The sequence below is a fragment of the Coffea arabica genome, chromosome 5c, assembly GCF_036785885.1.
Source record: "Coffea arabica cultivar ET-39 chromosome 5c, Coffea Arabica ET-39 HiFi, whole genome shotgun sequence".
Lineage (NCBI taxonomy): Eukaryota > Viridiplantae > Streptophyta > Magnoliopsida > Gentianales > Rubiaceae > Coffea > Coffea arabica.
In genome coordinates, this window is record NC_092319.1 from 41,120,497 (window position 1) to 41,246,435 (window position 125,939).

Here is a 125,939-nt window from a genome sequence, read left to right on the forward strand (position 1 = left end):
AAAAATGGAATTAATGGCAAAATTAAGCAATAATAGTAGTTACCGCTGGTTACTTGATCTTCAATTTGATTACCCTCAATCTTCTTGATGCCCTTGGGCTAATTTCTGAATAGGCAAGAACAACAACCCATTGCTTATATAGGCAACTGTATATCTCAGTGTTGCAAAGTGGAAGTTGTATAAGTACGAGAAGCATGAGAATCATTGAATATAAGCAACTGCATGTGTATCTGGTACTCCAATTATTAAGTTATTGAATTGTTAAACAGTAAATTTGGCAAATTTGAGTATATATCACATTATTTGACACAAAAAAAAAAGAGTATATATTGCATTAACTGATAAGTTTATAACATTTGAATATATAACGCATAAGTGATAAGTGAATAATTTATCAAGTGTTTTTGATAGTAAGTTTTGTTTTAAAAATTCGGTGGCAATTAATTATTTTAGATGCTCAATTTTTGGTTATCAAACACATTTGAATATGTTAAAATCTGAATCCATTAAGTTTAAGTGCTGAATTGGGTGATCAAATAGCTCCAAGATAATTCAAATTCGTCAATTCAGAGATGAACTATTTAACTATTTGTTTCAAATATCTCAGCTTGAACTTGACTTGACATTTTTGGTGAGTTACTCGAATGTGACCCAAAGTTTATATAGATTTTTAACCTATTTGATAAAGGCCAAAATTTAAGTAGATGTGGTCTTCAAAGACCCAAAGATTCAAATTGTGCCATACCACTTGGTAAAATAGTGTGGTACAATTTGGGCCATTGAATTTTTGAAAGTAAGTTTTATTCAAGTGTGAGCCTTTGATACATAGGCCATTTTTTTTATTATTCCTTGTACCTTATATGTTCAAAAAATCGTTTAATGAATGACAATTTCAAGTCCTAAAATTCATATTGGTTGACTCAAAGTTAACATGCTTGTTAAGGTCAAACAAAATGTTAACATGCTTGTTTAATGGGCTGTTTATTTTGGGTCTAACCCATGCAGTGAGGTTTATGAGTAGGCAATTAAGTTGGGCCATATCTGTTAAAAGTGGCCGTGTAAAAATAACATGGGCTCCATTCCATTCAAATAACATGGGCCATATCTGCAATTGAAAGTGCAGCCAATAGCCCGTCATAAGATGGGATATTAAATAGAGGTATTATCCACAATCTAGTTATTTTGATCCGGTAAAGTCCGTCCATAATAAGCGGATTTAAGTATGCAATAACTTTGAATGGATTTAAATGAATATCCAATTATATCTAGTTAATTATTGATTGGTAGTGAATTAATTCGACTCATTTATTTATATCCATTTAAAAATAACTATATATTTAAACTCTATTTTAAGTGGGTGTTAAACAAATAAATTTAAATTTTCTACTAATCTAATAATAATAAAATGTCATTATTTCTCCTCAAACAACATGCAAAAAAATTATAAAAAATAAAATTTCAATTACTTGGAACCACTAATTATCCATTTAGAAGTTTCTCAAAAAGTATCCGCTTTTGTTGAAACAAGAAAGTCAATAAATTCAAGAACTAATGACCTAAGATTGTAGTCGAATGGCCACTTCAATCCCTCCTTGGGTATATAGCCGTATAGGTTGGGGATTCCAAACCCCCTGCCTATGCATAAATCCAGGAAATCCTGACACTTTCTACTGTAGGAGCGGGTGCAGTTATACTTGTCTAGTTTGATGGTGATTTAATTTTCGTTGGCTTTTTCATGGTCCAGTTGAACCTATCTCCTTTCTTATATTTTAGGAATAGGTATAGATGGTTGTCAAAAAAAAAAAAAAGGAAGAAGACCTAAGAGAGAAATAATGGCACCCAATGCTTTTGATGATATTCTCCAATGACAAATAAGAAGATCCCCACCTTCCTGCCACGCTAACCTACGTTTCTCACTGATAACGCTTTAACCCTTTTCCTCACTTCACTTTCACCATCCCTGAGTTCCCTTATCCCTTTCTCTACTTGCTCAGCTCTTACTATGCCCTGATTCTTCTTTTCTTCAAAATAATCTAAGCAAATTTCCACTGGATTGCCCAACTCTTTCACCACCTGAAAAGCTGAGAAAAGCATTCAGCTGTTGCTCCGCGTGCAACGGCAATGTAGCCATTGGCACGCCACACCATATATTCTCCAAAGTTGAATTCCAACAACGAGACAAAAAGCCGCCCACTGCCTGGTGCGACAACACGGCTAATTGTTTAACCAAGAAGATATCCACAGCCGGGTACTGTCACTATCGTTGTTGAAATCTTTGATATTTAAATAATTTGTGGGTGTCAATTGGCATCAATAATAATTGTTTTTCCTGTAAATGATTAAGGTTCGTTTGTTAAAAACCTGATGCAATAATGAAAATATGCACCAAATTTTTGTTAGACGAATATTTGCCACAGCTATTTGTCAACATTTTCAATCCACATTTGTGTTTTGTAGGAGATGGCAATAATCAAGTGTGGTTAATACTCGTAAGTTCAACATATCATAGAACTTGAAGAGAAATGAATATTTAGAAATAGATTGATGTAGTTAAATTTTGTTGTTATACTTCTTATAATGTTTAAGGAACACTGGCATAAATTATTGTATTTCTCGTGACTTCTGAACTAGTAGAATAATTTTCTCGAAATTCTGCGAAAAGCTAACCAAGTTCTTATGATGAAAGAATCGTCAATATCGATGTTTTACAATTTACACCTGTGGGTTGAAAAGATTAAATCAAGACGCACTCTCAACAGCTCTCTAGCCACTCTACTGCAAGATATATGCAGCCTACAAATCTCATTTTACTGAATTCTTAGTAATGGTCAGAAATTGGAAAGAAATGTTGATTAATAAGTGAGATCAGTTTAACAAGATAAAGGCTGTTTTTTCACTGTTTTATTCAACTGGAACATATTCAAAAGTCTGTGGGGGCAGAATATATCAATGATTCTTAACAAGATTAGCTTAACAAGAGGAGGACAGTGCCTTGTTCTCAAAACCTCAAGGTTTTTGAGATTCACTGAACAGATAGAGGCTTTTTATTTTCAACTGTTTCATTCAACTGCAACATATTCGAAAGACCGTGGAGCAGAATGTACCAATGATTACACATTTGCACTTGTCTTATAATTAGTTGAATTGAACCTTGTTCATGTAGTAATCTCCGTTAACAACAGTTTTCATAGCACCAATTGAGCTGAAGACCGTGAACAAATGTCTTGAATAAGATTCCCCAAAGCGAAATAAGATGACCCACCTTCCTTAGTAGCTAGTCTGCTTTTCTCGCTGAATTCTTTAACCCTTATCCTTACTTCATTCTCAACATCCATGATTTCCCTTATGCCTTTCTCTACTTGCTCGGCTCTCACCAGAGCGTGATTTTCCTTTTGTTGCTTGTAGTCCAAGCTAATTTCTACAGCAATTCCCAACTCTTTCACCAATTGGAACGCATTCAGCTGTTGCTCAGCTTGTACAGGCCAGGCGGCAATAGGCACCCCACAAAAGATGCTCTCCAGCGTTGAATTCCAGCCGCAGTGTGACACAAATCCCCTAACAGCCGAATGTGACAGCACGGCCAATTGTGGAACCCAACCCACGACTTTTCCGATCGAAGCCGTTCGATCCAAGAACCCTTCGGGCAGCACAAGTTCAAGATTCTCATAATCCCTAGGAAATCCTCCTTTCGTTGCAGGGGGCTGCCTGAGAACCCATAGGAACCGATGACCACTTCTCTCAATGCCATAAGCTATTTCTTGAACTTGGTCCGGATGGAAACTTGCCAAGCTGCCAAAACAGAGAAAAACTACCGAGTTTTTAGGCTGACAATCCAGCCATTTCATCATTGCTGAATAATCTTCACTAGATTGAGTGTGGATTTGGGACCTATTTAGAATAGGCCCAACAGGAAAGATTGGTGGCAAGCTTGATTTACCATAATAAGAATCTAATGAAAAGGAACTAATAGCATTAGATTCAAGATCACTGAAAGTGTTCACTATGATTCCTTTAGCCCTTCTGTAGTCACGGGTCCATTTCAAAACGAAGGTCGACCAATATTCCTTCTGGGTTGCCATAGCTGGGAGGACGCCGATTGGAACTGGTTTTGCAAAACTAGGGAGAATTAAATGGCTTTCCCCTTTAACCAGATCAGATATGTCCTGGTTTTGCTCGTCTTCAAGGGTTTGGAAATGAAGCATCAGACCAAGAAAAGCCGCACCAGAGGTGAAGAATATGTAGGTAGGAACTCCAAGCTCGTCAGCTACGTCAATCATGGTCGTGCTAACTAAGTCAATCAAAAACCCACAAAATTTTTGAGTTTTTGAGGCTATGGCTCTCACATGAGGTTTCTGATATTCTAGGAGCTTCAAAGTGAAGAGCCCTCTATGTGTGATGTTCCAATCAGAGGTGTCTTCTGGTGTTGGAAGGTGATGGAAGTGTAGGCCTTCAACATTTGTGGCAGCGATGAGGGACTGAATTCTGGCTGTGCCATGGGGATCAATTGGCAGCTCCATGATCAGGGCTATGATTGATAGTTGATTGTTTCTTGCAAGCATCAGCTTGGCCAGCTCAAGGGCCTGTGCCAAGTGCCCCATAAGAGGTGAAACCATCATCAGGAGCTTAAATTTCTCCATTTGATACAGGAGAAGAAGGTTAAGAGGGGATGGAATTGTAGTTCTAGCGCAAGAAGGATGCCTTTGAGGTTAATAAGTTCACAGATTTTGCATAGAAGTTGCTTGTCAAAATTGGGATCTATGCTAGTAATTGAGAGTCCTCAAAAATATATCTTCGTCGGTCCACTTTTTAGACGACAGTTCTGTTGGATCACGTAACCTCATAGACTTGACTTCGATGCCTCTTCATTGAATTGACTGAGCTCTGCGGCCCTTACAGATGCTGTTGAGTCGATCCGATGTCGAGCTTGAATGCTAAGAGCGCTATTGGATTTCAAGCTTGAGCTCTGCAGAGGCCCCGTTCTGGGCCCGGACACGCGGCAGCCCAGGAAGAACCGAGCTGGGCCTTGGCCCCCAGACCCCTGGCAGCAGCCCTGGGCCGCACCGACTAGGGCTCCCAGGGGAGGCGAAGGTCCGTCCCGAAGAGGTCGGGAGTAATCCCCCTGAGTGCGGGATACTATCTATACTGGGCAAGTCCCGCGTCGTGCGGAGGTCGGACTCCCTTCCAGGTATAAATAATAACACACATCCACTGTACAAGGTACGCTCACTATTGGCAATTTATCCTGGACCATTGCTACTTCCCGTGAACCTTACCCACCGGAATACTAACTTGGCCGTCGGAGCGCCCTCGGGGACAACCCTCGGGCCCCCCCACCGTGAGATCACTTTTACTTGTTTTGCAGGTCTTGGATCAGCTCTCCCATCGACACCCCGAGCTCGTCAGTTCAGCTCGGTCCGGGGAAGCTCCGCGCTTCTTCAGTTGGCGCCGTCTGTGGGAACCGTAAGGTAAGTAAGATTGTGTTGATGGCCCGGACGCGATCCAAGCGTACGGCAGAGAGCACCGGCCCTGGGGGCGGTGGGGGGTCCCAGCGGAAAGAGGCTGGTGCATCCCAGGGGGCCGGTGGCTCAGCCCTTTCAGGGGAACGGAGGCAGCAGATCTTCCAGTTTGTGACGGAGAATCTCCCCATGCTGGAGGATATAATTCGACAGGCGAAGGAAGGAGAGGGGGCTGGGGGTGCACAGACCTCCAAGGCCAAGGGGAAGGAGAAGGAATTACCCCCTGATCCTTCGGAGGATGAGTCGCGAGACCAGCCCCCTAGGAGGAAGCGACCCCGGACTCCTCCCCGCCCCCGAGCCTCGGTGGTCGGGGACAGCGAGAGGTATTCCCGCGACAGGTCCGCGAGGAGTCACCTCAGAGACCCCTCTCCGAGGAAACCCACACGGAATGGGTTCGAGCGTTCCCCTGCTCGGTCTGTCAAGAGCCGGCCCCGCGACCCCCTTTATCTGGACCCTGCTCGGGATGAGCTCGAGCAGATCTTGAGGCCCCGGCCGTACGAAGACAACTATGCAACCTCGCCCTTTACCCGGGAGATAGAGGACTACCCCCTACCCCGGAGGTTCAAGATTCCGAGCATCGAGATGTACGATGCCTCTACAGACCCGGAAGACCACCTCTCGGTATTCCTGACGCATATGCGCTTGCAAACCGCCGCGGATGAGGTTCGCTGTAAGACCTTCCCTATGTTCCTAAAGGGGAAGGCGCGGCTCTGGTTCCAGGGACTGAAACCGGGATCTATACGGAGCTTTCCCGAGCTGGCCCGGCAGTTTGCAGCCCAGTTCGTCTCCTCGAAGGTATACGCGAGGAACGCAACCCACCTGATGTCCATCAGGCAACGGCCCGACGAGTCGCTGAAGAACTTCATGACCCGCTTCAATGCGGAGAGCTTGCAGGTCAGAGACAGGGATGAGAAAGTGGTGATGGCTGCCTTCACGAACGGACTCAGGGTAGAAGAGTTCTTCTACGACCTGGCCAAGAAGCCTCCCGCGCACCTGGAAGAGCTCCTTCGCAGGGCGCACGAGGCTGCTAATGCGGAGGAGGCAGGCCGTCTGAAGAAGGAGTCTGATCGGGAGCTTGGGGATCGGAGAGGTCGGACAAACCTCCCCGAGAACAAGGACGCCCCGTCCAAGAAAAACGTCTTCGACCGGCTCTCGAAGGAGAGGGCCCCTGCTCTGCTGCCACCCCCCGAGAAGACCTACACCCCTCTAACACGACCCAGAGCTCAGATCTTGGCCGTTATGGAGGCGGAAGGACTAGGGGATCGGCCGCCAAAAATGGGGACGCCCCGAAACAAAAGGAACCAGGACAGGTACTGCGCCTTTCACCGCGACGTGGGACATGACACGGAGGGATGCTGGGCCCTGCGTAAGGAGATAGAGGACCTGATCCAGCGAGGCCTTCTAGGGCGGTTCGTGCGCCGACCAGGCCAGGAGCCCGGGCGCAACCACCACGGGGACAGGCACGAGGGACGGCGTCGGGACCGCTCAGAGCGGCGGGACGCTCCTCGGGGACACTCTCCCGACCCGGACACCCAGAACCTGGCGGGTGTGATAAACACCATTGCCGGAGGTCCCACAGGGGGGGACAGCCACGCAGCTCGGAAGAACAAGCGACCACCCCCCGAAGGCGACGATTCCTTGAAGCGCTTGCGCATGGACGAGGAGATCACCTTCGGGCCAAGGGATGCGGTCCCCCTAGCCTCTGGGAACCATGAGGCCATCGTGATAGACATTGTCACCAACAACTATCGGGTGAAGAAGGTATACGTCGACCAGGGTAGTGCGGTCGACATCATGTTCTACAGGGTGTTCAAGGAGCTCGGATTAAGGGATGACCAGCTCACCCCGGTCCGGACACCTCTGGTGGGCTTCACCGGACCACCCATCAGCCCGGAAGGGATGATCACCCTGATGGTCACCGTAGGTCAGGCCCCCAAGTGTCGGACCGTTCCCGTTAACTTCGTGGTGGTCAAGCAGTCGTCCCCGTACAATGTGTTCCTGGGGAGACCTGCTTTGAACGCCCTCCGGGCTATTCCCTCTACCTTTCACTTCAGCGTCAAGTTCCCCACTCCCGGGGGGATAGCCGAGGTGCACGGCGACCCAGAGGTAGCCAGGGCTTGCTACCTGGCCACTCTCCGGGGGCAGGAGAAGGTGGTCGCCCAGACAACCTGTTTGGAGCCCTACATCCCAGGGGATGAGGCCCAACAGCTGGGCACCCAGGATGAGATCGAGGAGTTCCCCCTGAGGAAGGAACGTCCCGACCAGGTCATCCGCATCGGGGCACTGCTGCCAACGATCGAGAAGGAAGGCTTGAAAGCCTTATTGAGGGAGTACTCCCAGGTCTTCGCGTGGACGGTGGATGACATGCCCGGGATCCCTACGGACCTGGCCGTCCATCACCTCGACGTGGACCCTCACTTCAAGCCAGTAAAGCAAAAGAAGAGGAGTTTCGCCCCCGAGAGAAATGAGGTGATCAGGCAGGAGGTCGGCAAGTTGTTGGAGTCCAAGATCATCTTGGAGGTCTACTACCCAACCTGGCTGGCCAACCCCGTCCTGGTCAAGAAGGAGGACCTGACCTGGAGGATGTGTGTAGACTTCACAGACCTTAACAAAGCCTGCCCAAAAGACTGCTTTCCCCTACCGCGGATTGACAGGTTAGTAGACTCTACTGTGGGCTTTGACGTTTTATGCTTTCTGGATGCATTTAAGGGATATCACCAGATAGAGATGGCCGAGGAGGACCGGGACAAGACCTCCTTCATCACCGAGGAGGGAACCTACTGCTACAGGACCATGCCCTTCGGATTGAAGAACGCGGGAGCAACTTACCAGCGCCTGGTGAACAAGCTATTCCAAAACCAGGTCGGCAGGAGCATGGAGGTTTACGTGGACGACATGATCGTCAAAAGTCGAACTGACCAGCGCCTCATACCCGACCTGCGGGAGGTCCTAGACATCCTACTGAAGAGCCGGATGCGCCTAAATCCGAAGAAGTGCACTTTTGGGGTCAGATCGGGAAGGTTCCTCGGTTTCCTGGTGTCCCGAGACGGAATCCGGGCCAACCCGGATAAACTCCAGGCCATCATGGACATGGCCCCTCCGAGGAGCGTGAAGGAGGTCCAACGGCTAACAGGAAGGATGGCCGCCCTGAATAGGTTTCTCTCGCGATCCGCGGTCCGGGGGCTGCCCTTCTTCCGAGTACTGAAAGCGCCGAAGGACTTCCACTGGACTGAGGAGTGCCAGAAGGCCTTCATCGACCTAAAAACCTACTTGGCCGAGCTACCATCTCTGACAGCCCCAGGGCCGGGGGAGACCTTATTCCTATACCTATCCGCCTGCAACGAGGCCGTCAGCGCGGTCCTGGTGCGGGAGGATGAGGGGGCTCAGAGGCCGGTGTATTACGTGAGCCGAGCTCTACAGGGGCCAGAGACACGATACTCGCCAGCCGAGAAGTTGGTCCTTGCCTTGGTACATGCGGCACGCAAGCTCCGCCCTTACTTTCAGGCTCACGGCATTGTAGTCCTGACCGACCAGCCCTTGCGTCAGATACTCACCAAGCCCGAGGTCTCGGGCAGAATGACCAAATGGGCTGTCGAGCTAGCCGAGCACGACATCGGCTATCAACCCCGCAAAGCCATCAAGGCCCAAGCCTTAGCGGATTTCCTTGCCGAGGGGGCTAGCTTGAATCTAACCGAGCTAAGTCCCCAACACGAGGAGCGGTTGCCGAAGGAGCCCTGGGTGTTGTTCGTGGACGGGGCCTCCAGCAAGGAAGGAAGCGGGGCGGGTCTGCTACTCATTTCACCTACCGGGGAAGAACTGACCTACGCCCTCCGATTGGACTTCCCCGCGTCCAACAACGAGGCCGAGTACGAGGCCCTACTCACAGGATTGCGGATAGCCCACCAGATGGGGATAACCGCGATCCAGGTCAGGAGCGACTCACAGCTCGTCGTCCTCCAAGTCCTTGGGGAGTACGAAGCCAAGGACGAGGTTATGAAGAAGTACCTGGCCAAAGTACGAGAAGCGGTGGCTTTGTTCGAAACGTTCGAAATCGAGCGGGTGCCAAGGTCCCAGAACAAGCGGGCAGACGCCCTTTCAAAGTTGGCGTCCTCCTCATTTGCCCACCTCAGCAAGGAGGTATTGGTGGAGGTGCTAAAGCAGAAAAGTATCGATCAGGTCCAGGTCCTGGCCATAGACAGCTCGGCCACCTGGATGACGCCCCTCGTGGATTTCCTCAGCTCGGGTGACCTCCCCGAAAACAAAGCCGAGGCCCGACGCATCCAGCTCCGAGCTGCCAAGTACGCCTACGCCGGGGGAACCCTCTATAGGAGGTCGTACCTGTCCCCCTGGCTAAAGTGCGTCACACCCGAAGAAGGTGATTACGTCCTGCGCGAAGTCCACGAAGGAATATGTGCGGCCCATGTGGGGTCCCGAATGCTGGCTAAGAAGTGCCTCCTTCTGGGCTACTATTGGCCCTCCGTCTTCCAAGACGCAGCGGATCTGGTCCAGAAATGCCGAGCCTGCCAGGTGCACGCTTCGCTGCGCCATCAGCCAGCTCGGGAGATGGTCCCCATCCACAGTCCTTGGCCCTTCGCCCAATGGGGGATAGACCTCCTAGGTCCCTTTCCCCGAGCCCCGGGAAGATATGAGCACCTCGTGGTAGCCATAGACTACTTCACGAAGTGGGTGGAAGCGGAGCCCCTGGTCTCTATCTCGGGGAAGGCGATCCAGAAATTCTTTTGGAAGAACATAGTTTGCCGGTTTGGGATTCCGCATGTCCTGATATCTGACAACGGCCGCCAGTTTGCCGAGAACCCTTTCCGGAGCTGGTGCGCCGAGCTCGGAATCATCCAGCACTTCACGTCGGTTGGTCACCCCCAGGCCAATGGCCAGGTGGAGAACGCTAACCGAACTGTCCTGCAAGGGTTGAAGACTAGACTGGAGTCCGCCCAATCAAGCTGGCTGGATGAGCTCCCCAGTGTCCTCTGGGCTTACCGCACTACGCCCAGGACGGCTACTCACGAGACCCCGTTCTCCCTAACATACGGAGCAGAGGCTGTGGTGCCCGCAGAGGTTGGTCTTCCCTCACCCAGAACGCAGAACTTCGTGGCAACACCCAACGAGGAAGAGCTCAGGTACAACTTGGACATGCTCGAAGTCAGGCGGGAGGAAGCGGCTATCCGAATGGCTAAGTACAAAAGCCAGCTCGCTCGCTATCACAACGCCAAAGTAAAGACTATACAATACCAGCCAGGAGACCTCGTCCTGAGGAGGAACTCGATAAGCCGAGTACACGGCTCCAACAAGCTCGACCCAAAGTGGGAGGGCCCCTACAAGGTCCTTGAGGCGAGCCAAGCTGGCTATTGCAAGCTCGCTAAGATGGATGGATCTGAAGTACCCCGGACTTGGCACTTCTCCAATTTGCGGTTGTTTGTGGCATAGGTTAAACCAGGATGTTCAATGGCCTGTACTCTGGAATCTGAATTTTTGTTTTTCCATTCAAATTACAGCTCGTTTTAATTTTCACTTGTACTTGTTTCATTTTACAATTTTCAAACCTGCACCTTACACTAGCACATTCAGCATTCCCTCGCTCAACGTCCTAGTGGGGGGCTAGGGGTAGTGGATGAAGTGTGGAGTGTTCGACCCAGGAGGTCGGCACGAATGCGCTTAATGAAGTGTGAAGTGTTCGACCCAGGAGGTCGGCACGAACGCGCTTAATGAAGTGTGAAGTGTTCGACCCAGGAGGTCGGCACGAACGCGCTTAATGAAGCGTGAGGCGTTCGACCCAGGAGGTCGGCACGAACGCGCTTAATGAGGAGTGAAGTGTTCGACCTGGGAGGTCGGCAAGGACGCGCTTAACATTTAAAGCACTCAGCCCCAAGGGGTGAGGTGTGAGGTGTTCGACCCCGGAGGTCGGCACATAGCATTGCGAGTGGGCGAGGAAAGAAGGAAATAATCCTGGGAAATCTTGTGTATACATTGCAAGCCTATCTATTACAAAGCTTCCGAGCTACCTATCTATTACAAAGCGCCCTGACTATCTACCGTAAAATTTCCGAGCTGGTAATCTCCTTTGATGTCTGTTCTGCCTGCTGGTGTCCCGACCGGGGTGGAAGGTGAAAGTACACCTTAAACATGTTGAGAGGCGTATGGTGAAGGCTATTCAGGAGCCCGGAAGCAGGAAACCCCTTCCGTCCTGGATGGACCTCCAAGAGCATTTTCAACTGGAGCATGGTCACATCCGTACAAAAAGACAGAAAGGGTTTCTGGAGTGGCTACCGCCCTAGGCCACCGGCTCTTTCCCGGCAGCTCTGCCTGGAGACCCGTCCTCCTCCAAGGGAACCTCCTCTAGGTCTGCTCCTACGTCGGTTCGGCGGACCAGGCTCTTCAGGGCATGCCCCTTCCGGTACCCATCAAAGAGCCAGTCCAGCCTATCCTCGGCCGCAGGATCGTAGTCCTTGAAGTCCGCCACGTCGAAGCCGGGTAGGTTGAGGCCCTGCACCTGGGTCAGGGCCCGCGTAGAGCCAACCTGGAGGATGGGCTGGTTGAGGAGGGCGATGTCCATCTCGAACTGATCGGAGGAGATGAACTCTCGAACAGCCTTCTTCCGCTCTCGGCTGACGGTGCCGGAGAGCTCCACGGCATGCTCCTCCTTCAGCCTGGCCACACCAGCCCTCTCCTGGTCGAGCTCCGACCTGGTGGAGGCGAGCTGGACCTGGGCGGCGTCCAGCTCCTTCTCGGCCTTGTCTAATTTGGCCTTGAGGGAGCTGGCCTCCTGGAGGGCCTGGGAAAGCTTCCTCTCCGCCTCCAGGTTCTTCTTCCGCAACTTCTCCAGATCGGGAGACAGCTCAGAGAAGCGGGTGGCCAGGGCGGCACCGGCAGCGCTGGACTGGAAAAGAGAGAAAGCAGGTCAGCATGCCACATCACTTAACCCAGGCACGGGGGTGAAATTAACCCCTGGGTGATACTTACTTGGGCCTGGGCGGTATAATGCGCGTCCAAGAGCTCGGGGGGGCTGGCCAGCTCCATCCACTTCTTGTCCCTGGGAAGGACCGAGCCCACCATCAGCTCGCGAGCCACCTCGGGGAACTGGGCTCGGTCGTTGATGGAGAGTTTCCAGAACGGGCAGAAGTGGCGGGGGTCATGCATCGTGGGGGCTTGGCCCGGTTTCAGGGGAGCTATGTGGCGGAAGTGCCACAAGCTCGGGGGAGTCGACTCCTGGACCTGCTCCTCGGCAGAGCCCACGCCCAGGTGGACTGGTCCCCCGGAGACCCGCGCAACAGGAGGCTGTGCGGAGACCAGGGCGAGCTTCTTCTGCCCAGCCTGAGAGGGCTCGTCCCCTCTGCCCCTCTTCTGTCCGGCCGCCTTCTTTTTGCTGGCGGCCTGCTTGGAGGGGGATGGTTGCGATGTCTCCTTCTGGGGGGCTGAGCCGCCCCCCGGGGTGGAAGCCCCACCCGGGGCCCCCCGAGCAGCCCCAGGCTGGGGGTCGGGAGTGACCTCCTCGAGGGGTGCGCCCAGCAGCTGGGAGAGCTTTCTCACTGAAATGAACACCAGGTCAGCCGAACGAAAGACAGTAAAAGGCAAAAAAGGGAAAATCTATACGCTATGAATAAAGACAGGGACGGAGCCAGCGTTACAGGTGTCGAGTTTGGGCTGGGGGGTCGCCACTTCCCCAGAGGATCCGGACAACGTCCCCATCAGCCCTGCTGCGGAGATCTGCTCGGAAGAGATCCTGGTAACATCGAGCTTCACCTTGGAGCCCAACAGCGGGCTGAGGGTCTCGTAGTCCAGGTCCTTCGGGTAGGGGTCGGCCTTGACCCCCCCAACCTTCCACACATTGGGAGGAAAATGTGTGGATCGGACAAAGAAGAAATCCTCCTTCCAATCCTTAACGGAGGAGGGGAGGCCGAAGAACAACTCCTGGGCCCCTTTCCCTCCCTTGGTCTGGGGGCCCCGACGGGAGAAGTAGTACCACCCCGGGAGGGAAGACTTAAGAATGAAGGCGGCTCGGAAAAGGGAGAGAGAGTAGGGGATGTCGCAGAGAAGGCAGTAAATCAGGAATCCGGTGATGATCCTGATGGAGGTAGGGTGAAGTTGGGTGATTCTGAGCCCCCAGTAGGTCAGAATATTGGTCAGAGCTGGATGAATGGGGAGACGGAGCCCTGCGATGAGCTGCTCCCTGTAGATAGCCACGAAGCCTGGGGGAGGTCGGCAGGCTCGGTCGTCGGGCCCGGCCGCCCTCGGCTCGAAGGCCGGGGGGATGGAGTACGACTCGGCCAGCTCGGCCACGTCCTGGGGCGACAGGGTGGCCTCCTGTAGGTCTGGGTAACCATAGGAGAATTCGGGATCCTCCCCCTGCTCCGAGGTAGGGGTCCCCTCAGAGGGATCCCTGTCCTCCCCAGCTCCGCCCTGGGCCCCGCCAGGGGAGTCATGGGGGGACTGGGGAGAGGAGGTGGTTGCGGCCTCTTGCTCAAGGTAGGCGTCGAGCTCAGCCGTTTCCTCTAGAGCGCGGGCAGAAAAAGGATGGGATGAAGGAGACTGGGGTGAAGGAGAGCTCATGATGTCAGTAGGCTCGGGCAGGTCAGAGGTGTGGAAGCTGGGACTAGAAGCAGAAGAAGGGGAAAGAGGGGGAGGAGAAGATGGTGACGAAGATGAGGGTGAAGGCGAGGAAAGAACGATAACTCGGGCAGCTCTGCGGCGGACTGATACTACAGCAATAGAGGAGGAGGAATGATCCGACATAAAAAGTGGGGGGTAGCAGAGGGCAAAAGAGACACTGCGAAGAGGGAAGATGAATCGCAAAAAGGACTTACTGATGACGGCAGAAGAAGGATTGAAGGCTCGTCGGAATCTGGGCACAGGACGCCGGAGGTTGCTGGAAAATGGAAATGTGGGTGCACAGGGAGAGTGATAACTTGAAATGCACAAGAAGAAGCGGAAATGGCAAATGGGACAGATGAGTATTTGGCATCCCCTATTTATAGGGGGAAGAGTGGAGGGAGAACGGTTGCGTGAATTTGAACCGACCCTCATGTGAACGCATTTAATGCGGGCACGAAAACCGAAGAGGCGGGACAGCTGAAAGGACGTGGGCGCAGCGTCCCTGTGACAGCACTGTACCAGAGGTGACCTCGGCAGGGTAGTGCGCGGTTCTGGCCTCCCACGTGGCGAAGATAGATTAGGTCTGCCTGACAGTCCTACCTAATCTAGGGGGCTAGTGCAGAGGCCCCGTTCTGGGCCCGGACACGCGGCAGCCCAGGAAGAACCGAGCTGGGCCTTGGCCCCCAGACCCCTGGCAGCAGCCCTGGGCCGCACCGACTAGGGCTCCCAGGGGAGGCGAAGGTCCGTCCCGAAGAGGTCGGGAGTAATCCCCCTGAGTGCGGGATACTATCTATACTGGGCAAGTCCCGCGTCGTGCGGAGGTCGGACTCCCTTCCAGGTATAAATAATAACACACATCTACTGTACAAGGTACGCTCACTATTGGCAATTTATCCTGGACCATTGCTACTTCCCGTGAACCTTACCCACCGGAATACTAACTTGGCCGTCGGAGCGCCCTCGGGGACAACCCTCGGGCCCCCCCACCGTGAGATCACTTTTACTTGTTTTGCAGGTCTTGGATCAGCTCTCCCATCGACAACCCGAGCTCGTCAGTTCAGCTCGGTCCGGGGAAGTTCCGCGCTTCTTCAAGCTCGATCGAGCCCCAAATTTTAAATTCAAACTCGATTCGATATAGTTAAAAATAACTCGAGCTAGAATTCGTATAAAATTCGAACTCCCGTACTCGAGATAAGTTCAAAAAATGAGCTCGAAAACCTTTGTTTTTTAGACCAAAATTCAGAAAAAATACTGTGCTTTCCTTCAACAAAATAACGGCTCATATTAAAGCGTGCATTTTTCTTCATTTCAATACAAATTCCAATCATGTGATTCAAGCACTCTAAAATCCAGAGTGTCAAACTAGTTAATATGGCAGTTTCTCAATAGCCAAAATAGCCATGTAAACAAAAAAATAGAGAATTGGATATTAATAGAATTTAGTTACAACACGCTAAACGTACATATTTTAGATCAAGTTCTCTATACAATATTCTATTAAGATCCATTGTCAAGATTCTATACAACAATTCATGTACAGATTTTAGTCAAAAATCAAAACACAACTTGGTAGCAGCTATACAACATTCACTTGAGTAAAAAAAAAAATCACCAGATTCACTGCACCTCAGATTTTGCATAGAAGTTACTTGTCAAAATTGGGATCTATGCTAGTGATTGAGAGGCCTCAAAAATATATCTTTGGCGGTCCCATATCTTGCAGAAGCATGTGTTTGTATTTGTTTGGAGAAACGTGATTCGCTGGGATATAGGATCTAGAGGACAGCTCTGTTGGATCAGGTAACTTCATTGACTTGACTTCAATGCTTCTTCAACGAACCCAAAAATGATTACCAGAAGCCCGTGACAAGGGTAAGCCAAAAATGACTTGACTAGCGCCTGACCAATTGGTTCGATAAATTGTGCTAGGCTGGTATTTAATCATTCTCTGAAGTGAAGTCTCAATGATCTAAATGAACAGTGTAATTCTTTGTCATTTAACACAAAGCTGTTGAACAATTGATAAAAATATATAGGTATAGAATTTTGTGGTCTTATGAACATTAGAGAAGCAATTTAAGTTATAAGTACCTTTATCAATGATTAATTGTTCAATCCTCTAACCAAAAGTAGCTAGTTGTTTTAATTGAGAATTGGTTAGTTTCCTCTAAACTCTAATGTTTGGACAATGAATTGCAACAAGGTCGCCATATTAAAGATCTTTACATGCTAAATTCATAGCCTGAATCAAGTCTTGATGCTCCTTTCGACAGAGGTAACAACAACGTATCCTCACAACAACATTTATCCTCAAAAGTTTTAAGGGTAAATTACCATTTACCTCCTTGTCACATTTTATCACATAATTCTCTTATGGTTCAATAGTATTTGCTTGACCCTGTGTTGTTTTACGTAAAATAGAAAATGAATAGAAAGCATATCCAGTTTAATGATTAGTTAAACTTTTTCCAATTTGACCAATACACCCTCCTGAAATGCATTTGAAATATGAAATATGGCATATGCTAACGTATGGAAAATCCACTCAACTCCTCTTGTGGCTTTGCATTTGACCATATAGTCCCATTGTAGTTTAGTAATACCCACATAGTATTAGTTTAAAATTACGATGTATATGTACATGTCCCAATATTAGTATTAGTATTATTTTGTTTCGATTCAAGAGTGATTCCAAATCTTATAATAAAGAGTAGAGAAAGGAGAGAGGTTCAGAGTTGAACCTAGAATCTTATAATCACATGGCTAATGTTTCTCCTTGCTAACCCTTGGGTCATTGTTGATACTTATGTTATTTGTTAAGAGAATTCTTCTCACATTGAAAACTTATTAGAACTTTGTTTGCCAGAGGAAACAATATGTTGTATGTTGGAACAATGTTTCTCACTATTTATTGTTCCCTTGGCAAACATTGTGCTGAAACAAGATTTTTTTTTTCTTTTGTTTTTTTATCTGTAAATGGAAGGTTTTAAACCCAAAACCTTCTACTTATAATTTCTTTTATCTTAATATCTAACCCAACTCTTCTCCTGCTGAAACAAGATATGGCTACAGAGAAATTGAACTAACAATTGTTACATCAAATAATTTATGAGCACATAGTTCCACAATTTCACTCTCATATTCTCCATAGGATCTTTTCTTAGTTCACCTGACCAAAACGTAAAAAAGAAATAACATTTACCAGAAAAAAAGTGTTTGATAATCCAGCAAATGTTTAAAACTAATAAATTAAGTATTTTTTTTCTATTAAACTTATTTGACAATAGAATTCTCTCATTTCTGAATATAACATGCATGTAGTAGAGTACTTTAGTTCAACTCAAATGTATTGATTATCAAACGGAATGGATATGACTTTGTGATTACAGCAATTAAAACTTCAAGACTGAGATTTCAATTTCAGATTTCACACTTTAATATTTATTTTCTACCAAGGCTCCCCAATACTTGGGAAGCTTGATGGAGGCTACTGCACAGAGTCAGCATCAAATTCTCAAAGGCCACACGAGACGAACAGCCTTCCTTCATAGCTTGCCTACATTTCTCAGTAAACTCTTTGACCTTTTTCCTGACATCATTCTCACCATCCCTGACTTCCCTTATTCCTTTCTCTATTTGTTCTGCCTTCGCCAAAGGTTGATGCTTATTAGCTTCGTTGAAATCCGAACTAATTTCCACAGCCATTCCTAACTCTTTCACCAATTGGAATGCGTTGAATTATTGCTTTCCAAACAATGGCCATGCAGCAATTGGCACACCGCACCAAATACCCTCCACAATGTGACACAAATCCACCCACGGCAGGGTGTGACAAAATGGCCATTTGTGGAATCCAGCCCACAACTTTTCCAATCAAAGCCGTTCGTTCCAAGAATCCTTCGGGCAAAGCAAGTCCATGATTTTCAAATTCCCCTGCAAATTCTCCATTTTTAGCGGGGAGTTGCCTAAGAACCCAAAGAAATCGGTAGCCACTTTTTCAAGGCCTACTACTATTTCTTTCACTTGATCCAACTTAAAACTTCCCATACTACCAAAACAGAGGAAAACAACTGATTTTTCCGACTGGATATCCATCCATTCCATCATTTCTGATTGGTCATTAGTGGATTGAGTTTGGATTTGCGACCTATTTAGAACTGGACCAATAGGGAAAATTGATGGCAATCTTGATGTACCATAAGAATATTCCATTAGAAAAGAATTAATAGCATGAGGCTCAAGATCAGCAAATGTGTTGACTAGGATGCCCTTGGCCCTTCTATACTCACGAATAGCCTTCAAGAACCAGCAACGCCAAATTTCCTTTCTAGTTGTAAAAATTGGGAGGACGCTACTTGGAACATTGTTGGTTAAGCTAGGAATGACCAATTTCATTTCAACTTGGACTAAATCGGATATTTCCTTAGTTTGCTCATCCTCGAGTGTTTCAAAATGGAACATAAGACCAAGACTAGCAGCACCACAAGTGAAGAAAACATAGCAAGGAACATCAAATGCTTCAACTACATCGATCATTGTCATCTTATCATGTCAACTATGATCCCTGCAAAATGTTTGATTTTAGAGACAATTTCTCGTACATTAGGTTTTTGAAACTCTATGAGCTAATTAATATAGCTTCCTCTATGTGGAAAATGCCATTGAGAGATATCTGGCATTGGAAGGTTGCAGAAATTGAGGCGATTGACTTTGTAGGAGGTGATCAGAGACTCAATTTTGGCCATGCCTGCAGGATCAAATGGTGCCTTCGTGACAAGGAGTGAAATAGATAGTTTATCAATTTTTTGAAGCATTAGCTTGGCTAGCTCCATGAATAGTGCAAAGTGCCCGGTTAGCAGTGCAACAAGCATTACTACCTCAAGTTTGTCCATTAGTATTTGGTAAGGAGGGCTTGATCCTGAGGGAAAGAGTAAAAGCCTAAGAGGGATGTTTTAAGAACTCTTTTTTTCATCGAGGAAAAGTACAATGAACAATCATTCATATTAAGGCATGAATTCATGCACCAAGAACTTCTCATTTCCTTCAGATGCGTATCCATATAATTTTACCAAATTCGGATGCCTTAATATTTGTAGAATCTCTACCTCGTTCTTGAATTCTTGTTCTCTTTGTATTGATCCGTCTTAGTGAAACAGGAATTTAATTGCAGCAATCTGATGGTGATTGTTAGGTCTGAAGACAACCTAAGAGGGGGGTGAATTAGATTGATTAAAAAATTAATCAAATTATGAATACTTTTTTGTTCAATATGAAATTTACCCTTTTTTAAGTGATTATACAATGAATCAATCAATGAAGGAACAACATTACTTGAGAGAAGTAGAGGAGATATGCAATTTAAGGATCACAAGATAATAATCAATAAATAAGAAGAGAAGAGTTGCAAACCAATTAACTACCAAACTTCTCTTGAGCTTGAAGATCAATTCACAAAGCAAGTTTTTCAAATTGATGAAATATAACTAATCTTGTGTACAAAGGAAGGCTCATTTCCTTTTTGCTCCAAGTTTCACTCGGTCAAATTAGGAAGTTTTACTATCTCTCAGAACAACTCTTACAGAGTTATCCTATTGAAGTATTCACTCACAAATGAAAAGATTACAAGGAGCCTTACACCATCAAATGTATAAATCTTCCTTGAAGAGTGTTTTGCCATAAAACTACTCTTAATCTTTTGTATCTTCAATGTGTAAAAGTTGTTTGAAGTTTCTGACAATGTACTATTTATATAAGACCAAGAAAGTGTTTCATTAATTCTTCTAACGGGTAGAAAGTAGTTGAAAAATCAACTAGCCGTTGGGAGTATCGGACGTCCAGTACTTCTAATGTTTGCGTTCGATAACAGACAGAGAGTTTGAACTATCATCTCAATTCTATCGGATGTCCGGTACTTTCAATGCTTGCGTTCGATTGTAGATAGAGAGTTTGAAGTATCATCTCAATTCTATCGGACGTCTGGTGAAGATGTTCTACGTCCAATATGATCTGTAGTGTTTATCGGACGTCCGGTATTGTCTTTGTGAGAGTCCGACAGCTTTCGACTTCCTTTTTCTTCTTTAATTTCTTCAGAGTTGAAAAGCTTTCTTATTGAAAAGATATTAGTATTATCCAATTATTTTGTAAACATCAAAAGATAGGAATCAAAATCAACATTCTCCCCTTTTTGATGATGATAAAATAATAGATGAAAAGAAAAAAAAAAAAAGAGTAGCAACTCCCCTTTACTCATGGCATCCAAAACCATTAAGTACCAACTCATAGCATCTCCCCCTTACTCATATTATAAGAACTCCTCCTTACACATAACATCCATTCTCCCCCTTTTTGTCATCATAAAATCTGAGAGTAATTGACAGCAGAAAAGTACAGAGAAATAATACCAAGATCCATTAATCCATTAACAACACCAAAATCCATCAACCATCCATCAGTCAAAAAACAAAAAAATAATACTAAGATCCATCAATGTCAATCAAAATGAATTAGTCATTCAACTAACAGTCATATCAACTATCATTCATATCAAAAACATCAGAAACATCAAAAGAAAAGTACAAAAGATCATGAAAAATGCATCCTAATATGAAGTGCAAATGTCCTTAGAATGCCTAAAGTGTGATCACAAAATTTCAAAAAGTCACAAAATTTAAATTATGAACCATTGTCACTTCTAATTTTAACAATATTTAAACCAAATAGATTTTGAACTTTTACAAATAGGAAAATAAAATTTTTGAAAGTATCATCTTTATGAGCAAGAAAAACCACCCAAGTGTATCTAAAGTAACCATCAACAATGACTAGGCAATATCTCTTACCACCCAATCTAGCAATATGTAGGATCGAGCAAATCAAGATGTAAAAACTCCAATGATTTTGAAGTAGAAACACAATTTTTGGGTTTAAAAGAGAATTTGATTTGTTTTTCAAATTGACAAACATCACAAATTTTGTCTATTTCAAACTTCATTTTTGACAAATCTCTAACAATATCCTTTTTGAAAATTTCTTTTAATAAATCCATATTGAAATGACAAAACTTTCTACGCTACAACCAATGATTTTTATTTGAAACTTTAAGACATTGAAAGTTAGAGAAATTAATATTTTCAAAAATCATAATATAGATGTCATTGAATTTTTTTCCTTTGAAAATGATGTTAAATTTTGAATTAAGAACTAAACACTCATACTTCTTGAATAGAACAAACAAATTTCTATTATATAATTGACTAACACTTAGCAAGTTATAACTCAAATTATCAACCAAAACAACATTATGAACAAAAATCTCACTATTCTTGCCAACATCTCCTACTCCAATTGTTTTAACTTTTATATCATTTTCAAATGTCACTTTGCCACTTGATTTTGATTTGAGTTTGATGAATTGTGATAGATCACTGGTCATGTGTCTTGAGCATTCACTGTCTACGAAGCATTTTGATTTTTTAATGATATTCACCAGATTTACCTACTCAAGAGTTCAAAAACTAATATTTGGTACCCTTTAATTTTTGGGTACTTGAGAGTTAGTATCATGTCTAACTATCCACATACATTTCATGGCTCTTCTCATATTTTTTTCTCACATAGTAATCACTTATCATGTGATCTTTTTAACAACAAAAATTATATATAACAAAAGAGTTATTTATATGAACAGATTTAATAAATTTTACTTATCTTCTCTTATAAATAGTAAATTCATCTGCACTAAAATTTAATTTCTTCTCATAAGTGCTAAGATGAGATTTTGATTCATTCTCTTGAAAATAGTCTTATTTTTATGTTGGAACAATTCATTTAAATTATTCATTATTCTTTTCAAATCACCTAGTTCCTTTTTGAATATTTCACAAAGTCATGTTTTTCTATCAAACTCATTTTGTAGATCAATCTCACTCTTTTTCAAATAATCATTTTTAGTTTTCAACTTTTTATTTTCCTGAAAAAAATGTGCATTGTCCTAAAGAAAAAAGTTAATTTTTTGTTTTAATTCCTGGTTTCTAGCATAAGATTCTATCAAGTTATCATGCAATTTTTCAATGAAGAATTCAAGATAATCATCAGTTTTATCATCACTATCAAGTTAAAGGTTACAAGTTGTTACCTCATTATCTCCAATGACCATGAAAGTCATTTAAGCAGATTTTTCTTTCTCTTCAATTTCATCATCGGAGTTGCACTCATTCAAAGTGAATTGAAAGTTGTTGAATCTTGATTTTCTTTTAGCTTTCCTCTTTTCATTGGACACTCATTCATGTAGTGTTCAATTTGACCGTATTCATAGCATTTATCACCTTATTTTTTGTTGACCTCTTATTTTCCTTTGTTTCTTGCATTGTTGAATTGATTGAAATTCGAATTGTTAAGTCTTCCTATTTTGAATCTCCTTTTGTTGAGAATTCTCTTGAAACTTTTTGTGATGAGAGCAAGATCATTATCATTAACATTCATATTTTCTCCATCCAATGAAACTGAGTCATCTTCATCTTGGGATGCTTTTAGAGCAATGTTTCTTTTTGCTTTCGTATCTTTTTCTTCTTGTATCTTGATCTTAAGTTTTAACTCATAAGAAGTTAGAGAGTTTATAAGAGTTTCAATAGGCATTGAATTCAAATCTCTTGTCTCTTCAATAGCAGTTACCTTACTCTCTCAATCTTTAGATAGAACATTCAAGATTTTTCTGTTTTTCTTTCCGAATGAGTATTTCTTTTTCAGAACTTCTAAATTCTTAATAAAATTATTAAATCTACAAATATATTTTATCAATATTTTCATGAGATTCTATTTTAAATGACTCATATTTGGTAACTAAGATAAATTTCTTTTATTCTCTAACATTCTCACTACCTTCATGAATTTATCTCAATTTGTCCCAAATTTCTTTAGTTGACTTACAACTTTTGACTCTAATTGATTCATTTGAGTTTAAAGTACAATATAATACATTTATAATTTTTGCATTTAATGTGAGATGAATTTTGTTATCAGTAGTCAATTCATTTATGATTTTTGGTCGAAATCTATAAGTATTTTCATCTCTTATAGAAGTATCATATGGACCTTAATTAACAATAAATCACAATTCAATATCAATAGATTATAAGAAAATGATCATTCTTTCTTTCCAACTTATATAATTTGACCCATTAAATATTGAAGGTCTAGTGACAGATTGTATTTCAAAAAATATGGCATTGTTGGTTGTCATCTTTACTCCTAAACTGCTTGAATTTAATCTCTAGAAGACCAAATTCTGATATTAATTGTTAGGCCCGACGACAACCTAAGAGAGGGTGAATTAGGTTGATTAAAAAGTTAATGAAGTTATGGACACTTTTTTGCTCAATATGAAATATACTCTCTTTTTTGAGTGATCATATAATGAATTAATCAATGAAAGAACAATATCACTTCAGAGAAGTGGAAAAAATATGCAATTTAAGGATCACAAGATAATAATCAATAAATAAGAAGAGAAGAGTTGCAATCAATTGACTATCAAACTCCTCTTGAACTTGAAGATCAATTCACAAAGCAAATTTCTTTAAGTTGATGAAATACAACCAATCTTGTGTACAAAGGAAGGTTCACTTCCTTCTTGCCCCAAGTTTCACTTGGTCAGGTTAGAAAGTTTTACTATCCCTTAGGTTAACCTTTACAGAATTACCCTATTGAAGTATTCACTCACAAATGAAAAAATTTCAAGGAGCCTTACATCACCAAGAGTACAAATCTTTCTTGGAGAGTGTTTTGTCATAAAACTACTCTTAATCTTTTGTATTTTCAGTGTGTAAAAGTCGTTTGAAATTTCTGACTATATACTATTTATATAAAACCAAAAAAGTGCTTCATTAATGCTTCTAACGGATAGAAAGTAATTGAAGAGTCAACTAGCCGTTGGGAGTATCGGACGTCCAGTACTCCCGATACTTGCGTTCGATAGCAGACAGAGAGTTTGAAGTATCATCTCAATTCTATCGGACGTCTGTAACTTCCAATGCTTGCGTCCGATAACAGACAGAGAGTTTGAAATATCATCTCAATTCTATCGGACGTCCAGTGAAGATGCTCTGCGTCCGATATGATCTATACTATTTATTGGACGTCTGGTATTGTTTTTGTGAGCGTCCGACAGCTTTTCGATTTCCTTTTTCTTTTTTAATTTTTTCAGAGCTAAAAAGCTTTCTTATTGAAAAGATATTAGTATTATCCAATTATTTTGTAAATATCAAAAGACAGGAATCAAGATCAACAATGATTAATCAATCCATTCAATTCGGTGAAAACAAATTTTAAGTGCTAATATCAATTCAAATTTATTCAAATACTAGGAGTACTGATTCTTACTAGTAATAGAGCTAGTAGTAAGTAGTAACAGGATAGAACAAATAGTTCTGCTTATTTGCTAATTGGTTGACTTATCAAAACAAACAAGAAACATATATAGAGCCAACATGCTCATTTCCCTACTATGAGTAATGCATCACACAAAATGCCCTGAAGTTACATGTTTCATACTTTATTTCATTGATCATTTGATTCTTGAAATCTTCGCAAGCAAGTAAGTGACACGAAGAATGTTTTTACTACTAGTAAATTAGTTGAACGTGGGACAAGAAAAATTGATGTGAAAGTCAATTTGCATCAATTAATTCATGAAGAAATATGCCAAATCTTACTTGGCAAGATTCGAGGGTTCCTTTGTAAACCACTCCGTAGCCTCCCATACTAACCACATTTTCAACTGAGAGATATCCGGTGGCAGTTTTAAGCTTAGACACATTAAATTTACCTATAACAATACTTTGTAAGAGCATTGATATAATAAAGATTTAGGTTTGAGGTCGATCGTTCAAAGAACAAAATATAAAAAAAAAAATGGAATTAATGGCAAAATTAAGTAGTAACAGTAGTTACCACTGGTTACTTGATCTTCAATTTGATTACCCTCAATCTTCTTGATGCCCTTGGGCTCATTTCCGAATAGGCAAGAATAACAGCCCATTGCCTATATAAGCCACTATATATCTCAATGTTGCAAAGTGGAAGTTGTATTAGTACGAGGAGCATGAGAATCATTGAATATTAGCAACTGCATGTGTATTTGGTACTCCAATTTTATGGTAAACAAGCAAGGCAGAAGAAGATTATGATATGGGATCATAGGATTCTTGAATTTCGTTCAAATGTTCAAAACTTGATAGGAAGAGATAGTGTTTGTTACCGAGTAATATTTGCATAACTAACAAAATGGTAATCAACATTTTGGGGAGAGGGTTTCTGGTAGCTGTAGCCAATTTTGGACTCTTACCCATTGATAAATATTGCGCCCCCCAACTCATGAATTTGCACCACTTATTTCTGATAGATGATTGCTGACATATAGGATTCTACAGTTCAAATCAAGCATGCTCATTGGAAAAGCCAATACTCTACTCTAAAAGATATATGATTTAAATACTAGGCACATCCTAAGTTTTAGATGTTCCATATTTGTATCTGGCACATCGTATGTTTTCAAAATCGCTTTTTATAGATAAACTCTTTTATATTATGACAAATATTAAGACTTATGTAGTATAAAATTGAAGTCTGAAAACTAAAATCTGAAATCTAAAATTTGAAGTCTGAATTTATTAAGTTATTAAATTGTTAAGTACAATCTATCACATTTGAGTACGCATCACATTATTTGACAAAAAAGAGTATATGTTAAGTGAATAACATTTGAGTATATAACACATTAAGTGAAAAGTGAATAGTTTATCACGTATTTTTAATAGTAAGTTTTGTCTTAAAAATTTAGTGGCAATTAATTATTTTAGATGTTTAATTTTTGATTATCAAACATGTTTGAATATGTTAAAATCTGAATCCATTAAATTTAAGTATTGAATTGGTTGATCAAATAGCACTAAGATAATTCGAATCCATCAATTCAGAGATGAATTGTTTAATTATTTGTTTCAAATATCTCAGCTTGAATTTCACATGATATTTTTGCGAGTCACTTGAATATGACCCAAAGTTTATATAGATTTTTAACTTATTTGATAAAGGCCAAAATTTAGGTAGATTCAATCTCTAAAGACTCAATGGCCCAAATTGTGCCATACCACTTATAAAATAGTGTGGTACAATTTAGATCATTGAATTTTTTAAAATTAGCTCTATTCAAGTGTGAGCCTTTGATGAATAGGCCATTTTTTTTTTTAATCCTTGTATCTTATATGTTCAAAAAATCATTTAACAATTGACAATTTCAAGTCCCAAAATTCATATTTGTTGACTCGAAGTTAACTTGCTTGTTAAGGTCAAACAATATGTTAAAATGCTTGTTTAATGGGCTGTTTGTTTTTTGGGTCTAACCCATACAGGTAGGTCTATAAGTAGGGAATGTTGGGCCGTATCTGTTAAAAGTGGCCGTGTAACAATAACATGGGCCACATCCAAATTCAAATGAAGCTTCTCAATTTTCAAAATGTGAATGGTCTAAATCCAATCGCTCTAAACCTGTCAAGGTCTGCAATTGAAAGTGCAGCCAATAGCCCGTCATAAGGAGGGATATTAAATAGAGGTGTTATCCACAATCTAATTATTTTGATCCGATCAAGTCCGTCCAGAATAAGTGGATTTGAGTATGTAATAACTTTGAATAGATTTAAATGAATATTCAATTATATCTATTTAATTATTGATTGGTAGTGAATTGATTTGATTCATTTATTTATATCAATTTAAAAATAATTATATATTTAAACTCTATTTTAAGTGGGTGTTAATCGAATAAATTTAAATTTTTTATCAATCTAATAATAATAAAATGTTATTATTGCTTGTCAAACAACATGCAAAAAAAATTTTTAAAAATAAAATTTCAATTACTTGGAATCTCTAATTATCCATTTAGAAGTTTCTCAAAAAGTATCCATTTTTACTGAAACAAGAAAGTCAATAAATTCAAATACTAATGACCTAAGATTGTAGTCGAATGGCCACTTCAGTCCCTCCTTGGGAATAGGTGGGGGGGGGGGGGGGTTTGAAACCCCCTGCTTGCATGCCTAAATCTAGAAAATCCTGACACTTTCTGTCATGGGAACGAGTGCAGTTAGACTCATTCAATTTGATGGTGATTTAGTTTTGGCTGGCTTTTCCATGGTCCGATTGAACCTCTGTCCTTCCCTATAGTTTAGGAGTAGGTATAGATTGTTATCATTTGACCAAAAAAAAAAATGAAGAAGACCTAAGAGAGTAATAATGGCACCCAATGCTTTTGATGATATCGTCCAATGACAAATAAGAAGATCCACCTTCCTGCAACGCTAACCTACGCTTTCACCATCCCTGAGTTCCCTTATCCCTTTCTCAACTTGCTCAGCTCTTACTATGCCTTGATTCTTCTTTTCTTCAAAATAATCTAAGCAAATTTCCACTGGATTGCCCAACTCTTTCACCACCTGAAAAGCTGAGAAAAGCATTCAGCAGTTGCTCCGCGTGCAACGCCCATGTAGCCATTGGCACGCCACTCCATATACTATTCAAAGTTGAATTCCAACCACAATGCGACACAAAACCGCCCACAGCCGGGTGCGACCGACAACACGGCTAATTTTGGAACCAGCCTACAACTTTTACCAAGAAGATATCCACAGCCGGGCACTGTCACTATCGTTGTTGAAATCTTTGATATTTAAATAATTTGTGGGTGTCAATTGGCATCAATAATAATTGTTTTTCCTGTAAATGATTAAGGTTCGTTTGTTAAAAACCTGATGCAATAATGAAAATATGCACCAAATTTTTGTTAGACGAATATTTGCCACAGCTATTTGTCAACATTTTGAATCCACATTTGTGTTTTGTAGGAGATGGCAATAATCAAGTGTGGTTAATACTCGAAAGTTCAACATATCATAGAACTTGAAGAGAAATGAATATTTAGAAATAGATTGATGTAGTTAAATTTTGTTGTTATACTTCTTATAATGTTTAAGGAACACTGGCATAAATTATTGTATTTCTCGTGACTTCTGAACTAGTAGAATAATTTTCTCGAAATTCTGCGAAAAGCTAACCAAGTTCTTATGATGAAAGAATCGTCAATATCGATGTTTTACAATTTACACCTGTGGGTTGAAAAGATTAAATCAAGACGCACTCTCAACAGCTCTCTAGCCACTCTACTGCAAGATATATGCAGCCTACAAATCTCATTTTACTGAATTCTTAGTAATGGTCAGAAATTGGAAAGAAATGTTGATTAATAAGTGAGATCAGTTTAACAAGATAAAGGCTGTTTTTTCACTGTTTTATTCAACTGGAACATATTCAAAAGTCTGTGGGGGCAGAATATATCAATGATTCTTAACAAGATTAGCTTAACAAGAGGAGGACAGTGCCTTGTTCTCAAAACCTCAAGGTTTTTGAGATTCACTTAACAGATAGAGGCTTTTTATTTTCAACTGTTTCATTCAACTGCAACATATTCGAAAGACCGTGGAGCAGAATGTACCAATGATTACACATTTGCACTTGTCTTATAATTAGTTGAATTGAACCTTGTTCATGTAGTAATCTCCGTTAACAACAGTTTTCATAGCACCAATTGAGCTGAAGACCGTGAACAAATGTCTTGAATAAGATTCCCCAAAGCGAAATAAGATGACCCACCTTCCTTCGTAGCTAGTCTGCTTTTCTCGCTGAATTCTTTAACCCTTATCCTTACTTCATTCTCAACATCCATGATTTCCCTTATGCCTTTCTCTACCTGCTCGGCTCTCACCAAAGCTTGATTTTCCTTTTGTTGATTGTAGTCCAAACTAATTTCCACAGCAATTCCTAACTCTCTGACCAATTGGAACGCATTCAGCTGTTGCTCAGCTTGTACGGGCCAGGTGGCAATAGGCACCCCACAAAAGATGCTCTCCAACGTTGAATTCCAGCCGCAGTGTGACACGAATGCCCCAACAGCCGAATGTGACAGCACGGCCAGTTGTGGAACCCAACCCACGACTTTTCCGATCGAAGCCGTTCGATCCAAGAACCCTTCGGGCAGCGCAAGTTCAAGATTCTCATAATCCCTAGGAAATCCCCCTTCGTTTGCAGGGGGCTGCCTGAGAACCCATAGGAATCGATGACCACTTCTCTCAATGCCATAAGCTATTTCTTGAACTTGGTCCGGATGGAAAGTTGCCAAGCTGCCAAAACAGAGAAAAACTACCGAGTTTTTAGGCTGACAATCCAGCCATTTCATCATTGCTGAACAATCTTCACTAGATTGAGTGTGGATTTGGGACCTATTTAGAATAGGCCCAACAGGAAAGATTGGTGGCAAGCTTGATTTACCATAATAAGAATCTAATGAAAAGGAACTAATAGCATTAGATTCAAGATCACTGAAAGTGTTCACTATGATTCCTTTAGCCCTTCTGTAGCCACGGGTCATTTTCAAAACGAAGGTCGACCAATATTCCTTCTGGGTTGCTGCATCTGGGAGGACGCCGATTGGAACCGGTTTTGCAAAACTAGGGAGAATTAAATGGCTTACCCCTTTAACCAGATCAGGTATGTCCCGGTTTTGCTCGTCTTCAAGGGTTTGGAAATGAAGCATCAGACCAAGAAAAGCCGCACCAGAGGTGAAGAATAAGTATGTAGGAACTCCAAGCTCGTCAGCAACGTCAATCATGGTCGTGCTAACTAAGTCAATCAAAAACCCAGAAAATTTTTGAGTTTTTGAGGCTATTTCTCTCACGTGAGGTTTCTGATATTCTAGGAGCTTCAAAGTGAAGAGCCCTCTATGTGTGATATTCCAATCAGAGGTGTCTTCTGGTGTTGGAAGGTGGTGGAAGTGGAGGCCTTCAACATTTGTGGCAGCGACGAGAGACTGAATTCTGGCTGTGCCATGGGGATCAATTGGCAGCTCCATGATCAGGGCTGTGATTGATAATTGATTGTTTCTTGCAAGCATCAGCTCGGCCAGCTCAAGGGCTTGTGCCAAGTGCCCCATTAGAGGTGGAACCATCATCAGGAGCTTAAATTTCTCCATTTGATACAGGAGAAGAAGGTTAAGAGGGGATGGAATTGTAGTTCTAGCGCAAGAAGGATGCCTTTGAGGTTAATAAGTTCACAGATTTTGCATAGAAGTTGCTTGTCAAAATTGGGAACTATGCTAGTAATTGAGAGTCCTCAAAAATATATCTTCGTCGGTCCACTTTTTAGACGACAGTTCTGTTGGATCACGTAACCTCATAGACTTGACTTCAATGCCTCTTCATTGAATTGACTGAGCTCTGCCGCCCTTACAGATGCTGTTGAGTCATCCGATCTCGAGCTTCAATGCTAAGAGCGCTATTGGACTTCAAGCTCAAGCTCGATCAAGTCCCAAATTTTAAACTCAAACCTGACTCGATATAGTTAAAAATAATTCGAGCTCGAATTCGTATAGGATTCAAAACTTGAGCTAAGTTCAAAAAATGAGCTCGAAAACTTTTGTTTTCTAGACCAGATTTGAGCAAAAATTGAGTGAAAAAAATCTGTGCTTTCCTTCAACAAAATAGCAACTCATATTAAAACATGCATTTTTCTTCATTTCAACACAAATTCCAATCATGTGATTCAAGCACTCTAAAATCTACGGTATCAAACTAGTTAATATGACAGATTCTCAATAGTCAAAATAGCCATATAAGCAAAAGAAATAGAGAACTTGATATTAATAGAATTTAGTCACAACACGCTAAACATACAATCTATTCTATTAAGATCTATTGTCAAGATTCTATACAACAACTCATGTACAGATTATAGTCAAAAGTCAAAACACAATTTGGTAGCAGCTATACAGCATTCACTTGAGTAAAAAAAAAAAATTCACCAGATTCACTACAACTGTATAGATTTTGCATAGAAGTTGCTTGTCAAAATTGGGATGCTAGTAATTGACGGGCCTCAAAAATATATCTTTGGCGGTCCCATATCTTGCAGAAGCATGTGATTGTATTTGATTGGAGAAAGGTGATTCGCTGGACATAGGATCAGCTCTGTTGGATCACGTAACTTCATTGACTTGACTTCAATGCTTCTTCAACAAACCCAAAAATGATTACCAGAAGCCCGTGACAAGGGTAAGCCAAAAATGACTTGACTAGCGCCTGACCAATTGGTTCGATAAATTGTGCTAGGCTGGTATTTTATCATTCTCTGAAGTGAAGTCTAAATGATCTAAATGAACAGCGTGTAATTCTTTGTCATTTAACACAAAGCTGTTGATAGAAATATATACGTATAGAATTTTGTGGTCTTATGAACATTAGAGAAGCAATTTATGTTATAAGTACGTTTATCAATGATTAGTTGTTCAATCCTCTAACCAAAAGTAGCTAGTTGTTTTAATTGAGAATTGGTTTGTTTCCTCTGAAGTCTAATGTTTGCACAATGAATTGCAACAAGGTCGCCATATTAAAGATCTTTACATGCTAAATTGATAGCCTGAATCAAGTCTTGATGCTCCTTTCGCTAGAGGTAACAACAACGTATCCTCACAACAACATTTGCCTCCAAAAGTTTTAAGGGTAAATTACTATTTATCTCCTACTCACATTTTATCGCATAATTCTCCTATGGTTCAATAGTGTTTGCTTGGCCCTGTGTTGTTTTACGTAAAGTAGAAAATGAATAGAAAGCAGATCCTGTTTAATGATATCTAGTTAAACTTTTTCCAATTTGACCCGTACACCCTCCTGAAATGCATTTGAAATATGAAATATGGCATATGCTAACGTATGGAAAATCCACTTAACTCCTCTTGTGGCTTTGCATTTGACCATATAATCCCATTGTAGTTTAGTAATACCCACATAGTATTAGTTTAAAATTATGATGTATATGTAAATGTCCCAATATTAGTATTAATACTATTTTTTTCGATTCAAGAGAGATTCCAAATCTTATAATAAAGAGTAGAGAAAGAAGAGAGGTTCAGAGTTGAACCAAGAATCTTATAATCACATGGCTAATGTTTCTCCTTTCTAACCTAGGTCTTGGCCCTCTTGGGTCATTGTTGATACTTATGTTATTTGTTAAGAGAATATTAGAACTTTGTTTGCCAAAGGAAACAAAATGTTGTATGTTGGAACAATGTTTCTCACTGTTTATTGTTCCCTTGGCAAACATTGTGCTGAAACAAGATTTTTTTTTCTTTTTTTTTTTATCTGTAAGTGGAAGGTTTTAAACCTAGAACCTCCTACTCATAATTTCTTTTATCTTAATATCTAACCCAACTCTTCTCCTGCTGAAACAAGATATGGCTACAGAGAAATTGGACTAAAAATTGTTACATCAAATAATTTATGAGCACATAGTTCCACAATTTCACTCTCATATTCTCCATAGGATCTTTTCTTAGTTCACCTGACCAAAACGTAAAAAAGAAATAACATTTACCAGAAAAAAAGTGTTTGATAATCCAGCAAATGTTTAAAACTAATAAATTAAGTATTTTTTCTATTAAACTTATTTGACAATAGAATTCTCTCATTTCTGAATATAGCATGCATGTAGTAGAGTACTTTAGTTCAACTCAAATGTATTGATTATCAAACGGAAAGGATATGACTTTGTGATTATAGCAATTAAAACTTCAAAACTGGGACTTCAATTTCAGATTTCACACTTCAATTTTTAGTTTTTACCAAACCTCCCTAATACTTGGGAAGCTTGATGGAGGCTACTGCATAGAGTTAGCATCAAATTCTCAAAGGCCACACGAGACGAACAGCCTTCCTTCATAGCTGTCCTACATTTCTCAGTAAACTTTTTGACCTTTTTCCTGACATCATTCTCACCATCCATGACTTCCCTTATTCCTTTCTCTATTTGTTTGATGCTCATTAGTTTCATTGTAATCCAAACTAATTTCCACAGCCATTGCTAACTCTTTCACCAATTGGAATGCGCTGAATTGTTGTTCTCCAACAATGGCCATGCAGCAATTGGCACACCACACCAAATACCCTCCAATATTGAGTTCCAGCCACAGCATGGTTCGCCATATCGGCCGATACCGATACGTATCGGCCGATACCGATACGTATCGGCCGAGTTGTAACTGGAATGGAGGGGACCGATACAATACCGATCCCCGAATCGCGAATGTCACCATATCTACGACGACTTGCTCTGACTCGGCCGATATTGACTGATTCGAATCTGTGATACATGATATCGGTTGATATATCCGAATCAACTCGGAGTCGACTCTGATATTTTTTTAAATTATGTCTTTTTTAGTATTTTCTAATTTTAGTAATTTTTTCAAAATTTTTGTAAATTTTCATGTGTTATAATGTGTGTATCACCCAATATTCAACTAATATGCCGCGACGGAAGTGGAACAATCGAGACCGCGACGCGACCGTGACCCGAGATGGCGAACCAAGAGCCACAATATGACACAAATCCACCCACGGCAGGGTGTGACAAAATGGCCATTTGTGGAATCCAGCCCACAACTTTTCCAATCAAAGCCGCTCGATCCAAGAATCCTTCGGGCAAAGCAAGTCCATGATTTTCAAATTCCTCTGCAAATTCTCCATTTTTAGTGGGGGATTGCCTAAGAACCCAAAGAAATCGGTAGCCACTTTTTCAAGGCCTACTGCTATTTCTTTCACTTGATCCAGCTTAAAACTTCCTATACTACCAACACAGAGGAAAGCACCTGATTTTTCCGGCTGGATATCCATCCATTCCATCATTTCTGAATGGTCATTAGTGGATTGAGTTTGGATTTGGGACGTATTTAGAACTAGACCAATAGGGAAAATTGGTGGCAATCTTGACGTACCATAAGAATATTCCATTAGAAAAGAATTAATAGCATGAGGCTCAAGATCAGCAAATGTGTTGACTATGATGCCCTTGGCCCTTCTATACTCACGAGTAGCCTTCAAGAACCAGCAACGCCAAATTTCCTTTCTAGTTGTAAAAATTGGGATGACGCTACTTGGAACATCGTTGGTTAAGCTAGGAATAACCAATTTCATTTCAACATGGACTAAATTGGATATTTCCTTGATTTGCTCATCCTCGAGTGTTTGAAAATGGAACATAAGACCAAGAGTAGCAGCACCACAAGTGAAGAAAACATAGCAAGGAACATCAAATGCTTCAGCTACATCGATCATTGTCGTCTTATCATGTCAACTATGATCCCTGCAAAATGTTTGATTTTAGAGACGGTTTCTCATACATTAGGTTTCTGAAACTCTATGCGCTGATTAATATAGCTTCCTCTATGTGGAAAATGTAAGAAAATAATATAAAAGTACAAGACTGTATTGAGTCAAACCAGAAAAATTCAAGAGAGAATTCTATAGAAATAAGTTTACATAAATGGGGATCAAAGCTTGAAGAATTCAAGGCATGTAATCACTTTCCTTGAAGTTTGATTGCCCCCACTATCTTGCTAATCCGGTTTCTGGGCAAAAATTCTAGGATACAATGAATTCTAATTAGACAACCAAGTAGCAAGTTCTTGGATTTGTCTAGTCAAGAATAAAAATGCTTAAAGTTTTCTGGTGTTCAACATATTGATTTATACACCCATAACATTCAGAAAACCGTTAGAAACTGTTCATATATAACATTTCAAAAGAATATGAAGTTTCACTTGTAAAAGGTGCTTCCAAAAGGTGCAAACCTTTCCTATTTTGCAAACTACATTAACAATCCCCCACTTAGTTTGCAAAATAGAAAGTCAAACTAACATTGAAAATACATGCATCAAGGAAAGTAACTCTCGTCTTAAACTCCCCTTGCTAAAAATTAAGTCTCGGTCTGATTTGGTCGTTTCGGATTAGATGTGGACATGTCTAACTCGTAGGAAATCTTTTGTTTTGTAACCGAAACTCTGATCTTTAAGTGTGATCACTTAGCGCGGGCACGCTTAACTCCTAAGGAGTCTTCTGGTCATCAAACCAAAATACACATTTAAGTAAAACCCTTGGTGGCTAGATTGCTTAAACCAAGATTCACAAAAATAAGAAATGTTACATACATGAATCATATAGCATTTATATATTCACAACCATCTGTAGCACTATTACTGGCCATGTGCTCATCCTATTCATGATCATATATACAAGAGATCACCCAAAACTCTTGTTAGAAGCGGCACCACTTCTATGACCATATAGGTAAACTATATTTCTAGTTTTAACAAATAAAATACAAGAAATATGTTTATTAAGAGTTACTTCTCATCCTACTCACTTAAGAGTAACACATAACACTACTAATTAGAATGGTATACACATAAAAAAAACGTAGTGTTCACTATCACTTGAAACAACTTGTTATTACCCTTTAAACTTTCCAAACTAGAGGTAGTATTGGAAGAAAGGTTGGGTTACCATTGCTAAGTGATTTTAGTATAAGGGTTTTAATCTCATTCTGGATATTGCCACATTCACTAACTCTCTTGTTAAAGGTTTAGTCAATGGATCCGCCAAATTTTTGTGTGTTCTTACAAACACAATACTGATAACATCATTTGCAAGCATTTGTCTTATAAATGCATGTCTCAAACTTATATGTCCAGACTTACCATTGTAAACTTTATTCAATACTCTAGACATATTAGTTTCACTGTCACAAAAGATAGTTGTTGGAGGCATTGGTCTAGGCCAAAATCAATATCGAGTAAAAGATCTCTTAGCCACTCAGCCTCTTTACACGCTGAAGATAGTACAATAAATTCAGTTTCCATGGTTGAATGAGTTATCACCATTTGCTTCTTTGAAACCCATAAGATAGCTCCACCACCAAGCATAAAAATCCAACCACTAGTTGGTTTTTTCTCACTAATACTAGTAATCCAACTAGCATTTGAAACCCCCTCAAGAACACTAGGAAAACTATTATAAAAGAGTCCAAGATCTTTGGTTCTTTTAAGATAACCAAGCACTTTACAAATAGCTTTCCAATGGTCTTTACTTGAATTTTTAGTGTATCTAGCTAGTCTACAAGCCGAGTATGAAATATCCTGCCTAGTGCAACTCGTTGCATACATAAGACTACCAATAACACTAGCGTATTCTAGTTGAACTATTGGTTTACCGGTATTCTCATATAGTTTAAAGTTAGGATCAAAAGGGTTGCCAACTTCTTTCACACTTTAATGTTGATATTTCTTTAATATTTTCTCAACATAATGTGTTGAGACAAGGCAAAACCCCCACCATGTCTTTTAACTGTAATCCCCAAGATAGTATCTATTTCACCAAAATCTTTCATCTTGAACTTAGAAGACAAATACTTCTTAGTTTCTGCTACACCTTTAAGTGTGGCACTAACAATTAGCATGTCATCCACATACAAACAAATAATTACACTATACTCACTATTGGATTTAGAATAAATGCACTTATCAGCACTTATCAGCTTGTTTCAAGCCATATAAAGACTTCACTAGTTTATACACCTTATGTTCATTACTCGGGAGTACAAAACCTTCCGGTTGTTCCATGTACACCTCCTCATTCAAATCACCATTTAAGAAAACTGTTTTAATATCCATTTGATACACATGAAGACTAAAAACAGAAGCTAAAGCTAGTAGTACTCTAACAGAGGTTATCCTAGCCACAGGTGCATGTGTGTCAAAATAGTCTATTCCTTCTTTTTGTCTATAGCTTTTAGCTACTAACCTAGCCTTGTAAGTAAGAATAGTTCTATCAGTAGCACATTTCTTGCGAAATACCCACTTACAACCAATAGGTTTAGAACCTTGAGGCAAGTCCACAAGAACCCAAGTATTGTTAGACAATATTGAATCCATTTCATCATTCACAGCCTCTTTCCAAAATGCAGCATCTCTCGATTTCGTAGTTTTATCATATGTCTTAGGATCATCCTCTACACTCAACAAAATTGGAGTTTTATTTAGTAAAAAATCTCTATTTCCTTCTACTAGAAAAAACAATAGCTTGAAGAGACACAAAGTCGGGGGCAATTATTTTTCTTTTCTTTGTCTTTGACTCCTCCTAGGTTCACTAGGAGTATCAATTCCTCTTCTTTGTATACCACTAGAAGAGGCTACATTTGGAGAGGATGGAACTATATTAACTATTGAGTCTCTAAGAAACTTATCTTCAAAGAACTCAACATCCCTTGACTTGACTATTATATTTGAACCAAGATCAAGTAATCTATAGGCTTTCGGATTTTCTGCATAGCCAACGAACACACTTTTAAGGGCTCTAGATCCCAATTTAGTTCTTTTATTATTAGAGACCCTATAGTAGGCTATACAACCCCAAATCCTTAAAGAACATAGATTTGATTTTCTATTTTTCCACACTTCATAGGGAGAAATTCTAGTTTTTAAGGAAGGAATTCTATTATGAACATGACATGCAACTAACAAAGTTTCACCCCACAAATTATTTGGCAACCCTAAACTCACAAGCATGGAATTAACCATATCTTCAAGAATTCAATTTTTCCTTTCAGCCAAACTATTTTGTTGTGGTGTGTATGGTGCATTGGTTTGGTATACAATTCTACATTCTTCATAAAATTTTGAGAATTCACTAAGGAATTACTCACCCCCTCTATCGCTTCTGAAAATTTTAATTTTCTTATTCAATTGATTTTCTACTAAAGCCTTGTATGTTTTAAACATACCAAATACTTCTTCTTTGTGTTTCATAAGATACACATACACAAACCTAGAACAATCATCTATGAATGTGACAAAGTATCTATTTTCTACTCTAGTTAGAAAATCATTGAATTCACACACATCAGAATGCACAAGATCAAACATTTGTGTTTGTCATTCAACTTTAGGAAAAGACAACCTTGTAATCTTGGCTTGAACACAAGTTTCACATTTCTTATTTTCAAGGTCATTATATGAAATTAGGCCATCTTTAGACATAAATTTCAGCACTTTATGATTCACATGTTCTAACTTACCATGCCACAAAAAATAAGAACAAGTAGAAGCCAAAGAGTAAACAGAAATATCATTCACTTTATTAATACTCGACTTGAACATTCCATTACAAGAATAGCCCTTCCCTACAAATACATCATTCTTTGACAAAATTACATTATTTGACTCTAGTACAGGCCTCAATCATTTCTTGTTAAGAATGTCCGCAGACACTAAATTCTTAACAACATCGGGAACATGAAATATGTTGGTAAGGACCAACTTTTTACGGGATGTGAATTGAAGATACACATCCCCTTTGCCATGAACCTTGGCTCTCACTCTATTTGCCATGACAATTTCATGACTCTCTAGAAGTTCATAACTCTTGAACTGATTCTTATCATTGCAAACATGAATTGCAGCACCAAAATCATACCACTAATCCTTTGAAGGCGTAGGTGTCGTCATATGAAGTTTAGTCACCGTACCAAAAGTCATCATTGCTACAATTTCTGCATACTCATCAACAAGATTAGCACTTGGAGTAACATTTTTCTTTTGTTTCTTGTTGAGTTTGTACTCGGCCTTATAATGGCCTTTCTTACCACAATTGTAACAATTTCTATTTTTTTTCTTATTGTCTTTTGAATTAGTATTCTCAGGCCTCTTTCTCTTACTACCAGAATTCATTTTCTCTTCAACCATATTAGTCTTAGGAGCATTGTCAATTTCTAGTTTTTGAAGTATTCTAGCCCCTTCTTCAATTCTAAGATGTTTCAAAACACTAGATAAAGTTAAAGTTTCAAAAATTTGAAGCAACTTCTTTTGGTAATTATTCCATAATGGTGGCAATTTAGCAATTATTGCACCAACTTGGAAAGATTCAGAAACTTCAACACCATAATCTTTAAGTTTAGAAACCATCACTTGAAGATTATAAATTTGGTCCATAAGAGAAAAAGAATCAACTAACTTAAACTCAAAATATTTTTTAATGAGAAACTTATCTATGCCTTGATTTTGGGTTGTATACTCTCGCTCAATTGCAGCCCAAATTTTCCTTAGATTTCGTACTCTTTGGAACATATTGTAGTAACTATCCGAGAGAGTATTGAAAATGTGGTCTCGACAAATAATCTCGTCCTCTTCATGCTTTTGCCTTTGCTTTGTCACTTCCTCGGACTCACCCTTCGCTAGAGCAGGAATTTTCGGAAGATTCGGATTGAGAATGTAAGCCACATTTGATGCAGTGAGGAAGAACATAAGTTTGTCCTTCCAACAGTTGAAGTTGGTTCCGGTTCCATCAAGTTTGTCCAACTTAACGAAATCTTGGTTCATAACTTTGATGGCATTCTCTTGTGTAGACTCCATTCTTGTCAATCAATCAAACTTCAAGATTGTAAGAAAATAATATAGAAGTACAAGACTGTATTGAGTCAAACTAGAAAAATTCAAGAGAGAATTCTATAGAAATAAGTTTACATAAATGAGGATCAAAACTTAAAGAATTCAAGGCATGTAATCACTTTTCTTGAAGTTTGATTGCCCTCACTATCTTGCTATTCCGATTTCTGGGCAAAAACTCTAGAATACAATGAATTCTAAGTAGACAACCAAGTAGCAAGTTCTTGGATTTGTCTAGTCAAGAATAAAAATGTTTAAGTTAGTTTTCTGGTGTTCAACATATTGATTTATACACCCACAACATTTAGAAAATCGTTAGAAACTGTTTACATGTAACCTTTCAAAGGAACATGAAGTTTCACTGTAAAAGGTGCTTCCAAAAGGTGTAAACCTTTCCTATTTTGCAAACTACATTAACAGAAAATGCCACTGAGAGATATCTAGCGTTGGAAGGTTGCAGAAATTGAGGCGATCAACTTTGCAGGAGGTGATCAGAGACTCAATTTTGGCCATGCCTGCAGGATCAAATGGTGCCTTCGTGACTAGGAGTGAAATAGATAGTTTATCAGTTTTTTGAAGCATTAGCTTGGCTAGCTCCATGAATAGTGCAAAGTGCCCCATTGGTGGTGCAACAATCATCACTACCTCAAGTTCGTCATTAGTATTTGGTGAGAAGGGCTTGATCCAAAGAGAAAGAGTAAAAGCCTAAGATGGATCTTTCACGAACTCCTTTTTTTCATCGAGGGAGAGTACTATGAACAATCATTCACATTAAGGCATGAATTCATACACCAAGAACTTCTTATTTCCTTCAGATGCGTATCCATATAATTTTACCAAATTCAGATGCCTTAATGTTTGTAGAATCTCTACCTCGTTATTGAATTCTTGTTCTCTTTGTATCGATCGATCTTGGTGAAACCGGAATTTAATTGCAGCAATCTGATGGTGATCAATCAATCCATTCAATTCAGCGGAAACAAATTTTAAGTGATAATATCAATTCAAATTTATTCAAATACTAAGAGTACTGATTTTTACTAGTAATAGAACTAGTAGTGAGTAGTAACAGGATAGAACAAATAGTTCTTATTTGCTGATTGGTTAACTTATCGAAACAAACAAGAAGCATAGAGCCAACACGCTCATTTCCCTACTATGAGTAATGCATCAAACAAAATGCCCTGAAGCTATATGTTTCATACTTTACTTCATTGATCATTTGATTCTTGAAATCTTCGTAAGTTAAGTAAGTGACACGAAGAATGTTTTTACTACTAGTAAATTAGTTAAACGTGGGACAAGAAAAATTGATGTGAAAGTCAATTTGCATCAATTAATTCATGAAGAAATATGCCAAATCTTACTTGGCCAGATTTGAGGGTTCCTTTGTAAACCACTCCATAGCCTCCCATACCAATCGCATTTTCCACTGAGAGGTGTCTGGTGGCAGTTTTAAGCTTAGACACAGTAAATTTACCTATAACAGTACTTTGTAAGAACATTGATATAACAAAGATTTAGGTTTGAGGTCGCTCGTTCAAAGAATAAAATATAAAAAATGGAATTAATGGCAAAATTAAGCAGTAATAGTAGTTACCGTTGGTTAGTTGGTCTTCAATTTGATTACCCTCAATCTTCTTGATGCCCTTAGGCTCATTTCCGAATAGGCAAGAACAACAGCCCATTGCCTATATAGGCAACTGTATATCTCAGTGTTGCAAAGTGGAAGTTGTATTAATATGAGTAACATGAGAATCATTGAATATAAGCAACTGCATGTGTATCTGGTACTCCAATTTTATGTGTAAACCAAGCAAGGCAGAAGAATATTATGATATGGGATCATGGGATTCTTGAATTTCGTTCAAATGTTCAAAACTTGATAGGAAGAGATGGTGTTTGTTACCTAGTAATATTTGCATAACTAACAAAATGGTAATCAGCATTTTGGGGAGAGGGTTTCTGGTATATGTAGCCAATTTTTGACTCTTACCGATTGATAAATGTTGTGCCCTCAACTCATGAATTTGCACCACTTATTTCTGATAGATGATTGCTGATATATAGGATTCTATAGTTCAAATCAAGCATGCTCATTGGAAAAGCCAATACTCTACTCTAAACGATATATGATTTAAATAATAGGCACCTCCTAAGTTTTAGATGTTCCATATTTGTATCTGGCACATCGTATGTTTTCAAAATCTCTTTTTATAGATAAACTCTTTTACATTATGACAAATCTTAAGACTTATGTAGTATAAAATTGAAGTATGAAAACTAAAATTTGAAATCTAAAATTTGAAGTTTGAATTTATTAAGTTATTGAATTGTTAAATACTAAATCTGGCAAATTTGAGTATATATCACATTAAGTGATAAGTGAATAATATTTGACTATATATCAGATTAAGTGATAAGTGAATAACTTATCATGTATTTTTGATAGTAAGCTTTGCTTTAAAAATTCAATGTCACTTAATTAATTTAGATATTCAATTTTTGGTTATTAAACATATATAAATATGTTAAAATCTGAATCTATTAAATTTAAATGTTAAATTGAGTTATCAAGTAGGGCCAAGATAATTTGAATCCATCAATTCAGAGATGAACTGTTTAACTATTTGTTTCAAATATCTCATCTTGAACTCAACTTGGTATTTTTGCAAGTTACTTGAATATGACCCAAAGTTTATATAGATTTTTAACCTATTTGATAAAAGACAAAACTTGGTTAGATCCGGTTTTCAAAAATTCAATGGCCCAAATTGTGTCATACCTCTTGATTAGATGGTATGGTAAAATTTAGGCTATTGAATTTTTGAAAATTGGGTTTATTCAAGTGTGAGCCTTTGATAAATTGGCCAACTCTTTTTTTTTTTTTTTTTATTCCTTGTATCTTATATGTTGAAAAAATCATTAATGATTGACAATTTCAAGTCCTAAAATTCATATCAGTTGACTCAAAGTTAACATGCTTGTTAAGGTCAGAAAAAAAATAAAGTCAACATGCTTGTATAATGGGTTTTTTTTTTTTTTTTTTGGGTATAACCCATGCATTTTATCTGTTTCTAAATCCAGGAGTGGATTGCTTAAGTTGGAATTTGGGTTCTTTGTCCAAGATTGACTGGACCAACTAAAACTTTTGTACTTTAGGAGTCCATTAGGTTTGTAAATAGCCAATCAAGTTGGGCCATATCTGTTAAAAGTGGCCGTGCAAAATTAACTTGGGCTACATCCATATCCACATGAAGCTTATTACTTCAAAATTCAAATTGTGAATGGTCCAAATCCAAATTGTTTTAAACCTATCAAGCTCTGCAATTGAAAGTGCAACCCATAGTGACATGGCATATTAAATAGAGGTGTTAACCACAATCTAATTGTTTTGATTCGTTCAAATTCGCCCACAATAAGTGGATTTGAATATACAATGAACTTTGAATGAATTTAAATTAGTACCCAATTATACCTATTAATTATTGGTTGGTAGTGAATTAATTCGTCTCATCTATTTATATCAAATTAAAAAAAATTATATATTTAAATTCTATTTTAAGTGGGTGTTAAACAGATCAATTTAAACTCTATAAAAGTTTCTCAAAATGTATCCATTTTTACTGAAACTAGAAAGTCAATAAATTTAAGAACTAATGACCTAAGATTGTAGTCGAATGGCCACTTCAATCCCTCCCTGGGTATAGGTGGAGGATTTGAAACCCTCTGCCATCTTGACACTTTCTACTGTGAGAATGGGTGCAGTTATACTTGTCCAATTTGATGGTAATTTAGTTTTCGCTGGCTTTTTTATAGTCTGGTTAAACCTATCTCCTTCCCTATAATTTAGGAGTAGGTATAGATTGTTTTCATTTGATCCAAAAAAAAATAAAGAAGATGGAAGAGAGTAATAATGGCACCCAATGCTTTTGATGATATTCTCCAATGACAAATAAGAAGATCCACCTTCTTGCAACGCTAACCTACGTTTCTCACTGACAACTATTTCCTCACTTCACTTTCACCATCCATGAGTTTTTTTTTTTCGAAACGATAAGTGATTTTATAGATAATCAAACCATTTACAATTTCAAGTAAAGACTTGAGAGAACTTACAATTAGTGCAAACTATCACCGAGGAATCCAAAATTCCTGATCTTCAATAAAGTCTAGCGCAAAAGCGCTAATCCTATGATTAATATGGTTAAGATTCCTATTAACTAAACAAAATGAGCACATGCGAAACAAAGACTTTAGGCTGGTATATCCTCCAGCAATGTAGGCAGTCGCATATCCTGAGATTTCCTCTGCTAAATGAGATTGAGCATTTGCTTATTCTGAATCTAAACTTCAATCTTTTCCAAGTTCTGCAATGCAGCTTTACTCATCAGAAGTTTGATAGCTGTTAGTTCATCCATTAGCTTGTGACTAAAGCTTCTTTCCTATGAAGTCCATTCTCTCATCAGGTTTTGGTTGTCCGTAGAGACAGTGACACCAATCTCAAGTTGAGGATTGTCTTTATTCTTTTCTGTAGCAAACCTTATTCTCAGTATGCCTTCTATCTCTTCTTGTTGCTGAGTGGATCCTATCTGATCTCCTATTTCTTCTGTGCTTATCCTTGAAGTTTTTATCAAAGCTTCATCATATTCCAGCCATTCCTCCTGAGCTCTCTACATTGTTCTCAGTGGGGGATGCTGCTTTCCATTGAATTCCTTCTCGTTTCTACTTTTTCAGATTTGCCAAAGAATGTTAGCAGTTAAAAAGATGTGTTTGTTACCCTCTCTTCTTGAACTAGCCTCCATCACAGTAGTCCACCACCTGCTGAAACAACCTTGTTGATTTAGAATTCCCTCCCATTGGATAGGCGTCATTTTCCCCACTAGTTTAACTTGATTGCAGTTGAGCAATGCATGTTCTATTGTCTCACTATTCTCCTCACACACTATGCATGTTGGATCACCTTGTTTGGTCTTGTCATGGATGAGTTATCTTACTGGTAATGCCTGGTTCAAGTATTTCCATAAGAAAATCTTCATTTTGTGCTTGACATTCAGTTTCCATAGGTGCTTCCAACTTCTTTGACTTTGCTTGCTCTAGCTTGTACCAGTTATCTCCCTATACTCCTGCTCGTGTTCCTTCTGTCCTTCAATTTGTACCCTATAAGCTGAGCTAACTAAGTAATTTTCATATGTGCTATAAATCCAGAGTTTGTTGTCCTCTTTGTTTACTAAGCTTATGGGGATGCTTAGTATTCTTTCTACCTCTATGGAGCTGAAGTTTCTGAAGATTAGATGCTTATTCCATCTTTTCTGGATTATCAGATCTTCTACCTTTACTAGGTTACATTATTGTGGCTTCTATGTGGTTACCTTTCCTTGGTGTTTATTTGGAATCTAGCTATTCTCCCATATGTAGGTGCTCTTTCCCATTGCCAATCCTTCTTCTAGGCCCTTCCTATATCAGCTGCCTTGCCCCCATCAGTCTTTTCCATATCCAGGATGCATTCCCAGCTACTTTGCACTTGAGAAGCGATTCCTTTGGATGATATCTAGCCTTTAACACTCTGCTAACCAGCAGGTTTGGTTGTGTGAGTAATCTCCACACCTGCTTTCCCAGTAGAGCTATGTTGAATGCCTCCAAATCCTTGAATCCCAATTCTCCAGCTTTCCTGTTCAATGACATTTTACTCCAAGATCTCCAGTGTATTTTGTTCTTCCCATTTGCCTTACCCCACCAATAGTTTGCCATTATGGAATTAATCTCTTTACATAGTTTTTTAGGCAACTTGATGCATGACATCGTGTATGTTGGCATTGCCAATGCCACAGATTTGAGCATCACCTCCTTGCCTGCAGCACTTAACAGTTTATTTTTCCACTTCTTTAGCCTCTGCTGGATACTGTTTTTAATGTACCCAAAAAGCTGCTATTCGGATCTTGTGACCACTATTGGGAGACCCAAATATGTGCCTTGATTGACCATTTGGATATTTCCTAGTGCTTGACTGATTTCCACCTTGGCCTCTTGCTCCAAATTGTTGCTGAAGATAACTGAAGATTTTTCTAAGTTGATCAGCTGGCCAGTTCATCTTTCGTACACTTTTGAGCTATTTATTGACTTCTGTGGACTGGCATACTTGCTGGGGTTACTTTCATTGCTATAGTCATTGAGCTCATAAAAGTTTGTTCGCCTTCTGTGGGGCATTGGGCATTTTTACTTGCTGGAACTCTTTTGTTTGTTATTGATTGGGTTACTACTGGAAGTTTTGCTTTGTTATTGTTGAGTTTCTGTACTTGTCTGCTTTTGCTGGTTTCTATACTTGTTGGATCTTCCGTTGCTTTGAGCTGACTGTTGGGAGACATGGTGAGACCAAAATCATCCTCTAGGTCTAGGGTCTCTCGTTCTCAACCTCCTCCACAAGCATCTATTCTTGTGAATACACCTACCAATCTACCCTTCTTTTCTAATGTCCGAACCCGCTTGGGTAGGGGTAGGGGTGCTCAGGTAGATACCCCAACTCACTTTGGAGGGCACCTGACCTTCATTAGACCCGCCGATCAGCAGAGATATGCTAAGGTCTGTGAGCGGCGTATTATACCTTGCAAAACTTGGGACAAATTAACCGTGATGGGCTTAGGCATATGAGAGGAGGTCAAACAGATGTTTACAGCCATCGGGTGGCGCCCGTATCTCGATATCTTCTGCCCCGCCTTTGTCGAGCTGACTCGGGAGTTTTATTCTACCTTTGAGTTTGAGTTACCCACGAGGTTCACCGTTGAGATGCCCAATGTCATCCGCTTCCGTCTAATGGGTCGGGAATTTAATTTTTCAATTACCCAATTTAATCTGACATTTGGGTTCATTACTCGAGAGTTTGCTGAGACTAGGGAGTATGGTGAGAGTGCCTGTGATTACATAGAGCCTTTTCTCTCCCGCTACCGCACTGTGTGGGAAGACATGTCTACCGATCGGCACCGCTACGACCCTTCTAGGTCTAGGAGTTCCTTTCTTAAGGACCCTAACGCCCGATACGTCCAACGATTCTTAGCCTACAGCTACTCTGGTCGGAAGGACAGCTCCGGCATTCTCTCCCGACCCGAGTTTTTTTTCATCTGGAGTATGAAGAATAACATCAAGGTCAACTTGGGCTGTTGGTTGGCGGCACAGTTCAAGACCGTCTTAGCAAAAAAAAAACAAGCCCCTGATCCTTGGATCTTATATCACCCACTTGGCAAAACAGTTGAGGGTTTTTAACATGGAGGACCACGACCTACATTTGGCGTGCGAGATAGAACTCTTGGACGTAGATTGCTTGGAGAAGATGGGAGTCGTCGAGCGCCTGCCCGATGGTTCCTACTAGTTTACCCCTCTGGGACCAGTTCGAGCTCCAAGGGCGCACCCTTCGACCCGAGCAGGGCCCTCCTCCTTTCTTGGGTCAGCCGAGGACACTGTTGGGCCATCTTTTTCTGCGCCACCTCCATCGCATGGGACTACTGAATGGCAGCAACTTCGGGAGCAAGTTCAAGCTTTGGAAGCTCGAATGGTCAACGTCGATGCCAATGTCGCCGGCATAGCACAGAATTTGGCGCAGTTTCTGCTTCATACGGGTTTCGCTCCTCCGTTTCCACCTCGCCTACCATTTTGACCCGGCTTCATGGAAGTTTGGTTGCTTTCTCCCTCACTTTTACTGTTTATTTGACACGTTGAGGACAATGTGTCCTATAGGTGTGGGGGGGTCTATAGTCTTTTTAGTTTTTAGTAGTTGTTAGTTTTTAGTTTTTAGTAGTTTTTAGTTTTATTTCTAGTTGCTTATTTTCTTTCTTTCTTCTTCGTGCTTATCTCCCATGTGAAAAAAAATGATATTGGTTTATTGACTCTAATTCTACTCTTGCCAAGTTTTTAAATAAAAAAAAATAATTGTATCGGGTTAATGTGGTTGGGTCCAAGATATCTCCTTGGTGAATATCGGACTGCTTGACTCTTTTGATTTCTTTGTTAACTTTTCTAGGCATAGGGAATGACTGTTGGCATTTTAATGTGAACATGTCCAATATTGATTTCAGTTCTCCATGTTTGGCAATAATGAGGCGAGCTACTCCTATGTTTGGTTGTTAGTGCTGTTATTTTGCGTTTCTGCGTTGTTTGGCTGTGAATGAGCTTGACTGTACTCCGCTATTAGCTACTACCAAGTAACCGGGAATCTGCACCTAAAAGTGTCGATTTTCGCGTCAAAATGTGGTGCTTTCTATGAGTACGTGGTCGTATACGGTAGGAGTTGAGTAACTGGACTCTTTCATCTAAAAATATTGGAGTTCGCGTCCAAAAGGCTCCGGCGGCTAGAGACTAAGTCTTTCTTGTGTTAAATATTGTTATTGTAAAAAATAAAAAAAAACAGGAAAAGAAAAAAGAGAGAATAAATAATAGGAAAGCTTGCCGGTTTATGGACTTAATATGGAGACTTGTGTGAATATTTGGACCATTAGCTGATAAATGTTGTGTGCCATTCATTTTTCTTAGAGTAGTTAATTTGGAAATTGAAGGAATTTGTGGTTTAGAGGCTAACTGGGGGGATGCTTCTTGGATTTTAATCACTAGAGCTCGATATATGGTTCTTTTGGATATCTTGGCAAATTGATAGGTAGAGCAATGATCATTATCAAATTTTGGTGTCTGCGCACTTCCTTTATGCTTGAGGGCAAGTATGGTTTAGGTGTGGGGGGAATTGATAGGCTGTAATTTTCTCATTTATTTTATAATTAATTTTCCCTATTACCTGACTTGATTTGGATTAATTGCTGGATTCTACTCATTTTTAGTATTTTGCATGTATTTCAGGGAGTAGAACGAAAATATAATAACAGGTGCTAATTTGACAGAAAAGGAGACCAGATGATAGAGTTTGTCCCAGTGACATTTTTGGAAAAAAGATGTCACGTCCATTTCGGTAATTTGTAGAAAATGAAGGATGGACGAAGGGCTGGGCTGACGGGAGCCGCCGCAAGTAGCATGACTTCATATAGGAAAATGGCGCAGAAGAAAAGAGGGGCTTCAGCATAGCATTAGATTTTTTTTCCTTTTAGACTTTTGATAGGAATTCCTTTTGGCTTCTCTTACGCATGGTAGAGGAGCACTAGCTTAGCTTTTTGAATTGTTGACTTTTCCTTGGTTCCTAGGTAGTGGAATTCTCCTGCGGATGGCAGGAGCAATTAAGAAGACAGTGACTCATACTCTGCAACTTTGCTTTGCTTTATTCCTTTGACTGAATTGAATTTGTGCATTTCCCAATTGATGGCCGCGGCTTCCTCTTCAATTTTATACGGGCTTTGTCCATCGAACATGAACTAATTTCACCAAGCTAGTCAAGGAGCAACGAAAGCTCTGGTTCGTCTAAAAATTGTGAGATCGTTTTAAATTAATTTTTTCCTTTTATTTATTGGTATCCGCATATTTCTTGATTGCTATGCCTATGGTTATTCAATTAATTGATTGTCTTGGATTCGGATAGTTAATTAATTTGGTAACCTATTGTCAATTAGGGTTTTAAATCCGTAATTGTTTAATTGTCCTGAAATAGTGACAACTGACACGATTAGATTCGTGTCAGGGGGATACGCGGGCTAATCTGAAATAACCCTGGTAGTGCGTTATTCGGTTAGAATAGGGCTCCTCTAATATGTAAGGCAATTGGGGAATTAAACCTTACGGGCGTACCTAGGATTATTTCCTAATTAGAGCAGTGATTAACGGGCGTACCTTAATCACCGATACAGTAAGGAGGGGCTGACTGCCATCGCTTGTTTGGTAGTTATAACCTATTTATCGATAAATAATTGGATTTGCCTTCGCTTCGATGATCAATTAGGTGACCCATTGCTGAAGTTATTCCTTGGCTAGATCTTTAATTAATATTATCTTGATTTTAGTGAATTGCCAGTTGACTTTTAGTTGCCTACTTTATTTTACTTTTAATTGTTACCTTGTTTTAATTGATTTGGGCATTTGATTATTGTTACTTTAAGTTCAGTGAATTGTGGTTTAATTTCTAGTTAATTATTTATTTTTATTTCCTTATTTGAATTTATTGGATTGTCGTCGTTCCTACAAAAACACCCCTTGTGTTACTTTGGATTTCTTAAGAAACAAATATACCCAATTCCTGTGGATACGACCCTACTTGCCCTGTCTACAAATTCATAAATTAACCATTCTATTCGGGTATATCGGATCAAGTAAACTCTTCGGGAACAGGGTGAATCAAGTAACCCATTGCACACCTAGAGTCCCTGCTCCAGTACTTGGAATTGGGTTTTGGTAATTTTTACTGGCAATTAGGTTTAATTTTATTATTGTACAGGTTTCGACACCCTGTCATGGGAATTTGCTTTACAAAATATCAAAGAATCATCTGCAAAAAATAAGTGGGTTAGTCTAGGCCCCTGGCTACTAATTTTCATGCCTACAACTTTTTGTTCAGTTGCTGCTTTTTGGAGAAGGTTGGAGAAGCCCTCTGAGCATAAGAGGAATAGATAGGGTGACAGTGGATCACCCTGCCTAATTCCCCTCTGTGGTATCACGTATTCCTTGACCTCTCCATTTACTATGAATGAGTAAGAAGCTGTTGATATGCATTCCATGATCCAGTTCCTCCATTTGTCATTGAATCCCATTTTCTGCATCACAGCTTTCAGGAACCTCCACTCCACCCTATCGTAAGCTTTTGACATGTCTTATTTCACAACCATAAATTCATCTTTCCCTAGCCTTTTGTTTTTGAGATAGTGTAAAAACTCATGGAAAATCATGATATTGTCTAGAATTTGCCTCCCAAGAATAAAGATTGACTGATTTTTACTGATGCAGAAATGAAGAACTAGTTTCAACCTATTAGCTAGGATCTTTGAGATTATTTTATACACTGTCGTACACAAGCTAATGGGTCTGTAGTGCTTAAGGGATGTGGCAGTCATGACTTTGGGGATGAGAGAAATGATTGTATGGTTTACTGATTTGATGAGATCACCTGTGTGGAAAAAGGTTTGAATAGCACCTACCATATCCTTTTTAACTATATGCCAAAACTTCTGGAAGAAGATGGGAGGCATTCCATCTACACCTGGGGCTTTATCAGGATTCATGGAGAAAAGAGTAGATTTGATTTTCTCTTCATCTACAGGTTTAGTTAGTATACTACCTGAGATCGTGTGTGGTATACCATTCAGCACTTCCTCTATATCACTTGCCTTTGATGTTTTGAAGAGTTCCCTATAGTAACTAGCAATCTTAGGACTGAGCTCCTCTTCATTTTTAGTCCATGTACCATCCTCTCGCAGTATGTCCATCATTCTGTTCCTTCTTCTTTTCCCTTCCATACTAGCATGGAAGAATCTGGTGTTCTTGTCTCCTTCTTTTAGCCACCGCATCCTTGCTTTTTGGCACTAGTAAATCTCTTCTTCTCTGTAGGCCTCATTTAGTCTATTCTCCAGGCAGTTCCTCTTATCCCTCTTACCCTTAATGTCACTCAGTTTTAGCTCCTGCGGTTATTTCTTAAGTCTTTCAATATTCTCTTTAGAATTGCCTTGTATCTTAATCTTCCACTTCAATAGTGTTACCCTACACCTTTTAACTTTCTTTATGACTTTTGAACATCCTTGTGCCCTCATCTCTTTGCTTCCAAGCCTGTTTAACAATGTCATTGATTTCTTCTCTTTGGAGAAATCTCTTATCAAAATAGAACATTTTCTTCCTTCTGATTTGACTTGGCTTGGTATAAAAAATCAGCATGCTATGATCTGATGCAAAAGAATCCTGATGTTTACAAGTGACCTTTTCAAAGGTTTGAATCCAAGGGTAGCTACACAATCCTCTGTCCAATTTTTGTTTTATTTCCCCAACTCCCTTCTAGTTATTGCACCAGGTCCAGGGATGCCCCTCAAAGCCAATATCCATCAGCTAATTATCATTGATAAAGTCCTTAAATGCCTTGAGACTTCCTTCCTCCCTCCAGTTGCCACCCTATTTTTCTTCATTCAACACAATGTCATTGAAGTCACATGCCAGTAATCATCTGTCCCCCCCACAGAACTTTCCTAGCCTGAATAACACTCCATTGCTGTTTCCTGATTTGGTACTCATTACTGGCATAGACTCCTATAAACCACCAATTATATCTACTTTCATTATCCTCAATCTGAGCTTCAATTGTAAAGGTAGTCTTAAACACTTGTTTTATCCTATCCTCCTCTTTCCATAGTAATGCCATCCCTCCTGCCTTGTTCATGGCATCCACAATATTTGCTTCATCAAATTTCAGGATATTTTTCACCTTTTTCAGGTACCTATTTCTATTTTTGGTTTCACACAAGAACACTATATTTGGAGAGGAGAGGTTGTTCACCTCTCTCAACTAGGGAATTGTCAAGGGGCTCCCCACTCATTGACAATTCCACACCAAGACTCTCATTTAACCATTGGGTCCATAAAGGGTTGGACCCCTCTCCCTCCTCCACAGAATTTGATGAGTTACCCACCACATCCACCTTGTTCCTCTTCCCGTCCTGCAAATTGTCCTCATCTATATCCATATCAAGTTCCTCCAGCATCCCTTTCCTTTTACCACACTTCCTTTGCCTAACAGTATTAGTGTTCATTTCCTTCAGTGGTTGCCTGTGTTTCTTTGGGGACCTCAGAACTCTTAGGATTCTTCTGGACTGTTTAACCAGAGCCTCTATAACCTTTGGCCCTCCTACAGTTTCCATATTCATGGGTTCCAATGCTGGTGTGCCCTCTTCCTTACCTTCAGATCATGGCTTTTGGACTATCAAGTTACCTTGTTCCTCCTCCATCATCAGAAATTCAAAACCTATTTCTGTTGTGCCTTTTTCTCCTGATTGCATTAGTCCCTCGTTTGTGCTTAGTCCATTGTGATTTGTATCCACACCTCTTAGTTTCCCAACATCCTGCATTATACCTAAATTAGAGCCTACGTTCCTAACAAAATCATTATGCTTATCTGAGTGTAGACTCATGTCCTCTCTAATGCCACTTCCTCGGGCTTCCTGGTCACTACCTCCTCTTATCAACATCCTAATCTCAGTCTCAGTCTTTTTGGTTTTTGCATCTCCTTTATATATTTGAGCTTCCAATGCTTTCTTCTGATCTTCTGATCTCCTTTGCTCCTTCCATTCCCCATCCTGGAGTCTCCAGTGGTGTTTTTGAGGGTTAAACATCATACCAGCTTGTTTTTTTCGCGGGGAACTCCTCACATTTCCTACTTTCAGCCAAGGACCAAATCGATTATCCTTTTTCCCCAACCCCTTGTTGCCTTACTTCTTACAAGTCCTTTCTTTATGCCCTATGATACCATAGTTATAGCAAAAATTTGGGCATCTCTCATACTTAAAGCTGGCCTATTTGGTTAGTTCACCAACCTTGATGATTATTCCTTTCAGCGGTGGTTGGGAGATATCTGCCACCACTAGAAGTTTCAGATGTCTTCCTTCTTTACCCCCAGTCTGAGGAACAATCACCTCTCTTACCATGTGAAAGTTTGAGCCTATCTTTTTTCCAGCTTCCTTAGACATCCAATGTACCGACAAGTTCCATACCTGTACTCGTAAGGGTGCTAACCTGAAAGCTTATCATCCTCCTCTATACCTTCATACCACTTACTTAGCACTAGCACTTGGTTGTCTACTATCCAAGGTCCTTCATTCAAAACCCTCTGTCTATCACTCTCTGACGGTAAAATGAATTGGAACAAGTTAGGTCCTAGCTCCCAGTGTAATTTGACACTTTTTCTCCCATTACCTTACCAATCAAGCTATTTTTGCACTCTTTAACCCCTCCAACTGTTTCCTCATTCACCATCCATGAGTCCCTTACCCCTTTTTCAACTTGCTCAGCTCTTGCTATCTGTTGATTCTTATTTTCTTCAAAATAATCCAAGCAAATTTCCACTGCAATTCCCAACTCTTTCGCCACCTGAAAAGCATTCATCTGTTGCTCCGCGTGCAACGGCCATGTAGCCATTGGCACGCCACTCCATATATTCTCCAACATTAAATTCCAACCACAATGCGACACAAAACCGCCCACAGCCGGGTGCGACAAAACCGTCCACAGCCCGGTACTGTCACTTTCGTTTTTGAAATCTTTGATATTTAAATAATTTGTGGATGTCAATTGGCAACAATAATAATTGTTTTTCCTGTAAATGATTAAGGTTCGTTTGTTACAAACCTGATGCAATACAGAAAATATGCACCAAAATTTTGTTAGACGAATATTTGCCACAGCTATTTGTCAACATTTTCAATCCACATTTGTATTTTTGTAGGAGATGGCAGTAATTAAGTGTGGTTAATACTCGAAAGTTCAACATATCATAGAACTTGAAGAGAAATGAGTATTTAGAAATAGACGGACACTGGCAGTTACATTGGATGTAGTTAAATTTTGTTGTTATACTTCTTATAATGTTTAACTGGCATAAATTACTGTATTTCTCGTGACTTCTGAACTAGTAGAATATTTTTCTCGAAATTCTGCGAAAAGACAACCAAGTCCCGCAAAATTATGATGAAAGAATCCTCAATATCGATGTTTTACAATTTACACCTGTGAACTTCGTTTTTTTTTTTTTTTCAAAAACATTTTTGTATTTATATCTTGGCAGCCACCTTTTGAACTTCTTTACAAATATTTTTCCAAGTCGATCCAATGCCAAATCAAGTAGTACTACTAATGCTCAGGTTTTCAAATGCATTACTTGTGTATTTTTTTTTATTTAATTAATGTTTTCGTAATCTGCTAGAGTGATCAAGCTCAGAAGAACCACATGCCATTGGAGAAGACAACGGAAGCTGGCTGGAGGAAGATTTGGTGCTATCTGAGTGAAGTGTGGGTTGAAAAGATTAAATCAAGATACACTCTCAACAGCTCTCTAGCCACTCTACTGCAAGATATATGCAGCCTACAAATCTCATTCTACTGAATTCTTAGTAATTGCCAGAAATTGGAAAGAAATGTTGCATTAATTAGTGAGATTAGTTCAACAAGATAAGGGCTGTTTTTTCACTGTTTTATTCAACTGCAACATATTCAAAAGTCTGTGGGGGCAGAATGTATCAATGATTCTTAACAAGATTAGCTTAACAAGAGTAGGACAGTACCTTGTTCTCAAGAGCTCAAGGTTTTCGAGACTCACGTAACAGATAAAAGGCTTTTTTTTTTCTTTTCAACTGTTTCATTCAACTGCAACATATTCGAAAGACTGTGGAGCAGAATGTATCAATGATTCCACATTTACACCAATTAAGCAGAAGACCTTGAACAAATGTCTTGAATAAGATTCCCCAAAGCGAAATAAGATGATCCACCTTCCTTTGTAGCTAGTCTGCTTTTCTCGCTGAATTCTTTAACCCTTATCCTTACTTCAATCTCAACATCCATGATTTCCCTTATGCCTTTCTCAACCTGCTCGGCTGTCACCAGAGCTTGATTTTCCTTTTGTTGATTGTAGTCCAAACTAATTTCCACAGCAATTCCTAACTCTCTGACCAATTGGAACGCATTCAGCTGTTGCTCAGCTTGTACGGGCCAGGTGGCAATAGGCACCCCACAAAAGATGCTCTCCAACGTTGAATTCCAGCCGCAGTGTGACACGAATGCCCCAACAGCCGAATGTGACAGCACGGCCAGTTGTGGAACCCAACCCACTACTTTTCCGATCGAAGCCGTTCGATCCAAGAACCCTTCGGGCAGCGCAAGTTCAAGATTCTCATAATCCCTAGGAAATCCCCCTTCGTTTGCAGGGGGCTGCCTGAGAACCCATAGGAACCGATGACCACTTCTCTCAATGCCATAAGCTATTTCTTGAACTTGGTCCGGATGGAAACTTGCCAAGCTGCCAAAACAGAGAAAAACTACCGAGGTTTTAGGCTGACAATCCAGCCATTTCATCATTGCTGAATAATCTTCACTAGATTGAGTGTGGATTTGGGACCTATTTAGAATAGGCCCGACAGGAAAGACTGGTGGCAAGCTTGTTTTACCATAATAAGAATCTAATGAAAAAGAACTCATAGCATTAGATTCAAGATCACTGAAAGTGTTCACTATGATTCCTTTAGCCCTTCTGTAGTCACGGGTCCATTTCAAAACGAAGGTCGACCAATGTTCCTTCTGGGTTGCTATAGCTGGGAGGACGCCGATTGGAACTGGTTCTGCAAAACTAGGGAGAATTAGATGGCTTACCCCTTCAACCAGATCAGATATGCCCCGGTTTTGCTCGTCTTCAAGGGTTTGGAAATGAAGCATCAGACCAAGAAAAGCCGCACCAGAGGTGAAGAATAAGTAGGTAGGAACTCCAAGCTCGTCAGCAACGTCAATCATGGTCGTGCTAACCAAGTCAATCAAAAGCCCAGATAATTTTTTAGTTTTTGAGGCTATTTCTCTCACATGAGGTTTCTGATATTCTAGGAGCTTGAAAGTGAAGCCCATTCTATGTGTGATATTCCAATCAGAGGTGTCTTCTGGTGCTGGAAGGTGGTGGAAGTGGAGGCCTTCAACATTTGTGGCAGCGATGAGGGACTGAATCCTGGCTGTGCCATGGGGATCAATTGGCAGCTCCATGATCAGGGCTGTGATTGATAATTGATTGTTTCTTGCAAGCATCAGCTTGGCCAGCTCAAGGGCCTGTGTCAAGTGCCCCATTCGAGGTGAAACCATCATCAGGAGCTTAAATTTCTCCATTTGATACAGGAGAAGAAGGTTAAGAGGGGATGGAATTGTAGTTCTGGTGCAAGAAGGATGCCCTTTGAGGTTAGTAAGTTCAGAGATTTTGCATAGTATTTGAGAGATTTTGCAGATCTACGGCGGTCCCATCTCTTGCAGAAGCGTGTGCTTGTATTTGTCTGGAGTAAGGTGATTCGCTGGCACTTGGGGATCCAGACGACCAAACGTAACTTCATTGACTTCAATGCTTCTTCATTGAACTGACTGAGCTCTGGGGTCCTATCAGGGGCAATGTTTTAAAAATCGGACCGTTAATCGAACCGGTGAAGTGAAAGGGTCGAGGTTCAATCGGTCGGACCGATTCAATCTCGGTTCAATAAATTTTTTAAAAAATAATTTATATAAATATATATGTGCACAAAATAAGACATGTAATGGATAATTTAATACTTTATATGATGAAAAGTTTACTATTTTTGAATAACTTGGATTTTTAAAAATAAATTTTTTAAATTATAAGTTAAAACAAATAAATTTCATCTCAATTTCAATTATATCTACCAAAAAAATCTTAAATATAATCCAAAAAGATCACAATATTTGAAATTATACAAAATTCACGTCTATGAGAATTTAGACATTGTGAACTTAAATTTTAATTTACATTTTGGAATTTAAATTTACAATTTAAAAAAGGAAGTTTGGAGTTCGAAGAAAATCAAGAGAATTGAAAATAGAAATGCAAATTTGATAAGAAACAAAAAATGAGATAAAAGTGAGTGGTTGTGGTATTAAATAAATTGGGTTAAAGAAAAATAATTCTTTTTTAACTTTTTTAAATTTAATGTACAAAAACAAAATTAAAATATGGAAGAAAACATCAATAAATTAAAAATAAAGAGGTTTGATTAAAAATGAGTGGCAAAAGAAAAGATGATAGAGAGAGAGAGAGAGAGAGAGAGAGAGTGTGTGTGTGTGTGTGTGTGTGTGTGTGTATTGAAGATTAAAAAGAAAGAGTCATGAAAGGATGATATTTTGTAAAAAAAAATGGAACAAAAGAAATATGAGTGTTTGTTTTATATAAATAAGTTATCAAAAAAAACTAATAAGATGTGATAGTGCAATGGTTACTACATTGGTCTTCTATTACAAAGGTTTTGAGTTCGAATCTTGGTAACTACATTTTGCCAAAAAAAAAAAAAGGAAAACTCAAAAACCGGAAATAATCGGTTCAAATCCGGTACAGCGGTTTCGCGGTCCGACCGGTTTTTGACCGGTTTCTTGACACAATCAAACCTGGCATTGAACCGGACCGGAGCCATGGCCGGTTCGCGGTTCAACCGGTCGAACCGGCCGGTCCGGTCCGGTTTTCAAAACACTGATCAGGGGGCGAATTTGTGGGTTGGTGTTGTTTTGGGGTTGTTTAAAATTGAAAATTGTCCAAAAATTGGTGTTGTTTGTTGGTGAATAAGGACCCGGAATGGTTGTCAGTGTCGCCTTTCTAAAGTTTGTGTGCATTTTGCACATAATATAATATTATTTATATATTGTGTAATACTAGAATAACAATGAGTAACATTGGAATAACATTTTATGGGTCTCACACGTATTAAAATTTGAACCTTATAAATTTTGTTGGCCAAATTTTGACCATTAACTGTTAGGGACGATAACCATCCCTGCCCGTCCTCAGGTGAATCAGGGGTCACTGCATCTGCGACATGAGGTTACTAATAAAAATTCTTTTAATTTTCATATATTTTGGAGCCGCTTTAGGAATAGGACCCATTATCTTCCATTGTTCTATAGCCGCTCATGAGTAGAGCCCATCCCATTTTGTTCCATAGCCGCTCGTGAGGGTGTGGTGATTTTTCTGCATCTCCGCTCACGAGATGAGCAGCAATACATTTTCTTTTCTTTTTTCTTTTCCTTTTTAATAAAATGTAACTTTTAACCGTGACGAATTTTTTTCCGTAAAACTAATTATGTGTTATTTGACTCAATTAGGATTTAAGGTTTAATGTTTTACATGAAATCCTAATTTCCAAACCATCACAGTATAGCCCTTTAACTCTAATTTTAAAATCAAAATTCTTTAATCATATTACTAAAACTCTATTACTAAAATCTTATTATAAACCAGAATTATCAAAAAATTTAATATATGATATTGAAATAAAGTTAATTTTATAAATTTAGATGATAATCTAGAAATTCGCCTTTTTCCCTGGCGAATTTCTAAGAATATTGCTAAAATAAAAATCTATCATAAAATTGGTGTTTTTTTAGAGTTATTTCTGATATTAGGGTCATCGCAATAATGGTGAATTTCTAAGAATATTGCTAAAATAAAAATCTATCATAAAATTGGTATTCTTTGAGAGTTATTTCTGATATTAGGGTCGCCGCAATTAGGATATTAAAATTTATAAATTTATAAAATTACATTATTCTTGATTATCATCTAAATTTATAAAATTAACATTATTCTAATATCATATATATTAAATTTTTTATAATTCTGGTTTATAATAGGATTTTAGTAATAGAGTTTTAGTAATACGATTTAAGAATTTTGATTTTAAAATTAGGGTTACAGGGTTATACTCTGATGGTTTGGAAAATAGGATTTCATGTAAAACGTTAAACTAATTGAGCCAAGTAACATATAATTCGTTTTACGGAAAAAAATCGTTGCAGTTAAAAGTTATATTTTATTAAAAAGGAGAAAAAAGAAAAAGAATGGCGATGCATAAACAACAATAAAACCTCATAGGACAAAATGGGTCCTATTCCTTCGCCGCTCATAAATCTTTACAAAAATTGAAAAAAAAAATTAAAGCGACTCCAAAATAAATGAGAATTAAAAGAATTTTTATGAGAAGCCTCACGTCGCAGATGCGGCGACTCCTTATTTAGCAACCCACCTCAAATAACACCAATTATTGGACAAATTTCAATTTTAACGATATTCCAAGAAATTCACCCCTATCAGAGATGCTGTCGAGTTGAATCGATGTCGAGTGATACCATACTCGAACTCAAACTCGGATGTTATGAGCATTACTTGAGTTCAAGTTCGAGTTCAACCAAGTCCCAAATTTTAGACTCGAACTGCACTCAATATAGTTGAAAACAACTTGAGCTCAAATTCATATAAGATTTGAATTTAAATATCCAAGTTAAGCTCAAAAAATGAGCTCGAAAACCTTTGTTTCCTAGACCAGAATATTCAGCAAAAATTGAGTGCAAAAAATCTGTGCTTTCCTTAAACAAAATAGCAACTCATATTAAAACATGCAGTTTTCTTCATTTCAACAAAAATTCCAACCGTGTGATTCAAGCACTTTAAAATCCACAGTACCAAACTATTTAATATGACAGTTTCTCAATAGCCAAAATAGGCATGTTAATAAAAGAAATAGAGAACTTGATATTAATAGAATTTAGTCATAGCACACTAATTTGAGATCAAGTTCTCTATACAACATTCTATTAAGATCCATTGTCAAGATTCTATACAACAATTCATGTACAGATTTAGTCAAAAGCCAAAACACAACTTGGTAGCTGCTATATAACATGCACTTGAGTCGAAAAAAAAAAAATCACCCGATTCACTACAGCTGTCCTGATTTTGCATAGAAGTTGCTTTGTCAAAATTGGGATCTATGCTAGTAATTTTTTCTGTCAATAAGCAGAAACACACACACCCAATTAGATTAGAAACACTCGAAAGTTAGCAACTAAACAATCCATGAAGAGTAATCTAAGGGGAACCCACAAGAAACCTAGTAATTGGGTGTGTGTATGTAATTGAGAGATCTATGCTAGTAATTGGGAGTGTTTTTCAAAAACTAGTTTTTCAAATGCAATAAAATTTTTTAAAAAATACTCTAAAAGATAATCTAAAAATTAATTTAACTTTTTTAAAAATTTTAAAAAATATCTCAAAATATATTAAAAAAACTCTTCTACTCTTAAATATTCCAAAATATTTTTTGAAAATATTCCAAAATATAATTTAAAAATTCTGCTATAGCAAAATTTTTCAAAAATAACTTCAAAAATAGCTAATCCAAACGGAGTATATTTCTTCGGCGGTCCCATATCTTGCAGAAGCATGTGTTTGTATTTGTTTGGAGAAAGGTGATTCGCTGGGACATACGATCCAGAGGACAGTTCTGTTGGATCACGTAAGTTCATTGACTTGACTTCAATGCTTCTTCAACAAACCCAAAAATGATTACCAGAAGCCCGTGACAAGGGTAAGCCTAAAATGACTGGACTAGCGCCTGATTGGGTGTGTGTGTCATGGATAGTGAGAATGATGTTTAGCCTAAAATCATGGACTTCCCTTATTCTTTTCTCTATTTATTCCTTTCCTTATTCCTTATTCCTTTCTCTATTTGTGGAATCTAGCCCACAACTTTTCCAATTAATGCCGTTCGATCCAAGAATCCTTTGGGCAAAGCAAGTCCACGATTTTCAAAATCCCCTGCAAATTCTTCATTTTTTGCTGGGGCTGCCTAAGAACCCAAAGAAATTGGTAGCCACTTTTTCAAGGCCTACTGCTTTTTCTTTCACTTGATCCAGCACAAAACTTCCCATACTACCAAAACAGAAGAAAACAACTGATTTTTCAGGCTGGATATCCAGCCATTCCATCATTTCTGAATGGTCATTAGTGGATTGAGTTTGGATTTGGGACGTATTGAAAACTGGACCAATAGGGAAAATTGATGGCAATCTTGACGTATATGAAGACACAAATACATTATGTCCTCAAAAAATATTAAATAACAAAAGTCTTGCGTATTTGGTAAGAAAAATAACAAAAGACGCAATTACAATATGAAGTGTATGATAAGATGAGGTGAGAGTACTACTTCTTGTTCACCTGGTTTAACCAACTGCTTTATGAGTAATTGGCTACAAAAAAAACTTTAAGGCTTTACTTAGATATAGGTCATGAGATCAAATCTCTTGGCCTGCATTCTAAAAAATCCTAGCCACTAATAGAGTTTTAAAACTCTATTTGGGTGTAGGATGCATTCTAAAAGTCTAGACGTTTTTAGAAATTTCGCTAGCGAGTGCGTCAGCATCTGTTTGTGTAAGTGATGATTCAATTCTCTCCGAATTTTTCTTGGACCTCTCTAGGTTCCCCATTCTCCTAGTATAAAGTAGGTATAGTTCTAAAGTAGATTCTATCGTGTCCAGGAAAAAGAAGAAGAAGAAGAAGAGAGAGTACTACTTCTTGTTCACCTAGTTTTTTTTCCCTCTGCATTGTCTATCTAATAAATCTCACACCCTTACTTTAGGGTAAAATAAATATCTCAAAGTATATTCCCACGTTATTTAGCAATACTGTCATATAAATAGCAAATTTTTTTTGCATGTAGAGAGAAAGGATAGATTGTTGTAATAGTAAAAAAAGGAGAGAGAGAGAGAGAGAGAGAGAGAGAGAGGAGCTAACAACTACCTATTCAATGAACGCGCAATGGATCTTCTGTTCCACACCCTGTGCCACTCACTGTCCCACTTTTCATTATATTACTATTTTTCTTTCATAAACATCATATTTTAGTTCTTTTTTGTTTCATAAAGATTCAATAACTATTAATTCAGTAAAAACTAAATACAACAGTTTCAAAAAAGTAATTTATAATATAAAATTAAAAATACAATAGAAAATTCATAAAAAATCTCATTTTTTATGCATTTTGATTTTTGAGTTTGCTAAATTTTGTGTATTGATAGGTTACAATTTTGTCATTTATTTTATAATTAATTCTTTCATATTATCTTACTAAATGTGCATTAATTAGTGGAATCTACTCACTTTTGGAAATTTGTATTTATTGCAGGGAGTGGAACAAAATACCATAAAAATGTGCCAATTTGATGGTAGTCAGCAGAAGATTTTGAGCAGCAGTTAACAAGATGGAGACTAATTCGATTATGTTTCCTTATTTAGTAGAAAATATGGAGAGCAGATCTTCTGTCCAATATTTTATGTCCAATTTCCTGTCCAATGTAAAACTACGTAGCTTTACTTATTATATCTGCTGATGTTGCAACTTAAAATTGGTGGCTGTTTGACTGCCTTATACTTCTTTTTTTTCATCTTTTTTGGATTTTCTTTGTTTACACAATTTTGTTACAATTTTCATCTTTTTTAAATATTCTTTTGTATTTGTTGTGTAAACAAATATAAAGTTGTGTAAATAAAAAAAACCCAAAAAACAAGAAAGAAAAAGAAGTATAAGGCAGCCAAACAACCACCTATTTTTAGTTGCTACATCAGTAGATATAATAAGTGAAACTACGTAGTTTCACATTAGACAGGAAATTAGACACAAAATATTGGATAGAGGATCTGCTCTCGAAAAGATGCGACAGACTGGGAGAAAAATAAGGACGCTTCCTTTTTCTTTGTTTTGGTAGTTTCCAAAGGACAAGGAAGTCAACAAGGACAAGGACTCTTTTCCCGTGCTTTCTTGGTAGCCATATAGGAGTAGACAAAAGGAGATATAGAGGAATTAGATAGGAGAATAGCAAACCACTTTTTATGACTTTTTAGTTTTTGAATTTTTCGTCTTATTTGATTGTTCTTTCAATTGTTCCATCGGATTGATCATCTCAATTGAGAGACGATGTATGCAACAATTAATTCTGCAATTGTGTGTGGATTTTCTTCAACGGAAATGAACTAAATCTCTTTTTCTAGTCAAGGGACAACGGAGGCTCTGATTCATCTAAAATTTGTGAGATCGAATTAATTTTATTTATTTTTCTTATTTACTGGTATTTGCATATTTTCTGTTGGTAGTGTTTATGGTTATTTCGTTAATTGAATATTCTGGACCCGGACGTTGAATTAATTTAGCAACCTAATGTCAATTGTAGCGTTAAATCCATAATTGTTTAATTACTCTAAAATAGTGACGACTGACATGATTGGATTTGTGTCAGGCAAATATGCAGACTAATCTAAAATAACTCTGATAGAGTATTATTTGATTAGAATAGGACTCTTCTAATACGTAAGGCAATTGGAAAAATAAATCTTACGGGCGTATCTAGAATTATTTCTCAATTAAAGTAGTGATCAACGAGCGTATCTTAGTTATCGACACAGTAAGGAGGAGTTAACTGTCATCGCTTGTTTGATAGTTATAACCTGTTTATTAGTTAAAAATTGGAACAACCTTTGTATCAAGAATCAATTAGGTGAACCATTGCCAAAATTATTTCTTGACTAGAGCTTAGTTATTATTAATTTGATTTTAATAATTTGCTCTTTAAATTTTAGTTGGATATTTACTTTTATTCGAACAGTTTAATTATTACCATTGCTATAAAAAAAATCCCCATTATTAGTTTGAACTTCAAAAGATACAAATATGCCAAATCCCTGTGGTTTTGACCCTACTTATCACTATCTGCAGAAATTACATTTTATTTGAATAGATATTTATTATTGCACAGGTTCAATAATCTGTCAATTTTTTGCGTCATTGCCGGGAACTGGCATTAGTTAATTTGTTTGTTTTTAAGTTCATTTTCGTTTTAATTTTCTGGTATTTTTCTAGTTTATGCCTCGGTTTTCTCATATAGACGAATTGATTTTTGACCCCGAAATAGAGAAGACCGCGCCCCGAACAAAAAAAAGACCAAACAACTCAGAGAAAAGCAATCTGGTACTGCATCTCAGAGATCTGATCCAAAAGTTGAATCAATAAGTTCGCTTGGCGATACTTCGAATGAACCGGATTGAGGGGAAGTCACTATGGCTAATGCACAGACATTAAGGGAGTTGGCTGCACCTAATTTAAATCAGCAGTTCTTATGCACCACTTTTTCGAATTTAAATGATAACACCCCGTTTGAGTTAAAATCTAGCCTAATTTATATTTTACCATCTTTTCATGGTTTATCAGGTGAGAAGTCTTATAAACAATTGTAAGAGGTCGATGTTGTTTGCAACAGTATAAATTCCCAGGAAATTACGGAAGAACAGATAAAAATGCGGGCATTCCTTTTCTCTCTTAAAAACTCAGCAAAAGATTTACTGTACTACCTACTCCCAGGTAGTATCACCACTTGGGATCAATTGAAGAAAAAATTCTTGAAAAAATATTTTTCTGCATCTCAAGTTGCAAGTCTGAGGAAGGAGGTATGTGGTATCAAATAACATCTAGGAGAGTCGCTCTATGATTATTAGGAGAGATTCAAAAAATTACGCATCAAATGCCCTCAACACCAAATAAGCGAGCAATTGCTCATCCAGTATTTCTATGAGGGGCTACTCTTCAGAGACAGGAGTATTATTGATGCTGCAAGTGGTGGGGCGTTGGTGAACAAAATCCCTCGAGAAGCATGGGAGTTAATTGAAGAGATAGCCGAAAATTCGCAGTAGTTCGATACAAGGGAGGATGGCCCAATACGTAGAGTGAATGAGATAGAATCATCATCTATCAAACAACAGTTATCTGAGTTAACATCTTTTGTCAGGCAATTAACTGTAGAAATTGCTCCACAAGTCAAGGTGTGTGGTATTTGTACTATCATGGATCATTCTACAGATATGTGCCCGATGATTCAAATAGAGAATGCGAAACAAGTAAACATGGTTGGTCACGCGTCCACGCCAAAAAAGCCATATGACCCATATTCAAACACGTATAATCCGGACTGAAGAGATTATCCTAATCTCAACTATGGTGGAAACAGGCAATCGAATTTTGTGCCGAATATATCGTAAGGGTATAAACATCAATATCAACCTTGACCACCACTCCTCCAAGTTCAAGTCCGTCTTTAGAAGAGATGATGAAGCAGTTAATTGCTAGCAACGCGCAATTTCAACAAAAGACGGACTCTGATTTACAGAATCTAAGGAATCAAAAAGGACAGATGTAAGCAATGTAGAGTTAGATAAATCAGATGACAATATCAATCAACTGTCTGGAGTTTCAAGTTCATAAAAAATTGCCCTTTCAACCTGAACTGAACCCAAAGAACGTAAGTGTAATGACCTCAAGGACCAGGAAATAAATTCAGGCACCCAAACTCTTGATTTCAAAGGACAAGAATGAAGAAAAAATCGAGAAAGAACTTGAGAAAAAGGACAGAAATAGAAAAAATCCAATGGTACATCCTGACCCAATCATTAAAGTTAAAACTAACCCGCCTCTTTTTCCTAGTAGATTGGAAAGATCGATGAAATAGGACAAGGAGAAAGAGATTTTGGAGATCTTCCATAAGGTAGAGATCAACATTCCCCTATTAGATGCAATCAAGTAAGTGCCAAAGTACGCGAAATTTTTGAAAAACTTGTGTGTCAACCGAGGAAGGCTGAAAGGGGACGAAAGAATTATTGTAGGGAAGAACGTGCCAGCTGTTCTACAGATGAAACTTCCACCGAAATGCGGGGATCCAGGTATGTTTACTATCCCTTGTAGGATAAGTAATACTCTGATTAGAAATACCATGTTGGACTTAGGAGTATCAATCAATATAATGACTAAATCTATTTATGCTTCTTTGAACCTAGATCCGTTAAAAGAAATGGAGATAATAATCCAATTAGCTGACCGAACGAATGTCTATCCTGATGGGTTGGTTAAAATTAATGAATTAGTATTCCCAACTGATTTTTATGTACCTGACATGGATGATAATCATTCTCCCGACCCTCACCTTTGTTGTTAGGTAGACTCTTCTTGAGTACTATCGAGACTAAGATTGATGTTAGTAAGGGTACTCTCGCAATGAAATTTGATGGAGAGATAACGTACTTTAACATTTTTAATACAATGAAATATCCTGTTAACTCATTCTGTATTTGCCATTCATGCTACTAATCTCTCTGTGCAAGAACATTCTATGTTTGCCATTCATACTACTAATCCCTCTGTGCAAGATTTTTTGAATTTGATTGTAAGGGTAAATTTAAAGTTGTCGTGAACCAGTATCATGGGATGAAAGCACTTTATGAGGTGAAAATAAGTAGAAAATTAAAGAAGATGGTTACACTCAATGACTATTTGGATCCCGAAGGAATGTCACTGAATGCGAGAAAATCTGAATTACGTCTAGATTGAGGAGTGATATTTCATGTCGAGCCAAACACGTTAAAGAAAGATGCTTATTGGACGGCAACCTAATTTCTTTTAGCTGTTTATTTAGTTTTAGTTGGTCGCTTCAATGTGTTTTCTTAAGGTTTATCTAAATTTTTGGTTTAATTTTTCGTTTTTGATGATTCATAGGTGTCCCTCTGACATGACGCGCCAACATCAATAGGGCACGTGATAATGTGCAACGCCCAAGACTTTCATCAAAAGGGTTTTCACCCTCATGACGCGCCTGTGTCGGTTGCTTGGAGAACTCTTCCCTTGATCCTGGAGCGGATTGACCGACTTGGCGCGCTCACGTCAATAAGGCGCGTGGTAACTTTTAATTCAACAAGTCTCCATCAGAAGGGTTTCCACCCTCATGACGTGCCCGTGTCACCTGAGCACGTGGTAATATGCAATTGTCAAAGTTTTCATCAGAAGGATTTCCACCCTTATGACGCGCCCGCATCAATCAGGCACGTGGTAACTTTGAACTCAACGGACATTCATCAGAAGGTTTCTTGCCTCCTTGACGTGCCCAAGTCATATTCGAGGGAAAGGTATATAATTTTAAAAAAAATAGAAACTTTTTTTTCTTTTTCTTTCTTTCTTCCTTTCCTTTCCTTCTCCCCTATTTCCCATGGTTCTCTCTCGACCGAAACCTACGGAGCACCGCCTATCTCTTCGTGCCGCCACTTTCTCATTTACTCAAGTTTTTTCTCTCGCTAACCATACCTGCCACCACCAAGTCTGCCGTCGTCTTCCCTACCGCAACTCCCCATGTCGTCACTGTTTTCATCGACCCACGCCCATTTGTCGCTGCCTTCCACATCGCATACCGCCATTCGCCGCTCCCCTCACGTGCCTCTCTCATTGCATGCCACCATGTCTCTCTCTCTCTCTCTCTCTCGCGAAGTCCTATGCACACCACTAACGCATCCCCGCCACTCTAATTCTCCTATTGTCAAGTGATCAACACTTTGTGACTATCAAAGATTGATGATGGTTGATTAACTCTAATTCTTCTATTGTCGAGTTTTAGATATAAAAGTGTATCAAATTAATTTGGTTGATTTGTGAATATTGATGATTTTGTGATTCTTATAATTTTTGGTTAACTTTTCTAGGCATAGGAAATAACTGCTTGACATTTTCATCTGAACTAGTCCAATTATTAACTTTAGTTCTCCATGTTTGAAGAAATGAGGCTAGTTGCTGCTATTTTATATGATATTCGTTGCTTGACTGTGAATAAAAATTTGTTGTACTCTGCTAGTTATTACTACTGAATAACCGGGGATCTTCACCAATAATGTCTATTCTCGCATCAAAAAGTAGTAATTTTTATAAGTACGTGGTCGTATAGCGATAGCAGTTGAGTAACTGGGTTTTTTCATCTAATAAATATTGGAGTTCGAGTCAAAAGACCTTAATGGCTAGAGACTAAATCCATTATTATCACTATTGAAAATAGAAAAAAAAAAGAAAAAAAGAAAAAAAGAAAAAGGAAAGCGTGATAAAAAGGTGTGTTACGTGACTAAAGTCAGCTTACCGATTTTTAGATTTAATGTTGAGATTTTGATTAGTAGTTGAACCATTTACTGATAAATATTGATCAACCATTCCTTTCTCTTCGAATAGTTAGTCATAAATTGGAAGAGTCTGCAGCTTAGAAGTTAACTGAGATGATATTTCTTAGATTTTGACCATTGATACTTGATATGTATTTTTCTTGGTATCTTGCCAATAAGGTAGATGGAGTAATAACCATTGTCAAAAATTGGTGTTTGTTTGTTGTTCGCATACTTGAGTACAAATATGATTTAAGTATGGGGGAAATTGATAGGTTATAATTTTGTCATTTATTTTATAATTAATTTTCTCATATTATCTTACCAAATATACATTAATTGGCGAATTCTACTCACTTTTGAGAATTTGTATTTATTGCAGAAAGTGGAATAAAATACCATAAAAAGGTGTCAATTTGACGGTAGTTAGCAGAAGAGTTTGAGTAACAGTCAACAAGATGGAGACTAATTCGATTATGTTTCCTTATCTAGTAGAAAATATGCGGCAGACTGGGAGAAAAATTAGGACACTTCATTTTTCTTTGTTTTGGTAGTTTCCAAAGGAAAAGGAAGTCAACAAGGACTAGGACTCTTTTCCTATGCTTTCTTGGTAGCCAAATAGGAGTAGACAAAGGAGATATAGAGGAATTAGATAGGAGAATAGCATACCACTTTTTATGACTTTTTAGCTTTTGAATTTTTCGTCTTATTTGATTGTTATTTCAATTGTTCCCTCAGGTTGAGCATTTCAATTGAGAGACGATGTATGCAACAATTAATTCTGCAATTGTGTGTGGGTTTTCCTCAACGGAGATGAACTAAATCTCTTTTTCTAGTCAAAGGACAACGGAGGCTCTGATTCATCTAAAAATTGTGAGATCGAATTAATTTTATTTATTTTTCTTATTTACTGGTATTTGCATATTCCCTGTTGGTAGTATTTATGGTTGTTTTGTTAATTGAATATCTTGGGTCCGGACGTGGAATTAATTTAGCAATCTAATGTCAATTGGAGCGTTAAATCCGTAATTATTTAATTGCTCTAAAATAGTGACAGCTGACATGATTGAATTTGTATCAGGTGAATACGGAAGCTAATCTCAAATAACCCTGGTAGTGTGTTATTTGATTAGAATAGGACTCCTCTAATACATAAGGCAATTGGAGAAGTAAATCTTACGAGCGTACCTAAGATTATTTTTCGATTAGAGTAGTGATTAACGGACGTATCTTAGTCATCGATACGGTAAGGAGGAGTTTACTGTCATCGCTTGTTTGACAGTTATAACCTATTTATTAGTTAATAATTGGAACTACCTTTGCATCGAGGATCAATTAGGTGAACCATTGTCGAAATTATTTCTTGACTAGAGCTTAGTTATTATTAATTTGATTTTAATAATTTATTCTTTAATTTTTAGTTGGCTATTTACTTTTATTCGAACAGTTTAATTATTACCATTGCTATAACAAACTCCATTGTTAGTTTGAATTTCAAAAGAGACAAATATTCCCAATCCCTGTGGATTCGACTCTACTTATCACTATTTACAGAAATTACATTTTGTTTGAGCAGATATTTATTATTGCATAGGCTCGACAACCTGTCAATTAATAGTTATTGAATTTTAAGAAAATAAAAAGAACTAAAACATGATGTTTATGAAGGAGAAATAACAATATAATAAAAAGTAGGACAGTGAGTGGCACAGAGTGTAGGACAGAAGATCCGTTGCGGAATGAACGAGGCGAGGCAATCCGAAGTAGTCTGCCTATCCGTATTCAAATCAACTCGACTAGCAATTAGCTCCAACAGGACAACACCAAAACTATATATATCACACTTGAACGTAAGCTTCCCGAATTCAGATATTCTGGTGCACAGTAGTCTTGGGATCCCAAGACTCTCTTGTGGTAACGTGGGATTTATCCAGGACTTTAGGAGGCCCGCATCTGGCAAGTCCGAAGTCTCCAAGCTTAGCTTGTAACTGGTTGTCCAACAAGATGTTTGAAGATTTGATGTCGCGATGGATGACGGGTGGGCAGGCGCTGCAATAGAGATTGTGGAGGCCTTTGGCAACTCCTAAAGCAATGTTGACCCTTGTTTTCCAATCCAGGGGCTGTTTTTTACCAATTCCTTCAAGATGATCGGCCAGACTTCCCCTAGGCACGAATTCATACACCAAGAACTTCTCATCCATATAATTTTACCAAATTCGGATGCCTTAATATTTGTAAAATCTCTACCTCGTTCTTGAATTCTTGTTCTCTTTGTATCGATCCGTCTTGGTGAAACAGGAATTTAATTGCAGCAATCTGATGGAGATCAATCAATCCATTCAATTCAGTGGAAACAAATTTTAAGTACTAATATCAATTCAAATTTATTCAAATACTAGGAGTACTGATTTTTACTAGAAATAGAACTAGTAGTAAGTAGTAACAGGATAGAACAAATAGTTCTACTTATTTGCTGATTGGTTGACTCATCAAAACAAACAAGAAGCATAGAGCAAACGTGCTCTTTCCCTACTATGAGTAATGCATCAAACAAAATGCCCTGAAGTTACATGTTTCATACTTTATTTCATTGATCATTTGATTCTTGAAATCTTCGTAAGTTAAGTAAGTGACACGAAGAATTTTTTTACTACTAGTAAATTAGTTGAACGTGGGACAAGAAAAATTGATGTGAAAGTCAATTTGCATCAATTAATTCATGAAGAAATATGCCAAATCTTACTTGGCCAGATTCGAGGGTTCCTTTGTAAACCACTCCGCAGCCTCCCATACCAATCACATTTTCAACTGAGAGCCGGTGGCAGTTTTAAGCTTAGACACAGTAAATTTACCTATAACAGTACTTTGTAAGAACATTGATGTAATAAAGATTTAGGTTTGAGGTCGATCGTTCAAAGAACAAAATATAAAAAAAAAATGGAATTAATGGCAAAATTAAGCAGTAATAGTAGTTACCGCTGGTTACTTGATCTTCAATTTGATTACCCTCAATCATCTTGATGCCGTTGGGCTCATTTCTGAATAGGCAAGAACAACAGCCCATTGCGTATATAAGCAACTGTATATCTCAGTGTTGCAAAGTGGAAATTGTGTTAGTATGAGAAGCATGAGAATCATTGAATATAAGGAACTGCATGTGTATCTGGTACTTCAATTATTAAGTTATTGAATTGTTAAATACTAAATTTAACAAATTTGGGTATATATCACATTATTTGACACAAAAAAAGGAGTGTATATAGGAGTAGGCATAGGTTGTCATTTGACCAAAAAAAAAATGAAGAAGACCTAAGAGAGTAATAATGGCACCCAATGCTTTTGATGATATTCTCCAATGACAAATAAGAAGATCCACCTTCCTGCAACGCTAACCTACGTTTCTCACTGATAACTCTTCAACCCTTTTCCTCACTTCACTTTCACCATCCATGAGTTCCCTTATCCCTTTCTCTACTTGCTCAGCTCTTAGTATCTCTTGATTCTTCTTTTCTTCAAAATAATCTAAGCAAATTTCCACTGCAGTTCCCAACTCTTTCACCACCTGAAAAGCATTCAGCTGTTGCTCCGCGTGCCGCTTGCAACGGCCATGTAGCCATTGGCACGCCACACCATACACTCTCCAACGTTGAATTCCAACCACAATGCGACACAAAACCGCCCACAGCCGGGGTGCGACAACACGGCTAATGTTTTAAATTTTGTTGTTATACTTCTTATAATGTTTAAGGTACACTGGCATAAATTATTGTATTTCTCGTGACATCTGAACTAGTAGAATAATTTTCTCGAAATTCTGCGAAAAGCTAACCAAGTCCCGCAAAATTATGATGAAAGAATCGTCAATATCGATGTTTTACAATTTACACCTGTGAACGTCATTTTTTCTATCTTGGCTATCTTGGCAGCCACCTTTTGAACTTCTTTACAAATATTTTTCCAAGTCGATCCAATGCCAAATCAAGTAGTACTACTAATGCTCAGGTTTTCAAATGCATTATATCACTTATGTCTTTTTTTTTTTTATTTTAAAAAAAGTTTTCGTAATCTGCTGTATTTTGAAGTTGTTAGAGTGATCAAGCTCAGAAGAAGCCATGCAAATAGCTATGCCATTGGAGAAGACAAAGGAAGCTGGCTGGAGGGAGATTTGGGGCTATCTGAGTGAAGTGTGGGTTGAAAAGATTAAATCAAGACACTCTCAATAGCTCTCTAGCCACTCTACTGCAAGATATTTGCAGCCTACAAATCTCATTTTATTGAATTCTTAGTAATGGTCAGAAATTGGAAAGAAATGTTGATTATTTAGCGAGATCAGTTTAACAAGATAAAGGCTGTTTTTTCACTGTTTTATTCAACTGCAACATATTCAAAAGTCTGTGGGGGCAGAATGTATCAATGATTCTTAACAAGATTAGCTTAACAAGAGTAGGACAGTGCCTTGTTCTCAAAACCTCAAGGTTTTTTGAGATTCACCTAACAGATAAAGTTTTTTTTTTTTTTTTTTTCAACTGTTTCATTCAACTGCAACACATTCGAAAGACTGTGGAGCAGAATGTATCAATGATTACACATTTGCACTTGTCTTATATTTAGATAAATTGAACCTTGTTCATATAGTAATCTCCATTAACAACAGTTTTCATAGCACCAATTAAGCTGAAGACCTTGAACAAATGTCTTGAATAAGATTCCCCAAAGCGAAATAAGATGATCCACCTTCCTTTGTAGCTAGTCTGCTTTTCTCGCTGAATTCTTTAACCCTTATCCTTACTTCATTCTCAACATCCATGATTTCCCTTATGCCTTTCTCTACTTGCTTGGCTCTCACCAGAGCCTGATTTTCCCTTTGTTGATTGTAGTCCAAACTAATTTCTACAGCAATTCCCAACTCTTTCACCAATTGGAACGCATTCAGCTGTTGCTCAGCTTGTACAGGCCAGGTCGCAATAGGCACCCCACAAAAGATGCTCTCCAACGTTGAATTCCAACCGCAGTGTGACACAAATCCCCCAACAGCTGAATGTGACAGCACGTCCAATTGTGGAACCCAACCCACGACTTTTCCGATCGAAGCCGTTCGATCCAAGAACCCTTCGGGCAGCACAAGTTCAAGATCCTCATAATCCCTAGGAAATCCTCCTTCCTTTGCAGGGGGCTGCCTGAGAACCCATAGGAACCGATGACCACTTCTCTCAATGCCATAAGCTATTTCTTGAACTTGGTCCGGATGGAAACTTGCCAAGCTGCCAAAACAGAGAAAAACTACCGAGTTTTTAGGCTGACAATCCAGCCATTTCATCATTGCTGAACAATCTTCACTAGATTGAGTGTGGATTTGGGACCTATTTAGAATAGGCCCGACAGGAAAGATTGGTGGCAAGCTTGATTTACCATAATAAGAATCTAATGAAAAAGAACTAATAGCATTGGATTCAAGATCACTGAAAGTGTTTACTATGATTCGTTTAGTCCTTCTGTAGTCACGGGTCCATTTCAAAACGAAGGTCGACCAATATTCCTTGTGGGTTGCTATAGCTGGGAGGACGCCGATTGGAACTGGTTTTGCAAAACTAGGGAGAATTAAATGGCTTACCCCTTTAACCAGATCAGATATGCCCCGGTTTTGCTCGTCTTCAAGGGTTTGGAAATGAAGCATCAGACCAAGAAAAGCCGCACCAGAGGTGAAGAATAAGTAGGTAGGAACTCCAAGCTCGTCTGCAACGTCAATCATGGTCGTGTTAATGAAGTCAATCAAAAACCCAGAAAATTTTTGAGTTTTCGAGGCTATTTCTCTCACATGAGGTTTCTGATATTCTAGGAGCTTGAAAGTGAAGAGCCCTCTATGTGTGATATTCCAATCAGAGGTGTCTTCTGGTGTTGGAAGGTGGTGGAAGTGGAGGCCTTCAACATTTGTGGCAGCGACGAGGGACTGAATTCTGGCTGTGCCATGGGGATCAATTGGCAGCTCCATGATCAGGGCTGTGATTGATAATTGATTGTTTCTTGCAAGCATCAGCTTGGCCAGCTCAAGGGCCTGTGCCAAGTGCCCCATTAGAGGTGAAACCATCATCAGGAGCTTAAACTTCTCCATTTGATACAGGAGAAGAAGGTTAAGAGGGGATGGAATTGTAGTTCTAGCGCAAGAAGGATGCCCTTTGAGGTTAATAAGTTCAGAGATTTTGCATAGAAGTTGCTTGTCAAAATTGGGATCTATGCTTGAGAGATTTTGCATATCTACGGCGGTCCCATATATTTGCAGAAGCATGTGCTTGTATTTGTTTGGAATAAGGTGATTCGCTGGGACTTAGGGATCCAGACGACCAAACGTAACTTCATTGATTTGACTTCAATGCTTCTTCAACAAAACCAAAAATGATTACCAGAAGCCCGTGACAAGGGTAAGCCTAAAATGACTTGACTAGCGCCTGACCAATTGGTTAGATAAATCGTGCTAGGCTGGTATTTATTCTGTAATCATTCTGTTAAATGAAGTCTAAATGATATAAATGTACAGTGTAATTCTTTGTCATTTAACACAAACCTGTTAAACAATTGATAGAAATATATACGTATAGAATTTTGTGGTCTTATGAACATTCGAGAAGCAATTTAAGTTATAAGTACCTTTATCAATGATTAATTGTTCAATCCTCTAACCAAAAGTAGCTAGTTGTTTTAATCGAGAATTGGTTTGTTTCCTCTAAACTCTAATGTTTGCACAATGAATTGCAACAAGGTCGCCATATTAAAGATCTTTACATGCAAAATTGATAGCCTGAATCAAGTCTTGATGCTCCTTTCGACAGAGATAACAACAACGTATCCTCACTACAACATTTGTTCTCAAAAGTTTTAAGGGTAAATTACTATTTACCTCCTTGTCACATTTTATCGCATAATTCTCCTATGGTTCAATAGTATTTGCTTGACCCTGTGTTGTTTTACGTAAAGTAGAAATTGAATAGAAAGCAGATCCAATTTAATGATATCTAGTTAAACTGTTTCCAATTCGACCCGGATGCCCTCCCAAAATGCATTTGAAATATGAAATATGGCATATGCTAACGTATGGAAAATCCACTTAACTCAGCTTGTGGCTTTGCATTTGACCATATAATCCCATTGTAGTTTGGTAATACCCACATAGTATTAGTTTAAAATTACGATGTATATGTAAATGTCCCAATATTAGTATTAGTATTATTTTGTTTCGATTCAAGAGAGATTCCAAATCTTATAATAAAGAGTAGAGAAAGGAGAGAGGTTTAGAGTTGAACCAAGAATCTTATAATCACATGGCTAATGTTTCTCCTAGCTAGCCTAGGTTTTGGGTCATTGTTGATACTTATTTTATTTGTTAAAAGAGTTCTTGTCACATTGAAAACTTATTAGAACTTTGTTTGCCAAAGGAAACAAAATGTTGTATGTTGGAACAATGTTTCCCACTGTTTATTGTTCCCTTGGCAAACATTGCGCTGAAACAAGATTTTTTTTTCTTTTTTTATCTGTAAGTTGAAGGTTTTAAACCCAGAACCTCCTACTTATAATTTTTTTTATCTTAATATCTAACCCAACTCTACTCCTGTTGAAAACAAGATATGGCTACAGAGAAATTGAACTAACAATTGTTACATCAAATAATTTACAAGCACATAGTTCCACAATTTCACTCTCATATTCTCCATAGGATCTTTTCTTAGTTCACTTGACCAAAGCGAAAAACTGGAATAACATTTACCAGAAAAAATGTGTTTGATAATCCAGCAAATGTTTAAAACTAATAAATGAAGTATTTTTTTCTATTAAACTTACTTGACAATAGAATTCTCTCATTTCTGAATACAGCATGCATGTAGTAGGGTACTTTAGTTCAACTCAAATGTATTGATTATCAAACTGAATGGATATGATTTTGTGATTACAGTAATTAAAACTTCAATTTTTAGTTTTTACCAAACCTCCCCAATACTTGGGAAGCTTGATGGAGGCTATTGCACAGAGTCAACATCAAATTCTCAAAGGCCACACGAGATGAATAGCCTTACTTCATAGCTTGCCTACATTTCTCAGTAAACTCTTTGACCTCTTTCCTGACATCATTCTCACCATCCATGACTTCCCTTATTCCTTTCTCTATTTGTTCTGCCTTCGCCAAAGGTTGATGCTCATTAGCTCCGCTGAAATCCGAACTAATTTCCACAGCCATTCCTAACTCTTTCACCAATTGGAATGCGTTGAATTGTTGCTCTCCAAACACTGGCCATGCAGCAATTGGCACACCGCACCAAGTACTCTCCAATATTGAATTCCAGCCGTAATGTGACACAAATCCACCCACGGCAGGGTGTGACAAAATGGCCATTTGTGGAATCCAGCCCACAACTTTTCCAATCAATGCTGTTCGATCCAAGAATCCTTCGGGCAAAGCAAGTCCATGATTTTCAAATTCCCCTGCAAATTCTCCATTTTTAGCGGGGAGTTGCCTAAGAACCCAAAGAAATCGGTAGCCACTTTTTCAAGGCCTACTGCTTTTTATTTCACTTGATCCAGCTTAAAACTTCCCATGCTACCAAAACAGAGGAAAACAACTGATTTTTCCGGCTGGATATCCAGCCATTCCATCTTTTCTGAATGGTCATTAGTGGATTGAGTTTGGATTTGGGACGTATTTAGAACTGGACCAATACGGAAAATTGATGGCAATCTTGACGTACCATGAGAATATTCCATTAGAAAAGAATTAATAGCATGAGGCTCAAGATCAGCAAATGTGTTGACTATGATGCCCTTGGCCCTTCCATACTCACGAGTAGCCTTCAAGAACCAGCAACGCCAAATTTCCTTTCTAGTTGTAAAAATTGGGAGGACGTTACTTGGAACATCGTTGGTTAAGCAGTGTTCACCATGAGCTGGACCTACTGGCAGTTGTAGCAGGAAAAACTAGGGCACGTGCTCTCAAATCCAGCTTCCAACAAATTGGGACTGACCCAACTAAATTGCCTGCTCTTCAAAACAAATGTATTTATGTGCATTTACTTACTATTGTGGAACAACTTATGTTATGATTTGTATTTCCTGGTGTATTATTGGCTACTTGCATTCTCTGACGACATTGGTGTCATGAAAACTTTTCCTGACAAAATACATATCTTTTCCTGACAAATATTGTTGTCACTAGAAATCTTTTTTTTTGTAGTAGTTGAAACCCATTTATCAAACCCTCACCCCCGTCAATTCTCACATAGTTTCACTCAACCTTTGGACTAACTAGCACAGTTCTTTTAAACTTTGAGCACACTCATAATTTAGGATTGGTCATTTCCAAATTAGACATTCATGAATAGTAGCTTTGAAACAAGGTTTTCGAAACCGAGATCCCATCCAAAATTCGAAACTTTGAGCACACTCATAATTTAGGATTGGTCATTTCCAAATTAGACATTCATGAATAGTAGCTTTGAAACAAGGTTTTCGAAACCGAGATCCCATCCAAAATTCTTTTGAGCTGCAGTTTATACAATCGGTTGATAGGATTGTAAGATCCAATCGAATATGTAAAAAAAATAATAATAATAATGATACTACTGATTTTTAAGTTTGCAATTCAGATTTGTAGCAATTAATAATGCAACTCATATATCTAATACAATGGTATAGCTAATTGAGGTATGAAATGTGCTCTAGAATTTAAGTAGAAGCTTTGGAGTTATATAACATAACAAACTAGGAAGCATGTTGCTTAAACAACAAGTATCTATTGCTCTTTCTCCTTCAAAATCCAAACACATTTATCGATTTGCACAGGTGGAGATCATAATTAAGCTGGCTTCATCAATAAACCGAAAATGTATTCAGCAGCAGCTAGGAGATTGGAGTCACCTCTCTGGTGTCCCCGTTCCCTTTCGGACGTTTCCTGATTCCACCACGAAATAACAGTAGATATTATGAAGTAGATGTTTTTAAAAAAAAAAATTATTTAAAAAAAAAAAACAAAGAATGTCAACTTGCCAAAAGAGCACATGTACTATTAAAAATGTAGATTGTCAATTTCAGTTTCATAAATCTTTTGTTTAAGAAAAAGGGAATTATTTTTAAATTATGAGAACGTAACAAATTAGCATCCAACGAAAGTTTTTTCTTGTTTTCAGATCCAACTAAAAAATTGAGGTTGTCTTACTTACATCCAACGGAAGATTTTTCTTGTTTTCAACGAGTTCTCTAAAGCATCAATCTTGATTGCCCAATGTACAGTACAGATCGACTTACAGGAGCTAAACTTAGTATGGAACACAAAAATCAAGAATGTAAAAAAAATCATGTGGCTATTAATAAGAAAATAATTGATGTTTCTCTCTTGGTTTCTATTTATGTAAGCTCGGCAAAGCCCCAACACCTACCTAGAACGAGTATTAACTACTAAAAGACTAGCATGTAATTATGTAAAACACTTATATATTGCCCTTTAACATTTTTCATATACAAATAGCTAGAGTTAAGCACTAGCACAACATAAGCTTTATTAACACCTGACAGCCTCATCACACTTTTTATTGCAAGAACGATGGCAAAAGACGAAAGCAACTCCCAAAAGACAAAATAAAAATTGGTTTTTGTTTTTTGGGTTTGTGTTTTGTGTGTTTTTTTTTGGGGGGAGGGGGGGTGTTGATGATTGAAGAGACGTACCATGTTCATCCACACACACAAAAAAAAAAAGGCCATGGATAAAGATTAGGCAATATTCTTAACATCTTAGTGACATGAACCTATCTCATTAGACAACAATGCGACATACCTTAACTTGTCAGCTGCAAATTCCAACCTGAAGCCACGAAAAGGAACACATATATTAGTTCATACATTCGAATATATATATATATATACATATATACACACACACACACACTTATGCAGACTCAGAAAAGTCAAAAGCAAGATACATTTTATACGTACGAACGAGTAATTTAATATGTAACGGCAGTGTTTGGATAGAAATTATTTATCAAAAAATATTTACTTATATCACGAATATAATTTTTTGACACACAATTTTATTTTTTTCAATCACTTGTTTATCTTATATACACCACATTGTAAAAAGTTTTACAGTAAGTATTGTAAATAATATTTCAAATAATCTCCTATCTAAACACATTGGTGAAAAACAGCAATTTATGATTAGGCCATCCAGCGTCCCAAAGGAAATTTTACTTTCAATTTATTATTTAACGCAATTTAAACTGTGGGAATTAAGAAAGTGCATTATGAGCACAATTTACAAACTAAAGATGGGAGAATGGGAAATTGCAGAAAAAAAAATCAAATTATTAGACCAACACACTATATGCAAATTACTAGAACAAAAACTGATGTCAAAATCATTAGAAGAACCAATGTACGAAAAATCCTCACTGGGGATCTCTTAAGGACTCCACCTTACTCACATGGCTACTCTTCTAAATTGGACCTATCAAGATAAGCTTAAAAACTAACATGAACAAATAAATTCAAAAATTGGAGTGACATTAATCCTAGATTCTTAGCCTATTTGCGCAAGGATATTATTAACCACAAGCAGCGCCGTACAGAAAATTGGCAGTAATACTTACAACAATGTGCCAGCACTTAAGATCACATAGAACCATTCAGCATTACATAAATCATCTGTCAGCAAATCAAAATAGAAGACAGAATCTTCAATATTGCACGCAAAATCTATTTCAGATGGAAATCAAAGCCCTGAAGCACCATATTAGAGAATTACCAATACGTTATTTGCAATCACAAGAATTGCATGAAGACGTTCGGCATGAAGACCGCCTGAAGCACAATAAATCATGGAAAAATAAACAACGTGAAAGTAGTAAAGAAGCAAACTGCTCAGAATTAATCGGGTTTTTTTTTCAACATTCAGATTCTGAAATTGGGGGAACAGAATTAATGCAACAAGAAATTAAAAAAAAAAATCGTCATACCGTTGAGTTGCAGATTTTCCTGTTTGTGATAAACGGCCAGAGACCATCCTTGCAAATCGCGCAAAACCAGCTCTGAAGAGAGGCGAAAAAAAGGGAGGATTAGTATATGATTCTATTAAGCAGCATCCGACAGGCAACAAAAAAAGGAGTATTTTTTCTTCTAGTAGAAAACCAGACTTTTGGGCCATTGTTATCTGCGGTGCTCTGTTGCCCCTCTATAAAATTAAGATGTGAAATTAACAAGAAAAACAACAACAAGAAGAAAGTTAAAAAAGCAATTGCTTTAGACAAATTATATATAGATACTTCATCAATCAAAAGTTGATAGGGATCAGGATTCACCGTCTTTGTTTTTGTTTGGAACTGCCCCTCGTTATTTTCTTTAACATATCCCCCGTTTGTTTTACACTACAATTTGAATCCTACTAGGAAGTTAAGTGACAAAAGTTGTTAGGGATCAGGATTCACCGTCTTTGTTTTTGTTTGGAAACTACCGTAATACCCCTCGTTATTTTTTTTAACACATCCCCCGTTTGTTTTACACTACAATTTGAATCCTATTTGGGAGTTAAGTGACATCCCCCAAAATAATAATAATAATAATAATAATAATAATAAAGCAGCCACAATGGCATGTCTAGTAGTTGGTTTAAAACCAATAAAAAAAATTTCATGTGAATATATAAGAAAAGTTTCTTTTCCATTGTGATACCTTTCTCCGGTGACTACCGAAAGCGGAACTATACGCCCTCACAGCCCACCGTAAACCCTTTCTCGCGGATTATTACCAAACAGCGCCGTCATGCATAAGGGTGGTCGGAGTCGAAATGTGCATGATACTGTCATCAGAGAAGTATTTTTTTCACACCTATTGCTAATTGTTAGACAAGGAAAGTTGAGGGAAAATGAGAGAAAGTAAGTTTCTTGCATTTCTTTAACGCTTGGTTAGCAAGAAACTTATGGGCCTAAAACATGAAAATTTTCTGTAACCGTTTGCTTTTCCTCAAAAAATTCAAAGGAAAGTATGTCACAAAGAAGTTTTAATGTATTCTTTTCAACTAATTAGTTGTAAGAGTTTATGCCAACTTTTTCTCTTCTCAACTGTTCATGTGTTTTAAATCTATTTCCGTTCTCAACCATAGTTCTTATGTTTTAAAGTTTTTGTAGGGGAGCAATATACACAGGCACGGACATACACACATACATACACATATATAGACATCCACATATATGTACACATATACGCGTATGTATATACACACACATAAACATGTGTGTGTGTGCACATCCATGTGTGTGTACGCATGCACACACATATATTTATATGTAAGGGTATATATTTACATATATAGTGAACTAGTCAAAGTTCAATATTTATCTAGACTACTAAAGTGGGGGAAATTTGGCTAATTTATAAACTTAGGATGAGCCACACTAACATTAAACTAAATTTTTGTGGGAAAAATTTTGAAATTTGCCTTAATTAGATTTTGCCTTAGGGACCAAATAAATAACAAAAAGTTTAAGTACCTAATAGACAATTTTATATTTTGTAAATTAGTGAATTATTAAAAACTTAACCAAAACTATTAAAAAGGCTTAATATGCCTTTTTTAAAAACTTAAAGTGGCAAAATAGACATTAATTAAACTGAACACCAGGGAATAAAGCTCTAGATTTAGCCTCGAACAATTATTTAGAATCAAATTTACAAGTTGACGGACGTAATAGGCACCTTTAAAAGTTAAAAAACCAAACGAGAAACTTTTAGAGTCATTTAGACCTTTGAAGAAGTAAAATAGCTACATTTATTATCTTCTTTCTTTCTGGCACTAGGTGGACATATACCACCGTTGCCAATATTTTCTCACCATTGAATTCCACAATTGTACAGCATTTTGTTTTCTATTTCTTTTCTTGTTGACACATTTAGGCTTTTCGCGATCCGATGCAACATCAAAGGGTAATTTTCATAGAGCATATTTCTCATGCAAAATTTCTTTCCTAATAATTTTTTTAGCATTGATAAGAAATACTAAAGCTAATAAATGATAATAAAGCATCATAAAAAGTTGCTGATAGTGAGGGCCCTATAAGAATGGGAAGTGAAACACGAACTACAGTTGAAGATAGGATAAAGTGCACATGAGGCCAGATCTTTGTATGGTAGTAACTAGTTGATTAATACTGGTTGTGGGCACTCTCTCCAAGAAAGAAACCTGTGTCTGAAAACTTCCAAAGCCTTATCAAGGTTATGCTCTTCACTTGAAACCAAAGACCAAGGAACACAAAAGAATCTGAAACCAAAGAAATCAAAAAGAGCCAAACGGAAGAATGCAGGCAATTAAGGCTTCAACTCATATTGTAAAAGTGAGATAGCCGTTTGAGTGTCTTCCCAATTTTCTGGCTCATTTAATTGAAATTGAAATGGTTAAATGAGTGGTAAATTAATGTAAGGGTTAAATGTGTCCATAGAAAATTATTGAAAACTGTATGCATTTGCACCATATACATCACTAATTTCAACCAAGCACTCATATTCCTAAACCAGCCCTCCGTGGTTAAACATATACCAAAAACACGTGTCAAGTAGTCAATTGCAGATAACAAATGTTAGTGAAGGCAGGTTTAAAATAACAAACCAATCAAAGAATGCCAAGTCAATTTAAGTTGTTCACATGGCACTTCTTGACGAAGGTAGTTTTATGTCTTTATATAGTAGTTAGATGTAATGTTTCACTAGAGATAATCCACCCTCCGTAACTTCCCTACTTTCTTCCCAAATTCTTCGACCCCTCTACTGCTTCATTCTCACCATCCAAGACTTCTCTTATCCCTTTCTCTATTTGTTCTGCTTTCGCCAAAGGTTGATGCACATTAGCTTAATTCATTTAGTCCAATCTAATTTCCACTACTATTTTGAACTCTTTCACCAATTGGAAGGGCATTCAATAGTTGCTCCCCAAACAAATTCCATTTTGTAAAGCACTTCTTGGGGTTTATAGGCATGTACGCAATCTATGTCAAAATATAATGTATATTTGCTCCTCATTTTCATAACTAATTAACCGTTTGGAAAAAGATTTGGTAAAATAATCAAATGGAGAGATTGATAAAATCATACACCATAACTTCTTCTATTTCATGTGGTAAACAAATATGAGCATAACAGTTTTAATTTGATTTATAAGGTCACAGAAAAAATCCTCAAATTTTTTCATCTTGCGATACTTGATGGTGGTTAGAGCAGATATACTCTATAAAATTGTCCAAGGCCAAATGAGACGATCCACCTTTCTCCATTGCTAGCCGGCTTTTCTCACTAAATTCTTTGATCCTTTTCCTCAATTTATTGTCAACATCCATGAGTTCCTGTATTCCTTTCTCAATTCGTTCTGCTCTGACCAAAGCTTCATCTGGGTTCGATTGGTCGTAATCCAGACTGACTTCCACAGCAATTCCTAACTCTTTGACCAATTGGAACGCATTCAGCTATTGCTCTGCGTACAACGGCCAAGTGGCAATGGGTACCCCACAGACTATACTCTCCAATACTGAATTCCAGCCACAATGTGACACGAAACCCCCACAGCCGGGTGTGACAGAATATCCAATTGTGGAACCCATCCCACAACTTTTCCAGTTGAAGCCGTTCTGTTCAAGAAACCATCTGGCAAGACATGTTCATGATTCTCGTACTCCCTGGCCAATCCTCCAATGTTGGCCGGTGGCTGACAAAGAACCCAAATGAATCTATACCCAGATTGCTCTATGCCGTATGCTATTTCGTGCACTTGATCTGACTGGAAAGCTCCCGAGCTTCCAAAGCAGAGGAAAACCACAGAATTTTCAGGCTGACAATCCAGCCAATTCATTAGTTCTGAATTGTCATTTGTAGATTGAGTCTTGATTTGGGATCTACTCAGAATTGGCCCAACAGGATAAATTGGTGGCAGTCCTGAGTTACCATAGGAAGAAGATTTGATTGAAAATGATTGAATAGCATAAGTTTCAAGATCGGCAAAGGTGTTCACTATAATGCCTTTTGTCCTCCTGTATGCAAGGAACCAATAACAGGACCCCGCTTGACCAATATTCCTTGATGATTGCTAGTTTTGGTAGCACTGTGATTGGTACCGGGTTGGCAAAACATGGGACAGTGAAGTCCATCCCAGCTTTCACAAGCTCAGGTATCTCCTTTTGATCCTCATCTTCAAGGGATTGAAAATGTAATACAAGACCAAAAAAAGCAGCACTACAGGTGAAGAATAAGTAGGTAGGAACTCCAAGCTCCTCAGCTACATCAACCATAGCCATGCACGACAAGTCTAATAAGAATCCTGATAAATGATTAATTTTTGAGGCTATTCGTCTTACATGAATTTTCTGATAATCAATGAGTTGCTGCAAGAAGCCTTGCCAGAGTGTGTGATTCCAGTCAGAGGTATCTTCCGGAGTTGGAAGGTCTTGGTAGTCGAGGCGCTCGACGTTGGTGCTAGCGATCAGAGACTGGATTTTGGTGGTGCCTTCAGGGTCAATTGACATTTTCATGATAAGGGCTGTGATTGATAGTTGATTGTTTCTTTGAAGCATGAGCTTCGCCAACTCTAGAGCTTGTGTTAGATGTCCGATTACAGGTGAAACCACCATCACTAGTGCAACTTTCTCCATTGGTGAGAAAGAATTGGAAACAGATTCAAGAAAGGAAGAGCCTGAAAGAAATGTAACTCTTGTAGGCCCTCAAATATCGAAAACAAGTTGCAACGCTGTTGTGAACAAACGAGGAAGACGAACAACTTCCCGAGGCCAGAAATGAAGTAACTAAAGGACTAGGGAGGCTACTTTTCTTTTAGGGTTAATTTCACTTTGTCCCCCCAAACTTTGGACGATTATCCACTTCAGTCCCTAAACTTCAAAATGGGACACTTAAGTCCCTAAACTTATAAATACCTTCTAATTAAGGAAAATTGTTGACAGAATCTTGAATGATGTTGGTAGTCGAAGTGCCTAAACTTATAAATACCTTCTAATTAAGGAAAATTGTTGACAGAATCTTGAATGCTGTTGGTAGTCGAAGTGTCCCATTTTATAAGTTTAGGGATTTAAGTGTCCTATTTTATAAGTTTAGGGACTTAAGTGTCCCAATTTATAAGTTTTAGGGACTTAAATGTCCCATTTTGAAGTTTAGGGACTGAAGTGGGTAATCGTCCAAAGTTTGGGGGGACAAAGTGGAATTAACCCTTTCTTTTACTAAACTTTCTTATTGTTTGCTGGTTACAACAAACGTAAAGCCCTTTAAATAAGCCAAAGCAACAACCAAGTTCGCCATATCGGTCGGTTCCGAGTTGACTCGCCCGAGTCATAACCGGAACGGCAGCTATCAGTACGATACCAACATCTGAATCACTCATTTGATCAGGATTGGAGTTAACTCGGGTTGACTCGGTCGATATCGACCGAGTCAACTCAGATCGCTGAGTTTGGCCGAGTCAAATCGTGAGTCAAATAACCAAAGTCCCTGACGGCAGACAAATCAATCACAAGCAAAGTCCAAAAGCAATCGATCAGCATAGATATAAATAGGGCTGAGAGTTTAGCTTCGAGTTTCAACAAATTCTCCCTCCCTAACTGCTAAAGAAGCGAGTATTCTAAACAAATATTTCATCACCTAGACTTCAGAGAAAGCCAACTCTGGCTGGTAATCAAGTTTTCTCATCAATCTCTACTGATAGATCCAAGAACCTTTTGTACTTGAGGCCATTTTGCAAAAAATTTTCTGGTTGTCGGATCCGTCTTACAAGTGCTGCTACTCGGGTCGGATTTGCGGTGAATCAACTTCAAAAGCATTGCAATGGTGAACACCCACAAATAGAGTGGGAAAGTGGGTTTTGAGGAGGATAGTAAATGGATGGAAAAGTAGAGTTAGGGATGCAGGAAAAAAAGAGATGTGGATCAATTGGAGAAGATGAGAACCTTTTTTCGGATGGAAAGGAAGACGATAATATTTTTATGTGGGGATTGGTTTTAGGCTTAATTACAAAGTACCCCCTGTAATTATGAATCAGTTGCAAATGTCCCCCTATATTTACAAAAAAATTTGCTTTTAATACTATAAATTAATAATTAGAGTAGCATCACTTTCTTTAAATACTTACCTAGTATTTATGTTAACATAGGTTTTTTCAAATTTAATTTGATAGTTGTACTGGTTATAGTATTTTTTTTTAGTAATTTTTCTAATTTTTTTTTAAAAGCTTTATACGCTCTAACTTGCGTATCACCCGATATTTAACCGATATATCGCGACGGATGTGGAACAACCGCAACCACGACCCGTGACGGCAAACCATGGCAACAACTAAAACCGATACGCAGTTGAACACCCAAACCAGCCAATCAGAATATATCCTAAATAAATCCTATTCTGGCTTAAAATATCAAAACGCATATCGACTCAGAAGCCTCCTAAACAGGAAAACAGATATTGTAGGAAATTGGAAAATAGAAAATAGACATGGTTTAACTACAATTCTCCAACCAAAATTGGTGCTCCACACTTCTTTAGGGAGAGTTTGTAAAATCATCCAGACTAACAATCCACCCTTCCAATCCTAATGGTTTCTTTAGCCGTTGGCCATATTCTTGTGCAGTCTGTTTGTCTCTTCTTTCCATTGCATTCAAGTGGCTTCAGTTAACAATGTTTTGTTGCCAAATGCAGACATAAAGGTTTTGCAAGATTACCAATGATCACTTACTGTCATTTTGGGCCGGACGGATGTTAGCAGTTGGTATCACTGGTTACATATAGAGCTAGCGAGCTATTTTTTTTTTTTTTTTTTTTTTGCTGACGGAGTGGGTCTATTGTTGATTACTTTTCTTCCCATGGTGCAGGCCCGCTGTTAGCAGCATGCATCAATGGTTAAATTGAACGCTATTGTTTATCGCTAGTGCCTATTGATAATATTATCAGTCCTGATGCATGGCATAGGTACAAAATTTAAATTTAAATTCTATATTTTGCAAACATAGCATTTATTTAGACCCAGAAAAGTATGAAAATAATGTGATCCCTAATGCATGACATAAGTACAACATTTGAATTTAATTTTAAAATTTGCAACCATAGCATACATTTACACCCAGGAAAGTTTGAAAATGACACATACTGTGATTCTGATCATTGCTAATGACTATTTTTTATTATTATCATATCTCTTTGCCCCTATCTTTGAGATATTTCACCTGCTAATTTGTAGATACTCAATTATTTGAGGACCCATTCGCAGTTGCAATAGCTTATCAAGAAGCACTTCAACAGTAAAGCATTTTATCAATGTATTTCTTAAGTGTTTGATCGTATTGTTTGGATAGATACTTGCATAAGTACCTTTTTTCTAGTTGATAATACATAAGTTTGAATTTCTAAAACATATTTATCTCTCCATTTAGTTAAAATTTTATAATAAAATTGTTAAAGTTATTTTTTATTTTTTTAAACATAAAAATTGTTCTAAAAGCACCAATTTTGAATTTATACCAAAAATACTTTAATGGCCAAAATTTTGCTCCTGAATCGTGGGAATGATGCTCACTAAACACGTAAAAGTGTATTTAAAAGATAAAAGTACTTTTTTAGCAAAAGAACTGCAATCCCAAACAAGACCTATAATCTCAAGTGATATAAATAAATTAGAGGGAGTGTTATATTTGTTTGGAGCTTCAACTTAAGGTTATAGAGGTGTGTTACCTAACTATTATTCTTGCACCTACTAATGTATTTGCTGTCATAAAGTTTTATCTTTTTTTGTTTTTAAATTCGTATTAGGTTGAAACTTCAGCATATAAACTCTGCAGAATGTCACATCCATCTTAACTAGTAATTTCGTATTCGTACGTTTTTGTATCTTCAAGTCAATCATCTCTCTCACGAAAAGTAAGTTGTTTTAATTGAGAATTCTTCTGCATTCTCCAACACTAACCTTTGCAAAATTAATCCCAACAAGCTCACTATATTAGGATTTTATTACATTGTGATACCAAACATAAAAGTTCAAAATTGATTGCATGATAGATCATAAATCAATGTTGGAGAAAATTCATGGAATGTATGCAAAAAAGTGTAATTTGTATATTTGGGTCTTAATTATGTCCACATTCTTATGGCCTAATTCTTGTATGTACTTGAATACGTTTACAGCCTTTAGTAGTTCTCCAAAATAGCTGTTTTGTGGAATCAATCTCCATTGTGTGTGTGTGTGTGTTTTTTTTTTTAAGTTAGATAACAAAAAATAAAAAAATTGGTTTAAATAAGAAAAGTTGAATTAAACATTCAGCTTCATATATAGAAAGTTAACTGCCAATTTTCTCTCCTTAACTTTTTTACTCCTTTATATGAAAAATTGATCAATCTTCTACTAATGTTTATCCAGAGCTGGCCTGAACTAAAACTTTCCATATGCTTTCTGCAGACTGCCTTTTAATTTAAAAAAAAAAAAAAAAAAAAAAGACCCTCCTAACATGCATGGTTAATGGTTTCCCCCCACACCCCCCCCCCCCCCTCCTCCTCGCTAGTTATATTAGAAGCAGGATTTCCTTTTTCTATAACTGCACAAGCTAAGTTTTGCTACTGTTCTAGAAGACTAGGAACTTATGCGTGTATCGTATTCGTCCCATCCGTTTGCTCTCTCTTGTTAATTCTAGAAGACATTGACGTGAAACAAAAGTAGCACTTAGTATAGTTAGTAATCACGCACTTCTCTTTTATATTAGGTTTCACACTATAAATACAAACATTGACATTTATTGACCCCCAAATAAATGCAAATAAAGTTATTTATTTACACAAACCCTTTTTTTTGCATGCATATCCACCAACTTTTCCCCTAGATTCTTTTCTGAGAGGACATACAATAAATATATCTGCAAATAACTGAAACACATTTTTCTTTCTTTATTAAAATGTTCTAGATATCATCTTGGTCTAGAAGCATTTGATCCAGCCATTGTCCTGACCTCTTGTTCTTTCCCTTCTTTTCCCCCAGTTGACTAATACGCGGCTTAAATTATACCTATCCGTCGTCTAGACATGCATATTTATTAAATCCTCCCGAACAAGCAAATCATCATTTGTGTCCACCAAGCATTTTATCCTTCTCCTTTCTTATTACACTACTCTCCAATTCTCAACCAAAATGGATGATGATACCAAGAACAAAACTCCTCATCTCCAAGATGATCACCATCAGCTAGCTGCGGCAGAAACAGAAGAAGCAGATGAAGCCCTTTCCCTTAGCGGGCTTATCTTAAACTCGGATGAAATCGAGGTCCAAGATCGAAGAAGATCATCCTTTTCTGATCCATCAGAGCTTTTCGAGTTCTTGAGCGACAAAAACTCCCAGATGTCGCATGCAGAAGACATCATTTTCTGCGGTAAGCTTATGCCATACCAAGAAAACCCCTCTCGTCTGCCCAATGTTCACAATTTCCACAAGCATCATCAACTCACAAGACATGAGAAACAACAAAGCTTCCATCGTAGAAGATCCGAGTCGTTAAGTGACCTAAAAACCAGCCTGTCCAACAGTGCTAGAAGAAACCAGCATCAGTTCATGAGGACTCGCCGGTCTTTAGACTACCGAAAGTTGTATGGAAACAAGTACAACTCCCCCTCGGCAGCGGGCGCTTTCGCCAGGGCTCAAAAATTAGACATTGAGCGGAGCTCGTCGACGAGAAGTTCGAACAAAGGTTTTAATGCAACTGGGATGAAAGAAAAGACTGCAAGACCAAGGTGGTACATGATGTTTGGGCCTGTGAAGTTTCCACCGGAGATGGCTTATCAAGATATAAAGAGCCGGCAAGTGCGGCAGAGTCCCGGAAGTTTGTTTACGTCATTGGAGTCCCGCGAGAAGGCCATTGTCAACCGGCCGCAAGATCGGAGATGGTCCGGCTCTTGGGATTTGCTTAGGGTATTAAGCTGTAAGGGCCATGCAAGTGTAGCTGTAACGGCGTCGTTTGGCTGCCTGCAGGAGCAGCACAGTATTTGAATATGTTCTACTTTCATTGATTCTCACTTCGCATCCTTAACATTCAATTTGACGGTTTACAATCTAAAGTTATCAATTATTTGCCATGTTGCATGTCAAAAGTTTACTTTAAACCATTTCTACCCAAAAATTAACATTTTATTTCAAATTACCATGACGTAGTGAACTATTAAAGAGTGTAGTGCACATTATGCCCCTATCGACTAGTCCATCTTTATTTCATATTGCTTAGGAATCCCAAGGAAGTCAGTGAATTCGTGCGTCTTGTCTACTTTAATTTCTTCAACTATGATTTTATTGGTTGATTTGGAATATTTTGATAGCTTTGTATGGTACAAGTGTCTAAAATAAAAGTTAGCGTATGAATGAACATATCCATATTAATAATACAACTAGTGGTTAATGCACATTCTACGTGTTTACATTTCAAATAATTTCTAGCTTGCAAAACTTACCATCTTCTCTATATGGTAATGAACACGAGAATATAAAATTGATCAAATCAAAGACACCCTCTTTTATTAATTTGCCATAGGATTTTCTTTTTCTTATTATTGTTGGACTAGTATCCATTTCCATATATATTCTTTGCTTTATTAGACTTTAAGTTCAAAAATATTGTTGATGACAATATTAACAACAAAAATAAAATCAGCCAGATTTTGTAAACATAGTATTAAGCTAGTTATTTGTTAAAGAGTAGGTTTTTATTCTTTAAATTTACGTACATTAGTAGAAGGGGGTGGGAAAGAAAGGGAGAGTTGGGTTGGATTGTAAGTAAGAGATTTTGAGTTCAAGTCTTCTCACTTACCAAAAAAAAAAAATGGTAGATTATGAGAGGGATAGTGCTATCATTTTTGAGTTGGTCAAAGTAGTCAAGTATTGAATACTTGATCAAAACTATTGGAAAGGACTAATATGCCTTATTTCTAATTTTACTTAGGTTCTTTTACAAAGAAATAGCTGCTTTGTCGCAATTTGATAGAATTTGATCCTAGCACCAACCATGGAACATGAAAACGGTAGCTCCGTTTCATTGGATTTAGTAGGCACCAATCAGAATGCTACTGGTGTAATGTCCAAATACTTGTTCTCACTTGCATAACAAAAAAGCAATAAAATGTAGAACATTAGAAACCAGATCTGTGCATTACAAGATTTAGGACTATTTTATTACAAGAGTTCATGCTTCGTTTTCAAAAAAACAAGAAAAATCTAAATCAATTAAACAATCCCTTTGGAAATTGACTACAAGTGAAGATCCACTGTCCAAAAGCTCTTGAAAAACCAAATCCTGTCTCACATTCTCGGAACTAAATAATTAAAGAAAGGACCATAATGATGCAGTTAATTCTTCAAGTCCAACACCATTATTTTTTCCATACTTTCTTGAAAGATCATAGAGCACATTATGAAACAAAATTGGTAGGATTTAAGGGTCTTAGCTGGGAACCTAGGACCCATTCTGGAAGATTCTGCATATGGTCTGCATGAGATTCTCAAAGCACAAATGAGATGATCCACCTTCCTGCACAGCTGCCCTGCTTTTCCCACTGATTTCTTGAACCCTTTTCCTTACTTCATTCTCACCATCCATGAGTTGCCTTACTCTTTTCCCAATTTGCTCTGCTTTCACCAATTGATGCTGCATTGCTTCATTGTAATCCAAGCTAATCTCCACAGCTATTCCCAACTCTTTGACCAATTGGAATGCATTCAACTCTTGCTCTGCAGCCAAAGGCCATGTCGCAATTGGCACACCACACCATATACTCTCCAATATAGAATTCCACCCACAATGTGACACAAATCCTCCCACAGCAAAGTGTGACAATACAGCCAATTGTGGCACCCAACCAACAACTTTTCCAATCGAAGCCGTTCGATCCAAAAACCCTTCAGGCAGCACAAGCTCCACATTCTCATACTCAGTAGGAAATCCTCCTTTCTCTTTTGGGGGTTGCCTCAGAACCCAAAGGAACCTTTGGCCGCTTTGCTCCAACCCATTGGCTATTTCCTTCACTTGATCCAATTGGAAGCTTCCTAAACTTCCAAAGCTCAGAAGAACCACTGATTTGGCTGGCTGATTATCCAGCCATTCCATTATTTCTGATCGGTTTTTAATTTTTGATTCGAACCTGTTCAGAATTGGTCCGATGGGATAGATTTGTGGAACCCCCGACTTTCCATAAGCTGAACCTTTCAAGAAAGATTTGAGAGCATAATCTTCAAGCGCGGCGAATGTGTTCACTATGATGCCCTTGGCCCTTCTGTACTGTTGTGCCCACTTGTGCATCCTAATTGACCATTGTAGCTTGTCAGTTATGATAATAGGCAGGACGCTGACAGGAATTGGTTGAAGAAAACAAGGTGCAATCAATTCTTTACTTGTTTTGAACAATTCAATTGTATCTTGGTTATGATCATCTTGGAGGGATTGGACATAGAGCATAAGACCAATAAAAGCAGCACCAGAAGTGCAAAAAATATAGCTAGGAACCTGAAATTCATCAGCTACATCAATCATGGTTGTGGTCATCACATCAAGTAAGAATCCACAAAGACCTTTGATTTTAGAGACGTATTCTCTGACATGAAGTTTCTGAAATTCTAGTAGCTGATTTACGAACAGCCCTCTATGGGATGTCCAGCTATCTGTGTTTTCTGGTTGGGGGAGATGGTGGAAATGGAGGCGTTCGACATTGCAGCCGTCGATGAAGGTTTGGATTTTGTTGGTGCCTTGGGGATCAATAGGCACCTTAATGACCAGAAGTGAAATTGAGAGTTGATTGTTTTTCTCAAGTATCAGTTTGGCCAATTGTATAGATTGTGTCAAATGGCCAATTAAAGGTGCAACAGTGGCCACCAGCACAGGTTTGTCCATTGGACACTAAAAAGAAGAGGCTAAATGCAGCTTTCCGGATCACTTGGGATCCTCGGTGACATGTTTTTCTATGCCAATTCAATGTCACCTATAGTATTGCGCCAAGTGTCCCGTTATTATTTACACTTTAATTTTTTAATAATACAACTTGGTTTGGTTTAACACAAGTGTAAATAATAACAGGACACTTGGCACAATATTATAAGTGGCATTGGATTGGTATAGAAAACATGTCACCGAGGATCCCAAGTGCTTTCCGGATACACTCAACAAAGGTTTGAGCAATATTCCTTCCCATCCCATCCCGTTTATATGGAAACTGCTCATGTCTAATGTGGTTTTGTGCTAGACATGGCCACAGTTTCAAAACCACCGGTTACGGACGGTTTTGATTTTTGTTGAAAGATGGAACTTGAATCGGTCCTTATATGGACCGTCACGGTTCTTAAACCTCCAATTTCGGTATGATTTGATTTCGATTTCTTTCGATTATGGTTCTAATTCTTCTAGTCATACTTAAACACTTGCTGTTAAAATTTTGATTCTAAGAAAATATGGCAATAAATGTAGAAAAAAAATAAGAACTTTATTGTATTATCATGTGCAAGGTCAAAGAAAAAATGATGAGATTTTTATATAAAAAAATACCTCATTGTTAATTAGATTGGATTGTCTTGAAAATAAATTAGTCATGGGTTTAAACTTACTAATGAGATGGGAACAAATTATTGGACTAAGATTGGGACCGGTGGTGTTAGGTGTTGACTATTGATATTGAATTCTAAACTGACCAAATAAGTAAATATTTTTTTAGATAGTTTGAACGGCACTTAAACCACTGGTTTTGGTTCCGATTCAAACTTTTGGGAAACTTAAATCGGAAAATTTAGTCATGATTATGGTTTCAGTTCTCAAAATTTGGATCTAATACCAATTCAATAAAATGCCGATTCGGTTCCCATTTAAATCTAGATTGTGACAACCCCTATTTTGTGCTTCCTCAATGAGAAAAAAAGAGAAAGATTAGAGGAATCTACTATTGCAACATATGTTTCAACACAAAGGAATATTCTAACAAATATATACATGGCATGTCTAACTAATTGTCAATATGTTGTGGATGAATTGGTAATAACTTGGCTCTTGTGTTGAATGCATTTTGCTTTGAATATCGCTACCAGTTAAAGGACCATCGTTGCGTAGCGCTCTCTACCTCTTATTTTCTTCAATTTCTCTCTACTACTTCATCTTTTCAAAAGCCTTTTCTTAGAGATGGAGATCACTCCCATGGATCTCATTTTCTTTTCTTTTTTTTTCTAATAAAGTCTCTTCTATGTTTTCTTAGCCAGCGTTTTCTGTTTCTCCTAAGGATTCTTAGTGAGAATTTTCTATTCTTCTTGAGATTCCTATGGAGATTTTTGTGTTTTTTGTTGTTGTTAGATCTGAATTTATTTCAGATTTGGATGTTAGATCTGAAATTTTTTTTGGATCTTGGACATATTTTGACGGGCTTTATCCTCACTACTAGAGTTTAAAACTATCGATTAATAGATTTGGCGATTACAACATTTACAGAAGGGAGCTGTAACGATTTATCTGTTAAAAGAAAACTTGAAATTTCTTGTATTTTTCAAATTTATTCATAATTTTTGAAATCTGTTATGTCTATTAAATTGCAGATCTATACTTTCTAATGCATGTTTAATCTGCCTTTAGAATAGTGATGTAGATCAAATTATGTTAGACGATTTTCAATAATTTATTAATAAATTTTCTTTTTATCAAAAAAGGATCATCGATAGGTGATTTATAAGAATTATGGTAAGTCGTCTAGTGACATATCTTGAACTTAGTAAATATCACCTACTCCTAAACTTTTGTCAAACAAATAATAAAAGTTAAAGACCAAATTAACTTCAGGAAAAAAAGGTGAAGGACTATATATGTTGGCCATTTCTCCAATAAAAAATGTCTATCTAACTAATCAATCAATTGGAGTGAATACGTAATGCAGGAACTAATCAGTGTTCATTGCGGTCAACCAAATCTTACGCAAATCACAATCAATATTTGGCATTGGAAGGTGTGGCCAAGATTATCTTTGCTCGTCTTAACTTCAGGTTCTCTCCCGCCTTGGGTCAAGGACGCCGGCTTACTCCTCTCCACAGACAGCGGTAGACAATTTGGAAAAGATCACTCTCTTTCGTGGGAATTGTAAGTTGAATTTGATTACTTCCTCACTTCCTCATTTACAGTTGAAATTTAGAGTGTTTGCCATATAAATCTCCAAACACTCCTTGCTTGCGTAATTGATTACCCAAATGCTGAAAAGTAAAACCAACGTCAGGAACTACTTAATTTAGCCTGCAAAATTACTATTGTTGCACTTTGTCTAAGTGATGTTGATCATTGAAAAATGTGTAAAGAGAATATTTTTCAAAAAAATCCCTTAAAATTTGCAATCAAACGGGACCTTGTTAAATTGCTGTATTATCATAAATTCAAACTAAGTAAGCACTGATGTATATTTAAAGTTGGGATAATTTCACAAACCTCCCTTGAGGTTTTTAACAATTACAAAGAGCTCCCTTCAGATATTAAAAATTACATATACCTCCCCCTACTTTTACTGTTTAGTGACAATATAGGTTCAACAAGATAGATTTCCTTACAAAAATCCTAAATTGCCGTTTTGTACAAAACTAAGAAAGAATAATATAGTATACTCAATTATTTTCTTCATACTTAGCATAAATCAACAAGCCCAATCCCTAACAACCATTCACGTATAAATTCTAAAATCAAGTAGTTGTCCAAAAAATCCCAAATTGTATGTACAATATCAATATTTGCCATGTAAAAAAAACACATACACACATAAAAACTCCATTGACAATTAATTTTATACCCCAAAATTAAATATCAATGCTCCAATACCTTTTCAATATAAGCTAATCAGACCTATAATCGCCACTACAACCCTAATATAGTTTTAAAAATATTAATATCTCAAAAGTAGAGAATAAATTCTACCTCCACAATAAAATCATAATAAAAAAAGTTCTAATCCAATGAAAGAAATTCTTATGTAATTATTGATATTATATAAAAGTTTTTCTTGACAACAAACAAAATATTATAAATTCCACATCTTTAATTCTTCTTCCTATTTATATCATCAATTTCATTATTTATTTATCTATCACTGCGAGTTTCTTTATTTTCTTCTAATTCAACACATAATCCACTCTCTTTGTTAATTTTGCAACTTCAATTTGCTAATATCCACAAATTTGAAGATAATAAAAAGAGGTAGAAAAAAGAGGAGCGAAAATAGACAGGAGATAGAAAAGAATATATGTTTTTGGGTTTTGTAAATTTATTGCCTTAAATTTAAAATTGTCTATCAAGTGGAGGGAATTATAGGTATTTTACTATGCCAAGAGAGGTAAGTGAAATTTTTTAAACCTAAGGAGGACTGGGTGGAATTATCAAAAACCTCAAGGGAGGTTTCTGTAATTATCCCTTTAAATTTCAAAATTATGCACTATCAAATACTAGAAGGACCTGTGCACGTAACGCTCCAAAACAGTAAGTGCGAAACAGGGCCAAATTAATGGATGGTTGAGGATAGCCAACTTTGTTTTGCCTCTAAAACAATTCTCTGAACACGAGTAGCTCATAGTCTACACAATTTTTCTAAGTACAAAACTCAAGTAAAACAAGTAAGGATTTCATTTTCAAGATGTGCATCTTCGAAATTGAAAATACTAAAAGACTGATTCGATTACAATAATAAACAATCCTTAGACAAATAAGAGAGTTGGTACAGACCTTATTCTATTTCTTAAATATTTGACAGACCAAGGGCATTTGCACTTTCAATACGGCAACCATAGTTTATTGTAGGGTTAATTACATTTACCTCCCTTAAGATTTGACCAAATAATGAATCGATCCCTGAGATTTGACCAAATAACAAAAAGGTCCCTCAACCGTTAGTCTTTGCCGTTGACTGTTAGGGTTAATTATATTTACCCCCCCTGAGATTTGACCAAATAATGAATCGATCCCTAAAATTTGACCAAATAACAGATTCCTCCCCCACACTAACTTCTGTCACTTATATGTAATGGAAATAGCCAAAAGTCTGAATAACCCTTATTGATTTCCATCAAATTTTTGACCTATCGATTTTTGTGTTTTCAGAAAAAAATTTTGGTTAACAGATAAAATTTTGAATCCAACAAATTATTAATTTATTTAACAGATAAAATCAGAGTAAATTTTGAAAGACCTTGTAATGCAAAATTTGCCATACACGTATTTTGTAATTTGGTGAAATAGTATGACAAATTTTGGATTACATGGGGTAATACCCATTATCCCATAAAATACCAGTGCTTTACGACTTTTCTCAATTATATGAACAAAGTACCTATTTTTTCAAAAAATAATTTATTTAAAAGATAAAGTAAATTTAAAATTTCTAGCGAATAAGAGGGTTGAAAATGTAGTACACATTTTTTCTTTTCATAATGTACCAGCTCCTTATACTTTTCCTATATTATATAAATGAAGTACCAGATTTCTATTGACATTTTACTCTATTTATTAGTAACCCATTGTAAAACCAAACTAGCAGAAGGCTTTTCTACACAAAGCATTTTGTCATGGCCGATTAAGTAGTCAAAGGATATTTGAGAATCTGGTAATGGTCTCATTTTTTAAAATCATGTTCGTCTCATTTTTGTGGTGGATTGAGTGAACCTTTACATTGCTTCTATAAATTTTCTTTCATCGCTCAATTGTCGGTTTCCTTTTTTCACTCTACTTTTTTTTTTTCCATTCCTTTCTTTGCTTTTCACATTTTAATTTCTTTTTTGTTTTCTAAGCTTTTCTTCTTTCTTCATTTTCTTTCTTTTGTTCCTTTATGCGCATATTTTATCAAGTTTGATTTTTACATGCTTGGTTTTTTTCTTTTATACTGGTTAAAAACTGTTTTATGTAAGTAATAAACTCTTAGTTTAGTTCGTTATTATTGAAACCACCTTCGATTTTTTAACGGTAAGTTTTCTCTAACTACAAGTTTTACAAAGAGGGTAAATATGATATTTTATTACTTCTATTTAAGTGTCTTTGACGAGATTACTTAAAAAGGAGGTACATGTAATATTACCACATAGGGCTGCAAACGAATCGAGCCGCTCGCGAGCGGCTCGAGTCAAGCTCGAGTCGAGCTCGATATTAATCGAGCTCGAGCTCAGAATATTAAGCTCGTTAGCTCGCGAGCCGGCTCGCGAGCTTGAATATATATATATATTTTTTTATTTTTATTTTTATTTAATAATAAAATTACGTATATTATATATATATTTTTTATTTTTTTTTCATAGTGAAATTACGTATATATCCTTAATATTTTATTATTTATTCAGAAAAAAATATTATTTTATTTATTTTTTTAAAAAATAAAATATTTTTTTTTATTTTTTTCGAGCTCGAGCTTGGTAAAATTTAGTCGAGGCTCGGCTCGATTAGTTCAAAACTCGACTCGGCTCGACTCGTTTGCAGCCCTATTACCACACCACAGGGATTTAAAAATAGTTTGGTCAAACCACAAGGGAGATAGATGTAATTAATCCTTAAAAATTTGATGGAAATCAATAAGGGTTATTTAGATTTTTGACTATTTCCATTACATATAAGTGACAGAAGTTAGTGTGGGGGAGGAATCTGTTATTTGGTCAAATTTTAGGGATCGATTCGTTATTTGATCAAATCTCAAGGGGGTAAATGTAATTAACCCTAACAGTCAACGGCAAAGACTAACGGTTGAGGGACCTTTTTGTTATTTAATCAAATCTCAGGGATCGATTCATTATTTGATCAAACTTCAGGGGAGGTAAATGTAATTAACCCTTTATTGTATGTGGTCCATACCAGCCTACATCAACTTGCTTTAAAGATAAATATATCCTTTTTGCCCTTTTAGTTCAAGGGAACTCTAAAAGAGGCCACAAATTTACCAAACATGAATTCGAACTCAAACTCATTGAACTTTCGATATAAAAGTCGAACTCGAGTTCAACCTCAAATTCAGTTCTAGTTAAACTCGAACACTAACCTATTCGACCTTAAAAATATATATAAATAATTATTTTAATTTTTAAAAAATAAATAAATTAATCATTTCATTTTTTAATAAAAATAAAAATATTAGAGATATATATATATATATATATATATTTGAGTTAATTCACGAGTTAACGAGTTGAATTTTTCTATATTCAATTCGAATTCGATACTTCGATTTGATCGGCTTGAACATGACTCAAATTCGATATTGACCAAGTTCGAATCAAGTTTTGACCGACTCAGCTCGCGAGCATGATTCTTTTGCAATCTGAGTAAGAATCAACTAATTAATTTCTAATCATACCCAAAAAGAAACTAGTTAATCTCTCAGGTATAAGGAAACTAGTTAATCTCTAAGGTACAAGGAATACAACTACGCAAAAATATTTTCATCCTAAACAATAATTGTGATCACTGTTCTGGGATTAGGTTTATAATTTCGGTAAAAGTCAATTCAGACTGTCGAAAAAAAAAAAACAATAATTGTGATCACGCTTCCCATTGAGCATGAGAAGAAATGATGCCTTCGGATATGCCTCTAAAGTTCTATAAGGATGTTTTAATCGCTTCAATTGATTCTCGTCTAAAGTATTTGATAGACGAATTTCAGCACGCCTTCAGGCACTTTAAAATCAACTGTGGTGTTTAAATTTTGGCATTCGAAACCGCGCCTTCACCTCTCCATTTGTGGGATCCGCTGCAAATGGTCTGTACAAGATTCTCGAAGCACAGATGAGATGATCCATTTTCCTGCACAGCTGCCCTGCTTTTCTCACTAAACTCTTTGACCCTTTTCCTCATTTCATTCTTACCATCCATGAGGTCCCTTACTCCTTTCCCAATTTCCTCTGCTCTCACCAATTCTTGATGCTCCTTTGCCTCATTGTAATCCAAGCTAATCTCCACAGCTATTCCCAACTCTTTGACCAATTGGAATGCATTCAACTGTTGCTCTGCAGCCAAAGGCCATGTAGCAATTGGCACACCACACCATATACTCTCTAATATAGAATTCCACCCGCAATGTGACACAAATCCTCCCACAGCAGGGTGTGATAATACAGCCAATTGTGGCACCCAACCAACAACTTTTCCAATGGAAGCCGTTCGATCCAAAAACCCTTTGGGCAGCACAAGCTCAACATTCTCATACTCAGCAGGAAATCCTCCTTTCTCTGTTGGAGGCCGCCTCAGAACCCAAAGGAACCTGTGCCCGCTCTGCTCCAGCCCACTAGCAATCTCTTTCACTTGATCTAAATCAAAACTTCCCAAACTTCCAAAGCTGACAAGTACCACTGAATTCTGTGGCTGTTTATCCAGCCATTCACTTATTTGTGAATGGTTTTTTAAATTCATTTCGGACCTGTTTAGAATAGGCCCAACAGGATAAATTTGTGGTAGTCCTGACTTGCCATAAGCTGAATCTTTCAAGAAAGAATTGAGAGCATGATCTTCGAGCTCGGAAAATGTGTTCATGATCACGCCCTTTGGCTTTCTGTAATATTGGTACCTGCGCATCCTCACTGACCACTGTAGCTTATCAGTTGTGGCAGTTGGCAGCACGCTGATCGGAACGGGTTGAACAAAAGAAGGTACAATCAATTCTTCACTCGTTTTGAACAATTCAATAGTATCCTGATTATGATCATCCTGCAGGGATTGAACATGGAGCATAAGACCAAAATATGCAGCACCAGAAGTGCAAAAGATGTAGCTAGGAACCTGAAATTCCTCAGCTACATCAATCGAAGTTGCGGTGCCAAAGTCGAGTATGAAGCCAGAGAGACCTTCGATTTTCGAGGCAATTCCTCTGACATGAGGTTTCTGGAACTCTACTAGTTGATTCATGAACAACCCTCTATTTGATGACCAGTTATCGGTGTTTTCCGGCGTCGGAAGATGGTGGAAGTGGAGGCGTTCGACACTGCAGCCGCTTATGATGTTCTGGACTTTGATGGTGCCTTCAGGATCAATGGGCACCTTCATGACTAGAACTAGAACTGAGAGTTGATTGTTTTTCTCAAGCATGAGCTTGGCTAATTGGACGGATTGTGCCAAATGGCCCATTACCGGTGCAGCAATGAACACTAGCACAGATTTCTCCATTCTAGACTTGTAACAGAGCTGAATAATCATTAATCAAGAAAATTTTTGTGCAATTTTTAGTAACCGATACTCTGCATCATCTCAATTATATAGACTAGTGGCGAATAAAAAAATGGGCAAAATACACTTTATCTTTTTATGATTTAGTGCTTTTTCACACAAGCCGTTGGTAAGTTTGTTGAAACCAAAATTGGATGAGGACAATAAGAAAAATCTTACAAAACAACATAAAAATTTAACACAAAACCTAATTCAACCATGTAGTATAGGTAGTCAACGCTTGCTCAGTGGTGGGAATGAATATGTGGCCAAGGTTATTTTTGCTGTCGTAACGCCGAGCCTTGTCTCTTTCACAATTCTTTGGAATTGGAAGTAGTGTAAGACAATTTGAATTAGATCACCAACTTTTCATGGGAATTACAATTTTTTTATAGAAAAAAATCATTTCATTCAACAAATCTACGCTAATGGCAGAAAATACATTAAATAAATATGATATAATACATATAGATCTGAAATCAATAGATACCATAAATTTAAAAAATCAATACAAACAAAGATAATAATGATACTCCTGTATATCTTTCATATGCATGAATCACTGTAATCCAATATATCTGTGTATGTCTGGAGACAATCAGGTCTAATTTAAATTGGTTCAAATTCAAAGAGATATTTAAAATTGACAATAATGGAGAAATTGCAGATCTAAAAAACTAGATTCTAGATCTACAAAATCTCAAATTTCACAAAAAAAAAGATAAATATTCAAAAAACTCTCACAAGAAAAAATCTAAGAGAGAATAAAACTCTCCTTAGTATAATTTAGAAAGGAAGAAACTCTCACTAGAAAATCTTAGGAGAGAAAAATCTCTCACCGAAAAATCTTAAAAGAGAATTTATTTAAACAAGAGAAACTAAAAACTAAAGAGAGTGCTCCCTCCCATGGGAAAGATCAGATTTGGTCTTTCTCCTATGGAAGTAACGAGGAAGATTTTAATTTTTAGAAAGAAAGTGGAGTTAAAATTTTGGGTTAATTACATTTATCTCCCCTGAGGTTTGATCATATTACCAATGAATCCCTGTAATTTGTCCAAATAACGGTCTCACCCTTTGAATGGTCAAACATTTAACAAAAATCCCCTTAATGCCGAAAATGCCCTTTTTGAGACCATATTGCATTAAAAAAAGAACATATTTTTATTTATTAACCTTCAAGTAATCCAAAAAAATAGAAAAAAATTTTTGCTTATTATTTTATAAAACTCATATCTTTGCTTCCATAAATAGTTTTGAATCAATAATTATTTTAAATCTTAAAAATGAATATTAAAAATTAGATAAATTGAAAGAAAAATAAAAAAGAAGCAATTATTTTAAATCCTCAAATAAAAAAGAAACAATTAATCATAATTATCTATTAACTATAATTGCAATCTTCTATTAACAGATTATGGCAGGCATCATAGTACTTTGGCACATTTTACTAACAATTAGACTAAAGTGGGATGAGTTCAAAACTTTAGAAAACGAAGCGTTTCGGCCTATAATGTCACACGATGATTTTTCCCGCTAGCACTGAATCCTTGGGTATAGGCACTGTGCTGTATATTTTTGTCCTACTATCACTGTCGTTATCCCTGAAGAAAAAAAAACAGTACTACATACAAAAATTTTACTGTAATCAAAATGAACCAAATAGTTTCTGATCCTACCAAGGAAAAAAAAAAAAGAAAAAAAAAAGCAAAGCCTTTGGATATGCCTCTAAAATTCGATGAGGTTGCTCTCATCTCTTCAGTTGATTCCCACCTGAAGTATTTGACAGACCACATTTGGCACGCCTTCAAGCTCCTTGACATCAACCTTGGCGTTTACTCTTTGACTATACCACGCTTTCATCTCCCACCATGGGAGCCGCTGCAAATGGTCTTCACGAGATTCTCAAAGCACAAATGAGATGATCCACCATCCTGCACAGCTGCCCTGCTTTTCTCACTGATTTCTTTGACCCTTTTCCTCACTTCATTCTCACTGCCCAAGACTTCCCTCACACCTTTCTCAATTTGCTCTGCCCTCACCAGTTCTTGATGCTCCTTTGCTTCATTGTAATCCAGGCTAATCTCCACAGCTATTCCCAACTCTTTTACCAGGTGGAATGCATTCAACTGTTGCTCTGCAGCCAAAGGCCATGTAGCAATTGGCACGCCGCACCAAATACTCTCCAATATAGAATTCCACCCGCAATGTGACACAAATCCTCCCACAGCAGAGTGTGACAATACAGCCAATTGTGGCACCCAACCAACAACTTTTCCAATGGAAGCCGTTCGATCCAAGAACCCTTTGGGCAGCACAAGTTCAAGATTCTCATACTCCCTAGGAAACCCTCCTTTCTCTGCGGAGGGCCGCCTCAGAACCCAGAGGAACCTGTGTCCGCTCTGCTCCAACCCACTGGCAATCTCTTTCACTTGATCTAAATCAAAACTTCCCAAACTTCCAAAGCTGACAAGCACCACTGAATTCGGTGGCTGATTATCTAGCCATTCAATTATTTCTGAATGGCTTTTAATCTTTGTTTCAGACCTGTTTAGAACAGGCCCAATGGGATAAATTCGTGGAAGTCCTGTCTTGCCATAAGCTGAATCTTTCACGAAAGAATCGAGAGCAAAATCTTCCAGCTCGGAAAATGTGTTGATAATCAATCCCTTGGGCTTTCTCCAGTACTGGATTAACTTGTGCATCCTTGATGACCACAGCAGCTTATCAGTGATGACAGTTGGTAGGACAGTGATCGGAACCGGTTGAACAAAAGAAGGCAGTATCAATTCCTGACTTGTTTTGAGCAGTTCAAATGTATCTTGGTTATGCTCATCCTGGAGGGATTGGACATGTAGCATAAGCCCAAAAGAAGCAGCACTAGACGTGAAAAAGATGTAGCTAGGCACCCGAAATTCCTCAGCTACATCACTCAAAGTGGAGGTGGTTGCGTCAAGTATGAAGCCAGAGAGACCTTCGATTTTCGAGGCAATTTCTCTGACATGAGGTTTCTGGCACTCTACTAGCTGATTTATGAACAGCCCTTTATTTGATGACCAGTTATCGGTGTTTTCCGGCGTCGGAAGATGGTGGAAGCGGAGGCGTTCGACATTGCAGCCGCTTATGATGTTCTGGACTTTGATGGTGCCTTCAGCATCAACGGGCACCTTCATGACTAGAAACAAAACTGAGAGTTGATTGCTTTTCTCAAGCATGAGCTTGGCTAATTGGACGGATTGTGCCAAATGGCCCATATATGGTGCAGCATTGAACACTAGCACAGATTTCTCCATTACTAGACTTGTAAACAGGGCTGAATAATCAATAATCAAGAAAAATTATGTGCAATTTTTAGTAACTTTGCAGGAGTCTGCATCATCTCAATTATATAGACTAGTGGCAAATAAAAAAATGATTACACAAAAAGAAAAAGAGTAAAAGTAATTGCATTTTGTCACAAATTTTTTCTTTTTGATACGTTTGGTGTAACCAAGATTGAATGAGGACAATAACAAAAATCTTAAAGAACAACATAAAAAATTAATACCATACCTTCATGCAATTCTACTATTTAATATAGTCTATAGGCAGCCAAATGCTTGCCCACTAATTGCAATGAATATGGGGCCAGGATTATTTTTGCTGTCGTCGCTCCTAACCTTGTCTCTTTCGCAATTCTTTATCTCTAATAGAAAGTGAAAGACAATTTGAATACAAATAAAAGTGGTGCGGAATTGGTTATAATGAAATAAAACTAACAAAATCAAACAAGAAGTCCTCAAGAAAGTGAAATGGTATATTTTTTTTGTGCTATTGGGCGGTGTAATGGGCTGTTTGAGTCTTATCTGCAAGTGATGTGAGATTGAGACTTGAAATAATGAGAGTGGTAATTTGAGCGCCAACTGATTATATAAAATATGCTATCTTTTTCTTACTCTAAACACAACCTGTACAAAATTGTATGTATAAACATAAAGACATATCTAGGGATGAGGCATTAGGTTTTTAGGGGTCTCTTGTTTGGGGAGGGATGGATTAGATGGTTCGAGCGGAGAAAATATAAGTAAGAGATCTTGAAAATTATCTATCGGTATTTTTTCATTAATATTAAACCCTAACATTCTATTTTCTTATGAATTCCAGGATTATTTTTTTTAAAAAAAAAAGTTAAAACTTAAAAGACACAATTTAAGTCCCTCCTTTCTCTTCATTTTGTTCTTACCTACATTTTCTAAAGGCGAATGCCAGAATGAGAAAATGTTAGAAGAACTATTGTATTTTTTTGGCTTGTTTATAATCTGTTCTTATAACTTTCCATAAAAATAAAAAAAAAAAAGCCAATATTGAGTGCCTCTGAAATTTGATTAAGCTCCCTGCATAACCAAGGATAAGAAAGGATACTTATTTTCATCAATATTTTCAGTTAGTCACTACACTTTAATTAATTCCTTAGATCGAGAACGTGGGTTCATAAACCTAGACATAGTTTTTCCTCAAGAAGCACATGATGTGCCTCCCTGGCTTCCATGTATACACTAGCTAGTATTCTAACTTCAGAGAGATAAAGTCCACTCCTGATGATCAGGGCAATTAATTTTTTTCCACCCCAGGCAAATTAAAATATTACACCAGACATAGACGATTATGCAATGTCATATGCTCATCATCATATTAATTAATCACAGACTATTGTTTCAACACTAAAACTTTTGGATGCTTATGCAACCTGCAATGCATCATACAATGAATCTGTTGCACTAGGAAAATATATTGTTTCTTGGGAGTGCGTCCAATATACATTATAGTTATCATATTATGCTTGACTTTTTGAATGGATTCATCCCCCCTTTTTGTTTATACATCAGTGGAATCATCAGGAACAGTGATTAACAGCATCAAAACAAGATGAAGTAAGCTGTTCACATGATCGCGTATTAACTGGCTGTTTTCTTTAATCGAGATGAAGGAAATTATTGATGCTATTCTCTTTTATCCAACACTTCAAGAATCTTGTGCGAATTTGTACCTCAAAAAAAAAAAAAGAAAAAAGAACAACACATTTTTTTTAATTTTGAGAGTTAATTTTTCTCCTTAAAGGTTAAGAAAAAACTGTTTCAAAATTTATAGGTCTCTCTGCCCGGGTTGATACTTGATATATATCATGAACTTTAGGGACGATCAAGAAAGCCTGCTAGAAAACTGGCTTGCTAAAAAGAAACCAAATTAAGCATCAAGCCAAGTAGTCGCCAGAATCTGGTTTCCAATCATTCCCATTCCTATACAAGACAAACGAAAGTGCACTTCGCCTGTTTTATCGATTCCCAGTATTGAAATTGACAACAAAGCTCGAGGTTTTGGTCCATGATACAGACATGAGATGAAGCGACGATTTCGATCTAAACACATTTTTTGTATAGTTGGAACCTTGGGCCTTGATCATGTTTGCCAAGAAATGACGCTGTGGAGGACAAATAATTTCGTTTCCGTCTATTCAGGAAAACTAGCATTTGCACGTTGCCTTGTATCTTGCTTAGGGTTAAATTTATAATTTAATGGTTGTTAATTTACAAGATTATTGTGTGTATACAAGAAATAACTTTTATATTTCATACTTATGATTGACAAAGTATTTGTTCAACAGTAGACAAGTGCATATGGATGGGTTATGAAACATGATTTATAATGTTTGTCAGGCCAAAATTTTCAAGTATAGAGAGATGTGTACAGGGATTTGTCTTTGTGATTTCTTTATTTTGCTTGAGGTTTGGAGCTTAGTCTTTTTTCATTAGTTTCAAGTGAGAATTTTTCTTTCAAAAAGTCAAAAGTAGTTAGCTTAGTCTTAAGAAAATCTTTTCTTATTATTGCATAAAAAAAATTTTAATTAAATATATCTCAAAGTTTTTTTTTTTTTTGAGCAAAATGTATTGCAAAGTTGGTATCAGCTTAAGTGAAAAGCCTAAAGAAATCATTCCAAATATGCTCTCTCTTTGTTTATCTAATCAACTTGGGAGGAATTTATAAAAGTTTAAGAAGGTTAATATACACATAGTTAGTCAAGATTTTTAATAATGTGGCCACTAATGCCTGGTCATTAAATTTTAACAGAAAGGTTTTTTCAAGTAAAATAGCCTATAACCTATAAGGCTATAACCATTCCAAATCAATTTCAATTCTATAAGGGATTCTAGTTCTAAAACAAAACTTAAAGGTTGGTAGTACGTAAAAAGCCCTAATAATACTTGGAATTACATTTATATTTGTAAATGGATTAAAGTCATTAATACCACTAATAAGGATATTATAGGAAGGAAAAACTAAACCACTAAACACTAAATCATCAAATCATGTTGGTGCTTTTACTATATATATATATATGACATCACTAAAGTGGAAAAGCCCACTCATGTAAATTAGAAGGCCTGGCCTCCTGGGTCTCATTTATTGATCAGTTTTAAAAATCTAAAGACGAAAAGCCCACCCAAGCAAACAATTGCCAGATCTGGGGCTCGTTTGTATCACAGCCCGTCCATTTGGAATCGGCAGGGGTGTTGGAAGCCATCCAGTGCCATCTTGAAAGACCAAAATGTGCAGTTTCTTTATTACTATCAAAGTGTGGAGATCGAAAGAAGCTTTTCCCTCAAAATTTTTACGTTTTTTATAAATATATCTTTTAATCACCTTTTTATTTCATACATATCAAACCATTATGACATATTTTTTTTTATCAAAAAATAGCAATCCAAACGGGATATGGAAAATACTTAACTAGGCTTGTTTGTTGTTTATTTATAGACCATGTGGAAAATTGATGATAAAAGATGTACAATGTTTATGCAAGAATCTTCATAGAGTTATTGCATGATCTAAAAGTGAACTAGTAGACCAATCCTACCCAAATATCTGATAATGTTGACAAAAGAGAATAAAATCTCACCTTTCAATCTTCTAGTCTAAAAACCATACAATAATTATATTCGTGGTCCAAATCTAAACTAATTTAAGTCATTTTTTTTTTCATTACTCTTTGGCATCTGGGACATGTGTCGATATGCGTATGCTTTGAACCCAAATATCTTGTACCTTCATTCACTGGTTTGAGTTGACAAAGTACTCAGAAAAATCCATGGCCAGCCACCTTTTTGATTACCTCCTTCAGATGCCAGGAGTCCACATCCACGATGTAATTGGAATAGATATTTGATTTCCTCATTTCACTGAAAACACAACGCCGTCTAACGACGTTATGTTTACGTTTTGTTTTGTTTTGTTTATTTGTTACCACTATATAAATGCATTTATCAGCTTTTATAGATTATAATTCTAATGTATCTTTTTACTTTTCGAGTAGATAATAAATGAATATATTCAAAGCAACAAATATTATAAGCATGCATTGCGGATACAAGACAGCATGTCTGCCCTACTGCACTTTTCGGATGGCTTGTTACTGTTTTAAACAAAACTAAGGACTTTTTTGGTGTTGTGATTCATCATAAAATACTAAAATCCATAATAATAGAAAAGTGACCACAAAATCTTTTCCTACTGAATTAGCCTACTCTACGACTAATTTAATATGAGTTTTATTAACGGGCACCCATAGAACTGATAGGATATTAATCGTTAGTAATTTTTATTGTTAATTTTTCCCATTGTCCTTGTCAAATATTGTTTAATTGTTAACATATACTTATATTTGATATTTAGACCTATCCACAGGAAGTGGAACTGAAAGGCGCTAAAAAGGGAGCTTTCTGAAGCAAATTACTTCACACGGGAGAGTCTTCTACAAAGCTCCATCAACGTGGTCCACAAGAGCAGACCAGAGGTGATTTTCTTTTCCTTTTCGGCTGATGAAGAGATGGCTGGTACGGGAAGTCCTACTAGCAATAGGAAACAAGAGAAATTTTGGAGGACCCGGTTTTTGCACCTTTTTCTCTAAATTCGGCAGAACCACTCGTCGTAGGATAGTTTTTGCTTTCTTTCTCGGTTGTTCATGCGTGCCGACTGTTCGGCTTTATTTCCCACTGGAAAACAACTTTTACTTCTGCCTTTTTAGTAAAACTAGGAGGATAACACCGCACGATGTGCGGTGTAATTTTCAATCGTGCCCATAAATGCCCAATTATTCAAATTTAGATATTAAATATGAAAAGTTACATAAAAGTGCATTCGTAGTGAAAATAAGCTATGCTTTTGTAGTTTTATTAAATAGTGAAAATAAGCTACAGTTTTAACTTTTTGTAGTTTTGGAATTTTTTTTGCATAAAAGGAACTTTAAAATAATATGCAATCATATTGAGATACAAAACGAGAATAAAATCCCCAAACAGTCATCTAGCTGCAACTAAAAATGGTGGGGCATAACATCATAATAAAAGATACCCTGTTGTTAGCATCCTATACATTAGCTAAACAATCTACCATCCGATTTGCTTCACTGCTTATATGCTTTGATCAAGACTTGCTGCCAAAATACGATAAGATACCTACAATCAGATATAACCATAGCACATTGTAAATAGCAGTATCATATTGGTTTAAAAGATTAAAAATATTAATAGCATCAACTTCCAATTCCGGTTTGTAGCAATAATGATCTATAGTTATCCTTAGTCCTCCTCTCAATCCCAAAAGTTCAGCTAGAAGATTGGAAGTTATTCCTAATCTTTTACTGATCCGATGGTCCAAAATCCATATCAATTCCTTATAACTCCAGCAACTCCAAGAATGCCTTTTGAAACCCTACCAATGATAAGTTTTCAAAAGCCATCCTTAGGACGAGTCTCTATACAATCATAACCTCGTATTTTTCCCTAGTTATGGTCTGCTTGGGTTCTAAAAAGGAGTAATCAAAGGTATTCAAAAGAGGAGAGGATTGAGGTTTGCCAACATAAAAAGATTAGATTTGTTTTGATGATTCAATAAGGACCAGCTAGTGAAAGAAATCACAATGCCCCAAAGAACTCGAAAAAAGGTGAAGGGTTTTCTGCTAGGTATGTTTTTTTTCATTCATTCCTCACAGCTTAAATGATGATCAATACCAATCTCCCAAGATAAGCGTCCATGTAATAAAATCAATAAACAGAATAACTTTTCAATTTAACTTGAGAAGAAATCATACAACCGAAGCAAATCTCATGAGGAATAGAAAAAAACACCATTTGGATCCATAACTGAAGCTCATTTCTCAGCACATCTTTATCAATAATGCAATCAAGATAGGCTAAATTAGGTGAGAGACTGTTTATAGAAAACGACAATATGGTTTATAGTATAAATGGTAGAACACAAATAAATATTACCAGCTTTAACTACTTGTTAGAGATGTCAACTTCAAGTCTTCATATTCCTTCCTGTAACAACAACCAATAATATACTTAGAAAATTAACACCAAAAGAACAAAAAAAGGGGAAAAAAATTGAATGTGTCGAAACAGTGATTGTATTCTCAAACTCTAGGAAGAAGTATGTGTCATTTATCTCAAAGTAGAGGCAACTCATACTGGAACATCTGGATGTGTCATATTTACTACAGATTATCCATCCTGTTAAAACAAATCAGTGAGTTTTACCAAATCTTCTTCAAAAGTAATATGCCCTTTCGTAAAGTTCTTTCCTGTATAAAAATTTCAAGACAAATTGAAGGTCTATAACACATTCACCTCTTTGAACCTATCAATTGGACCACCATCTTCATGTTTTTTTGCAAAATTTCCTGTGTAAGCTTTCTTCAATTAAGTTCATTTTTACAAAGTAAAATAAATTTGTTGTAAGGTTCAGTTTTCCAGACTTTATCTTACTGAGATGTTACAAATCTAAGAGACCACCATGTTTTGCAAATATAGATTTAAGTCAACTAAAACTGAATTTTCTAACAAGAATTTCTAAGCTACTAAACATCGTAGTCTATGATTAAAGAGGCAAAACTACAGTTATGCAGCAAGTTAATTCTTTTTTTGGTGAATGAATAGAACATTTAAGGAAAAATGTCACTTTTCATCCCTAAATTTTGAATTATGAATACATTTCATCCTCGAATTTTCTGGTATAACGCATTTAGTATCTAAACTATCAATTTTTGACCAATTCATCCTCAAATGGGAAACTAATTAATTTGAATGGAAATTGAGCACCTGATGCGCATGAGCCTGTTGAGTGAAAAATCTTGCACGACTTAAAATCAACAAAATAGAATAGCTATTTTCACTCTCCCAACTCCAATTTCCATTCAAATTGATTAATTTCCATTCATGTAGTTAAGCCAATACCTTAAAATTCAATCACCACAAAAAATTGCACAAGAAACTAATATCTTAAAGACCACTACGAACTAAAAGATGGCAACAACTATGGCAGCTTTTTTCCTTCATGATTAATATATCAACCTAATAAAATGCCCCACAAATTAGAGACCAAAACAAAGTAAACATTGAATTTGCTAGATCCATAAAACTAATTACCACTTCCATACACAATATAGTAAGGTCATGAAAATAACACCATTCAAACAAACAAAAATTTACACTAAAATTAACTATCCAAAATATCAACATTTCGATTTCTACCTAATGAAAACAACCTCTGATCAGATGTTTTTGCACATGTGAGAAGTGCCATTTTGTTAACACAGTTCCGCAAAATATGTATACTACCGTTCCCAACCAAAAACTGCCCACTTACATTTGACCTAATGTGACCCAATAGCATAAATAGCAGCCAAATTTTTACAAAGACAGATATGGCAACTCACAATTAAATCTTAAAAGACAAATTTAGTACCTCTATCTTATCATTTTCTAGGCCATTATCAGATTTTATAAGGCTGACAGCCATGAGAAATAAAAACCCAAAAAAGAGACTAAATAAGAAAAAGTTTAGCAAATTCACCAAATTTCACATACAATACATAATTAAAGCTTTCTAAATCTGGAATTGAGTTTCTTAATCTGAGAAGTGACCATGAAAAAAAAAGTAAAGCCTGAGTTTAGTCCGATTTACCAGTCCAATATCATCATTCCTGACGATAGAGTGCTTCATTATGCGGTTGCGGATATCAGAGCACTCATAACAGAATGGAATAGAGTAGCTCACATAAAGGCCAATCGCAACTTATGTACTGCACTTGGAATTGATTTTTCTATCTTCCAACCAAATAGTGTTTGCTTATTAGTGTATTTCAGGTAATATATTATTGTGGGTATTCCCTTTGATGCTGATCAATCGAAAGGAATCTCATTAGAAAAAAGGGATAATAAGTATAGATATGTATATGACCTTGAGAGGTGAATCATGCACCACTCCAAAAAAAAAAAGTATAAAAACCATCCCTTGATTGTATATCTCAATTCCTCATTTCGTAACCAGGAAAAATGGATATGTAGAAACCAAAAAAAAGGGTTCCGCTATATACAGTTTATAGACAGCACCAAACCAGTAACTTTGAGTGAGGAATTTCTAGGAGATCACGAGAGAGTGAAGCAGAAAGACAAAAAGAGAAAGTGGAGTTACACAGTACCCATACTACATGGCCAAATCTAGTTAATATTTTCTTTTCTTGACTGTAGCAAACTGAGAAAAATTCTCAAGGGAAAAAATTTTCAGAACATAACATGAACTTTATAAATACCAGATCTCTGAGAAACAGAACAACAGACCTGGAAAAGTAAAAATCAGCGTGAAGGATAAAATTGACTCCAAAATTTCGACTGCTATCAGCCAAGACTCGAAAAAATAATTAGGTAGTACTTCCAAAAAAAAAAGTATTGGCTGATTATAATTAGCCAAGGAAAAAACCACCAAAAAAGGCCAAAATCCTAAACTTCCAATTAGCAAGTACCTATTGTTTATGCTCGATTTCCCCCCTCCCCTCCCAAAAAAAAAGATAGAGATAGGCTAATGCATTTCAAGCATTAGCAGTCATGCATTAGAAAAGCAATAAGTTAACCACAGTATGTGACATTAAATGTTGACAAATTCACCTGCTAAACACTCTAATTCCCATCCTACTTAGTAAAATAGAATAAAACATCACCAGAATGAGAAAAGCATCAATTGTGACTGCAAAACTATGTACAAGTAGATGGCAAGTAATAAAAACTTTAAGAATTGTATACAACCATCCATAAACCACTCACAATTTGAAGAAATAGAAGCTCATTTAAGTATCTTGTTCAAATCCACAAGAAATTTTTAGCACCATCAACCTGCAAATTACATACAAACAAACTCAGATTTGGATGGAGTCAACCATAATTAATGCAAACTAAGTACTACATTTCATCGTGAACTAAACTTAATAGAAAAATAATTACTACTATCACCTTTTTGGACGAAAACGCTATGCATTATTATCATTTTCATATCCAAATAAATACGTTTATCAAACATCCACCTCAATGTAATATAACTCCTTTTCCCTTTACCCAACCCCTATAGCATTATGTAACTCGCTTTTTACATTATCATCAAGTATATTAAAACAGGTCATTAATTGAAGTCATCTCACTTAAGGAATCAACACTTACATTACAGTTCCCTACCCATGTTAAACTTGGCATCAGACCCCATCAATTTACATAAATGATTATTCTAAGCAATTATTTCATGTTACCAGATACAGGGCATGAATGTACACACGTAACAAAACAAAAAATTGCATTTTTCATGTACAAATGTGAATATGGCATTTTTCCCAAGGACAAATACTCAACCTTACCATAATTTAGTGGAAAACTCATTTTATTCTTGCCTAAAATGTAATAAAAAAACCTTTGGCAGGTGTTGTAGGTAGGTTATGTAGTATATTGCTGGCATAATAAAGCTCTGATAGCTTAACAAAATTGTAAACCTGCTAATAAGTATTCATTAGCTAAAATAAGTCTCACTTTGAAAATACTCCAGAATATTAATGTTTTTGCATAAATATACCTTGGCTCTGCATTTTCCAGTAATTATTGCAATAGTAAAATGATAAGAAATGTCTTACAAAGATCTTCTCATCTTATTTAAATAAAAAAAGAAAGGCAATCTGTTCCAATACAAATCTAGATTTGCTCACAATGAACGAGAACCAATTTAACCAATTTATCATGGCATCGACATAAAAAACATATACGATCCAGAATAATCAGTTCAAGAGAATTAACCAACTAATTAAAAACATTGCCTGCAATTCATCAATTTCTTATAATAGAAATAAAAAATTCACCATAATTGCATTCACAAAATAGTCACACCAAAGACAACCTCAAGAAAATATGTGATACCGCATATTAAAGAACAGTATATGGTAGAATTTGTTGATTCACATACCAATTCAAGTTCAATGGCAAATTAGAACATCCAAAATTGTTCAAATTCAAAGCAAATAACAACTTGGGATCCATTTATCTCTAATGGCAGCTTGCTCAACAAAATCCGCTAGCAAGGAGGCAAAGACCTATTCTTTCAATTATATTGCAATGACAAATGCAAGAAAATTCAAAATGATTTAGTAATTTATTCAAGAAGGACACAAAAATGGAAAAGCAAGACCCATAACTCAGTATCACAGTGTGCCAACAACCAACTACAAAATTCTTAAATTGGCATATACTCGTATCTAGAACCGCAGGCACAAGAAAATTTAAATGCACAATCAGATCCTAACTTGAATATGAATATTGACATGACGATGAAAACAATATCCACGTCCTAGTAGCTCGGTTAGTTTTTTTTTTTTAAAGAAGGTAACAATACGATCATTCCTTTCTCAAAACTTCAAATCCATTACCTTAATGAATCCAATCTCCTTAGCATTACTGCAGAAGTATTGTCTGCAGCACATCAGGCCATACTTACAGATAATATCATGGGATTTTTCACACACACGGCTGTCAAAACAAACCAACGTATAACCATAAGCAACAAGTCAAATCATCAAATAGTTCAATCAAAAAAAGCCTCCAGGTATTTAAAAAGGAAAAAGCACCAAACCACCAGGAGGAGAAAATATCCATGTGGTCAGGTACAATTCTTAAAATGCCATAGTGAATAATACCGTTATCACTAAAAAATACTACTCACAACAGCTTACTAAACTCCCAAAAATTATCAAGCCATCAACGACACAAGACTTTTTTAGCATGAAAATCACATTGGTCCATCATTAGGATCAATTTAACACCAATTTAACTTGAAAAAAAGATTATATACCAAATGATTTAGTATACAAGGCAGTACACCATAAACCTACAATTTCTTGAAATCCAATCAAGGACTCCAACATCACTGATACAAACACCAGATTGTACTGGTAGAAAACCACAATAAATGGGACTAAGAATGATCAAATGTACGAAAACTCCCACAAAAATCAGTTTAGTTTCATGGAATTAGATTTCACGGAGGATTTTGAATATTTGAAATCCAGGTTAATCCAAATAAATTGTTTGGTAAAAAATTTAATTGTAGGGGAGAACTTTTGAAATGCAAAACAACTTGAAAAATGCTTCTTAGAAATACTTCCGTGAGGTACTTTCTCCAAAACCACCAGGCGGGCCAGCAATTTTAAAGACTCATTTGCCTTCCACATACTCCAAAACTGAACAAGAAATATATAGAAGTGGTGAACCAAACTACCCACAAAATAAACCCCACATGACAAACATTTAGACAGAAATCCATAAAGGTAAAACGAGATGCAGAGCAAGTGCTTTATTTCAGGAACACTGATTTACTTTTTCTATTTTCTTCCTTAAACTGAGAGGGTTCGAGAGGCATGGGAAACAATGTTAAAGAATACAATTTTTTAAGAAAATAACCTTATAGAATCTACCTTCAAAATGGAAAAACAAAACTTACAAAATCGCATGAAGATGGTGGAGGAAATTTCCAAATTATGTACCTGCAACATCACAACGTCAATTTTTTTTTCCAGAGTAAACTGCAATTTTGTATTGATTTAACTTCATTCCTCAGTGTACCCAACCAACAAAAAAAAAAGCCCAATTTCTTGATAGTGAAAAAAAAAACTTGCTTTTATTTTCAGAAAAATAACGATGCCATCGAAGGGGGAAAATGATCAAGGTTCAGGCTCAGATGTATCATCTTAGGTCAGGCAAAAAGAAAGTGACACCGCCATGGCTGCAACGCCGGTTGCAATGTGATGGATCATCTTCTCTTCCTCCCCATCATATATGCCATCCGGGTTGCCCAGCCAAGATACGGGTCAGATTTGGCTCAATGCACTGACCCATTTGATCTGAAAGGTAAAGAATCACCACAGCTTTCAGACAAGCAGGCTTCTCGAGAAGATGAGCAGAATCAATAGTAGTAGTAGTAATGCTGCTATTTATGAAAGGTCTGGTTCAAAAACTTTAAGGTGGGTTTCTGTGATTAATCATAAGCAGAAACTGCATCTGAAGGGCTATTGGTTTCTGATGGTCGATGATGAAAAAAGAAATCATAGGCTAAAAATCAGAGAGGTTGAAGAAATCCCAGTCTCTCTGACAGCCTCATTCTTCAGAGAGCCGAAATCTTAAGGCACCGTTTGGATCGAAGCAAAAGGAAAGGAAAGGACTCCTAGAGTTCCCATCTCCCTCTCAACTTGATCCTCAAGTCGACAGCACTGGCTTTGATCCTCAACTTGATCAACATCACAACATCATAAAAGGGAAAAATTAGACAATTAATCTGGTAAATAATAGAAGGGGGAAAAAATGGCTAATAAAGATGCTTTGGAAAAAAGAATTAAGAAGAGTTTTTGAAGCAAAAATATTCCAGCCAACTTTTTGATTCTGTTGTCATCTATCAGAAAAAAATTGAAGAGAGAAAATGCTTCCGAAATTGAAGAGAGAGAAAAAGTGCAGCTTTCTTTGTGAGGATGAGGGAAAAAAAGAAGAGAAAGGAAGTGTTGGAGAGAGGGAGTCGGATGGTTAATGAAATGAGTGGAGAAAAGGAACCGCTACCATCACTGAAAAGTTGGGAGCAGGTAACCTTCTCCCATTCATCACATCTGCATTTGATTGTTTGAAAAAGAAAAGGAAAAAAAACCACACACACACAGACGGACGAACACACTCCAACCAATAACTATTGGACACATCAGCAAAACAACCATCCCTTTTGAGCCATGGCATTCGCTCTTTTATACATATGTTAATAACGGGATGCCTGGTGAATTAATGAATTTGCGTGGAACTTTACTTGTGCGGCGTGGTTAAACTTTTCATCTAGTCAAAGATCAACTCGACGGCGCAGTTTCAAATATCTGTGAGATCTAATTAATTTTCACGCATTTCTTAATTTGTTAATATTTGCACGTTGTTTACTTGAATTTCCTTGGGATTATTTTGTTAATTGGATATTAAGGGCCCGATGTTCAATGCGACTTATTAATCTCCTGTCAAATTAGTCAATTAAATCCATAATTATTTAATTGATTAATATTAGTGACAACTGGCATGTTTACACACTAAGGGATCGTGCAATCCAATTTAAATAACCCCCGTAGTGTGTTATTGATTGGGGTTAGGTTTTTCTAGTTCTTAATGCAATTGAAGAATTAATTTCTACGGTCGTACCTAGAAGTATTCTCTGGTTAGAGGTAATCAATGGTCGTACATTGGCTATCAATAAATTAAAGAAAATTTGGTCGTTAGAACCCGTTGGCAACTATAACTAACCTATTAATACATTACGTGAACCATCCTGGCATCAATAATCGGATGAATGGACTGTGTCTGAATAGTTGTATCCTTGGTTAGAACTTATTTATTCTTGATTTAATTCCTGTCTATATTCGTGCTAGTTAATTATTTATTTTTAGCTGAATTGCTTAATTGTTTTTAGTTTCATTCCCATTAAATCCCTCTTACCAATTGGAATCATAAAGAGACAAATATCCCCAATCCCTGAGGAGACGACCCTGCTTGCCACTGTCTACTATTTAGTAAATTTTGTTAATTAATTAATTCTGGTATATCGGATTAAGCAAACTCTTCCGGAACAGGGTAAATCAAGTAACCCATTGCACACTTAGAGTTCCTGCTCCAGTATCTAAGATTAATTATTAACTGCTTTTAGTGATAGTTAGATTCTATTTTTATTATTGCACAGGCTCGACACCTGTCAAGAGCATTCGTTAACACATCTAATATTCACTTAACCTAAGATTATATATTCACTTAACCTGGCCATGAAATTGGCTGCTCTCTCCCTTCATTGTTTCACGTTGGAGGGGAAAGTCAGCTTTACGTCAAAGACCAAGTTATCATGTACAGGGCATTAGTAAACTCAGATTCGACATCTGAGGAAACATCTAACCGCCCCATGTGGATAGGATCACGCTTTGTGGCCGAATTATGTATCTTCGATTGAGCACGTTTTCAAGTGTTATACGTCTTTTATGAATTGACTATTGAGAAGATTACGTCAGTCTTGAATGGTTCCTAGAGAGTTAGACTAAGAGTGTAGGAAAATGTTGAGGACTCCCCTCATGAACCCCGAGATAAATGTTTTGAAGTGAAGAAAGATTAACGACCCCGAAAAAAAAGAAAAAGAAAAGAAAACTAAAAAGACAAAAACAAGTTGAGAGCAAGTATAGATGCATGTTCGAATTCACATCAATTTAGTCAAATTCTTGAAAAATGAGAATTTCACCATCGGAAGAAAATTTAAGACTCGTTCAGATTGTGAGTTTTTCAGGATTTTTTTGAAATATTTCTTGAACATATTTTCTAATTACCTTTTTTTTTTTATCTCACATAGAGCACATGGCTACAGTATAATTTACAAAAAAAAAAAAAAAAAAAAAAAGGGACCTTAGCGTGTCGAGATGGCAAGCTTTTAGAAAAATCATTTTATAAATTGCTAAAAATTTTCAATATTTTCCACAACCATCTTTTTATACTATCACTTACGAACTTTCCAATAAAGTATTATCACAAAATATTCTTGAAATCATCCCCTAAAACAAATCATTTGCTTGCATTTTTCCCAAATGTTGGACCTCTAAGTTACTAAACCACTCCTTGAAGCACATATCACTATACTTCCGCACCTTATTTGCTCAAGTATTGCAGCACAAATCTTACTAAAACTAGCCCTAAAAGCTAGCTAGCCACTTCTTGCTCTGCATGGCTGGAATTAAGGGCAGACCGGGCGACATCAACAACACAAGAATTGTATTATCATGCCTTAATTTTAAAAATTTTCTCCTCCCCTAAAATTTGCGCAGACTGTAAAGTGGTCCTCGCCTGGATCCCGAGTCCACACATGGAAAGAACCACACACCCTGAGTCCACCTTGGACCAGTTTCCTCGGTCCCTCCGAGTAAGAGGAGGCAATAGAATTTAAAAACCTAAACATGATCTAATGCTGGATTTGTCCACATTTAAGCTAGGATTGATTGCTTGTCCTATTAGAAGTCTACGAAACCTACCATGACCTACATGGATCTCAATAGTCAATCCCGTACAAGTACTATTTACTTTTTTGAGATCTGCGCATGCATGCGGATAAAACACGTTTTGTGAAGATGATAAAAAAAAATTGTTGCCTAACACGTTTTTGTTTATATATAAACTAGTTATCTGGACAACCTGAATTAATTCACTCCTTAAGCACAATAGCTTTTGAGGGATTGAAACTTGAGAAAAAAAGAGTTGAGAAGCAAAATGGTGAGAACTACATGTATTGACAAAAGTGGATTGAAGAAAGGTGCATGGAGTGAAGAAGAAGACAATAAATTGAGAGCCTATGTTCTAAGATATGGCCATTGGAATTGGCAACAGCTGCCTAAATTTGCCGGTTTTTTTCAGTCATCCTCCTCTATGCTGCCACCATCTCGATCCTTCTTCTAGTTTGATTCTTTTAGTCTTTTATTTTGTCAATAAACTAAAATCGATAGATTCGCAAAAAGTGTAACCTTATTGTTCCATAGATTTGTCTGTGTCACTATGAAGAAGTGTTCTAATATTTCAAATCTTGCTCTGCAATTAGTCTAACAATGCAGGTATACCATAAAAAAAACTACTGTTTTCTTGATATGGTTGTGTCAATCATTCTGAACTTTGCAGCAACTGAGAAATGTTAATGCAGTGAAGTTAGTAAATTGTGGTGTGACACTGAATAATGTATCTTCTTCTAATGAAATTGTGGTGATTTTCAGGTCTATCTAGGTGTGGTAAAAGTTGCAGACTGAGATGGATGAATTACCTGAGGCCTGGTGTAAAAAGAGGCAGCTTTAGTGAGGAAGAAGAGGAACTAATATTGAAGTTACATAAAGAATTGGGAAACAGGTATAAAGTTACTATCCCTTCTGATGAACTTCTTGACATGTTTTAAGGGCTAAACTAACCTTGAATTCATTTTTAATTTTCTTCTGAGAGAGGCAAAAAACTAAAATAAAATAAAGTTTTGGTCCGGCTAGTAGTCATTCCTGATTGAAGAGATTTTTCCACAATTGCAGATGGTCAGCTATTACCGCAAGATTACCAGGAAGAACGGATAACGAAGTAAAAAATTATTGGCACACTCATCTCAGAAAGCGCACCAAACAAGATTCAAAACCAAAGGATAAAATTGAGCAAACTAGCGAAAGATCCCAACCCATGGAAAGTGATGCAGATCAAAATAAGGAATCTTCTGCAATATCCATATTTCATTCCACTACTGATCAAAATAGATCAGGATTGGAGACTGAAATTGCTGCTGTTCCTGCTGCTGATACTAACTGCGAGTTGTCCCCCTTGAGCTGCGGTTCAAAACATTTTGACGGTGGAGACTGGTTTGGAGAAGACAGCAACAGTTCAGTGGAATCATTACCTGAATCCTTCGAGAGTTTCTGGAGCGAACCCTTTGCTTTGGACACATCATATAGCAATCTTAAAGTAATTAATTATGACTGGTTGCCACCTGTTGAGGAAGAATTTACATACCCTTTCTCCTCATTTCTTGATGAAGATATGGATTGGTTTCACGAGTTGATACAATGAAAGTGGCCTGATTATTCTACGCTAATTAGTATTCAATTAAAATTTTGAATTTGGAAGCTCCGAGGATTATACTTGTTTACCGCACTTCAAGAATACAAACATAATACCTTCACAAGAGTATCTAGCTCTCTATGTTTTGCGCTCAATATTGTGTAGTTTTTCAGGTTTTTTGTACAACTAAAGAATCAACATGACATTTAATTTTGTGCAGGATTGCCTGATCTCTTCATGCATATCGGTTTTTAATTTGTAGACTAATAACACTTGCACGTCCAATGTTTTCACCAATATTGGCCCCTTCATATCCTCAACCTTAATCCTAAGTACTTCTGAGGGAAAAATATAATTGGTTGAGTCATCATGTTTATTTGATGAGATAACTATACCCTCTTCAAGCATAATCAAATGACTGGTTTGAATGTACAGAGCATAATCAAAAGCTTCTGAGGAAATCCTAGGAAACAGAGAGAGAGAGAGAGAGCAAAAATATACTATATATGCCTGCAACAACTGGGCCTCCGAATTTAGTACACTTTCCTCGTTAAGACGAGTGTTATCCAAAGTTTCGTGTGCTCAAATTGGTAGCCTCCCAATCACATCAAAATTACGTTAAGTAGAATAAAAGCAATTGCTTGGACTCATGAAGCCCAATCCAGGCGTCGCATTTAAGAGATTTGAAACCAAAATATTAGGGTTTTTTTTTTTTTTTTTTTTACTATTCCAAATAGAAATAGCAAATATCAAGTTGACAACAGTGTTTTGAAAACCGGACCGGACCGGCCGGTTTGACCGGTTGAACCGCGAACCGGCCATGGCTCCGGTCCGGTTCAATGTCAGGTTTGACTTTGTCAAGAAACCGGTCAAAAACCGGTCGGACCGCAAAACCGCTGAACCGGATTTGAACCGGTTATTTCAGGTTTTTGAGTTTTCCTTTTTTTTTTTTTTTTTTTTTTTTTTTTTGCAAAATGTAGTTACCAGGATTCGAACTCAAGACCTTTGTAATAGAAGACCAATGTAGTAACCATTGCACTATCACATCTTATTAGTTTTTTTTGATAACTTATTTATATAAAACAAACACTCATATTTCTTTTGTTCCATTTTTTTTTACAAAATATCATCCTTTCATGACTCTTTCTTTTTAATCTTCAATACACACACACACACACACTCTCTCTCTCTCTCTCTCTCTCTCTCTATCATCTTTTCTTTTGCCACTCATTTTTAATCAAACCTCTTTATTTTTAATTTATTGATGTTTTCTTCCATATTTTAATTTTGTTTTTGTCCATTAAATTTAAAAAAGTTAAAAAAGAATTATTTTTCTTTAACGCAATTTATTTAATACCACAACCACTCACTTTTATCTCATTTTTTGTTTCTTATCAAATTTGCATTTCTATTTTCAATTCTCTTGATTTTCTTCGAACTCCAAACTTCCTTTTTTAAATTGTAAATTTAAATTCCAAAATGTAAATTAAAATTTAAGTTCACAATGTCTAAATTCTCATAGACGTGAATTTTGTATAATTTCAAATATTGTGATATTTTTGGATTATATTTAAGATTTTTTTGGTAGATATAATTGAAATTGAGATGAAATTTATTTGTTTTAACTTATAATTTAAAAAATTTATTTTTAAAAATCCAAGTTATTCAAAAATAGTAAACTTTTCATCATATAAAGTATTAAATTATCCATTACATGTCTTATTTTGTGCACATATATATTTATATAAATTATTTTTTAAAAAATTCATTGAACCGAGGTTGAACCGGTCCGACCGGTTGAACCTCGACCCTTTCACTTCACCGGTTCAATTAACGGTCCGGTTTTTAAAACATTGGTTGACAATGCTATGCGGTTAAAGTTCAAATTGATAAATAAAGAAAGTGACCGCACCCTTTATTCTCCTACTTTATCTCTAGTCCCTTAATCTAACAAATCCCACCCTCTATTTTTTTAAAAAAAAAAATTCCAATAAAAGAAATGACGGAATTTAAAAAACGAGAAAGGAAAAAAAAATGTAAACCCAAAATCTTTACGTCCTAAAATTTCAACCTCGACCATTATATCCTCTAATTTATTATAAAGGACTTGGCAATTTTCACTCGCATTTTTGCGATTTTTACTGGTATTGTTGATCAATAGTATTCCAAATACTCTCCCAAGAAGTGTTTAGTGCTCATTGTCTAACTTTGCCAATGGTATACAATACTCCTAGCGCATCAAAAGCTGTCTGAACCTCAGTTTCAAACGTCTACAAGTACCTCGCTTGTGAGCACTTTGAAAACTTGAATTTTCACATTAAGCTCCTTAATCAAAATTCTTCAAAGATCATGGCGTAGTTTTACCTTTTCTATGTTTCGATCAACGTAGTGCTATTAATTTATAAATAAGGAAAAGCATGGCCATGAATATGTTAATCAAAAAACATTCAACATCATTTGCCCTCGTCTCTTTGCCAGCTTTTATCCAGCCTCCTTTTACCACTTGTATGGTGGTTGGACAGAACTATATATGTTCACAACTAAAAGTAAACTTTGACGTTCCAAGCTTCACACATGCATCAGCATCATATGTTCTTGTTGATTCAGAGATGTATCTCCCGTATATGTTGGTTGACAGTTAATTACTCGCATTTGACTGCCAAATTCTAGGGAACTACTGTCTTGTCAACTGAGCTGCTAAACCTCATTTCATCGTGAAGTCCCTTCATAAATTGATTTACAGAGCCAGCTATCTCAACTATCCAGAAACGCATACCATTTAACCTAAGATATATTGACGCACGTACTATAGGAGAATTAAGCATCTAAAGCCTGATTTGTAGAGATTAAAGTTGGGTGGCAGTATGTAAAAAAAAGAAAAGAAAAGAAAAGAAAATTGGGTGGTATTCATAAAGAGATTTGTTATCTTAAATTTGACCAAAAAATAAAAAAGAAAACGTGTTCTGATTTTGAAAAATCAATCGGAATGTAGGGAATTTGAGATTGACAATTCCTAGCAATGGCAACGGCTATTTCTCTTGCTGTATATGATAATGGAACCATCAAATTTGATAGTTTTTCTCCCGCGTCACTTTCGCATGCTCTTTCTTCGTTGTTTTCTTTTCTGATAACATTTTTTAAGTTTGAAGGATAAGGACATCTCTTCCATTTCCAAATGACTTTCTTGGAAAGTCACCATTGCCCAAAATCAAGCACAAAACTTGAGATTTTAATTATCTAATACTCGTAGGAAACTCTTTGAATTGTTCAACCCTTTATTTTTATTTTTTTTTATTTTTTACTTTTAGTTCACACCTTGTGGTTGAATAATTTATGTTCTGTCTGTTTCGTAATTGATTAGAGAGTTCACACTGTCTATTTCCCGCACATGATGTGTTCCAAGGTTGCTCTTCAATAAGTGGGTTTTTTTTTTGTTTTTTTTTTTGAGAAAACTAATCTAATTATTATTCAAAATTACAAAGATAGTCCAACCTTTCGAAAGCTTCCCAAAATTAGATCCTCATCCTTTGTTCGTTTAATTGTGCATCTTGTGAGTGGATATTTATACTTAGTTTGCATGTTTAACAATCTTTTATTTTTGTTATCAATCTTATATTTTGTTCGTCTTATTGTACATAATATGATTCAGTACTTACATTCTATTCATATGTTTGTACACCATATGATTTTCATTCCTTGCAGTTGGTACTTAGAATTGAGAAGATGTCCTTTGGGGCTTACAACTTATTTATTGGGGTGGGATTTCTTTCCAAAAGAACACAATTTGACACTTTATAATTAGCTCATTTTGTTTATACATTACAATCCGCTAGTGGAGGTAATTGTCGCAATTACAATGTCCATTGAAGTCTTCTACTCCAAGTTGGATTATCTTTATAATTTCACATAAAATTTGAGGTCATCATTGCAAAAAGCCCATCAAAAAGTAATATTAAAACTATTTCCCTTTTTGAATTTCGTGATCCAATGTAACCACGCGATGACGTTTACTTGCTGACGACACATACAACATGTCAAATTTAAGTTAAAATTCATCCTATTTTAAATAATAAAAAAAATGTACCTTCCTAAGATACTTCCGTAATTTGCTGATGCAAGGTCCTCATATCATTTGATTTGCTTTTGGAATTTCTGAAATAAAAGTTGATGTTTCTGTTTTAAAAAATGGGTAAAGCCAAACCATAGTCAAAAAAAGCAGCTCATTGAACATGTAATATGCGCACTTGTTCTCTTACTTCAAGAAAGGACAATTATGTGATTATGATGTTGTGCATCATCACTAATCAAAATCAAATCACTTTAGGCCAACTAAGTTCTTAGTTCCCGGATAAGCCTAAGTCATGAATCATGAATCATGAATGAATGGTATTTTCTCACTAAAATAATACTGAGAGGACTCAGCTGCAAACTAATACTAGTTTGTATGACCTTCTCAAATGTCAATTTAGATGATTTTATACTTTCCTTCCTATAGAGCTAGCCTGCTTTTTTAACACTTCCACAAAGGCAGAGAAAACACACACACACCACTCGTTCAAACGACGCAGAAGGCATCGAGAAAATCGGCCCATTTGGACAATCTAAGGGGGACCCACAGAGAAACCCCATCCAGCCAATTGATGACAGGAAAGGCTCCCCATGGACCTTAAACCCAGAGTAACTATCCCACGATCTTTCGATGTCGGATGGTGCACCCAACCCCCTCCCGCGCACATCCTCGCCAGAAGTCTGGTTTTTTTCTTCCACAAAGACAGAGAAAACACACACACACCACTCGTTCAAACGACACAGAAGGCATCGAGAAAATCAGCCCATTTGGACAATCTAAAG

General features: G+C 37.3%; 13 protein-coding genes, 1 long non-coding RNA gene, 1 other non-coding gene and 1 pseudogene across 15 annotated transcripts; 2 read left to right on the top strand and 14 right to left on the bottom strand.

The window, feature by feature from the left end:
* Positions 1 to 2,869: 2,869 nt before the first annotated feature.
* LOC140007748 (anthocyanidin 3-O-glucosyltransferase 2-like) lies at positions 2,870 to 4,819 on the bottom strand. Its single transcript, XM_072050934.1, has one exon. The coding sequence runs from the start codon at positions 4,635 to 4,637 to the stop codon at positions 3,186 to 3,188; it is 1,452 nt and encodes a 483-aa protein (XP_071907035.1). The 5' UTR covers positions 4,638 to 4,819; the 3' UTR covers positions 2,870 to 3,185.
* Positions 4,820 to 17,993: 13,174 nt separating this feature from the next.
* Positions 17,994 to 18,662, bottom strand: LOC113689472 (anthocyanidin 3-O-glucosyltransferase 6-like). The gene has a single exon (XM_027207241.1). The coding sequence runs from the start codon at positions 18,660 to 18,662 to the stop codon at positions 17,994 to 17,996; it is 669 nt and encodes a 222-aa protein (XP_027063042.1).
* Positions 18,663 to 28,427: 9,765 nt separating this feature from the next.
* Positions 28,428 to 30,385, bottom strand: LOC113689733 (anthocyanidin 3-O-glucosyltransferase 2-like). The gene has a single exon (XM_027207493.2). The coding sequence runs from the start codon at positions 30,193 to 30,195 to the stop codon at positions 28,744 to 28,746; it is 1,452 nt and encodes a 483-aa protein (XP_027063294.1). The 5' UTR covers positions 30,196 to 30,385; the 3' UTR covers positions 28,428 to 28,743.
* A 3,282-nt stretch (positions 30,386 to 33,667) lies between these two features.
* Positions 33,668 to 34,330, bottom strand: LOC113689473 (anthocyanidin 3-O-glucosyltransferase 6-like). The gene has a single exon (XM_027207242.1). The coding sequence runs from the start codon at positions 34,328 to 34,330 to the stop codon at positions 33,668 to 33,670; it is 663 nt and encodes a 220-aa protein (XP_027063043.1).
* A 15,508-nt stretch (positions 34,331 to 49,838) lies between these two features.
* On the bottom strand, positions 49,839 to 50,219 carry LOC140007352 (uncharacterized mitochondrial protein AtMg01250-like). The gene has a single exon (XM_072050092.1). The coding sequence runs from the start codon at positions 50,217 to 50,219 to the stop codon at positions 49,839 to 49,841; it is 381 nt and encodes a 126-aa protein (XP_071906193.1).
* A 4,324-nt stretch (positions 50,220 to 54,543) lies between these two features.
* LOC113689859 (anthocyanidin 3-O-glucosyltransferase 2-like) lies at positions 54,544 to 56,447 on the bottom strand. The gene has a single exon (XM_027207652.2). It carries the CDS (start codon positions 56,245 to 56,247, stop codon positions 54,808 to 54,810), a length of 1,440 nt encoding a protein of 479 aa, XP_027063453.1. The 5' UTR covers positions 56,248 to 56,447; the 3' UTR covers positions 54,544 to 54,807.
* Positions 56,448 to 64,393: 7,946 nt separating this feature from the next.
* Positions 64,394 to 64,500, bottom strand: LOC113691140 (small nucleolar RNA R71). Its single transcript, XR_003448554.1, has one exon. It is a non-coding gene; the product is annotated as a small nucleolar RNA R71 (small nucleolar RNA).
* Positions 64,501 to 72,254: 7,754 nt separating this feature from the next.
* LOC113689030 (anthocyanidin 3-O-glucosyltransferase 2-like) lies at positions 72,255 to 74,217 on the bottom strand. The gene has a single exon (XM_027206862.2). It carries the CDS (start codon positions 74,202 to 74,204, stop codon positions 72,591 to 72,593), a length of 1,614 nt encoding a protein of 537 aa, XP_027062663.2. The 5' UTR covers positions 74,205 to 74,217; the 3' UTR covers positions 72,255 to 72,590.
* A 1,763-nt stretch (positions 74,218 to 75,980) lies between these two features.
* Positions 75,981 to 79,958, bottom strand: LOC140007353 (UDP-glycosyltransferase 71A16-like). The gene is made up of 3 exons (XM_072050093.1): positions 79,912 to 79,958; positions 78,732 to 78,758; positions 75,981 to 76,422 (listed from the first exon to the last, which is right to left on the bottom strand). The coding sequence occupies exons 1-3, from the start codon at positions 79,956 to 79,958 to the stop codon at positions 75,981 to 75,983; spliced, it is 516 nt and encodes a 171-aa protein (XP_071906194.1).
* A 3,160-nt stretch (positions 79,959 to 83,118) lies between these two features.
* LOC140007354 (anthocyanidin 3-O-glucosyltransferase 2-like) lies at positions 83,119 to 84,740 on the bottom strand (annotated as a pseudogene).
* A 4,362-nt stretch (positions 84,741 to 89,102) lies between these two features.
* LOC140007355 (uncharacterized) lies at positions 89,103 to 89,954 on the top strand. The gene has a single exon (XM_072050094.1). The coding sequence runs from the start codon at positions 89,103 to 89,105 to the stop codon at positions 89,952 to 89,954; it is 852 nt and encodes a 283-aa protein (XP_071906195.1).
* Positions 89,955 to 91,077: 1,123 nt separating this feature from the next.
* On the bottom strand, positions 91,078 to 92,901 carry LOC140007749 (UDP-glucose flavonoid 3-O-glucosyltransferase 6-like). Its single transcript, XM_072050936.1, has 2 exons — positions 92,455 to 92,901; positions 91,078 to 92,251 (listed from the first exon to the last, which is right to left on the bottom strand). The coding sequence occupies exons 1-2, from the start codon at positions 92,463 to 92,465 to the stop codon at positions 91,408 to 91,410; spliced, it is 855 nt and encodes a 284-aa protein (XP_071907037.1). The 5' UTR covers positions 92,466 to 92,901; the 3' UTR covers positions 91,078 to 91,407.
* A 6,348-nt stretch (positions 92,902 to 99,249) lies between these two features.
* Positions 99,250 to 101,307, bottom strand: LOC113690273 (anthocyanidin 3-O-glucosyltransferase 2-like). Its single transcript, XM_072050937.1, has one exon. The coding sequence runs from the start codon at positions 101,110 to 101,112 to the stop codon at positions 99,622 to 99,624; it is 1,491 nt and encodes a 496-aa protein (XP_071907038.1). The 5' UTR covers positions 101,113 to 101,307; the 3' UTR covers positions 99,250 to 99,621.
* A 1,440-nt stretch (positions 101,308 to 102,747) lies between these two features.
* On the bottom strand, positions 102,748 to 104,817 carry LOC113690232 (anthocyanidin 3-O-glucosyltransferase 2-like). Its single transcript, XM_072050938.1, has 2 exons — positions 104,671 to 104,817; positions 102,748 to 104,431 (listed from the first exon to the last, which is right to left on the bottom strand). Exon 2 carries the CDS (start codon positions 104,409 to 104,411, stop codon positions 102,978 to 102,980), a length of 1,434 nt encoding a protein of 477 aa, XP_071907039.1. The 5' UTR covers positions 104,412 to 104,431; positions 104,671 to 104,817; the 3' UTR covers positions 102,748 to 102,977.
* Positions 104,818 to 109,401: 4,584 nt separating this feature from the next.
* Positions 109,402 to 117,102, bottom strand: LOC140007750 (uncharacterized). Its single transcript, XR_011815145.1, has 5 exons — positions 115,963 to 117,102; positions 114,893 to 114,992; positions 113,256 to 113,324; positions 110,424 to 110,474; positions 109,402 to 109,607 (listed from the first exon to the last, which is right to left on the bottom strand). It is a non-coding gene; the product is annotated as an uncharacterized lncRNA (long non-coding RNA).
* Positions 117,103 to 119,729: 2,627 nt separating this feature from the next.
* LOC113689459 (transcription factor MYB14-like) lies at positions 119,730 to 121,172 on the top strand. Its single transcript, XM_027207228.2, has 3 exons — positions 119,730 to 119,910; positions 120,272 to 120,401; positions 120,572 to 121,172. The coding sequence occupies exons 1-3, from the start codon at positions 119,778 to 119,780 to the stop codon at positions 121,095 to 121,097; spliced, it is 789 nt and encodes a 262-aa protein (XP_027063029.1). The 5' UTR covers positions 119,730 to 119,777; the 3' UTR covers positions 121,098 to 121,172.
* The last annotated feature ends 4,767 nt before the right edge of the window (positions 121,173 to 125,939 follow it).

Excerpts from the sequence above, each read along its gene's own strand:
- LOC113689472 (XM_027207241.1), bottom strand. The coding sequence starts at position 18,662 with ATGACAATGATCGATGTAGTTGAAGCATTTGATGTTCCTTGCTATGTT.
- LOC113689030 (XM_027206862.2), bottom strand. The coding sequence starts at position 74,204 with ATGCTTCTGCAAATATATGGGACCGCCGTAGATATGCAAAATCTCTCA.
- LOC140007353 (XM_072050093.1), bottom strand. The coding sequence starts at position 79,958 with ATGGTCTCTGGCCGTTTATCACAAACAGGAAAATCTGCAACTCAACG. Across the intron at positions 78,759-79,911 it reads GGAAAATCTGCAACTCAACG|GTTGGAATTTGCAGCTGACA; the intron begins GTATGACGATTT and ends TCGTGGCTTCAG. Across the intron at positions 76,423-78,731 it reads TTTGCAGCTGACAAGTTAAG|GCAACTCCCCGCTAAAAATG; the intron begins GTATGTCGCATT and ends TTGGGTTCTTAG.
- LOC140007355 (XM_072050094.1), top strand. The coding sequence starts at position 89,103 with ATGGATGATGATACCAAGAACAAAACTCCTCATCTCCAAGATGATCAC.
- LOC140007748 (XM_072050934.1), bottom strand. The coding sequence starts at position 4,637 with ATGGAGAAATTTAAGCTCCTGATGATGGTTTCACCTCTTATGGGGCAC.
- LOC113689473 (XM_027207242.1), bottom strand. The coding sequence starts at position 34,330 with ATGATCGATGTAGCTGAAGCATTTGATGTTCCTTGCTATGTTTTCTTC.
- LOC140007352 (XM_072050092.1), bottom strand. The coding sequence starts at position 50,219 with ATGTCAAAAGCTTACGATAGGGTGGAGTGGAGGTTCCTGAAAGCTGTG.
- LOC113690273 (XM_072050937.1), bottom strand. The coding sequence starts at position 101,112 with ATGATTATTCAGCTCTGTTACAAGTCTAGAATGGAGAAATCTGTGCTA.
- LOC113690232 (XM_072050938.1), bottom strand. The coding sequence starts at position 104,411 with ATGGAGAAATCTGTGCTAGTGTTCAATGCTGCACCATATATGGGCCAT.
- LOC113689733 (XM_027207493.2), bottom strand. The coding sequence starts at position 30,195 with ATGGAGAAATTTAAGCTCCTGATGATGGTTCCACCTCTAATGGGGCAC.
- LOC113689459 (XM_027207228.2), top strand. The coding sequence starts at position 119,778 with ATGGTGAGAACTACATGTATTGACAAAAGTGGATTGAAGAAAGGTGCA. Across the intron at positions 119,911-120,271 it reads ACAGCTGCCTAAATTTGCCG|GTCTATCTAGGTGTGGTAAA; the intron begins GTTTTTTTCAGT and ends GGTGATTTTCAG. Across the intron at positions 120,402-120,571 it reads CATAAAGAATTGGGAAACAG|ATGGTCAGCTATTACCGCAA; the intron begins GTATAAAGTTAC and ends CCACAATTGCAG.
- LOC113689859 (XM_027207652.2), bottom strand. The coding sequence starts at position 56,247 with ATGGAGAAATTTAAGCTCCTGATGATGGTTTCACCTCGAATGGGGCAC.